Source organism: Anas acuta, chromosome 4 (assembly GCF_963932015.1).
Source record: "Anas acuta chromosome 4, bAnaAcu1.1, whole genome shotgun sequence".
Lineage (NCBI taxonomy): Eukaryota > Metazoa > Chordata > Aves > Anseriformes > Anatidae > Anas > Anas acuta.
Window position 1 is genome coordinate 56,175,557 of NC_088982.1, and position 142,602 is coordinate 56,318,158.

The 142,602-nt window shown below is 43.0% G+C and overlaps 5 protein-coding genes and 3 long non-coding RNA genes across 13 annotated transcripts in view; 3 read left to right on the forward strand and 5 right to left on the reverse strand.

Annotated features, from left to right (window-relative positions):
* Positions 1-338: 338 nt before the first annotated feature.
* On the reverse strand, positions 339-9,710 carry LOC137856226 (uncharacterized). Its single transcript, XR_011096293.1, has 2 exons — positions 8,787-9,710; positions 339-6,720 (listed from the first exon to the last, which is right to left on the reverse strand). It is a non-coding gene; the product is annotated as an uncharacterized lncRNA (long non-coding RNA).
* A 4,086-nt stretch (positions 9,711-13,796) lies between these two features.
* Positions 13,797-26,443, reverse strand: CASP3 (caspase 3). Of its 2 annotated transcripts, none has more exons than XM_068681347.1 (7): positions 26,290-26,443; positions 21,029-21,121; positions 19,525-19,649; positions 18,885-19,013; positions 16,828-17,003; positions 16,259-16,376; positions 13,797-15,347 (listed from the first exon to the last, which is right to left on the reverse strand). In XM_068681347.1, the coding sequence occupies exons 2-7, from the start codon at positions 21,100-21,102 to the stop codon at positions 15,121-15,123; spliced, it is 849 nt and encodes a 282-aa protein (XP_068537448.1). In that variant the 5' UTR covers positions 21,103-21,121; positions 26,290-26,443; the 3' UTR covers positions 13,797-15,120. The 2 variants fall into 2 exon arrangements, with proteins under 2 accessions (XP_068537448.1, XP_068537449.1); XM_068681348.1 differs by lacking the exon at positions 26,290-26,443 and adding an exon at positions 24,193-24,389.
* PRIMPOL (primase and DNA directed polymerase) lies at positions 26,358-43,231 on the forward strand. 3 transcript variants are annotated; one of them, XM_068681345.1, is made up of 14 exons: positions 27,306-27,508; positions 28,153-28,179; positions 30,799-30,980; positions 31,958-32,049; positions 32,976-33,117; positions 34,539-34,686; positions 37,106-37,396; positions 39,049-39,211; positions 40,260-40,348; positions 40,656-40,742; positions 40,820-40,928; positions 41,298-41,380; positions 41,463-41,509; positions 42,506-43,231. In XM_068681345.1, the coding sequence occupies exons 3-14, from the start codon at positions 30,804-30,806 to the stop codon at positions 42,809-42,811; spliced, it is 1,734 nt and encodes a 577-aa protein (XP_068537446.1). In that variant the 5' UTR covers positions 27,306-27,508; positions 28,153-28,179; positions 30,799-30,803; the 3' UTR covers positions 42,812-43,231. The 3 variants fall into 3 exon arrangements, with proteins under 3 accessions (XP_068537444.1, XP_068537446.1, XP_068537445.1); XM_068681343.1 differs by lacking the exons at positions 27,306-27,508; positions 28,153-28,179 and adding an exon at positions 26,358-26,435; XM_068681344.1 differs by lacking the exon at positions 28,153-28,179.
* Positions 43,172-53,647, reverse strand: CENPU (centromere protein U). Its single transcript, XM_068681346.1, has 11 exons — positions 53,429-53,647; positions 52,404-52,521; positions 51,293-51,398; positions 50,477-50,564; positions 49,315-49,390; positions 48,199-48,316; positions 47,718-47,796; positions 46,950-46,997; positions 45,457-45,518; positions 43,954-44,110; positions 43,172-43,461 (listed from the first exon to the last, which is right to left on the reverse strand). The coding sequence occupies exons 1-11, from the start codon at positions 53,477-53,479 to the stop codon at positions 43,324-43,326; spliced, it is 1,041 nt and encodes a 346-aa protein (XP_068537447.1). The 5' UTR covers positions 53,480-53,647; the 3' UTR covers positions 43,172-43,323.
* A 364-nt stretch (positions 53,648-54,011) lies between these two features.
* On the forward strand, positions 54,012-57,840 carry LOC137856231 (uncharacterized). The gene is made up of 2 exons (XR_011096294.1): positions 54,012-54,152; positions 55,781-57,840. It is a non-coding gene; the product is annotated as an uncharacterized lncRNA (long non-coding RNA).
* A 2,213-nt stretch (positions 57,841-60,053) lies between these two features.
* Positions 60,054-97,523, reverse strand: ACSL1 (acyl-CoA synthetase long chain family member 1). 2 transcript variants are annotated; one of them, XM_068681341.1, is made up of 21 exons: positions 97,369-97,523; positions 88,532-88,759; positions 82,354-82,468; positions 81,898-81,962; positions 80,583-80,684; positions 76,897-76,996; positions 76,572-76,750; positions 74,074-74,106; positions 73,863-73,914; positions 73,002-73,075; positions 71,840-71,917; positions 70,119-70,253; positions 68,392-68,526; positions 67,364-67,459; positions 66,296-66,368; positions 65,548-65,636; positions 63,482-63,598; positions 62,761-62,904; positions 61,990-62,091; positions 61,843-61,914; positions 60,054-61,651 (listed from the first exon to the last, which is right to left on the reverse strand). In XM_068681341.1, the coding sequence occupies exons 2-21, from the start codon at positions 88,724-88,726 to the stop codon at positions 61,511-61,513; spliced, it is 2,097 nt and encodes a 698-aa protein (XP_068537442.1). In that variant the 5' UTR covers positions 88,727-88,759; positions 97,369-97,523; the 3' UTR covers positions 60,054-61,510. The 2 variants fall into 2 exon arrangements, with proteins under 2 accessions (XP_068537442.1, XP_068537443.1); XM_068681342.1 differs by lacking the exon at positions 97,369-97,523 and adding an exon at positions 90,118-90,142.
* A 10,485-nt stretch (positions 97,524-108,008) lies between these two features.
* On the reverse strand, positions 108,009-117,459 carry LOC137856232 (uncharacterized). Its single transcript, XR_011096295.1, has 3 exons — positions 112,360-117,459; positions 110,253-110,338; positions 108,009-109,376 (listed from the first exon to the last, which is right to left on the reverse strand). It is a non-coding gene; the product is annotated as an uncharacterized lncRNA (long non-coding RNA).
* A 24,338-nt stretch (positions 117,460-141,797) lies between these two features.
* HELT (helt bHLH transcription factor) overlaps positions 141,798-142,602 on the forward strand; it is a 1,718-nt gene continuing 913 nt past the window's right edge. For both annotated transcript variants that reach the window (XM_068679321.1, XM_068679322.1), the window contains exons 1-2: positions 141,798-142,196; positions 142,382-142,486. In XM_068679321.1, coding sequence (XP_068535422.1) covers positions 142,170-142,196; positions 142,382-142,486 — 132 coding nt within the window. In that variant the 5' untranslated portion in view covers positions 141,798-142,169. The remainder of the gene's footprint in view (positions 142,197-142,381; positions 142,487-142,602) is intronic.

The following is a 142,602-nucleotide window of genomic DNA, read 5'->3' on the forward strand; positions in this document are numbered from 1 at the left end:
TTATAGTTAAGAATTAAAAGTATTTGTATATTATAATAACACATAAAATCACTCCAAGTTTAATGAAAAAAAAAAAAAAGCTGGCTGTTTAACTGTTTAATAACTTATTGTAATGCATTTATTCTCTGAGATCAGCTTTATTCATTGGGTGTTTTTTTATTTATTTACTTGGTGTTTATACTGTCACAAATAAAAGGACTGTCTGGTCTTTGGTGTTTCTGCAGTGTTCTACAAGTGTTTATGACCGTGTTAAAATTAACAGAAAATAAAGTTTCACCAGGGACAGAAGGATGGAGCTGGCAGGGTGCTCCCTGGTTGATTTCATTGCAGTCCCAGCCTTGGCATCAGAAGGGGGACAGGCCCAGCAGTGGCCATCAGGAAGACTTTGGAAATCATTGCACAGCTCAGCATGCACCTGGAGAGACATCTGCTTTTCTTCTTGTGTTGCCCAACAACTGCATGAAAAAAGACTAACTTATTGAAGTGCCACCTGAGCACATACTCCAGTGTGGGCTTAAGTGTAAGGATATGAACAGTTCCTACCGGGCCCAGAGGGATTCCTCACATGCCTGCCGTTATGTGCGCACACAAGAACATGGGTGGAGGAAAGTCTCTCCATTCACCCTCCCTGCCTTGATTTTGCCTGGATTCCTTAACTCAGCCTTTTTGTGGTCTTTCCTCATTATTTTTATCTTTTTTTTTTCGTGCTCCCCTGGCTGCGGGGTGGCATGCGGCTTGCTCAGGATGTTTCCACGAACTGGGATATTGTCCTCTGCCTGTTCCTGGTGGGGCTCTGTCATTACCATCTGAGGGGACAGACACATGGCGTGAGCAGCCCCCAGGCAGCTACAGCAGGAACCCGCTGACAGCAGCAGTACCGTATGCCAGCAGCACCACCCCAGCACGATTCACAGCACAGAGAGAGGTTTTTAAGGCATTTCTGTACAAACTCATCCATGTGATGTCTTTGTCTTCAGCTAGGTTATGCTGGTGAGACCTGCCCCGAGAGTCTTAGCAGGGTGTCTATATTACAAAGTGCTCCTCAGCTCTCCTATTTTTCAGCTGTGATCATCTCCTGATTGCTAAAAAAGTAGATGATCGGAGCATTGTTTTGTTTTTATTGGTAATAATTACAGTCATAATTACAGAAGACCATTCCAAGATGGAAAAATCTTTTGCTATTTTAGGATTGTGCAAGTATGTTTCAGGGTGACTTCAGAACAGGAATGTCTGAATTATCTAAAGAAAGTGCTCTGAGTAAGATATTTTTAATCAACACTGTAAACACACTGTCTTCTCCAGCCAGCAGCGTGTGCAGTTCTCAAAGCATGCCAATACTGCGTAAGAGAAAGAAGGAGAAAGGAAAAAAAAACAGACCAATGTGAAAATAAAACTTTTCCATTGCAACACAAAGCCTCTCACACTTTCTGTAACTGAGGTGCCCTCACTGAGGTGCTGCCTTATCTAGCCATTAGGGGATTCTGTCTGAAAGAGCCAAAATAATGCCCTTTGACAGGTTTAACAGGATTGCAGGATGGCTGAGGCTGGCAGGGCCCTCTGGAGCCCCTCTGCTCAGGCAGGGCCACCCGGAGCCACTTGCCCAGGGCCACGTCCAGGTGGCTTTGGAAGATCTTCAAGGAGGGAGACCCCACAATTTGGGCAACCTGTGCCCGTGCTCCATCACCTGCACAGCACCAAAGTGCTGCCTGGTGTTTAGACAGAAGCTCACGTTCCAGCTTGTGCCCAGTTTTGTTCCTTTAACAGGGGGGAAGGGGGAAAACAGGGAGTTTTTTCTTTTTTACTCAGTCGTGTCTCTTGGCTCATAGAGCAAGTTTTAGGGAGGAAAGCAGTTCTTTAAAAACAGGTACAGCATCTTGACATTTCAGGGCTGAAGCGGAGCTTGGCAGAGAAAGCATGGACTGCAGCCAGGCTGCTTCAGTAGATCCTACCTGAAACTGGTCCCGCTCACCCCGTCTGTAGTAGCGCATTTCACCCAAGTGGAAGCTTTTGTGGCATTTTTCCCAGTGAAACCAAGGTAGAATAAAAAGATAAGTGATGCATTGTCTGCTGGTTTGACAAAGCAGAACAAATTCTTTTCTTCCAGAAGATGATGAGATATTAAGAGCTATGCTTCACATCATGTGTAAACACAGGCTTTGATTTAATGGATTCAAAACTTATTTGTTATTAAAATCAGGCCAATTCTCTTTGTTGACAGGGAAGAGATTTTTTTTTTCTCTCTTTTCACTTTCTGTTTGTAGTGGATTTTCATGTATAAGGAACTCTTTCCTGGGGCACGCATCACAGAAGGGCTCACCAGACGTATTCCCTCACCAGCCTCACAGAGCAGCAGCATGGGCCGTCGCCCCACCAGCTCCTACCCCACCAGCACAGAGAGAAGACTTCCAAGTCTTTTTAGCCCATTTCTGGCCTCTGTCTGGTACAAGTGGGAGCCCAGGCTGTGTTAAAGGAGAAAGGGTGCCAGAAGGGTGCAACATGGAGCAGCATCCCAGCTCAGGCTGCCTCCTGATGGCAAGCTAGGCAGTGCTCCGTGCCCGCAGCAGCCTCGGAGGCCACACGCCTGTGGGGCTGCTTAAATACAGCTCGAGCCTTTCCTCCTTGGTGTGGTCCCCACACTGCAACACGGACTGGGTGATGGCCGAATGTGACCCTTAAATAAATAAATAAATAAATAAATAAATAAAGGATCCAATTATAAACATTTAATTTTAGGCTCTTCTACCTTAAGTAAAAATGGTCACTGAGAGTTACAGGGCCATTTCCAAGTGAGAACCCTCTTTGAAGCTTTGGCTATTTTGTCTTTTCTAGTCAGTGCTTAATGATCAATGGGAGAGTAGCGAGGCCTGCTGACTGCCTGTGCATCTCCAAAGCAGCAAGGCTGACCTCTGGAGAGCCTCCACATCCCGGACTGCCCGTCTTCCCCAGGCACAAGCAGATGCATCGGCTCCTGCATGCGCTGAAATAGCTGAAGCTGAGCTCCCCTCCTGCACCTTTGTTGCTAGCCTGCAGAGTCCAGTAAGACCGTCTTCTGAAACGCAGCAGCTGGCTCTGGTGAGCTGTTTCTGGAGTGCAGATCGCTGGTGACTCATCTCTCCTGAAGCCCATCATGCTGCACTTCTCCTTTGCCAAGTCATTTCTGTCGCTCTGACCGTTGCCCTGTTCTCAGGTTTGCTAAGCCGGCACAGCCAAGGAGAGACTCCTTCGGAGGAGGGATACAAGGGGTGAGCAGAAAACCAGTGTCAGAGGATGAACAAGACCCAACACCAACTTCAAACCACCTGTTCCCAGAATTTGCCATCACCGACGGGGTGGGCTTACGGGGAAAGCATCCTGGGGAAGGTGGCAGTGAGCCAGCCGGCGAGGTGCTGAACTCCTCCTGTTGGTGTGCGAGAGCTCTCGGCCCCCCACGTAGGGTTGCTTTATCACTGGAAGAGAGAGAGGTTGTGGGAGGGGACAGAGGAGGAAAACTGTTTGCTATTAATAGCAAATATGAGTGGGAGCTTTGTTTTGAATGGGCTAATTTAATTAGCGCCGTGCAGCGCAGAAGTCAGGCTCGTGGTGTGCTTCACCTGCTGAGCAGTCTCATCTTGGTCAATTTTACAGTGCCTGGCACAAATGTGCCCTGCTTTTTCAGGATCCCCGCTCTTGTGCAGTGCTGCAAATAGCAATATTGCTCTACGCAGTGGTGCTCCAGTGTCACGTTATATTTGTCCGTGTGTTTTCAGTACCTTAGAGAAACAAACAACAGCAACCAGAAAGCAGCTACTTCAGTCACGTAAAACAAGGAGACAGCAAACAGGGGCAGGCTTGTTTCCTTAGCTCTGTAAGACATGGCACAGCAGCTGTACCTGTGAACCCAGATAGACATCATTAGTAGAATAAATTAGTGGGATTATTTTTTGGGGAAAAAAAAAAAAAAAAAAAGCTCAGATGCTTGTGGTTATTATTTGCCTATTTGCACCTTGCTTTAAATAATTGCATGTGGGGTGGGAAATCCTCCTTTTAATGAAAGAAGAAAGGAGCACTCCACAAGTATGCATGTTACTGCGCTGATAAGCAACAACCGGCCCTGAAGGTAAGTTTTAGTAGGCAGATATCAGAAGCAAAGGCAAGGGCGGACAGCTGCCAGTTCAAGACAGAGCTCCTCCTCTCCCATTAAGGTAGCTTTATGGGAATGCTGAGTCACCTGTTCCCTGCATAAAAGAGCTGGAGGAAAAGTAATTATGTATAATTTTCTTGCATTTCTTCTGCTCCCACACCACCATTTCGCTTTTGGAGCGGATCTGGCTGCGGAGTCAAGAGTTCTCTTTGCTGGAAAGCATTATAGCATTGTACCTTGGGCTAGATATGTAAAAGCCTGATAAGCAGGTGGTAATAATTCCCAGTCAGCTTCAAAGAAAGGGTAATGTGTCATTTCTTGGCGAGCAAACACTTAGCGCACATAAAACAGTCATAAATAGTTTGTGGAATACTTGCAAATAACATTTACACAAAAGCTATTAGCAGCTATGCCGGTGAGGCTCCTGCAAGCTTCCTCTTCTCTTTCCGATCCGTATTTCAGGTTTTTATTCATCTGTCCCTGCTCTCTCCCCAACCTGGGGCGTTCTGTCTGTGAAGCCAAGCTCTCCAGCTGCCCTGCCAGCACCCCATCCCTCTCAGGCCCTGAAGCAGGAATCCACAGCCGTTTGTGGTGATTTTTAGCTCTCATCCCTCTCAGCAGCAACATCACCACTGCTCCAAGCTGCTCCAAAAGCATCTCCTTAAAGCCCATGTTCATGGCCGGTGTCCCCAGGTGTCCTAGGATGGTGGTGGCACGGAGCATCCCACCCTGTCCAGCTGCGCCACTGCTCTCCACGTCCCTGGGTCAAAGCCACAGGCTGCTGTGCCCCACGGATTCAGATGTGAAGGGGAATGGGCAGGGAGGGTAGCTCTGAGAAGAGCTCCGTTGCCTGGCCTGTCCCCCCATCCCTTCACTCACACTCTAGCTTCACCATTCTAGCTTCCTGCCCCTTGATCTCCCAGCACAGCCACCAACCAAAGAGAAGGCCAAGGCCAAGTAACGTGTTTTTTTCCCCCAAAGTCACAGACTGTGTTGTGTTATTCATGACTAACTGAGGACGTGACAAAGGCAAAAGAAGGCAGGTTGCTCAGAGCTGCCCCTCTTCCTTGTGTTATTGGTGGTGCTGGTGAAAGGCATCCCGCCACCCTGTGAGCCCTGTGCCCTTGTCCTTCTTCTCTGGCTTCCCACCAGCCCTCGGATGCTGCTGCTCATGTGCAAGGCTGCTGTTTGTTTTGCTAGCTTGTAGGAAAGGCCCAGAGGACAAAAGCCACAGAACTTGGAGGGCTTCCTGAGCGTCCATCATCACTGGGCTCCTTTTAGCCTGGGACCATCTCCCTTGCTGTGTTTATTGCAAACAGCCGCACGAACCATAGCAACACCAGAAATAGGCGAGCATCTTCGTCCCTCTACCCTTTCCCCACCTCTGCAAAGCTGACCCAACTCTTTTCCTCTCTTTTTTGGATATTTTCCCTGCCTCACCAGCAGCACAGAGGAGCTCTGTCGGTCTCTAATCACGTTAGCTCTGAGTTGCAGGTTTTCCATTTTCCTGCTAACACCCCCGAGGGATGTCAGCAGGCCCGTTGTGCCGGTGCTGCTCTGGCCGTGCCCGCCTTTCATCTAGACCTCAAAGGCTTCAAGTGAAAGCAGCCTGGAAATGGGCGGCACCTGCGATCGAGTCTGCTTACGTCTGCCATCGGTGTTTGGAGTGCTCCGCAATGCTTGGCAGGGCGGCCACACAAACGATCCTCTGTTTCAGGAAGGAGGTAAATGGTGAACTCCGCTGCTACCGTTTCAGCCATGCATGGATTGAGACACAGCCAGAACAATGGGCCTGGGACAGCAGAAACTTGCCTCTTCACTTTTACACTTCTTCAGATCCCATCCTGGGGCTCCAGGGGTCTGTGCCGTTTTGCTCCCGTCTGGTGCAGCGCCCTTGCACACAGATAGGTTGCTGTTCCGCGACAGTGCCTGCACTCACGTCCACATTAGAGTCTAATTTCCCAATTTAAGCTTGATGACACAACAGTTTTATTCCTTTACTGTCTTGATTCAGCTGCAGGCCTGATTATAAGTGATTCGCCTTATACCAGGCGGGGGGCAGCTCCTGCACTGAGGGAATGCAGGCACCAGCCCAGCCGGGGAGCGTGCAGAGCCCCGAGCAAGCTCTGCTCAGAGCTCACCCCTCACCACACGTGGCATGAAAGGAACATAAACAGGAAGCACAAAGCCACAGGAAATTAGACTACTGAAGTTTCACTGTTCATAGAAGCATTATTTTTAATATTTCTATTGCCATGTCTCGTGTCAGGAGAGAGCGTTCGACTTCTCACTCTGCTCAGGCCTTGGGAAAGAAAAAAATTGGTCCCTTCAGGTGCTGGGTTGTTTTCCAGCCTGATCCTCACAGTGTTATAACTTGGTAACCCTGATCCCTATCTATTCACATCAGGGGCGCTGAGATCCTGCCCCCAAGCAGAGCGTTGCGCTGGCTCCGTGGCAATATTCGAGCCAATTTCTTCAGGGCTGAGTGTCCGTGAAATTTGCTGCTGTCACTGCTGTTGTGTGTGCTCAGGGGTCAGCAGTAAGGCACACCTCACCTGCATTTCAGTCATCAGGACAAGGCCAATAACTGCTATTTTGTTCTGAAGTAAGGGGGAGAAAATATGAGCTTTGTGGTATTTCTCAGAGTGCTCATTTTAATCCTTCATATTTTTGTTTTCATTATTCTCTCAGCAAAATTCCAGCATCTATATATTACATGGATGAGCAGTTTTCCCCCAAATCCTCAGGCTTTACATGGTAAATGAGCCACTTATCTCCTCCCACTGTCCTTGCACATCTCATCTCCAGGATTCTTTCACCCACAACCACAAATTCGGCTCCATCCCCTACTGATGGACCCACTGTCTGCTCCAGACGTAATTCTCCTGCCATGCTATAAAACAGGCAGTTTCCCCGATGATTCCTCTTGTCAGCAAAAAGCCTAATATTGATAAAATATGAGTCCTCGTCTTCCTTCTCCTAGAACTTTCTCTGTACCTGTCCAGTGACCACTCTGGCCCTTCGGCACCCAGTTTCACCATTCTGAATATGGTTTTCTGACACAGGATGCCTCTCTTGGTTTTCGAGGCCTTTCCTGGTGCCTGTTGTCCAGCGAAGCCACCTCTGCTCCTCTGCTTTGTTCCCAGCTGCCACTCGCACTTGGAAGATGCTGTGGAGAGGCATCTTGCGCAGCTCCTGGCTACCTTCTAATTTCTCCTTAAAACTCTTCAGTGTAACCACAGAAAACCCCATGGCAGATTGCTGCCTCTTGCACTGCCCAGCACCATCTCCCTGACCCCTTTTCCTTTCTCTCTGGACCTACCTGGCTTGAGTCCCTCACTTCTGAGGTCTCTGAGGCTGCAACGTGGGAAGGTTTGGGCCTTTCCAGGAGGCATTAGCTTTCCTCTGCTCCTGCCCAAACTCACAGTCAGCCCTTCCCAGAGCCCTGCTGTGCCTGTCCCGCATGCTGCCACAGCTATTGCTGTGCCCTGACCTGCTCCATCGCCCACCTCTTGCACTTCTCCTTCCCCTCTGCCTTTTCCCAGCCTTTCTCCCAAGACCCATTACACACCGCCAGGGGGACACAAACCAGCACTGACACACCTGGAGGTTTTTACTTCTGTTATTTAGTGCACTCCCCTATTTTTATGGTTTTGCTCCTTTTTCCTTGCAGGTTTGTGTGTCTTGGCTCTGAGCTCAGCCCACCCCATACCTGCAGGATGGTCGCCACCCTGAAGGCTTGCAGCGACCACCCTCCCTCCTCCTCAATTTTCCCTGCTCCCTGGCCCCTTTTGTCCCGCACCCCCTGTTTTGTAAGCCAGGCTGCTTCCTCCTTCCCCCCCTCCCTGGGAGCATTTTCTGAGCATTTTTTTAGCCACTTCCCCTTTTCAGGCTTGACGTGCACCCGGAGATTAACGAGCACGCAGCATCCTGGGCACACACTGGAGTAACCCCCTGCCTCCAACTGCCTGCCGCAGCACATTTTAATCTCATCAACAACTGCACAAACTATTTATAATCAGCTCTCTGATTACATTCCTAAGGTCAGCATCCAGCCTGAAAGACTCGGAGCGGCCCATAGGCTGCTGCAGAGCCCCCTGTCCCCCTGGGGAGAGCTCGCAGAGCTGCTGCAAGGTGCCTGGCCACTGGAGCCCCAGGTGCCACCTCGCCCTCGGTGTCCCCCTTCTCGCTGCCCCAGCTCGTCCCACTGCATCTCCCCTGGTGGCTCTGAGCTGTGGAAAGAGGAGGTACCTTCGGGGAAAGCTGATTAAAAATACCCATGCTGGCATGCCCAGCAGGTCAAGCCTGCGCTATGGTCTGCACACCGTACACCCCAGCAAGGGGTGTTTATGCTGGCCCCGAGCGGGGCATGGACAGCCCAGGAGCAGAGCCTGCAGGTGCCCTCACAGCTCCCCGTGTGTCTTTTTTAGCCAGTTCCAGCACAACCCCAAACCCTGCTGTTTCTCAGTGAGATTGGGAACCGATGCCCTCAAAGGTATCTCTGTCACGGCAAGCAACAATTACACATGGGCCACAGAAAAGACTGTCCTTGTCCCTTTGGCCACCCTCCTCCTCACCACCCCTGCAGCAAGTATAGCTGGGCTGCCCCTGCCACTTGCCCTAACCCTGCAGAAACCAAGCCCAGCACAACACGAGGAAGCCATACCGCTCCAGCTGGCCTTAGCAAGCAGGTTGCCGTCAGCTGAGGGCTGTGGGGTTCAGGCAGTCCTGTGTGGAGGTGGTGGCTCCTGGGATGGGGGCGAGGCAGAGCATCGGTCCCAAAGCTGATCCAGCCAGCTGAGCTCATGAATCATCTCCCTGTGGTGTCTGGGCACCTTTTGGGCTTGGCTTTAGAAACCCACGGTCCTTTGGAGAAATGCAAGAGCTGCCTCTTGGAACTGGTCTACAGCTGGACCAGAATGCTCCAGTACAGCTGGGTGCCAGTCAGAGAGGGGTTACACATCACATACAGCCCTTGGGAGGGCAACAGGCATAAAATACAGTGAGAAGTGAAAGCAGGGGAAGAGCCTGGTTTGCATTTTGCAGCTGGATGCTTTCCCTCAGTAGCACCAGGCAAGGAAGGTACAGGCCCGCTGAGAGCAGCCCAGTGCTCCTGGAGACTCAGTGAAGCTGCTGCCTTCCCTCACTGCTTCTCTGGTCTTCCACACACCTCAGAAGACATTTTTCATTATAATAGGGTCACGTAATCTTATGCATACCCAATGGCGGGCAGGCAAAGGCTAGCCAAGAATTAGGGACCTCAGGTGAATGTATGTCTGCATTAAATGTCAGGCCTGAGGCGAGGAGGGGCCGCAGCTCACCTGGGGTTGTTGATTGCCTTCTGAGGTCTTTGTATTAATAAAGGGCATGGAGAGGGCTGCACATGTGGGGTTACCAGCCTCACCTGCAGTCTGGCCAGGAGAACCACCATGCTGGGCACAGGAACCAGCTGGGGAGGAGGAGGCACAGAAGGGTTCAGGGCCTTTGCAGTAGGCCTTTACCTCGTTAAGGCCTGCTGCTAACGAGGCAAGGTTTACCTCCCTTCAGCCAGCCTTTTTGCAGGGTGCCATGCAGGAGAGGTGTGGGCTGTGTGTTTGAGGAAGCTGCTTTCAGCTGAATGGGATTAAAAGGGAACCCAAAGCATTCTCATTTTGGTACCAGAAGTTGAAAGGGAAAGAGGAAACTCTGGTGTCTGTTAAGAAGGATCCTACAAAACCAAATTCCTCTGTAAGGCAGCTGCCAAAGTTTAGTTTTAACTATGTTTTTGTGCAGAAAAGTGTAAACTGCACAGTGCTGGTGGTTCCCACTGCTCTCCTTAGATGGTGACAGGGTTATTTCTTAATGACCATGAAGGGCTGTGGCAGTACTCTTCATCCCCAGGCCCACCCTTGCATCAGAGACTCTCAGACCACTCAGCTGATATTGCTATTTTAGGTATACAAAGGAAAACCTGCTACCTGGTCCTTTTTAAGGGTAATTAGACAACTTTGAATGGTCTGTTTCTATACACAATCTAAATCCAGGTGAACCAATTAATATCATCTAGGTCAGTCTTCTATACCTCTCACTACTGAATTTCACCAGCTGAGCCCACACGAAGCTCGACATCTTCAGCTAGACGGAAACTTTGCGGCCTTGTGTGTGCAGCAAGCAGAGGCAGAGCACCATCGCTGGCCAAAACAAGTCCTCTGAGCTCTGGGGGCAGCAGCTGTGAGCTACTGAGGCCGATTCAGAGTCTTGCCTGCAAGCACTAAACAAAACAAAATACTTTTGGAAAATGAATACTGTGCATCTTTATTACTTCTGAGGCACTTTAATTACGAGACTGACTTCATGACATAACATTTTGGTCTCTAGCAAGGAAAAAAAAAATGTTTTATTTGGTTGGAAATGTTAGGTGTTAATTTTAGTTCTATGGTCATCCAGGAAAGTCCCAACTACTGAATTAGATTTTGAAGGCTCACAGACATAAATATAATATTTGAGAGCTTACAAAGCAAGTTTTCTTCTCCATGTGTTTTCAGCAATTGCCTTTCATGATGCAGGCAAAACAAGTTATTGCACCATCCTTCTGTTTAAAGACCATCACCCAGGTATGGCAGGAGGTTTTTTTTTGGTGGGATGCATTTTTAAATTATTAAATATTACAACACTCTCCATGCATCGGTGGTCTGGCAGCATCTGCAGTGGGAGATGCTTTGTATTTGGGAGTGTCCTCTGGGTGGGTCTAGAGACCTTTTGGCCTTAAAACGAGCTGATTCAGTTCTGCTTGAATATGTGATGAGAAAGGCAGGGGGAGGTTTTCTTGGCCATTGGTGATGTGATGTTCCCATGTTCTTTGGGATGCGAGTCCCCGGCAGCAATAAACACCCAGGCCGACAGAAAGCAGCCACTGGGAGGTGTGAGAGGGTTGCGTCATGCAGGAGGGTTTCGGTTTTGTTTTCAAATTGCCAATTAATGTGAGTTTTGTGGGTTATTGCGCTATCTACAGTGACACCCCGTGGTGATGAAGCAGTAGTTTGTCTCTGAACCTTGATGGCAAGAGAAAGAGCTGTTCTGCTATGACTGTCCTGCTGCAGACACTCACCAACAGGAGCAAATATACCACTGAGAGGGAATTTTTCCTTGGATTAAGTATAATTCCTTACAGGGTATAGGGAGAAAACTCTTCTGCTGTTATCCTTTACTACCCATACTGTTAATATTTCTAGAAGTGATTTTGTATGCCTACTGCCCGGCCTCAGCAGTAAATAAACAAATAATAAGCTTGCATTAACAAACGTAATGTGAATATAAAAAGCTATTTGCAATCAAAAACATTACAGTATATGTGTCCAGAGAAAGTGAACCAGTGTATTTGGAGTTTTGAATGATTTTAATTCTGCTTTATCAAGATAACTTATTTTTAAGCTATCAAAAATAATACAAAGGAGTGGCTAATGGGAAGCTTTGCTGCATCCTTCAGCTAACTGAAAGGCATCTACAGCATCAGTGGAACCAAGTCTTTTACAGGTGCCATAGCAAGAGGCAACAGCCACAGACTGCAGCTTGGGAGGGCTGGGATGGATGCTGTGAATGCCATGGGGGCTGTTTTGGTTTTACACACTGTCCCGATTTCACCTGTTCAACTAGATTGTATTTTTTTCCAGTTACCATGAGCTTAGTTTACAAGCTCTATCCAGACCTAAAATCCTCCTTGCCAGATGGTGTTCAAGGACATTCTCACCTCCACCCTTCTCCACCTGGCTCTTTCTCTGCCCTTAAGCTACACTTGTGGGAACACCAGCTCTTGGCTAGAAGTAACCCCAAAGCCTTCCTGGCTCCGTGGAGCAATTTACTCACCTGGAGTGAAACACAGCTCTTGTACTGAGAGGAAAGGATCAATGGCAACATGCCTCTTGCCCTAAGCCCTACCTATACATCTTCCTAAATATCCTAAATTCATTGCAGCTTACTTTTGACTTTGTTTTTCTCTATTTTAGTGAACACTAGAAAAGTTGTAGAATCACTTTTCCTTTAGAGATCTCCTTTAATCCAAAATGGGATTACTGTCTGTAATGACAACTTCAGTAGGCTAAGTTTTGTGAAGCAGGATTATGTAATAGTTCTGATATACAACAGCATCTGAATTACACAAGGTTTCTCATGAAGGATCCTGAGGCAGTTGCTGGTGGTTTTATTCTAATATGGTAGGGCTGCAAAGGATGGAGTAGGGATTTACCTGGGATTTCACCACAACATAGCAAAGACGAGACTAGAACCCATACATCCAGCTTCTGCTTGCAAAAGCTGAGTGCAATTCTGCAATATCCTCAGGACCTGGGGACAGCGGAGCTCCTCCAGTCAAAGCAGCTATTTTGGAGTAGTAGTTGTGGGGCTGAAATACCTCTGCAGTAAAAACGGTGCCCAGATTTCAACAGAATGTCTGACTGATCAAACTAACTGCCAGACTCCTTCGCTTTCTTCAGCACTCTTTCCCCTGTGATTGAAATGCTCCTGCTTTAGCCGGGACAGAACATGCGATTGTATACAGCTCTCAGAAAAAACACGATGCTCTAAGTACTAAGCTTTGTTACTGCTTAGCGAACTTGTTTCTGTTTAAATAAACACAGCTGACTTTGGATGCATAATGCAAGGCTTATGCATTTTGGGACACTCAATTTTTATTGCTGCTAATCACGGCTCAAGAAGTTAACGTGGAGGCTGAGGGTTTGACTTGTTTTCTTTATAGCAGACTTGAGGGGAATTCGTATTTCTTTTTACATAATGACTCCATATTACTTGTGCTACAGCATTCACATCACCTCTTCAGGCTTCCCTACCCCTGCCTTTTTTGGGGGAAGGAGGAGCAGGTGTCAGATGAAACAAAAATGATCCAAGAGTGCAATCTTAGTTAATTATGCAAAAGATGGATGTGCTGCACATTCAATCTGCTATTAATCAGCTATTTTAGGACATGAACACAATACCTGCCAAGCAAATTTAAAGGGAGAACTATATTCAAACTTCACAGCTGTCAATACTTCATGAGGTAGAGAAAAAAGATAAATGAATACTTCAAGAGAAACACAATTCATGGAAAAATGGGACTAAAGAGCATGAAGAAGGATCAAGATCAGAAAGATCAAGACCTTTTTAAATCCAAGGGAAGAGCATACTCAGTGACAGGACTTTTTCACAACAAAAATACCCTAAGAATTCAAGGAACATTCCTGTTCCCAGTCACTCTGGAGTAGAGTAACAGAACTATCAGCCACTTCAGGCATCTCACTGTGCAGCTGCTTGTTGCAATTCACAAACTATATGAAGAATCCCACACATGGGTTTTTGTGTTATTTTTTTTTTAAGTATGTTTGTACAGGGTCCTACTTAGTTTTTCCATAGAAGCATAAGTAATAAATCTGCCTGAAACTTAAACTTCAATCAGCTAAGACAGACTGTCTCTCTCTCACAAAACATTTTGAAAGAGACATAGATGAGGTTCCTCCTATTCAGCAAGCAGTCAGAGTACTTATCTACAATGTTTAAGAATGCCTCCTCTATAACTTTTGAACCTGCATTCCCCGTGTCTCAGTCACTACACTCACCACCTGGCTATAACATATACAATGCTTTAAAGCAACTTCCCTTCAACTTTAGGTGTTAAAGCGGATTGGGAAGAAAAGAGAAAGCAGTGTTTTGAGAAAAACAGATGTAATTCAAAGTTAAAAATAATTTGCAAAAATTATCAGATCCTAAACAAATAATACATATAGAAAAACATTATACAATTGAGATAACAATATTTAATTTAAGTTAAAAAATCCAAATGCCTCTGGAATCAACCAATTTGCTAACATTGTTTATGCTGCACAATTTCAAGTTTCAAGTTTTGTTTTGTAAGCACCCTATAGTCATTTACCATTGTCTTCCTTTATTCATCATAAGACTGCCACAAGCTGAAACATCACCAAAAACTTTTTTTTTTTTTACAATTTACTAAAAGTCTATTCCACAAAATTCAGTCAAAATCAAGAGATTTCAATTTACTATTTGTTAACGTACTTCAGCTAAAGTCTTACAAAAGACATGAATAATTAACCCAATTGATAAAAGACAAAGGAAATTTCTCCAGTACCATGTATCTTGGTTTTCATAAAGATTATATGTGGTATGTGCGCAGCAGAAAGCAGACCTACACTAATTTATGCCCCAAAAGAGGAAATCAGACTACTCAGAATGCAGACTTCCTTTTGCACTGAATCTCATGGCCTCAAATATGACCAAATTGCATTAGGCATCCTTTCCTAGGGAGATAAAAATTTTTGGAAGACTGGTCCCTTAGTCACTCTGCTTCAAGGCCAGAAATACAAGATTTATTTTGAAACAGATACTGTGTTGATAAAGTTACTTTACCTGGTACTTCATACTACAAAGCATTAGAAAATAATCAGGTCAAAGTTGAATTTATTCTACATATGCTTTCTAATTGTATGTAAAAAATGAAATGACCAATTTCCACACTTTGTTTCTTAAGTTATAAAATATGTTCAGGCTAGTTTATAACCTAGACTTCAAAAAACATGAGTTTTTAAAAATGAAATGTGTGATGACACCATATTACCATGATCAGCAAACATACCGCATTCAGAATCTTCTTATTGGCAAAGATATGGAACCAAACTATATTTACAAGAACCGTTTCTTTTCTCTGCTCCTTCTGCAAATGAAACGTAGCACCAAGTAGGTCTCATTAAGTGATTTGACCTTTTTTTCTGTCTCTTCTTCCTGATTATTCCAGATTATCAGATCACTATTTTCAAACTTGCCTGTGCTTCAACTACTCAGTTTTGCATATCCATACTATGGTTTACTATATTGGACATACCTAATTTTAAGATAGTTCATTATTCCACACACAGTAGTGAACAGTAATTCAGATTTAAAAGTGGTATTCCATATTAAAAGTGTATAAATTACAGATAAAAACGTGAACTGAGAAATTGCAAGGTGCAATTCTTCTAGCAACGGAAGTAAAATTCTTTGGTGAGCATAGAGACAATGCATGGAATCTGTTTCTTGGCATTAAAATCTGGCCGATTGGAGTAGGATTCGTATTCTGACACTCTGCGATTTACACGTGTTAAAATCTGCATGAGTTCAAGTTTCCTTGCATGTTCCTTCAGCACCCTACACAGAGACTGAATAAACCAGGAGCCTTCAGCTGCATTCCGCCAGGAGTAATAGCCTGTGGAAGACAGAGAGACCAAAATGATCAGATGTAGCAGCCTCTGACATAGGACAGGATAGCAATTATCCGAACAATGTAATGTAACCAATAGCAGTTAAGGTTTTAAAATAATTAGATAAAAAACACAAACCACTAATAAACTATCAGATTTAATAGTCTCTTCAAATTTCAACCCAAAAGATTTTTCTAACTGTCTCATTCTTTTCTAATCTAAGAAAATGTTAAGTAGGTGGAAAATCAAAACTACCTTCTGCTCCAACAGCCTTGGCCATTAACCATTTATTATTTTATCATGCTATACGCATATATGAAAGAAAGACATAGGACAGACAGAGCCAAGATGCAAAATGGATTTCAGTGACACTATCTTCAGGTCTACATGCATGAATTGAAGACTGGAGCTTATTTCTGGTAACTCATCATGTAATGGGCATACTAAGGGCTCCGTCACCACTGCTATGCTTACGGTGAAAGTAGAGCCAACAGACAGATAATATGCTGCTGTTTATCACCACTTCTGTATATACATCTTTAGATGTCCAACAGCTCTTTTCTTTCAGAATTAATAATACCATTTGTTTCCTGCTGTTAACTTATTTGCATAACTCAGATTAACTAAATTTACAGCAAATGAACGTTTGAGGGTTTGCCAATGAGAAAGATGTATAATCAGATTATTTTTTGTAGGAACTGAAAGTAACAACTACCTCAAAAAGAAATTAAATCAAGGAGAAGAAAAGATAAAAGGAAGAAAATTTGAATTTTCCAATTTGTATTTTCAAACAAATGAAATAATCAGATACCGAATGGACAAAACTGTAAATTGCCATGCTCAGTACAATATATCAATACAAGCTGATATATGGATACAGTTTCAGAAATAAGGATTTTCTTTGCAAGTTTCTCACCTGGAGCAGTAGAATATGCATATAGGAAGTCTGCTTCTACAGGTATTTTCTGACACATCATTTCATCTGGTCCACTGTCTGCCTCAACACCAGAATCTAGTTCTGTCCCTCTACAAGCCTATTTGTTGGAAAGAAGAATGGAAAATAAAATATAAATGAGAAAAAGGCAGTGATAACAATGATCAGAACAATGATTTTTTTTTCCAGCTTTGAAGAGTATTAGACTAACCAGATTCAGAAGAAAAGAAACAAGCATTTATTTAAATTAATTGCAGTTTGGTTAAAATAGATATTCATTCAAAAGCACATTCAGAAACTCACTAAAATATTTGCTAGCATTGAAAAAGATTTTGCATTACCTTAATTCATAAGAATTTCAGCTATAACAAATGCTGCCTATCTCAGAGGGCAGACTGCATCAATACCAAACCTGAAGAGAATCTTATTCTGCAAATAATTCCATTTAAAGCAACTTTAGGAATAATTAACTTTTTTGTACTTGTAACTAATGGGAATTTTTTTTCCAAGTGTTCTTGTGATTCAAAGATCATTGTTCAGTTTTACATCACCTGAATGAAGAAGAGTTTGGGTTTTCCTGCTAAACTTCTGCACTTGTCACCCCTGAAAAGACTTGTTACTGCTTTCAGTTCAAGGGGGCCATCTGTACCATAGATGAGTCCTTCGTCACCATGGCTTAGCAATACACAAACAAAACTGCTTCGTTTACTGTGATCTTCTTCAGAAACTTGGAAGAAAAGAGAAATATCATAACTTAACTGCATTTACCCAAAAGCTTTGAACATTTGGTATTTCCTATATGACAGAACTCATTAAATTAAGAACAACTATTCCTACACGTAGAAACCTCAAACCAGTTTCACTTCTGAACAAAAGGAGCCAGCCTACTTTACTTCAGAAGTTTGAACACAGAAGTCCCTAAATTAAAGGTCTGCCCTACCCACTGTAAAACATGGGCACAAAACTAAGCCATGAACACTGTGAGGAGACAATAGTGTCTTAAAGTCCAGATGGTACACCTCACTCATACAGTAATAGTATATGGGATCAGACTGATTGGGAAGTTAAGAGTTTTGGAAAAGGATAGGGAAGCCTTGTCTCTCTTTCCAGTCTGGGACACTTCAATGGCTTGGATTACATGGGAACTGAACATAGCATGAAAGTTATGGCTGCTGGGGGACCTACGCACTAAAATTATACGCTCCTCTCTGTTCTTGCCCTCTAGTAGCAAAGTCTAGCAACATTATTCAGGCCTCTGAGTTCTGTACCTGAAGACCTTTAAGCTTGCTATAGAGCATTTATAGATTTCTTTTTTCATCTTGTGGTATGTACAGTACATAGAACAGATGTTCTATGATGTATTTTGTTGCCTGAATTTGATGACCAAGACAATTATTTTAAATATATGAAAAGATACAAAAAAAAAGTTTAAAAGAAAGGATCCAAAAGGATTTTTTTTAGTGGGAACCTCAAGTAAATTTAAGAGTTTGTAGATGAAAAATGTCCCCAAAACTGAAATGTTCTGTTCTAGAGCTTACCACAATACTGAATTTCTACTTCGGAAAATATGAACTATTTTTTATTTTTCCTCACGTGAAACACACACTTAGGTATTTCTATAATCTAAAGACAAGAACTGCATCTAGAAAAGTCAGAAAAGGCTAGTTTGGGGCAATCAGGCTGTAGTATTTATTGTACGTTTGGAGGCCTTATACCACAGGTAAGACAGAAGCCTGGAATCAGAGATGACGACTTTCCACTTTCAGCTACTGTCAACACACAGGCGTCAAATTAACCATACCTGGAAGCCTTCTTTGGCACTAAAGGGCCTATGTCTATGTTAACAAATATGCAAATTTAAAAATGGGGATTACTGCAGACTAATTGGCTGTTAGGAATAATCCCTGGAACACTTTCACTGCTGAACTGTGACCAGGAACAGCCCAGAAGAGTGCAAACAGGCACGAGCCACAGTTGTGCCAGAGAACCTTCTGACAGTTAACTAGAGTAGACTGCATTCCAGGGCTATGGAGCACCATTTAATTTGGTGGCCTAGATATAGCCAGCTCCAAACAAAACAGGATTAACACAAATAGCACAAGGTTCTTGCCTGAGATAAAGATGTTTTGATTCACAACTCAAACAAAACATGAGTTACTTCTCTTTTAGAGTAATTCAGTCCACACACCATCAGTTTTGGCCCCTTGATCATAACATACCTCCTGGGTCACACCACTAAGCATATAGCACAGAACCCTTCTACCCAATTCTACCCAAAAAAACAGGACTCTTTCCAACTCACAGAATTTCAGTGATCCAAAGGTCAGAAAATATATCAGCCTGCATTTAAGTTGCAGCATGTTTTTCCATCCCTCTTTAGAAGACGAGAAAGGGAGACAAGACTGAGACAGTCATGGCACAAAAGATGGAGAAACAACAAAGATGAAAAAACATAAAAACAACGACGTACACATTATCTTTAGCAATAAATCATGGGGAGATGTGAAATATCATGTAAAAGAACGATAAGAGAAGATATTTGAAGGCTATAGGTGTTTTTGAAAACAGCGGTGGATTTAACATGCATTCATATCGTATGATAACTTACCATTTTTCAAAACTTTAATAATGTCCCTGCATGAAAGATCATTGCTAAGCTTGGTTTTATATCCCAGCTTCATGAAAACTTCTCTGACGCTTGCAGCATCTACATCCGTACCCGAACGAGATGACAGTCCTATACATAAAAGACACGTGTTATTTTGATATGATATAGATAAAATGCTCTAAGACAGACAAATTATTTTCTCTTATACCTGCAGTCTAGAATAACATTCCATTATTCCAGATTCACTCTAATAGAAAAACAGTGCATTGTCACACAGTGTATTGTCACACATGCACACCCCACCCCTCTCTGTATCTGTTTTGCAGATTTATCTATCACTTATTTTTATATCCACCTATTTATATGAAGACTGAGAAAAAGATTTACATAACAGAAGTCATGACTAAAAGGCAAGACAGACTTCCATCGCCACCTGTTTTTTCTCTCCATTAAAGCTATACCCTAACATGTTCTCCCTGTGCATATTTAGATGAGTACATTGAAATGAATCACGCCCATTCAAACCATTTAATTTTAGAATGCAGTCAAAACTGGACTGCATATTTAATTCTGAAGAATAATACATACCATCACTTTATCTGAAATATGGAAAAAATAAATGAAAAATTGGAAGTATTACCGGTATCTTTGTGGAAGTTCTTATTGTTTATTATAACACATTCTCCCATCTCTGGATAATCCATTCTGTAGCTGTAGTCTGGCAGAATTCCTGAGTCCATAGACTTGCTAGCAGGTAGATTCATTCTGTACACAAATCAGACAACCTTTAAGTGTTACTTTCTGTTCTCTCTTCACTAATTTCTAATATATATAAGTAAAGAAATTATTATTTTAGCAAAAACAGCAAAACTGGTAAGACTTGCTTTTTGATAGAAGTTATGTCTGCGAAATCAGTGAATAGATCTGATATAAGACAAATGAAGACTGTACGTGCCCAGAGGTTGAAATAACCAATAAAACTGCTTTGTATAGCTGTGCTCCCAAATAAATAATATTTCAAGCTCTGTAAAATCTACACACACAAAAATAAACAAGAAAAGAGTCATCTGTATTTCTAGTAATCCTCTGTGCAACTTATAACAAGCTTAAAATTCAAAGAATCAAGGAAGCATTGTAACTACAGTGATAATGCCTTTGCACAGGAGAACACATAACAGTGACTTAAGGAAACCAATGATCATACCAAGAAATCTTTTTAAACTATTGCTTTTAAGCAGCTAGGTATCTGGAAGCAAGATAAATTTAAGACTGTAAGTCTAGAACTGAATTCCAAGCAAGAGCCATATTACCACTGAATTTTCACAGGTAAATATTCAAAAGCTAGAAAATTACGAAGACTCTACATGTAGTTGTAATTTTATCTCAATGTGCACTCTAGCTACCACTTGTGTCTCTGGAGCTGTTTTCAATCGTACTCAGTCAACACATACTGAAGTCAGTATGCCTTTCCTCATTTAAACACATGGGTAAGGGGTTATAAGACTGAGGCCTATTGTCATACTGTATTTTACAATTAAAGTGTTTGTAATACTCTTAAATCAACTTTTCACTAAAACAATAAAAAGAATGACTTAACAAACAAATCAACTTCCCAGACAGGCTGTAATTTGATCATACTGCTACACCAATGTAATGACTGTCACCAGGAAGCACAGGACTTCTTTTCTTCCTTTCCACTGCTGTAAATTCCCCTTGCAATATTGCTTCTGCACACATAGATCTACAGCAGTTCAGTTTAAGCAACTGCACTGGCTGCTGCAAGTTCAGGTGAGCACTAGAAGGAGTCCAAGAAAAGCTGTGAACATCCAGCACAGGGTGAGACAGAATTCTCTTTTCAAGAACAGCTAACTGCTTGGTAATACTGCTAAGCCAAATCTAACCGCACCTTAAGCGTTTTGTTTTTTAGTTCCTTGTACATACATACATCCTGTTTTGTCAGAAATGGTAATTTTCAGTGTCAGTACAACAGTTTTCATATTTTTTTATTTATTTTTTTAAATGATTATAGTTTAAAAGTAAAGCTGTCAATTATGGTAATAGCATTTCTTCTGCAGTTCTCATCTTCAGTTGCAGCACAAGATTCCTCAACACACATAGTGACTTAAAACAAAAACCTCACTTACCCTTTGGTACCAGGGAAAGATTTTGCATCTGCTAGGTCTTCCCCCAAGAGTAGTCCATCTTTTACGTCTGTCATTCTGGCTCTCAATTATCAACTTGAAAACATAAGAAAACAGAAACATTAACTCCAGATTGCCTAATTTTTGTTAGGTTTCTTTAAAGCTTTGCACAGAGTGATGGTTTTTTTTAGCATTATGGAGAAAACAGGAATATTATGAAGGGAATATTCACACAGAATAACTTTATGCTATAGACAAAGAAATGGAAAGACATCTTAAAAACATGCGTAAGCATCCCTAAATGTCTTAGTAGCATTTTAATACTATGAATATTATATCATATTTGGATCATTCCTTCTCAGTAAGATGGAGAAATTAAAAACCAAGCAATACAAGTTACTTGATGTGTACAAAACCACACCATATTAGGTTTTGGGTCATAGTATTTTGAGAAATCAATCATTTCTCTGCAATCTGTTTGCACATAAATATTACTGCATCCCATATTACTGCATCCCATCCTAATTGGTGTAAACGAAGGTAATTGCAACATAAATAATGTAAAAACCTAACAATATAACTGTAAATAGTTGGTGGAATGACTTCTGCACTGTGGACTGCTGTTGACTTTTGATCAGTATGTAGGGCAAAAAAGGATGAATGATACCAAGGCAGGAATCAATATAAAAGCACTACGCCTGCCTCCCAGTTACTCTGTGTATATTCACGAAACACACTACAGCACAGTCCCAGAATGGTTTGGGTTGGACAGGACGTTTGAGATCACCCAGTTCCAACCCCCCTGCCATGGGCAGGGACACCTCCCACCAGCCCAGCCTGCCCACAGCCCCATCCAGCCCGGCCTTGAGCACCTCCAGGGATGGGGCACCCACAGCTTCTCTGGGCAGCCTGTGCCAGGGCCTCACCACCCTCTGAGAGAAGAATTTCCTCCTGAAATCTAATCTAAATCTCCCCTCTTTTAGTTTAAAGCCATCACCATGTTATCTTTAACTCAGGATGCAGAAAAAGGATGAAGCTTCATAAAGCTAAACCACCAGATCAGACAGAATAATAAATGCTTAGAAGTGAAATAAATGCTCAGACACAAGACAAGGCACTCCAAGGTACAAATTTTAAAGAAATTTGCTGAACAGACAGATTTTCGGTAAATAGGGATGTACATGTAACCAGACCCAGCAGTAAAGCTTGTAGGTCAGACACGATGGAGATTCCTATTGAGGACTTGGGTTCTCAAGTGAGACTTACAGCTACAATTGCCTCCTTACACTATCACATTACTGTGTTATCTTTTTATTTACACTCTAATGTACCATAAATATCCCTGGGCCCACATGTTTTCTGTAGAGCAATTACTCATCAGAAGCACTAACTTGGGTACATACAACCTTCTCTTTCCTGGTTTCTTAGAGGCATTTACCTACATTTTTAGTGGCTTCAGAAGATCTTCGAGGTTATTCTGAATACTATTGCTCTGTATCTTGGAGCGCTGATGTAAGTCAGAAATTTTGTTCACCAAATTATTCCAGACTCGAGAACCGTATCGTATAACAATACACAGGTCGTCTGACAACCAAGTTACAGAAGCATCACTTAAACTGGTTATTTCAGAAATAAAGTTTCCAAAATACATTTTCAGTTTATAACTTCGAAATGTACTTTAAATACAATATCAGTGGGTGGAAAGTAGGTCTGCAATGCTGATGTTGCCTGCCTAGCACTACGATCTGGGTTCACTCGGCCTAACTACAAAACTTGATCTCTTAGAAGTTCCCTCTGGAAAAAGAGGGAGCACTCCCACAGGGAAATTCAACTACCTGAGCCCTGTGGCACCACAGTGATCCAGCCCTCAGCCTGACCATTAGGCAAGGAGCACTAGTGTTGACAGGAAACAAGTCTTGAGCAACAACCTGTGCCTCCACAGTCAGATGTTGCTGAAAAGCAGAGCTTCTGATCCCCAGGCATGGGCAGGAAAGGCTTTCATTGACAAGGATGCTACAAGTCCCCCTGGCCCAGCAGAGACCAGATTCCACGAGTTTCTGTGCCTCTTTCACCCTGTCCCTACCACAGTCATCCTTGTCTTCAGTTCCCTGCTTTCTTCAGCTCTCTGAGTCTTCTGAGCAACCCAGCCCCTCCACACTGGGAGAGACAGGGAAAAACCCAACTTGTTTGCTTGCGTGTTTTCTGCCTGCCAACAGTAACGAAGACACACACCACACAGAAAGGCACAATATCACACAGCGAGCCCATTATCTAAACCAGCCAGCAGGCGTAGTGAGAGCCGTGCTGATAGCCTCAGTGACACAGTGCTCACACAGTGCCCAGCTTCCGCTGAAGCCCAGCTATTCATGCAGCTCTGGCATCACGAAGAGCTGTGTTTAAGTATCTGGATCACTGGTGTAAGCCAGCAAATACATGACTACCTGAGCTGTGGTCACACCCTGTCTATCACATAAACCAACATGGGCTTCCAGCGACTCCCTACAGAAAGACTTGGCTAAAGAATAGGGAAAGCTAAAAACTCTCCGCCCTACAGAGAGTGCAGAAGCATTAGGGAGGGTAAGCAGGTTGTCAGGCTGCTCTGGGTTCACGTCAGATGGGTTCCAACCAAACTGTTGCATCCCAGTAGGGACTGGTTTTGGTACTCAGTGGGTATAACACTGCTGAACAGCAGCAGGCTTGCTGTCTGCTTTTATAACATGAACGTTAACTCACGTTGCAAACAGTACGAAACAAAGATCTTCAACATTTAAGTGTCCTTAAATCAACACTTATCTCCTTGACTCTTTTGTAACCCTAATTTAAAATTGCTCTCCCTGATCCAGTGCCAAGGAAACAATGAAGCTTGCAGAAGTGGCTAGCAGAAACTACAATTATGGTGAATTACAGTAATTTGCTTTTGAGGCATGTAAGATGCATTTTGCAGCATGATACCATAGAAGTATTTCTAACTAAAAGCAATTGCTCATTATCTACAGCTTCAGTTGTTTAATGAAGCATGAAAGCCTACTGCATTCTGCTGCATCTTGAGAGGAGCTTGTCCGAGCATCTTTACAGAAGCCGGACAGATAATGAAGAAAACCTGAATATAACACAGTAGGCATTTAAAATACGTATGCTTCATCTTCAAAATAGAGTCTGCAACTCACCTTTAATGTCCACGGACTTCTGAGCACACCAAGCTGCCTGCACTTCTTCAAAGAACAAAAGGCATCCACCAAGAGGGACCTGATTTGCCTGATTTGTTGCTAGGCACAAAACGCCTGCTTTCAGGCTCCAGTCAGGGTGACAGCAACGCTCTCTGGAGGATGATGCTGACTCTAACAGACTACTAAGAATTGCCTCATCTCAGCTGAGGTAATGCAGTGATATCATTCTGTCAAGCAGAATTCACATTTCCCTGCAGAGAATGAGCTCATGGTGTTTAGGAACGGGGAAAAAATCAGGACAGGGCTTTATGGATTTAATTGAAAATGGTTATTCTGTTCCTTGATATTCTTTCCTCTGAAAGCTTAGGTAGGAAAAGCTTTCACCTGTCAGGAAACTTAAAAATAGAAATAATAATAATAATAATAATAATAAAAACAAGTAGCAAAAACAAGCAATAGCTTTTCTTTAATCTAGTAGAGTATGTAATGCAAGTATTAGGAAGCCTACGTTAATGGTCTATTTTTCAGTATTTGAAAAAAAATATATATATATAAAAATGAAACAAACAAACCCTATGAGACAGATACAGGATGTGAAGTTGATCCTACGATGATGTTTAGAGGCACTAAGCAGTTAAAGAAAACCACAGTGCTTGACAGAGGTCCAGCACTATGCTCAGCAAGCTATGAGGAATGAACCACAGTCTCCCTGTATAACAACAAAAGCAAAAACTGTATTTTGCCCTATATAAGTAGTTGTTCCAGTGCTTTTATTTTGTTAGGAAGATGATAAAACAATGCGTTTACTGCAGTCTGGCCTGGACTGACTTACTCTACCTGGATCTAATGAAATTAAATTCACTTTATCATATATCACACCACTGCCATATGAGAACTATCAAGTTTCTCTTTAGAGCACTCTGTCTGAATTTTGAACCCTACGAGACAAGTTAACAATACAGTGGTGAAAATACCAAAGCTTCTCAGACAAGAAAGGGAGCAAATAACTGAGCTGTCTCTAGTTACTGATACTGTCCTGAAATCTGCAAGCCAGGCTGGACAAGACAACACATGTTCACTTCACGTCAGCTGCCACAAAGCACCGCTCACCCAAAACAGAAACCAGAATCATAAAACATGCCCTCGAAGGTTACAAAGGGGCACGGTTTCCCTCCTCACGTGACTGCAATATTCTGGCTACGTGACTGACACGGGATGAAAGCAGATATTTTGTGCACACAGAACGCTGTGATGCTAATGCAGATACGCAAAACCAGTTATACATTGCAGAATGTACAATTATTGATAATTAGATGCTTAATGATGGAAGGAAGACATAGTGGACCGTACAAAAAGCTACACAGATGTGAAATACAGCGTTATATTTCCTGTGTGGCGTTACAGCACCACCAGAAGCTGCTGCCCCCGATGGGAGCGTGCCAGCTTTGTGAGCCCTCCGCAGTTACTTCTCCTCTGGATGTGGCCGCTGGAAAGGGCTCGCCCTGGGCCAGCACTCTAATCTTCCAGAGCCAAGCCAAATTTAATTTATCATCGTTAGCCTGCAAAATGAGTAAGACCTGAATGTATTTGGGGAGTTGACGGAAGCCTCCCTAACTCACCCGTCCACACCTATCAATCCATCACCACGGCGAGAGATAACGCTGCGGAGCCTGACAGGGCTGTTGGGGGTACACATGTTATATTTCAACATGACACTACCGGCCAGGAGGGATAACCAGAGAACAGCAACCACGGCGTGCTTTGGGCTGGGAGGGACCTTAAAGCCCAGCCAGTCCCACCCCCCTGCCATGGGCAGGGACACCTCCCGCCAGCCCAGGCTGCCCACAGCCCCATCCAGCCTGGCCTTGAGCACCTCCAGGGATGGGGCACCCACAGCTTCTCCGAGGCCGGGAGCACCTTGGGCAGGGCTCCCCATTGCCCCGCCGCGGCTCCCCGGGCCGTGCCGCCCCCAGCGCCTCCCGCAGCGGGGCCGCCGCTGCCCCTCAGGCGCCATGGCCGCCCCCCAGCCCCAGCGCCCTGCCCGGGGCAGGCTCCCCGCCCGCCCAGCCCCTGCAGCCCCCGGGCCCCGCACCTCACCTCGGCCCCGCCGCTGCTGCTTTGTCCGGCCTCGGCCTCCTGCCCTCCTCCTGCCCTCCCTCCTTTCTTCCCTCCCTCAGCGCCTCGCTGGCTCCGCCCGGGGAAGGGCGGGCAGGAGGGCGGGCGGCGCGGTGCTGGCTGAGGCGGTGAGTGCTGAGGGGAGGACGGGGGGCGCCCTGAGGGGGTCCCCGCACGGGTGGGAGGTGGGCGGCCAGGCGCTGAGCAGTGCCTGGAGAGCTGGCCCCGGCTGCTGCTGGGTGTGAATTGCGATCGGGCTGCAATTGAAAGCAGTCTGGGCCTCAAAAGGGGCCTCCTATATAGCTCGGCTTCAACATTAACCCATCAATTGGGTCAGGTAGCCCATGGGGCCGTCTCCTGTTCTTGCTAAACCACAGCACCTACCTGCGTGGCTGACAATCCACTCTGCAGATACCCACAGGAAGATACGAACAGTGCTCACCAGTCCAGTGACTTCCCTTTTATCCTGGTATTTGGTGGATTCCTCAGAGCATTGTACCACTTGCCCCAGAGTTTCAGAGGGTGAAAGATAGACCCCAGTAAAATCACTAGGGTGCTCTTGGTCTCTGGCACCGATGCTGACAAGCTGGATGGAGCAAAACTGATTTAGGAGTCCCAGCTGGGATGCCAAAAGCATTACCTGTAGGTTCGTGCTTGGTGTGCCTAGCCAATAGCACACAGAGTCAGAATCCCCACAAAGGTATTACAATTAAGTCATTAATTATAATTCTGCAGAATCAGGTGTTTGGTGATCTTTCACAAAGCAAGCACCCTCTGTCTTGGATCACTGTTATTTATACACAGCTAACTTGTGAAACTATCTCTGGCTACTTTTCAGTGGAGGTTTTAGCTCACCTAGCTTATCTCTGTTGAGTCTGTGCATTCCAGAGGACCAGGGGGTGGGACACACCAAATAGCACATTTACATGCATTAACATTTCAATTAGTGTGGTTTTTAATAAATTAATGACCCTTAAGGAGCAAAAGCTTGCCACAGATCAGTGTGGAATCTTCCTTCAGCTGTTTTTCTCCTTGCCTTTTAGCTTTCATCCCTTATCTCCCTTGCTTCTGCTAGCTCAAAGCCACAAGTCTCCTTGTTTTCTCTGAGGTTTCCTTGTTTTCCTCAGCTTGAGACTACGCTATGGGTCACAATAGCTCTTGGAACCTGCAGACTAGTTTCAGCTTTGTCATGAACTTTAAGGTCTATATTTTAGTTCCTTTTTTGTACATTGGCCTCTAGTAGCTGGAGTTGGGGTGTGTTTAAGATTAGAAACTATGTTTCCTGGCCTCTCAAAATAAGCCCTATCCTACTTTTTGAGGTTTTATGACCAGGTCTAATATCCTGCATTTTGTGCAAAATTCCTAGCTTCTTATCTGTAGAAGGAACTATTTCTCATATTAGGAGTGTGAGATAAAAGTTTTATGTTCCTTGTTACAGTTGAGTGCAGATGCGTAGCATTCATTAGTATGCCACAGTTCAGCTCAGTGTAAGGATAATAAAGCTATTTTTCACTCATCGTAAGAAATTTAGCACTAGGGTGAAAGTTTTCTAATAGATTCACCTAAGGCTGTATGGATTTCTTGGTGTTGAGGGCTACGAATTTCTGCTGTACAGATACGTTGCTTGAGTCGTGCAGGCCAGGAAGCCAATGTAAATATGCTATTTTAAATAGTAGTTGGTTTGCATGTTTAAGTTTCATTTTGCAGCAGGTGTGGATAGTGTTTTGTCCACAAGCATTACAGTTTTTTGAGTATGTATTTCATTTTGTTATATATATATTTTTTATGGAAATCTAGGGTTGTATAGGATGAAATTATGCCTTTGTGTTTGTCTTTTGCCTGTAGCAAGAGAAAATCACCGTGTCTGAAATGGTGAGTTCATTTGTTTACAAAAAACAACAAGTCTAAGGTATAGAAATACAAGATGTGCTGTGTTCTCATCACTAAAAAAGTAGTATTTCATCAAAGGGGGAAACGAACTAGCACCTTTATGAAGTCATCTCCCACAAGATGTATTTTCCCCAGTGTCTTCTTGCTATCGTTCTGCTGAGTTGAATGTTGGTGACAAAATTTCTTTCTGGCAAGTGAAATAAAAATAATTCCTTCCTTTGCTTCTGCTGGGCCAGAAGTGACCAAAACAAAGTGGGAATTTCCTGATAAGCTCAGGAGTCCTATTAGTCGGTATGTGCAAATTGTATATGCTCTAAACAGATGTGTTATGTTAGGTATAGTTGATATAGGAAGTAAAGTTACCGTGGAAAAAACTGACGCATTAGACTGCTGGGAAGCCACCAGCTGGTTGGACTGAAGTGACAGTGACAGATCTCAGTTTAAAGTAACGGCCATTGATCCTCACCCAGGTTCATATCCCCTTCTAGAGGCTGTGTTTTTGCCAGATAATGTACTGCTCTAAATAGGAAGCTTAAAATGTGTTCAGGATTATGGGAATTCTCCTTCACTTCCCTAATTTTAATGGTGACCTGGTGGGAAAGTTCTCATCTAGGGAACATCTATTGTGCTTTTGCACCCAGTTAGCTTACGGCACGACTGCCAGCATCAAAAGGAAACTAAAGGTTCTGCTGGCACTTCTGAGAAATCCTGATTGCTGTCTAATTTCACTTTTCATATCCAAAGAAGAAACTAATAGCCTGAGAAGGAAAGGAGTGGAGGAAATTCATAGGTCAGCAGCCTGATAAGATCTATAGAGATAATATTTGATCCCTGCAAAAGGGAACAAATAAAAAAGCCTTCTGTTATTTAAGACTTGACAAAGGCACTAAATGATCAAAACACTGGCAGGTGTTAAGTGTACCATGCATGGAAATGTAGGTGTCCAGCAAACTCCTCGGTGGAAAACTTGAAGCGGGATTCAGAGAACTTAAAATCTGGGCTTTGAAATCCACAAGGATATTTAAATATGTAAACTCGCCTTGTGGATCCATCTTGTTATGGTTGGAATACTTTCACATATCATTGGTTTAATTCTTTTCTTCCATTGCAACAAGATTGCTGTTTTGAGAATGAGGGCTGATGAGCGGTTAAGCCAGGCAGAACAAAAACCGCACCTTTACTCTTTTTTTACTTCTCACTCCTCTTGCTCTGCTTCACAGTTTCTTAGCAATGCTCTCGGCCATTTGCAGAAGTGTGGACGGGCAATGAAATTTCCCAGAAGATAGTTAATGACACATGAAAATAACGATAGTGTGTTATGCTAATCTGCTTTACTACCTCACTTTGTAGTATTTGGATTACTTTATATGCCTAGGAGTTTAAAGGTCGCGTGATAGGAAGTGCTGCTGCATCACATGCTATTTCTTGAAAAGGGATAGGATTGCTACTGAAAATTGCGAGGAATTGTATAGAAGGTTAGGTTTTAAAACGTGTGAACGTGTTATGGATCAGTAACAAAAGTGGGCAGCAGAGAACGGAGCGCTCATTTTGGATTTCAGATCTTTTGCTTTCAGAGTAAAAAAGCGCAGCTAGAATCACTGAAACCTTTAACTTTGTCTGGAACCCATGATGCAGTTCCCACACAAATCAATTATCTCATTCATTTCTCCAACAGTAAAGCAGTGTGGTGGTTTCACCCAGCTGGGCAGCTGAGCCCAGCCACAACCGCTTTCTCACTCCCCCTCCTCAAAGGAAAAGGTGGGGAAAATACAAAGGAAAAGGGCATCATTGCCTCTCACTAGCAGACTAGAGCAGTGAGAAACTAAAAACACCTCACCCCCATCTATACTCTTCCACCTCTTCCTGAGTGGCGCAGGGGAACAGGGAATGGGGGCTGCGGTCAGTCCCTGAGGTTTTGTCTCCGCTGCTCCATCACGGTCACTCTCTGCCCCTGCTCCCCTTCGGGTCCTTCCCAAACTGAGCCTGTGGGGGCTGCCCACAGGCAGCAGCTCTTCAAGCACTGCTCCCACACGGCTTGGTCCCACAGGGTCCATCCCCCAGGAGCAAACTGCTCCAGCACGGGTCCCCCATGGGCAGCAGCTCCCCCCAGCCCCCCTGCTCCTGCGTGGGCTCCTCTCCACGGGCTGCAGCTCCGGCCCGGGGCCTGCTCCTGCGGGGCCTCTCCATGGGCCGCAGCCTCCTCCAGGCCACATCCACCTGCTCCACCGGGGGCTCCTCCACCCATGGGGGGGCTGCAGCGTGGAGATCTGCTCCATGTGGGACCCGTGGGCTGTAGGGGGACAGCCTGCTCCACCAGGGGCCTCTCCCTGCACAGCCCGCAGGGAACTGCTGCTGCCTGCCTTACTACATGTATTCTGTTGTGTTCATCTCTGATGCTATTAACATGAAAATAAATTACCTTCCAAAACTGTGTGAGAAGATTTGATGTTGAAAGGAGTATCATAGCAAGGTTGGGTGTTGTCTACTCTAAGTTAAATAAAGTATGCTCAACAAAAATTGAATTAAAAGGCAGCAACGTGTATAGAATATATTAAAAGTGAGCCCTCAAAATTGATATTGATCTATTTGTAATTGCTTTAGGACAAATGAAGAGAAAATGGGAAGAAAGGCTGAGGAAAGTTGAAGAACTAGCATCTCACTATGAAAGAAACCCACTTCCTGCAGTTTATAGACCAAAGCTGTCCCCCTTTGAGCCATCCCCTGTTTGGAAAATATTTTGTCGGCAGGCCGAAGCATTCAGCTATGTAAAATCCTGCAAAGAGGTAAATTATGCTAGGTGAACGTCTCTGTGCTTCAAGTGCATTCAAGGATGATCTTGATTTTAAAAGTTGGTTAACAATGAAGTCTTTTTCAGATTGCAAAATCCCTTTTTTGCAATCATGAGACTTTTTTTTTCCTTGCCTTTGTAGATCATGCTATACTGGAGGTAGCTAGCTCTAAGTACAAGTTGTAACATAAGAATTGAGATGTGGAGTTAACCTCTAACAGCAGAAGTGTTTTTTTTGGCAACATTGTAGTGATTATAAGTGATTATATTCCTTCTGAATATAAGGAAGGTAGCAGGAGAATGGGAAGGAAGTGAGTTGGGTAGGAAGAAAGAGGAGGAGAAAAAGAAGAGAATGACAGGAGGCAGAGACAAAAAGAACAATGCAACTCTACTGGCATCAGAGTAGCAAGATGCTGAGAAGTAATGATCCAAATAAATACATTATTTAAAACGTATCCTTTGTTTTCAGTTCCCTATATTTAATACTTTTCAAACTGCCGATTTTAAAGAAATATAATGCAACATATCTTTTCCTGAATGTACTTTTACTGGCTTGGTAGTGGTGTTTTTAGTTTGTTTTGGTTTTGGATTTCTATTTTTGTTTTTAAATAACAGAGTCTAAAGACTATCTGCTGTAAAGCCATATGTTGCCATCACACCCATTACAGTGTTTGTTTTAGGACATTGTTCTTCCTCCTGTTAGAGGTACTTGCTGGTGTTCAGGAAAAAAAAAGACTACTGAGAAAACAGAATTTGCATGAATGCACAGCAAAGAAAAGCTTCACATTTGTTACTCACCTAACAGATGCTACTTAGTTTAAAAAAGGATAAGCGATCTGCTACTTAGTTTCCTAACATTAACTAACCTTTGACCAAAGAAATGAATGGATATAGGAATTTCTGAAGAGTTTAATTAGTTTTCTGAATAGTAATTAAAAAAAAAAAAATCCTTCAATGTTTTTCTTTACAAAGGATGTTCATGTATTTGCCTTGGAAAAGAACGCAAAAAATGGACAGAGGTTTTACCTCGTGACAACATACAAAGAGCTTTGGTTTTATTACATGTAAGTATTTGAAAATGTATGCTATACTTTGCTGGGGGATAGGTCAGTCTTGCTCAGAGTAGCACAGCTGTAAAGGGCTGCTCAAGGTTTGATCTTGGCCATGGGGAAAATCTTAATAATGCCAATCCAATCTATTCTACAGTGGTTTTCACCTTTCTTTTGAGCTGCAGACTGCCATTATTTCCTGTGAATTAAGGACCCCAGCTACTGAACTTTAATAACAGTAGATCTGCTTTTATTGTCAGCTTTCCTCAGGGGATCATGTCAACAAATGATGCAAACATATTTCTGTGATTAGTCATATATCAACTTAAATAGGTATTAATATAAATGTCCAATTACCATTTTATGCCTTTGCATGGTGCAGTTTCAGGTATTGAAAATTTGCTGAATGTTTTTTCCAATTTTTGTTTTACAATAAAATACCTGGTTTTGAAGCAAAACAAATGTAAGAGCCAAAGTTTGTATGAACTGTAGACTTGATTTTTTTTTCTCGATTTGAAAAGAAGATTAAGCTTTCTTAATTTTTAATTTAGTTGAAAAAAAATAAAAATAATTCTATGTAATCTTATGTAATCTTATTTTTTGTGCTTAAGACTTAGGACTGATAACATTGGTTGGTGTTTTTTTTTTCCGTTTTTTTCCCTGTTGTTTACATCATTATTTAAATTCCCCAAACCATTTCTGTTGATATTGTAAGACTTTGGGGGTGGGGATAGAGGGAACACTTTCCAAACTTAAATTTTAGACCAAGCAAATATTAGTTGTAATTTTTTCAAAGCACTGTGGAGCTGTTACTGGTTTTAATGCGAGTGCCTGACTAAGAGATAAAACATTGTGTAGTACGTGTGAGTTGGTGTTTGCAGTTGATAGGTATGTATAATGCTTACCATGAGAGGTCATAATTTGTTTTTGTTTTTCCTTAGCCAAGGTTATAAAACAAGTCTTATGCATTGCTATGAGGTGATTCCTGAAAAAGATGCTTGCAAACTTTATTTTGATTTGGAGTTTTACAAAGCAGCAAATCCTGGTGCAGACGGCAAGAGTATGGTTGCAAAGTTAATCGAGGTAAAATGGCACAGTCATGTTGTAGACTAATTTGAATTTGTTGTTGGTTTAATATAAAACCGAAGTATTTACCGCCTTATCTTGGTTATTGTAGTAAAATGAAAAAGGATTAGAGAGTCAGTGGGCATTTTTAACAAAGTGAAAAGTACTGTTTTAATTAAAGCATAAGTTGCCTGCTTTATCAAAAGGAAATACTAGAGCATGATGGTTGTTGAAATGCTTGTATTCACTGGAGGTTTACTGTTATGGTGAGTTTGTTTGCAGATTGTTTTACGTGCTCTGCCACTTCAAAGCTGTCAAACTGAAGGAGTGTTTAGTTATTCTTCAGAATAGTATCAATAAAAGTTTTATTTGAATATTCTGCAAATCATTTCCTTTTCTAACAGGCACAATCATATATCAAGGCGTAGATCAGTTCCTCCTAATGTTAAGACACCTTCAGATGGAATTTCATTACAGTTGATATAATTATGATGTAGAGAGCAGGAGGTGACTGTAGTCATCAATTTTGACACCTAAAGTTAAATGTTTGCTCATTATAAATTGTATTAAGTTGTGCAAATTTCTATCCTATTGCAAATTCAGTTGGAAAACGAGACACACTGCAACTGCAATATCTCAGAGATGGAAAATAAAGCAGGTTTTTAGAAGAATGTCTTCTGTTCCAACAAAATCTCTTTGTCAGTGGCCATTTATTTGTGAGACATCTGGTGTCTCTAACTAGAACAGAAAGAGTAAGATGAATGAGGTTACTTCTTTGTAAATAACACTTAGCTGGTAACGAATCTGGAGGGTTTTACTCTGTTGTGAATCAGTTCTCAAATCTAGATACTGCTAGGGTTAGATAGAGATCTTTGGATTTGCTGGTTGGGGAGGAAATAAGATGCTATAGTCATAAACTTCCAGACCCCAGGTTCCGAATCCCAGTCCTAAACATGAATAAACATGACGCTTAGCTTATAGCAGGTTTTTAGAGCTGGACATCTATTGTTTTCTGCTTGTTTACTGTTTGTTGGGTCTTCTGATATAAATTGTTGGTGTGCTAGTTCACTTTTCTATTTAGCCTCTATCTTAGATACTAGTTAAGCTTGCCTTAGAATTAATGGCACTGTGGGTGTGAACTGCTTTGTTGGCGGGGAGAAAGATAGGGATAGAGCCACTATATTAGACCTTGACCTGAAAAGCTGCTTACCCCATCACTGTTACTATATTCAGTGATTTGCTCAATTCAGAAGATACAATGTATGTCAATTTTCTTTAAAAATTGGCATATTGTGAGTTAATTTGAATTACTTGTATCAAAATGAACAAAAAAAAAAAGATTAAGAAAATGTAGAATCTGCATTTGTTTTAGGTTTTATAGACACTACTATTACAAATGCTAAAGAAAACAGCCTAATGAATGTTTATATAATTTTCAGCTTGTCAGCCAAAAGTTGAAAGAACTTTATGATGTTAACTGTTCAGCCAAAGACGTCTTGAATTTAGATTCCAGTACTGATGAAAAATTTAGTCGACACTTAATATTCCTACCCCACAAGACCGTATTTAAGGATAATATTCATGTTGGTAAGTGTGTTCTTTTCACTTATAAACTAGAAATAAAAGGTGAGGTTTTGACTTTTCACAGGGCCATCTTACGTTTGAATATTGGTTTTAATTGAATTACATGTGAAAACAACCATGTATTCCCAGCAAAAACAACTATTTCTATTTAATTAAGCCTCACATTCCTCAACTCATCTTCTACTTCCTTTTTCTATAATTATTATTTGCATTTCTACAACGGAACTTTTTCATGTCTCTGTGGTTTGTTTGCAAAACCACTGGCAAGACTGGTTTTTGGCTGGAAGATTTTTGTACAGTAATTGATTAATTTTAAGATTTGTGTAAATCTTAACAATTAAAGTTAAGATTATTGGCTCTAAATACCGCTGGTTTGTGCTCTGCACAGGGTCAGAAAGTCAGGACAAAGATGGCTTCAAACCACGAGTACTTGTAAACATGGTTCAGAGAAAGCTGAAAGCGGTTTCAGTTGTTGATGTAAGTTGGGATTTGATGGCACAGAGTAACTCCAGCACAAAAAATTACCAGTTCAGAATTGTCATCACTATATTTGTAAAATAAGTATAATAATACCTCCATACTTCACAGGAGGGTTTTGAACATACTGTTGAAATACTGGAAGATGGGCTCTTTGCTTTTAGTTGTGTTCCAGGTTTCTTTCTAGCCCTGCAAATCATTAAGGAAAATCTTACTCTTTCTTTTGGATTGTGTCTAGTCATTCTGTGTGGATAACACATGTACTGTTGAATCAAAGGGTGTGGGGTCAACACGTATGTGTTACTCTGAGAAATCATCTATGAAAGGTCTTGTCAACATGAGCAACTGGAGGAGTAAAACAAACTAAGGAGAGGCTGGGTCTTGTAGGTCTGTGTGCATTTACATTTTTTCCCCCATAATATTTGTAATATACAGACAAAGTTCATGGCCTGAACATAAACCCAAGGCAAATTCAGATCCTTCAGCACAAAGGCAACAGGATTTCTCAGACCTATTTTTTTTATGTTAAAAAACTATTTTTCATTCTTAGGAGCAGTGCAATCTGTGTCCCTATAACAGAAGTGTTTGTTACGTGACACTGTAGCAACAGCTATGAACACAAAAGACTTGTATAGTATCATTCCCATTCTTATTTCAGAAGTATGGTCTTTAACTCCTGTGCCACTAGAAAACTTTTAGGTAATATGTGGATGATAAATAATTTGGTATGACAGCAATTTTAGCCTATGATCCTGATAGCTAAATTGTGTTAGTCAGTTCTTTCAGCAGAAGCTTGAACTATTTATTCTAGTCCATTAGCTAAGTGTTTTGTGTCTCCACTGTTAAGTGAACTTGACATGTTTACTATCAGACTAAAGAATGTCTTTAGATTGTGTATGCATGTTCTGCCTTTGCCTTTTTAACAAACGTTGAAGTCATGGTACAAATCCATTTTATAATTGTGATACGTCAGTTAAATTTGTGTATGATATCAGTAATAAATAATACAGTTGAGACTTTTATTGGGGTGTTTTAGTAACCTGTTTGACACACCTGGCTTAAAGCTTAGCTTTATTCTGTGTGCAAAATACTTTAGTATATATCTAAAAATGCAGACAATTTCATGAAGTAACTTCACAGAATGTTTATAAACTATATATTCTTTGATGTGACGTGAAGATTTTTGTCTAATATTTAACTTACAAGCTAATATATTTTTCAGAAACATTCAATGGTTTTTAAATTCATCATTGTAGTGTTGGTCATTCTGGAAGACGAACTATCATGTCTTCAATAATATCATTTCATAAGCATTTTGTCAGGAGTCATGCACAAAATGATGGCTTAAAATTGAGATCTTGTCTGTCAGAGTCTACATGTATAACTGCAATGGTGCAGGTGTCAGGAGGGGTAGGAGAAATTGTCTGAAAGCCACAAAAGACTTTTGTTTAATTTTTGCACTTTTAACTGAGATTGAATTTGGTTCAGAGGTTTTGCTAGGGAAACTGCAGTGACAGCCTATGCATTTCTGTTTCACTTTTTTACCTTTATTTCTAATGAAGTTATTACCAAACCAACTAATTTCTCAGTTCTCTCTGTTCCCAGTAGTGAAATTGCAGATGGGAAGATTGTGGCCATATGTCACAATTAATACACACAGAATTGTTTATTTTCTTTTGGTGGAAAAAAAAAAAAAAGGGTATAAATTCTTGCCAAGCATGGGTTTCTTGTTTACTAGCCAGAAAAAGATTGTGTACTGGGCTGGTCTAAAAGGTTTTAAAAAAAAAATCCCAGAGGGGAAAGAAAACCCAAGCAACTACAACCAGTTCCATCTTGGCTGTTCTGAAAATGTTTGCACAGGAACTATTAAGTTCTTTCTTGACTCATAGAGTTATCTGTTTTGGTTTGTGTTTTTTTTTTTGTTTTGTTTTGCTTTGTTTTTAAGGCAACTTTGTGAGAACCATTTTGCAGCCTGCCATAAGACTAATGGAGAGTAATGCTGCTGCTGTGGTTCCAGAAGAAGGAGCAGAACGTGTTTTCCAGTGTTCTTCACCCACAGTTGAAGTAGATGGTTCTCTTACAAACCCCACAGCAGCTGAAGATGCTTCTAAAGGTTGGCGAGCCATTGCTCACCAAACAAAGGAAGTAGAAACATCAAACCATGGAGAAAATTCTGAATTTTCCTTTCTAATAGTAAATGATAAAGAAGGAGACAAGCAACTTTTTGTGGATCTAGGTAAATATAACAAGTGCTTTTAAGCTTGTTTAGGATACAGCAAAAGTTAAGAAATTATATGTTCTGTAATATTTGATTACAGATTGCATGTTGTGCCTACGTTCAGAATTTAATTCAAATATAATACATGCTGAAACAGCGGTCATAAATGCTGTACTTACAGGAGCCTTAGATTCTTCGCCCTCGGAACTTTATATTACTACATTTAATTTTATTCAGAATTTGGAAGAAACTCTTGCCACACAACTCTAATTTCATTCCTAAGGACTTAGTGCACCTATTTTGATTAAAAGGGGACGGCATATATTGCATTCTAACATTTCAGTTGAATTAGAAGCTGCTTGATTACAGAACAAGCCTTAAAGGTGTGGTCTTTTGTACCGATTCACACATGAACTTGAGGCTTCTTCCGCTGTTTAGAATGGCAGTTGTTGGGTTTTGATGATAGAATAACAGAAATTAGGGCTGGGCACTTCATGCCCTAGCTGTTCTTTGCCTATTCATGGAATTGAAATGTTAAAAATCTCAAAGAGCACAACACCCTTGGTCAAACTAAAGTTTGAAAGTTCCACCCTCCTCCAACACTATCTGAATTCTCTGCCTTTTGCCCTTAGTGAAGTGAAAATATCTTAGCACACTTTTCTACAGCAGCAATTTATGTACCTGAAGACTGATTATCATGTTTTTCCTCAGACTTCTCTGTAGAACCTGCATTACTTCAAATTCTTCTCGTGGAGTACAGGATCATTTTGATTGCTGACCTCTTGAGTATGTCTAATTTGTGGTAACGTAGTCCCAAAGTTGGCCTTTCATCAGGCTTCTCCATCACAGATTCAGGATTACTTTCTGCATCTACTGTTCAAAATTCCATCAAGCACATTAGTGACTGGAAATTAAAGAAAAACAAACCATTGTTGTCAATTCACCTGTTACGTATTTGATATTAGTCCCCCCAGATTAAACCATCACTATTTATGCTACCCACGTTACCACAAAACTGGAAGTCTAAAATCAAAATAGCTGGGGTACTGAGTTACTGAGTAACTGAGAGTGCAGGCACAGACAGCGATGTGACTGTGTTGAGTCATTTTAGTTCCTTTATCTTCATGAAAATTAAGTGCAGTCTAGAAATAAAGAACCCAGTGCTCCAATAAATTCTGGGACAGATTAGACAATGTTTACTATACTTTTAGTTTGTTTGTTTTTGAGATTGGAATTAAATTTCCCTGATACGCTTTCCTGCACACTTCAGACAAGCGGTGTCTGCTATGCAGAAAACAGGAAGTTTGATGGATGTGATGTCATTTCAGATTAAAATAACTTTGTAGTTTTTTCAGCTTTAGTTGTATTTCACAAAGTTATTGTGAAAGCGCGATATTTTTTTTAATACTGAAGATAAACCTTTAGCAATGCTAACATCAGAGTGATGCTGACCTAGATGTATTGGGTGTTTTAAATCTGTACTATGAAAATGTCCATGTTTGCACAGCCCTGGCATTTCTTCTGTGGGAGGTGAGCAGAAATCAGTAATAGTTTTTGTCCATTCCCGAGGCCCTTAGTTGGGTCTAAGAAAAATTCTTTAATTTACAAGCACTAATTATCTTAAATCCTTACCAGTACAGTTATGTTGTGAAATATTTGTTTTCCTCTAGGAGTTTATACAAAGAACAGAAATTTACGGATGTATAAATCATCAAAAGCAGGAAAAAATGTGATTCTGACAATAGCAGAGGATAATAAATTTGTCCCTACTTGTGAAGAGAATGTGTCCTTGGAAGAAGCATATTTTCTGTCTTCTTTGGTCTGCAATATTAGGTAAGGATTTAGTTCCAGCAGAGTTTTAAATATTTTTAAATACGTATTTCAGTGATTTTTCTCCCCCAGCAGTTAGGAATAACTGATACCAATGAGCAGGTATTCCAGGAACATTGTTACAGTGTAACTTAGGAGTTTCCAGTAGAATTGTTTTGCTTTAGGAGAAAAAAAAAATTGGGACTCAATTTTCTTCTTTAACCTACCTTTAAACATCCAAAGTCTGTTAAAAGTAAAAAGGATTTTTGTATGTTTACTTGTGCACCAGATTTCTCATATGTTACAGATACCTGCTCAGGTTGGTGATGGTCTCATAGAATAACCTCAGTTTTCTTATCTCTATATATTTTTCTTTGTACTGACCTGTGGCTCAAGATGTAATTACTGTAATTAGTCATCATTGCAGCAGAAAGGTTAAAATGGTACATCTCTCCATATAGTATTTTTCTTAAAACTTATTTTTTATGACTGCAGTTTTTATAAAATGTTCATTTTCCTGAACTGGTGCTAGTAGCCTGATAGCATGCATAACGTAGTGTATTCGTATGACAGGTATCAGCTGAGTCTGCTGTAAATGTGGGTGAGAAATTCTGCTGTGTTAAGTTTAGCCTTCTGTAATCAGCTGGCTTGCAGGTAGCAGTATGGAAAGAAAAAGCAGTTCAATGCAGATAGGGAGAAAACAAAAAAAAAAAGAGGTTGAAACCTTTCAAAGGGTATATATTGTTTAAATATTGCATCTACAGCAAATACTTTAAGAGTGTGGAGCAGGAGTCTTTAAATGGCTGGCTCCTGGGATTTTTGCCAGGAAAGTTTTGCTTGTTTGCAGGAGGAAATCCTGCCCTCTGCTGCATGGTCAGAGGAAACTGCGAGAAGGCGCTGCGGGGCTGTGAGGTAGCAGCATACTGACCGGATCACAGTGTGGATGGGCTTCTCTGGAGGCTGCTCCCCTCAGCTGCTCTGTTGTTGTAGCATGCTGCGTTAGATGTTGTTATGCCATACTGTGCTGTGCTGTAAGAATCACACATCTTCCTTTGCCTTCCCTGTTTTTCAGCTCTGAGGATGACACAAGAGTTCTGTCATCTAGCTTTTCAGAAGAGAGAACGTCTGCTTTTTTAAACACTAAAACCAGAAGCAGTAGAGGTACTACAAGCCTTTTCTGCTGGATGGGCTGGGGGAAGTATGTTTAAGTTAGACGTGCTGTGACTTACACATCTGATGGCTTGTATGAGGGCTTTTCTCCTGCTACGCTTCTGCAGGAGGCAGCATAGGGATGTCCTGATGGGTGCTCTGCAGTGCTTCAATGCCACAGACGGTACCCTCCTGGTCCCAGCTTTTATTTAAGAACCTGGTGTGAATCGTGTCTATGGCCTATATATCACATAACAGCATGTTAGAATTACATTAAAACTATAAAACCAGGATGAATGTGTGGCTTTTGTTTTAACAGAGTCCATGGAAGGTTATCAGGATTCACCATATCCAGAAATCGATTATTTTGTTCGTTCTTTGGTTAATAAAGATGGAGTACAAGGAGGTAAAAACCATGTTACTATTTACAAACAAATAGTCTGCAGCAGTAGTTTTTAACCTTTTTTTTTTTTCCCCACCCAGGGATACGGCAATGGAGTTATTTTTCTCTGGAGGAAATACTTGTGTATGATATTTCTGGTTACCGGTGGTGTGAAAATATTGGAAGAGCCCACAAAAGTAACAACATAATGTATGTTCTGTAACTGTTTGGTATTCACAATAAGTTCAGTTTAGAACAGCTTATTTTCCTGCTCAATTGTAATTCTATAAAAACACTGAAAAATTCTTATGGATAGAATCATCACCTGTTACAATTACTGCTATCTTACTCTGGGTGTACAGTGCTTTTTTATTCTATTTTTTCTAAATTTATTGTGGTACAAGATCTTGACTTTAGAGATAAGCCTGAAGCTTACTGGAAAAATGACAGACTATGTATGAAACAATATCCATAGTTTGGGGAGAAACAAAATCTCTTTGTTTAGCATCAGAGTTTCACATTGTATATATTTATTTTCTTCACATACTGTTACTAAAAACAAAAGTATTTCATTCATAGGATTCTGGTAGATCTAAAGAAGGAAGTGTGGTATCAGAAGTGCCATGATCCAGTCTGCAGGGAAAAAAACTTCAGATCACAAAGTATGTATCTTGTTTTCAAAGCAATTATACTTAATACTTTTTTGAATCTTAACTTTAATTAAACACCTTCTCTTTGATTTAGGCTTTCCATTACCACCTGGGATATGTCTGCCTTCTCTCTTCAAAGAGGTATGTGCTTTTGTCTTATCTACATCTTGTCATATCAACGAGTCATTGAAAATCCCTGCTACCTCAGGTAGTTTGTTAAGCTCCATACAGTAATTACACTAGCATAGAGTAGCTCCACACAGCAGCTCTGCTGTTGTGGTATCTCCGTATATTCATTTGTAAGTTCTCCAGCAGCAGATCTAACCCAGAGAAAGCTAGATTACTAGAATAGCCTAACTTCACCTGGGACTAAAGATTTTCTTCTGTCTTACTCCGGACCAGCAGTTCCCAGTGTAAAATCTGCAAGCCCACAATAGCCATAGCATGAAAAAACAGCCTAAGTAAACCTCTGCTGTGCACATTTGACTTCATACTGGGTCAGCTAAAATATAAGTGTTCCTAGAACATTTGTGACATCAAAATTCTCTCAAAGTCGAGTTTAAGTCAGTGACCCTCAAATTTGAGGTTCACTTAAGTGCATTTCAGTGTCTAAAAGGAGTTAGGTTTACCCCTAGGGGCAGAATATTTGAACTGACCTGATGCTGACCTAGATTCTAAGCACTGTACCTAAGTTTTTCCACTCAGTGGGTATTAAGAGTTGACACTGTTGCAACTGCACTTTTAAATTTCAGACTGTAGAATGGCACAGTAAGCTGCACTTAGGCAAAACATCAATAGCTATTACCTTTATTTCACAGCAAGCGTGATTTAAATGCATTTTCAAGCCATTACACTATCTTTAGATAGACACTAAATAAGTTTTAACCTTGTATCATTTTAAAAATCTGCGTACACTAGACTATTTTTAGTTTGCTGGCAAAACAGTAAGTTCCTTTTTCTACTGAAACAGGCTTCCATGGGTAATGTGGCTATAAATTAACTTGCTGGGAAGTCTTGTTAGCCAGCTTTCTATAATATTCATTATACGTGACAATTGCAAGAGTTCAGCACTAGTTTCACTTAGAAATATGGAAAACATTTTAGTGTGCAATAAATAATATGTTATGTTTCTAAAAGGAAGAAGATTATATGGTTATGGATGAATGTGGGAACACAGAAGAAAAAGTAAAACCCCATTCTAACCCTGCAGATTTGTCAAAAAGCTCGGTATCTCTTGAAGGAAGCATGTCTCAAGACTTCCAAGTAACAGACACCGAGTGGGACAATGCAAGCGATGATGCCTGTTTGGTAGAAGCTACTGAAGATGTGGAGCTAGCAGAAGCTGCAAGTGACAGTCTGGATTACAGCATGGAAGACATTCCTGATGAAGTTCTGTTGGAAACTTTAAGGACACAAGACATTTGCAACAAAGATGACAGCTAATCAGAAACTTGGCTGACAAACAGACTAGTAGCAACAAAGCTTGCTTTAATACAACATGTGTATCACATGCCTTCTGTGAAAGATACTGTGCTGTAGCTCAAAAGCGCTCTTTGAGAGCTGTTAAACAAAGAACTGACAAAGAACAAAAAGCATCCTTATAACTGGATAATCTTAGAGGCATGAAGAGAGGACACAAGGTTATGCTGGGGCTGGAGAATACTGGCCTGAATGTTCTTCATGAAGGCTGCTTCAAGGAAGTTTAGCACTTCTAAGACTTACTGCTGTGTGGTTTCTATTTTGTTAGCTGTTGATCCAGCTTTTACTGATATGACAAATAATACATTTCTTCACTTCCAAAAATGGGAGGAAATTATTTATTTCAAATACAAATTTAATAAAAGGTGTTTATCACTAGGTCCATCCAAAGTTCCCGTGTTCTCTTTTTAAACAATATGTTGTTTTCAAGATCACGTTACTTAAAATAACCCAAGATTAAAAATGTTAAAAAGCACTTAATCTTTCTTTGATAACTTCTCTCTTTGTAGGTCCAGAGCATCCTCCAGTTTCCTATTAATATTCTGAAAGTGTCTTTCTGCTCCTAGAATTCTCCGTGATTCCACCAGCAGAGCAGGTAGGCTGGAAGTTCCATACTGTTGTTGTTAAGGAAATAAAATTACAGAGTAACATTTTTAATTCTTAGAGAAAAAAATACAGATACACATATGACTTATTTATTATTCCTCTGCCTGAAATCGTGCAATGTGACTTGCAAAAGTGAAGAACAGCCAAGTTTAGATAATCTTTAATCGAAGCGATTGAAGTTCATTACTTGGTTCTCACTGTTAAACTTTCTTCAGTTTCTATTTAAAAAGAAAACAAAGCTAGACCTGAGGATAACACTTATGTTTATGTCCTTCAAATTCCTGGACATAGAATCAGGTATCAGAATTTCTCTGAAATAACCTGTTTCCAACATGAGTGAGACGCTGGACTGCAGTTACAGTAGTGATTCTCAAGCTGGTTCCACAAAAACAGGTAACAAAACTCTGCTATTTAACATCGGCTAATCATTAATAGAAATACTTGTCAGTTCCAGAGAAAAAAAAAGGGGGTGGGGTGAAAATGCAAAAATGTGTACTCACCACCACTTTTTCTCTTGGGTTTTCTTCTCTGTAATTCAAGTAGTCCTGCTGTAGTTCCTTCAAATCAGTAAGGAATTGAACTGCTTGTGTCAAGGAAGACTTCCTCTCCTGTACCTCAGCGCATTCTTTCTGTAGTTCTACCAGTTGTGATTCGGCTCTGAAAAAGATCAGTGCTTTGATGACTACACCAGAATATTTATTTCATGACTGACTGTGAATCTATTTCCTCTGAAGACGACTTAAGGAAAGGTAGGTCAGAAATAAGAAGCATAGGTTAGTAGAACATACTGTTTAAATAGAAAAAGTAGTATAAAAAAAAGTAGTATTATTTAAACTAGACAACAGGTCCAAATCCACAAAAAAAAAAAATACAACAACAAAAAAACACCTTTTTCCAAGTCTTACTTTCAAGTCTGACAATATAGCCAATCTTTCTTAAGCACTTAAGCCCAAAAACCAGTGAAGTTCCATAACTATGCTGTGTGCTTCTGCAGACACCAGCCTGCAGGCTGAGGGGTTTGGTGCTTATGCTGAAGCACTCTCAGGATCCACAAACGAGATACTCCTCTGCCTAAGCAAGCTGAGGAGTTCCATCTATTAGATGGTGTTCAAACCATGATTAGTACTCCAAAAACAGAACACAAAATGCCATTTTCATTTAAGCTCCAGAAAAAACAAACACACACCAACAAACTTTTACAGAATGATCAAATGAGTAAAACACAAGAAACGTGAAGGTAGCTTTCAGTCTGTGTGTGAGGGGGTTAAACCCAGGTTGAGGGATGCCTTTATTTCTTTCAGAGAAGTTTGTCCACAGTACTGCAAAGATAAGAAGGCTCATGTGACCACAGAGAAAGGGCTTTTCATCTGCCTTTGTGGATCCATGTCTATGCAGGTCCCTATAGACTTGGCATGCATGATATACGCAGCTTCAGTGTAAATTTTATCCTCCTATCCAATTGGATTTGGGGAAGTGTAATGATTTTTCTAAAGAAAATATTTTTTTAGCTTTCTCTGTTTTGTATCTAGATGGTACTTAAGATTAATGCCACCTTGTAGAAGGGGAACTGTGTGGCTCTGTGAGACAGTAGCAATCCATGTATTCGGAGGCATCCATGCTAAAATGCAATGCAATGAATAATTCTCTTGCCTTCAAAAACAAACTCTGTACCGCCTCTGTAAGTTTTGCTTCATTACCTTTGCAATTCCAATTATAACGTTAGTGTTTTTCTTATAAGCATACTGTCTGAAATAGTGCCCCGGTGACCACAATTACATAAGAGAACTTTGAAGAAATACTCTAGGCAACTGAACCACGGAAAGGAGAGGTTATCCTGAGCTTTTGTAAGAAGAGAAAGCAATACAGAACAGAATTAGTTTCATCAAAATAGCTCTGAAGTGAAAGTAACATTTTTTTTCTCTGATTTTTATGAACTACTAGCCTCCTTCGGTTTTTCAGGCTATTATTGCACAAAAACATACCGTATATTATTAGAAACATACCCAATTAGCTCTTCTCTGACTTGCATCAGTCGCTGCCTTTTCTTTTTGATGTCTGCCACTACCTGTAACAAATAGCGAAGAAAGTCTTTGAACCTGTTTCAGTAACTTCACAGGCAAACAACTCAAATGTCATTGACTGTTTTTTTCTTTGAGGTTTCGTGTTTCTAGTTCAAGGCGTGGAAGATACCAGACCTTAAATAGCTTTACAGTGCTAAACTCTCATCCCCATCCAAAACGTCTCCTGAGGAACACTGGCTTTACAAGTGTAGAAAAGGAGTTGTGAGGATTTGAACTCAAACATGCTGAACTCCAGCAGGTTTCTTTGTTTAAGAATACAGACGAATACAAACATATGTTCAGTATGACTGCCATAACTATGGAATTAAGTATAACTATATCCCTTTTTCTTTTATGTCTCACAAAAGATTTCAATTTAGTAACCATAAACCAAAGTTTAAACAAGCGTATAAGATACAAAAAAGGAAGCTAAGTAGCTGTGAATGCCAGATGCATATTAAAATTTTCATTTTACTAAATAGCGTACTGTTTCATCTCAAATTAACAGGACTTCTAGGACTTCTCATCTTCAGCACATTAATTGCTGCCTGACAGAATAAGCTTTCCATTTACTTCAATTGTTAGAAGCTATTTAGTCATCAAAAAGGTTGCTGAAGAGGTGTGTGCACTGTATGTGTTTGCTAAGTAGGTTAAATTGTTTAATAATTAAAAACAAAGCAATATTAAGAAATAGACAACAAATTTCAATCTTCTGTGTTTGTTCCAATTGCTCTTTCATGCTTCTGATTACCAGGTTTGAAGGCAGAGAGCTTTACAGCCACTTCTCACAAGAAATATCAAGTGTACCTAAAATATGTCTCTGGAAGATAGGGCTTAACCTGCTCTTAACTCTCTCTGCTATGGGGCATCACCCTCTCTCCTGAGGAAACCACTCCAATATTTTCTGCTCCCGCACTAGTTTCTCCTACAGCCTGTATTTCTCTTGCTGCATTTCAAGCCCAAATGAACAGAGGAAATGCCTCCTCTGAATAAAAACTTGCATGTCTTTAGGGAGTGCATCTCCCTTGAGACTACTCTCCTTTAAAATAAACAATCTAATTCTGTTTTCACCAATTGTTGCTGTTCTCTTCTGGATTTTATATTCATCTGTGTTTCTTGAAGGTGAACTTCCAATATTTAATTGGTTCCCCAGGGGCCTCACCAGTGCTTGCTCAAAAAAAAATAAGATGCATAAATACTCATGCATAAATACTTACACATCCTAATGTGTTTTCATTCTTGTTACAACAGTAAGTGTATGCAGTGTGCAATCCATACTCTGGTCGTGCCCTATCCTGTTTTTGCAGCTGGTTCTGTAGAACAGTGCACTTCTTTTTGTGAATTATTTTATTTCTTTCAGTCAGCTTCCTGAAATTTCAACACCCATTATCTCTATGCTGTACATTTCAGTGATAGCCTGTCTTTCAGATATTTACCTTAGCATTTTTTTTCTTCATGTTCTTTAATTCTTGGACTTCTGTTATCTGTGGGGGAAAAGAAGCATTACAGATTGATGATGGATCTGGATTTCACCTCTATCCTCCTAAAAACATGGTTGCAAGAATTAATTTTGAAAACGTACTTGGTAATAACATAAAAAGCTATTTAATAAAACAGCTGCTCAAAGGAATATTACAAGTGTATCAATTCTCTCCCCCCTCTTCATACCAGAGGAAGACTGCTACACGATGTTAGTCATCTTGCACCAGTTAACCCATGTAATACTGCTGGTACCAATTAGTGTAATGCTACCTATCCCAATTTTTCCATAACTTTTATATAAATGTATAAATTTCATCATTTTAAAACTTGTTTACTCTAATGAATCACTTAGAACTATAGTTTTAGTATTCATCCATTTTACTTCTCACAACAGAGTTTGAGTTTATTTTACAAGTTGAAATTAGTGAGAAGAATTCTGAGTCTTCCAAGCTAATAATTTTTGACAGTTAGGGTCACACTGTTAACTAAAAAGGATTATTTTTCATAAGCTATGGTAGAGGCTTCAGTCAGGCTACTACACACCAGGGGAGCTGAGACACTGTAAAAATCCAGTCCAGGAGCTCTTAAAACAATGTCTTCCATAATTGTTTGCTTCTTCAAGTTACGCAGCTCTCCAGTTTTACTACGTGATATACAATGTAATGTACAGCTCTAAAATCATTACCACAAATATTTATTTAATTATTTTACTGTATACTTACAAGATCAGTGATTTGGTCCTTGAAAGCAGAACAGAAGCCATCGACAGCTTTTCTGCAAATTCCTGATTCTATGCTTTGTCTGCAGAAGTCAGGGGATAAAACACAACCCACTTGGTTTAGTAAAGGGGAAATCACATCCAAAAGCATTCTTTTGAATACAAATAAAACCCAATGTTAAATAGCTATCAGCACAAGCAACTGTGGGCCTTTCATATTCTAGCAATAACCTAAATTCTACATTGGAAAACAGCTGAGAAGTGTTGCTCTTCTGTTTGGAAAAATATCAAATTCCTGGAGACCACTTCCTTAAGATCGCATATAAATAGTACTTGTATCACAGAAGCCTAACAATCATTAAAATTACATCAGAACGTTAACTAAGCTATACTGCATTACCCAAGGGAAAGTCTATTAGCAAAAAAAGTAGGTAATTTGTTTATAAGGCTTTGAGTATTCAGCCAAAGGAAAGTAGAATATTTACCTGTAATTTGCCGTTATCTTTTCAAATTCAGCCAGAACAACATCCAGTTCTGTAATATCTCTGGAAGATCTTTTCAGATCTTTGGGACACCAAACCTCTACAGAAACCGGGCTAGTAACTGAAACAACAGAATAAAGATAAGCATTACACAGTTCAGGTACATGCTCTGAAACAGAAGTTATTATGCCCACATTAAAATAACTTATCAAAGAGTTATGAATATTTTAATATTAAACTTGGAAATGCAGAAATACAAGTTATTTCATGTTTTAGGCTGAACAACTATATATATTTATCTGGGTACACTTTAAAATTTGAATGAGCATGCATACACATCTTATTTCTTATTCTTCATCAGTTCAAAGAAGTCCAGGAGAACATCATTACTCTAACTGATAAACTACCCAGTGATGTAGCTGTCTGAGCTGTAAAAATTACACCTCAGTTTGGGCAACCTTCATTGCTCAAAGAATCATAAATTGTTATATCATATTTGTGTTACTACCATATATGCTTAAAAAAGGTATATGCAAATATATTTATTTAAAACTTTGCAGTAATATTAACCACTAATTCCACAGAAACTTCACGCACTCCAAATGTAAATCTAGATTTACCTGAATGTAATGGGGTACAATTTGAAGGAGGCAAGATGACACCTGAGAAACAGTTTCTCCACATCCCAAAAAAATGCCACAACCTTGAAGCTCCCTGTCTCAAGGGTCTTCACACTAACAGTTGTGTCTCTGCTGTAAATCAGGGTTACTCCAAGTTGTGCCCCACAATCTGGTGCTCCAGGCACTAAAACCAAGGGACATACTGGAGTATGGATCCAAGCTTCCCCCAGAGGAAGCCAGACTGCCTGCAAAGGGTGACACACATCTATGCTCCAGTAATAGGCAAGTCCAGGGATGCAACCCATCAGGATCAGAACTGTGTGGCACACCAGCGCCTCAATTTATCCATTGCTAATGAGTGTTTAGACCAGCATTAAAATTACAACCTCCCAAAGCAGTACGCCACTACATATCAGAAGTTAGAGACTGCCAAGTTAAGGAAAAATATTAATTTTGAATGAGATACAACTACGCAAGAGTTTTGAAAGGTCTGCTTTACCAGAAGGGTCTGGCGTGCTCTCCTCTGAAGGTTGTTTCTTCTTTTTCAACTGGAGTTGAGCAGTACTTGGAGCTTTCTGCGATACACAAAGCAGATTAACTTTGAAATAGAACCTAGGTGCACTCATTTAAAATTCTGAGAGACAGCAATCAGGTAGAATTCAGGAAAGCATTTTTGGTGATGTTTCAGTCAAGAAATACTAGGTACCATTTACTGAGGTCTGTTTCATCAGAGTCACAGCACATTGATTACACTGCGCAGGGACAGCAGCTGCTTGGCTGCACTAACCAAGCGACACATCAGACAGTGATTTTAAGGAACACTTTAAGGAGCCTAAGGCCCCTCAGTTCAGCATAGGCACCAGTATCAACAGTTCTCTGTCCAACAGCTCCTCCTTACCTTCCTTTTCACCTACATCTGCCCCAATTCCTTCTCTACTTACAATTACTCTCATGTCACAGGAAGTATTCAACAACAGTGCTGCTTATGTGCAGTTCACTGATAGAAGACTAACATTATGTCCTGAGATTTACAACACAAATTTCAACAATTCCAATGAATTTCAGTAGGTAAAAAGCTTTTAGACAAACTACTGCATTGCTTCTTCTATCACAGGCCTACTTTCCCAAAGTAGTTAACTCTTACTCAGACCCAGAAGCTAAGCTGGCCAAAATCATTTTACATTAATTACAGCCTAAGCACGGAAAAACACTCATTCAATATCAATTGTTTTTGTCTAATTCCAATATATCTTCAAAATTAATTTTATCAATGAAAAAATAAGTTCTCTCATAAATATGTTCTTCTATACTGAACTATACTGATTTGTATACCAAGTAGTATGGCATTCTTTAAAAACATATATTCCAGATGTAAATATACTCATTTAAAAGAAAAAAAATAACAACATATTGCCAAACGAGCAATTAATGGACTACAGGACCCCAGCCATTACATTCTCCATTGAAATGACCATGTAGGTTTAAGCATTTCACTTAACACTTGGCAATCTCACAGGAATATTAAGAGGACTAATTATCTGGCATACAGTTAAGTACTAAAAAGCAAATGAAAGGTCTTCCTTCCCCACCATTATCCAATGCAAGCATGGCATCAAGTTAAAAATGATTTGACTGATATACTCATGCAATGGTCTCCATACCATATTCTCCTTAAGGTGCTCATCTGTAGAATCATCTGAGTTGGATTTGTCAACGTCATTCTCAGACAGTTTCAAGTGCATTTGTTTACTAGGGAAAAAAAAAAATCCACATGTAAGCCAACTACATACTGAGAAAAATGATATTCTATATACAAACAACAAAATCTTAGGGTTTGGGTAACATGTTGTACTGCTGTCCCTTTCAGCTTCCCCTACATAACTACATTAAAATTTCAAGTGGTATATAAAGGGAACAGAATCTTTATCCATCAACAGCAAACCTCGCAACAATTTAGAAACCCATTTCTAACAGACGACTGAGACAAACATGTTGTATCAGGGAGAAACTTTGAAATAGACACAAAATTAATATTTGGTATAATTAGCAGGAATAGAAAAATATTCCTTTGGGGGGTCAGAGGGCTGAGGGGAAAAAAAAAAAACAAAAACATGAAGAAATACACAACCTCATACAAGCACTGTTATTGTCTTATTTTCCCCTTTTTAAACTTTAAAGACACCAGGATTTAGAGGACTAATTTACACCTCACAAAGCCATCCTTTCATAAAAAAAAAAAAAAAAAAAAAAAAAAAAAAAGAGCTATAGTAACTACTTAAATCAGTGTACTACTTATAGAAGGCAGACACTAGCTCATTCTCCCATTTTTTGTGTTCCTGGATATTATTCACTCTTGGTTTCTCATCTGGGAGATTTTAGGTATCTTTTTAATACGAAGTTAGTGAAACCTGACAAACAAAACATTTAATCTAAAATAAATAAACAAACAAATGCTGGCAATTATTTTTTCACCAGACCTTCTTCCTGTGTTTTTGGTTTGTGGAGCTGAAACATGACTAATTGACTCGCTTTCCGAACGTTCCTCTCCATAAGCATCCACAGCAGTACTGTGCAAAGGGTGATCTGTGAATAATGGAAAATAAGCTGTATGAAAACTGTTCCCATCTGTTGAGGCAAAGATCATGGGTATATTAGCATTGCCTGCCATTCAGCATTCAGTTAAAATTTTTGTGGCCTGCTCACTTACGCAAATGAAGTCTCGTTAAAAGTATTATACGCATTTTTTCTAATCTTCAAATAGTCAAAGCATCAGAGTTTCTATACTTGCCTAACTGTTATTGGTAGGAACTAGAAAACAAGACATGAGGAGCAACTGAAGGAACTGGGGCTATTTAATCTGGAGAAAAGGAAGCTGAGGGGAGACCTCATCATGCTTTGCAAGTACCTGAAAGAAGGCTGCAGCGAGGAGGGCATCAAGCGTGACAAGTGACAGAATACGAGGCAATGGCCTCAGCTTGCACAGGGGAGGTTTAGATCACATAGCAGGAAGAGTTTCTTCACAGAAACGGAGGTTAGGCTTTGGAACAGGCTGCCCAGGGAGACAGTAGATTTGCTATCCCTGGAGGAATTTAAGAAACGTGGGGACGTGGAGCTTAGGGAAATGATTTAGTGGTGGACTTATGTTTGAAAACAGCAGAACAAGATCCCTGTGAACTTCTGAGCTTGCTGCCATGTATATTCTCTTTAACAATTTCACTTCATAATTTGTGTAATTTAACAAAGAATAACTTAAGAAACTGAACTTCCCTTTTAAAATCTAAGTTCTTACATGATTGCACCACTACATTGCATGAAATTCTACTATTTACACTATAAAACTTGAATAGCCAGTATTTTACCATCAAATTTTACTTGGCATATATTACTACATTATTCTATTTACTTCCTAAATGACAGAACATAACATCTCCCCCTAAAAAACAAACAAACAAAAGAAACCCCTCTCTGCTCTGTCTCCTGCCCACAGTTTCTGTTGGCAAAGAAACAGTACCTTTTCCTAGGGACAAAATATTTCAGTGTTTACACGTGATTAGTTCATTAAAATCATATGTTTAAATTAATACTAACCAAATGAATCGTCAAGCTCCTCAAGCTGATTTGCTCCAGCCACCTTCAATATCCTTGAGACATCTGGTTCCTCGGGTGGAAGTAATTTCCAACGAGGACCAGATCTGCTTTTGTCTTCCTGGAAGCATATGAAATTAATAGCTAGCTCATCCAAACTTCTTATCATATTGCAGATTGAATATGACAATGAATTTCAAGAACTTTTGACTAAAAGTACATTTAACCAGTAGTGACTTCTAAGCTATGATATAAAGCACTTGAAGCATGCACTTTTTTCCTCAAGCTATGTTTTATTTTCCCTAAGAGAAGTGATGGTATGAAACTAGCATACACAGCTATTTTATGCTATACTGTAGTTTGTATTTACAAAACCAAGTGTATGAGATTTTCATTTTAACTTTCGATTTGGAAATGGCTTTCATTTTCACTTTTCAAAGTGTAACTTCTTATAGAAGATGGAACATGCAAGCCAAGCACTATACAGACACTTCCGGACAACGGAAAGACAGGAGAGAATGGCATTACTTTAGGAACTATTTTCAAGTGTGCTACTCACACTGTAAGTATGGAAGTAAGCTTCCTCGCTAATTTGTGTACCTTGAGAAGGAATTAGAAGAAAGCATTAACTTCACAAGCTTTTAAGTTTACTGGCACTGAGCAGCACCTCACGGGTTTTACGCTACTGAACACATCAGCTATTTCCTCTTTAAGCTGTTTTTTTTTTTTTTTTTTTTTTTTACGAAGTTGTTTTCAAATTTTTGCCTATTCGAAAGTCAATGGTTCATTTTGCCTGACAACGTACTACTCCTAAAGAAAAAACAAAACAAAACACAAGACTTTACAGCCTGTACTAAGCCCGCACGACCCGTACTAATTTGTGGTCCCACAGCAAAGCTCCCAAAACCTATTCAAGGAAAGCCCTGCGTTAACGTACATATATCCGCCTCCGCAATCAGTGACACAAAAGCACGGTAAAACAACGAATAATTTACTGTTTCAATTAAGCTCAAAACGGATAAAATTACCTTGAACTCATCTCTGGAACGATGTCTCTTCAGCTTTTTCTTAGAAGACATTTACCCTGAAGCGTGGTCTCCCAAATATGCAACCGCAGCTGAGGCTGCCCTCCCCTCAGGCAGCCGCCCCCCGTCCCTCACGGCCGCCCCGCCCCAGCCTCGCCTCACGGCCGCCAACGGCCGCCGCCGCCTTCCCGCCGCGATTCAAAGGCGGGCCGGGCATGGCCGCCTCCGGGAAGGGGAGGGAGGAGGGGAGGGGAGGGAACGGCGGCTGCAGCGCCCCGATGGGGCTGTGGGGTGCTCGCCCTCCCACCCCTTTGTAGGACCCGGTGGATGCGCTTGTCAACCCGGAACCACTCGGCAATAAAGCGGGGCTCTGGCGGGGTGGATGCACGCTGTTGGTGGGGCGGAGACTCCGCTGCCGCCCAGCGCTGCTCTGCCTGCCTGGCCGCTTGCTGCAATGAATTCTGTTCTGATTAATAGTGCTCCCAATCGGTGATTGGGATTTGTCACACACACTGGTAACAGCGAGGTGCCGTGACTCGCACGCAGGTCCGTTTGGTCTGGGATCCGAGCACGAGGCGGCTGCACCACCTCCGGGTGCTCCTCGGGGGGCTGCTCCCCAGCCCAAATCCCGTACATCTGAACCCTAAATTTGGGTAAGCAGGCAAAGGAGTCCCGCGGTACCCCGCCATTCTTGTGCGCGAAGATCCGAACGAAGACTCAGGACTGAGTAAGTATTGGTAAGCGATTACTGGTAAGGTTTATGGATAAGGTACCAGGACCCACGTGTTTACCTTGAGGGAAACGAGCTCTAGGAAAAAAATGAGAGTCCCGAGGAGCTCCCTCTATCCCCCCCGCCCCAGCGCCAGATCCTATTCCTCCTCCCCCACCATAGCCCATAGGTTTCTTTCCAGAATTGTTGGAGCCAGTTAGTAGAGGCTGGCCCACCTGCTTACAGGCTGTAGTAGCTACGGCCCTCTTAGTCGAGGAAGCTGGAAAAGTCACCCTGGGGGGAGAATTAGAGGTATATACACCTCATCACATAGGAGGGTTACAATAGAAAGCAGATGAGTGGATTACTGATGTTAGACTATTGAAGGATGAAGGTATATTGATACATTCCCCCAAATTAGAACTGGAAACGACTGGTTTACAGAATCCAGCTCAATTTTTATATGGGGAACCAAGTGAAGAATTGACACACGATTGCGTCCGATTAATTGAATCCCAGACCAAAATAAGGGAAGACTTGGAGGAAGAGGAATTACCAAATGGGGAGAAATTATTTGTAGACGGATCATTGAGGGTAATGAATGGGAAACAAAAATCAGGTCATGCCATAATAGATGGGAACACCTCGGAGGTAAAAGAGGTAGAGAAACTACAACAAATGGGGATTGTTGAAAAAGAGGGGAATTGGGCACTCCCTGATGGGAGGGAGGTTATTCCTGAAGGCATGGCGTGGAGGATAATGAAAGAATTCCACAGGCAGACCCACTGGGGAGTACAGGCGCTTGTGGACCACTTTGGGACCAAGTATGTGTATTGGGATTTATGAAATTGCTAAAAAGATGGTGGGAGGATGCTTGACATACCAAAGGGTTAATATACAACAAGTCAGAGAAAAGGTAGCAGGAGGACAGGGGCTAGCAAAGAGACCATTTGAAAAGATACAGGTCGATTTCACAGAGCTTCCAAAGGTCGGGAAGTGTAAATACCTTTTAGTTTTAGTGGATCATCTCACTCACTTTGTAGAAGCCTTCCTGGTGGCTCGAGCCACAGCACAGACAATCATAAAGATATTATTAGAAAACATTGTGCCAAGGTACGGGAATATAGCTGTAATAGACTCAGACAGAGGACCACGCTTCACCTCCAAGACTATCAGAGAAGCCTTGGATCCCTTGGGGACGAAATGGGAATATCATACCCCATGGCACCCGCAAAGTTTGGGGAAGGTAGAAAGAATGAATGGGGAAGTTAAGAAACAATTGACCAAATTGATGACTGAAACTAAGATGAACTGGGTAAAATGTCTTCCAATGGCCTTATTAAATCTGAGGACACAACCCCGGACAGATACAGATATTTCCCCTTTTGAAATGTTGTACGGGATGCCTTATGACTTGGAAATACCAGCCGAGCACCCAAAGGTAGAAGAGAAGGTGCTGCAAGAGTACATCATTGAGTTAATGAAGCGAAGAGAACTAATAAAGAAGGGATTAGTATAACAAAGACCACCCTTAGATATAGCAGTACACAGGATCAAGCCAGGGGACAGAGTATTGATTAAGGCCTGGAAAGAGTCCTCCCTGATCCCTCATTGGGAGGAACCCTTTCTTGTGTTGCTTACCACAGACACTGCGGTTCGAACAGCAGAACGAGGTTGGACTTGCGCTAGCAGGATAAAATACCTGTTCGAGATCCTCACTGGGAGGCAACTGGGAGCCCTGACAACCTGAAGGTCACTTCTGGAGGAAGACTGTTGAGTAAAGCCACCACATATAACCCTTTTTATTCTGTAAGAGAGGGCAGAGGGTTCATTGCTCCTACGGGTATCCCATCTCAGGGGTAAGTGTAAAAAGAAGGGGGGGGTGGTCACTGGGAAAGCCGTGAAGCAGGCCCTGCCCAACAAAGGGTGAGATCCTCCGAACAGGCTGCAGATAACAGCGGTCGAGATCAGGTGTGGAGCTGGGGGGGAAAAGCATACAAATCAAGTGGGCTAAAAGAGGAAGGAGGTTCCCCTGAAGAATACGGCTGCTGCCGAGAAGATGACACACTCCGTTGCTCTAAGCAAAAGAGTAGATGGAGGAGGCAGAGGCGTAATGCTGTGGGGATCAAGGTTGGTGAGCCACCTCTGGAAACAGCCCATGAGGCCCTGTGAAATACCAGCTCCCCAATGCCTCCCACCTGCAGCAGGAAGCAACCAGGGTAAGAAACACAGTGCCCACCAAAACCCCTGGGATACCCATAGTAAAAGCAGGGCCCCTCCGTTTCTCTCGAGTTTAACTTTGTTTGTATGGGTAATGGGACTCCTGATAATCTGGTTAGATGTAACAAAGGGAGAAGAGAGCCCTCACCGGCCTTACAAGTGGACCCTGGGTAGTTGGGATGACTCGAAGATCCTCAAAACTAGTATTACAGCAGGCTCACCTTCTTTCAATATAACCAATTGTGAATTACTCGGGACAATACTAGGATATGGAGGAAATACAGAACACCACCTGTGTAGTCCCCAGAGACAATACTCCTGGGGTGCTTCAAATGCAAAGGCTACCTATTGGTGTCCTAGCTCAAACCCGGGAAAAAGTTACTGTAACCATTCAGAGTATTATTTTTGCCCATACTGGGGCTGTGAAACCATAGCTACTCCGGGATGGTGGAGTCACCCTCCTGATAGGTACCTCAATGTTACTTGGATACCGGACGGTTGCCGTGAGCCCACTTACAGTTATGACGGTAGCGTAAATAATGCTGGAACTTGTAAATCTCTGAGGGTTACAGTATTACAACCTCAAGATCTAGGATGGTTGGCAGGGAGGACCTGGGGTGTAAGGTTCTGGGAACCTGGATCCGATAGAGGAGGGCTAATCTTTATAAAAAAGGAGAGGGTAGAGAGCCCTCCTCAAGGGGTTGGTCCTAACAGGGTCATTAACGGGCCAAAGATAAAGGTACTACCCCCTTCGGGCCCAACAAACACACCAAGCCGGGCTGAAAATAACATATAAATAGTGCCATAACCCCACCTACAGGTATGGTTGAGGAGAACCCTCTTTGGAAAGTAACGCAAGCTACTTATGATACCAAGTGAAAGGAGTCAACAGCAGTCAACACCTAGAGGATGACAAAGTTATTAATAGAGAAGCTCCCATCCTCTCCCTAGCCCGGGAAACCATTGTCTGGTTTGATGAACAAAACGGTAAAAACAAAAAGGGGGGATTGTAATAGAGGCTGTATAAAGAATTTGTCTATCAGACTGGTGGGGTAACCGGATAAGCTGTTTTAACCTCTGTCACCTTGGATAACTGGCATATTTGCAACATCCTGCCGAGCAAACAATTGTGGTGACTTCCTGCTGCAAGCTAACAACTGCAGTGACTGGAATGCCCAAAGGAAAGGACGACCCTTGGCACATCCTGCGCGTGCGCCAACCAACAGGCCCTCAACCTACAATGCAGAGGAAGACTACACCCTTCATCCCCGCGACCACCAGAGAGCCCATGACAACCCCCTAACAACTGGATGCACAACCACAGAGAGAACCAGGATGTGCTACGCCAACCCGGAACCACCGGCAAGAAAAGGGGGCTCTGGCGGGGGTGAGCGCGCGCCGTTGGTGGAGCGGAGACTCCCCAGCTGCCCAGCGCAGTTTTGCCTGCTTGATTGGTTGCTCAAATAAATTCTGTTCTGATAAATAATACTCTGAATCGGTTATTCGTCACAGACACTTAAAACATAGAGCAGCTTCATAAACTGTGACTGTATACATACACTTATGGGGTCAGGTGTCGCTTGGCTCTAATTTCCTATCTAGAAAAGTGAGCAAATGGGATCATTTCTACAAAGCCTAAAATCTGAGGTGAAAAAATAGCCACAGTCTGCACAAAATCAATTCCAAACATACAACAATATTGCTTGCTGCCAAGAAAGTAGGATTCAAGTAGGATTCAGGCTTAAGACTTGTAATTCCTAATCTCTGCCACACAGTTACTGTGTAAGAACCGCAGAATATCCTGAGTTGGAAGGGACCCACAAGGATCATCGAGTCCAACCCCTGGCTCCACACAGGACCACCCAAAAATTAGACCATGCATCTGAGAGCATTGTCCAAGCACATCTTGAACTCTATCAGACTCAGTGCCATGCCCATGGCCCTGGGCAGCCTGTCCCAGTGCCCGAGCACCCTCTGAGTGCAGAACCTTTCCCTAACCCCCAGCCTGATCCTCCCCTGTCCCAGCTCCATGCCGTCCCCTTGGGTCCTGTCGCTGTCCCCAGAGAGCAGAGCTCAGCGCCTGCCCCTCCGCTCCCCTCGTGAGGGAGCTGCAGGCCACCATGAGGCCTCCCCTCAGCCTGCTCTGCTCGGGGCTGGACAAACCCAGGGACCTCAGCCCCTCCTCATAAATGTCTTGCTCTCTAGACCCGTCATCATCTTTGTGTCCTTCGTTTGGATACTCTTAATAGTTTTGTCCTTATATTGTGGTGCACACAGTACTTGAGGTGAGGCCACAGCAGCACAGAGCAGAGCAGGACAGTCCTTTCCCTTGACCAGCTAGCACTGCTGTGCCTGATGCAGTCCTTGCCCTCCTGGCTGCCAGGGCACACTGCCTCTTATACAATCTGCTGTTGACCCCTTTCTGCAGGGCTACTCTCCAGCCTTTCATCCCTCAATCTGCATGGGTATCTGGGATTGCCCTATTCCAGAGAAAGAAGCTCACATTTGCTCATTAAACTTCATAACATTGGTGATTGCCCTGACCTCTTAATTTGTGAAGATCTTTCTGCAAGTCCTCTCCACCCTCAAGATAGTCAACAGCTCCTCTTAGTGTTATTTGCAAACTCACTTAGTACACATTTGAGTCCTGTATCCACACCATTTATGAAAACATTGACTAGAACTGTCCCCTAACTGGAACCCTGCAGAACCAGACTAGTGACTAGCCCCCAGCCCCATGTAACCCCATTTAGCCTCTGTTTAGATGGCTTAACACAGGTTTAGCTATCTGTCAACAGAACAAAACCCTCCTAGTTTTCAAAAGGCTGGGGAGGGGTTCTTTGAATTCAACTCATCTGCAGGTTTGGGTATTCTTCCTTAGGGTATTCTGAAGACCTACTGCTGTCTGCCCTGACTCCCCCCCCCATTCAAGAGGATAAGCTAAGGAGACTTCTTTGTATTATTGCTTGTTACCTGGGGTTTATGGACAGTCCTTCAAGCTAATTATAGACTCTAGTATTGTCTTGGCTATTCTGATCAACAGCTTCTACAGAAAACTTTTTGATAGGATGTGTCAAGAACAGGCCTTAGATGCAGTTCAAGCATCTTTTAGCCTTTTTTTTTTTCCATTGAGACATGCAGTAAAGTATCACATTCTACAATTCTCATCATGCTCTACAATTACCTTAAGGGAGGCTATAGCAAGGTGGTGGCTGGTCTAAGTAGGCACTAAGTAGGAGACAAGAAGTTGGAACAGGCTGCCTAGGAACGTGATAATTGAGTCACTATCTAGAGTGAGTGATAGATCTTCATATCATATCAAGGCCAGAGGCACGGTGGGGGGGGAACAATTATACACAGAGGAACAGTAACCACCCAAAAGCAGTACTATCAGTAAAGCTACAGCTTATCATAACATAAGAGGGAAAGAACACCATCAAAATATACTGACAACAAAGATAGATTTATGCTATTACACAGTAGCATCCCTTTCTTGAAGATATTGGTCAAAAACCCACACATAAGTGTCAGATCAAAGCAAAGTTACCTTCTAAACAAAGCATCAACAAGCAGCACTGATCCTGTGCTAGGTAACATGGTTGTAGCACTGGAGTTTTACAGCTTGTCAGAATTACCGTATTATGCTTCTACTTGCTAGTCAGTAGCATCTTCCCTTGATTAAACAAATACTTCACTGAGTTGAAATGCAGAAATATTTATTTTGGTTTCCTTCATTGGTTTTGAAAATTGTTTTGGTTTTATAAAACATAGAAATAGCCAACACTAAGCAAACATTTGAATTCCAATGTAACAAACTACTGCTCTAACAGTTGACTTGGATTTGTGTACCTTAACTGCACACATGTATGAAATTATGCTACAGAGTAGTGCATTACAATCACACACAAATCTTAGTGCAAACCTTGTTGTGCTTGTATTTTACATATATCCATGTTTTCAAAAAACAGCAATGAATGCTAATGCAAAACCAGATCTGTTAAGAATAGCAAGAGACTTACGCCACAAGGCTTATTTTTGCTGATTTCTGAAACAGAAGGTAAATAGTTTTGTAGTTTATCTGGGAATTACTTTCTCATCCCTGAACAAATACCTATACAGTGCCAACACAGTTCTGTTGGCATATCTGAATGCTTCCAATTACTGCAAAGCATCAGGCAAAAAACATTCTACCTGACCTATTTTGCTATTCAGTGAAGAATACTCAGTGGCTCATACACAAAGCACAGAAAACAGAGGTTATGGCAGAAGCTATTCTGCTTACAGGGGACCTGGCACTTTTTAAAGTGCATTTTAAATACATGTTCATTACAAGGAAACGAGTGGCTAGTACAGGTGCAATGTTTACCTGCCTGTCAGCATAGCCTAGCCTCCTGAATGGTTTTTGTTTCTGGATCTCTAGTGTTCTTGCCAGAGTTAGTGTCTGTTCTCTTACAGGACTGGCACCGCTCTGGAATTACATTAATGTAGCAGAGGCTACAACTTGCCAAATTTACTGCATCTACACTGCTAGTGCAGAACCACCAAATCCAGACTTACTCTGAACCTGTATTAATCAGTCTCCTTTGGGTGGAGTTCTGACTTCTACCTTACAAAAGTAAGCCTCAGAACTGGCTGTAGACAGAAGGGAAGAAACTCAGATGCCTTGCCCAAATTAATATTAGGACCAATGCAAGATGTGATACCAGCTATACAACTGTAAGGTTTTTTTTGCACAGATTAGTGTAATCCTTCTGAGGATGCAAGATACTTAAGAGGCATTTCAAACCTGCCAAATCCCTTTTGGAATTGACAACTGGAAAGTATACTGCAGACAGCAAACATGCTGGATATAAGAAAACCTTAGCTCCTTGTTTAAGGAGAGTCCATTTTTGGCCGATAAAGTCTTAAATAACTTATATATAGTTACCATTTATAGTTAAGGCTCTTTTTGGAAATCGTAGGTCACCATAAAAACAGTATGCAACACGACTTGACAGTAAGGCAGTGTTCCATTTCTTCAATGTTCCAATGGCAAGTACCCATTTTTGTACAAGTTAATGATTGCACAGTTTCCTTCCCTATATTTGCTGTAGTCAAATTACAGATATGAAGGCTAACAGTAGACAGACGTGTGACACTTTCCTCAATCCACTCAGTTACATTTTGGTATTAGCATAGAGTTCATCTATCTGTGACTGGAAATATTTTCGTAGTTCCGGTCTCTTCGCCTTCAGTGTTGGTGTCAGCAGGCCATTTTCAATAGAGAACATTTCAGTGTGCATGATAATGTCTTTAACCTGGAAGAGAAACAGATAATAGCTAAGCTACATTCCTTGGAATACACAAGGCTATTAACAAAAAATTGCCTAAATATAACAAAGCCCATCACTTAAGAAGTGCAGGTACAAATTAAAACAAGTTCCTGGATACTATGATCGTTACTGAGATGTTTAAAAAATTAGGTGTCCAGTTGTAATTTGTATCTTACCTGTTCAAATGACTTCAAGCCAGATTCTTTACCAATCCTCACCATGTCTTCCAGAATGTGTTTTTTGACATCCTGTGGATACAAGAACACATTTAGCTTGAAAGAGTTGATGCAGAACAGCTAACTGTTTAATTAGGTATCACTCACCTTGTTTTTGCAGAGCTCTTCATATGAGCCTTCAAGTCCTCTTTTCTTGGCCCATTTGCGCAAAGTCTCAGGATCAGGTACCACAACAGCTATTAAGAAGGCCTAAAATGAAATTTGAAGGGTTTTGTTTTTATTTTGAATTTAAGACAACACTAGTTCCTACATGCTACCTATTAGTCAGTGTCTGCTTTTGGGTGGTAGTTCTGATTCTACTAGAAATTCAGCAGCTTTCTGGTGCTTTAAGACAGGAGTGCAGTTCATAAGCCTGCTCATAAGAGAATCTCTTGAAATACTCTTCAGGTTTTTTAAGTGTAAATTGAACATCTTGGCAGGTACACTGTTTCCATGCATGCTGTTAGCAGTTTATTTACCGTGCCTAATAATCAATTAAGTTAATCCAGCTCTACTATGTGGTCTGAAACCAGATCCAGAAGCACGTTATAACTGGTGGAATCTGAAGTGGATTCAAAACTACCATGTCTAATACTAAACAGACATTGGAACAGGTTGCCCAGAGAAACCCTGGATACACCCCATCCCTGACAGTGCTAAACTCAGGTTGGATGGGGCTTTGAACAACCTGATCTAGTGAAAGATGTCCCCAACCCATGGCAGGGGGATTGGATTAGCTGATCTTTCCTACTCAATTTTGATTCTACAAAATGTGTTAAGACTTCAGATGCAAAGTTAAGGATGGGGAAGAATGAGGAAAGACTTCTCCACCTTTCATCTCTTCCTTGTATTGTTTTTAATTACCCAAAGAATTCCTACCTGCAAGCTCTCTCCGTGGACAAACACTTGAGCGAGTGCTTCACTTCTCAGATACACATTTTCAATCTTCTCTGGTGCTATGTACTCTCCCTGGGCTAGTTTAAATATGTGTTTTTTCCGGTCAATGATCTTCAACGTACCATTCTGTTGACAGAAATAAATTTCCCACTCAGAAGAGGCACTTCAAGTGATAATCAGTCTACACAGACTAAGTGTGTCACAGCAAGTCACGTAATACACCAAAATTAAGTGTATGAACAACAGTTTGCATTTCTGCTCCAGAAGATACTCTGGACCCTTTGTTAAGCTTTACAACAGACCAGAAGCACTACTGACTAAGCTCTGGTTTAATATGAATTTAAGTTGTGTATGATCCAAGACAGTTTGCTATAAGTTAAATTTTGGCAACACAGTAGAATACTGCTAGGGTACTGTTAAACTAGTGTTGAAAAAACATGCTCTACACTCATCTAACTTGAATTTCTGCACCCATCTAACCTGAACTAAGGACAGCCTCAGAATTTATACTGCCTTTTCTTTTTAGCCTCAAGCATACAGATTTGTATATGTACATAATTCTTCCTTCTCCTAAAGGGACTCTTCTTTCACTTAATTCATTCTTAATACCAAGTTGTTTTATTTTTTTTAAATAACTTCTAATAGCTATAGAAGTACGTTTCATATATATATATATATATATATATATAAAATGTTAACTTACTGGTAACCATTTCCCAATATCTCCTGTATGAAGCCAGCCATCTTTGTCTATAGCTTCTGCTGTTTTTTCTGGATCTTTCAAATAGCCACGGAATACATTTGGCCCTTTCACACACACCTGAAAAAGAGTCGCTTATTAGTGTGTATTAACTTGCCTTCATAGCATTACTTGCAAATAGTGATTGCTGCTTTCTCCAAAAGCTCTCAATAACCACCACTACAAAGACAAAATTTACACATCAGTAGAAAAATCTCTATTCATTGAGGTTCTTTTTAAGACTTAAGATTTTCCACTAGTATGAAGTGTAATAAAAAGCAGTCACACGTTTGTTCTTTCAGATTAACTGCAGTACTCCTGCTTATTTGAATAATCTGAATTTATCAGAGTAAGCTTATCTTTATCTGAGGAAATTCATGCCTGGATCTGGCAATCACCTCTCAGCTTGAGAAAGTTAGTTTTAGGTTTGGTAAAACAGAAACATCACAAAAAATAGTTACAGATCTGACCCTACAATCCACTACAACAATTAGTATAATGTCTGTCAATAAAACAGTACATAACAGAGCTACTAGTCAGGAACATGGGGTAGAACTCAAAGTGTCTAGAGGTGATCCAAGACTTCAGTATTTTCTTCTCAATGGTCAAATTTGTAGAAGTGTTGTTTCTTGTGGGAGATGGAAGAGCTCTTATTATTTAAGGATCAGCAGGACAATAAAATACCTCCTTAGAAAAGAGATGTCTAGAAGAACAGGGTAGAGAATCTAATTCTAAGTTACAGTCAAATCAGTAATAAATACTAATAGGGACTGAATTACCTAGAATAGGGACTAATCACCTAGACTAATACAGTTGACCTGGTTAGATAACCACAGGTAAATTTTAATTTATTAATTATTTTCAATTATAAGGTGGGCAAGGAACTGGCTGAAGAATTTTTAGAGACTGACAGTAACTTCCTGTAGTCTGAGAATTGCTAATACAGTTCAGAGGCCAATTCATAGAAAAAAATAATTTCAAGCATTTTTAGTGTTTACCTTAAGATGAAATGTAGACATACAGGTGAACTACTGTACAATGAACAGATGTCATCAATGTAAGAGGTCAAAATATTAGCAGGGATTCTGATAGCCTTGAAGGGACAGTGCCAAACTCATGACCAAACCAAGGCCATGCTTTAAGACCTCAGTCATTTCTGCTACAAAAGAGCTCATCTGGAAGGACATATAGAGAACTCTGCATGTCCTAGTTAAGTCAAAGGCTGATTGATCAAACTTCTCATGACTCCTGTAATTACTGGATAACAGTAGGTGACAACTCTTCCCAGTTTAGACAAGCCATTTATCTATATCCTGCTAACTGGCACTAAGACCTCATCTGCATATAAACATAATTCTACTTGCAAGTTTCTTTTTTGAACATGGATAACTGGCAAGAGTGAAAAGAAAGACTGACAGAGCTGAGACTAACAGAAGCTTATTCTCAGAAAGGAAGACTGGGAGTGCTGAATCCAGCTGAAGATAAGAGCTAAAGAACAGGCAGACAAGGAGGAAGATGACCTATTTCAGGCAAAGCAAGTTTACAGCTATGGGCATCAGTACTGTGAAACAAGTTACACCATTTGATAAATCCAGAAGAATTTGACTGAATAAATTAAAACTGAGACTAAGATGATATCTGATAATTTTAAGGTGCTACTATATTTAAGTCCAAACTCACTCCTAATTCAGCAAATTTTCACAGCAAGTGCAAGAGAAGCATAAGATTAAGACTCGTTAACCATTTTTCATTAAGACAATATGCACTCAGTTCCCCTAGCAACTAAATTTTAAAATCATATTTAAAAGACAAGACAAATTTGAAGGAAACTAGAGATCAGGTCACATGCACAACATGGAAGAATCTTAACACTGCTCTTTCCTTAAGCATTTCTGGTAAGCGTAGCCCAGTGATTTGTCACTAGCAAATAACCACAATTATGTATTGCTTGCAGTCACAAGCCAGTTACTAGCTTAAGCTACACTCCCCCTGCCTTATCCAAGTAAGCTTGACATTTTGAAGTTACTCACCTCACCCTCTCCTTTGGCAGCCAAATAATTCATTTCTTGTACATCAACAAGCTTTATGATATTGCATGACATTGGTGCTCCAACATGACCTGTTAAACAGAAAAGCTTCAGTAGCCTGAATGAGTTTAATCAGGTTTTTAAAGTAATAAGTTATCTAAATACTAGAGTAATGGAAGAGATGAACATCAGTTTCTGGCAACTTATCATATTAATACTATTACACTGATAGCTTTTAGTTTGTCAGGACTGAAGTATTCAGTTCAGATATCCCTTGAACTTTAAAAACTGAACCGTCTATTCAGGCTTGCTTTTAATATAATCAGGATCTTTGCCCTGTGGACGTACCAGAGTAGCAAAAGTCTTACTGTAATTGCAAGTATCAGAATTACAGTTACAGAGCTAGAGATGAAATGGCTGACAAATGCAGACTGTTCCAAATACACCAGAAATGCCACTTAAACTTCTAGCACTGTTTATACACAGATTTCTATTCTGTAAGACTATACATTTTAGTATAACTTCTCTCCTACATCTACTTGAACTAGAAGGGCAAAGCCTGTTAACAACTTCACTCACTGAACATTCCTACCTATTTAGGAACTTCACAACATCCTTTCAAAGCTTTCTTACTTGACTTGAAAAATAAAGTCTAGTTCTTTAAAGCAGGTGTTAACAGGCTAAGTAACGTGACTGTGGCTTCTATAGCAACCTGAAGTTTAACAGACAAGCAGACCATTAAACATTGTACCTGCTGTCCAGTCACCAGGCATTGACAGTGAACATCCAGCTGTGCATTCAGTCTGTCCATAACCTTCATAGAACTAGGAAGTAAAACCAAAAGCTTAAGATTCTTATTCTTAATGAAGAAACCTTGAAAAAACAAGATTTTGCTTTTTTTCTAATCCAGTTTAAATTTGAATTTAGCATAATCCTCAGCATCTTTAAGAATTAAAAAGAGCTTTACTGCAATAAAGACTTTCAAGTAATGATATTCCATCTTCAGTTAATATTTACTCAAGATTTCACAGTTTCACATGCTGTGTGACACCTATCTAGATCACAATGTTATCCATATTCTTCAGTCAGAAAGCAGTACAGTACAATAGGAAGAAACAGATGCACTAGAAGTGACTTCATGCATGTTGCTGAAGGAGAGATTTGTCCAAGACAACCAGGAATGGATGCCCTGTACCTCATCCCAGCACTGTGGGTATTGTATGTAAGACAGAACTACCTCTTCTGTTTAGAACTCACTGCTGTACTAGCATACCACTGAAGGTATTCAAGTCACAGAAACCTCGTAAGTTCTAGTGTTTCAATGTTTTCCATCCTTGAAATCTGTTTTATATTTGTTCCATCAGAACATCTGTTATTCAGATTTTACCTCAAGCAGCATATACTTTGCTCAAAACTGCTTTTGCCTTTGAAGTTTCAGTATGATTCTACCTAGTCTTATCTTCAAACCAATACTACATAACTTTGAGATACTCTATAGTACAGTTATGAACATTTCTGTAGACAAGGCAAGTCCAGAAACTTAATCCAAAAACATTAATCACTGAATACAGCTGCCAGTGAGAAAGTTTTTCCCTTAGAAAGGCTTTGATGGTTATTGAAATTATGATAGAGATTTTGGATGAATACAGAAGGTTTGGATGTCTGAGAGAAACTCCGGAAAGGAATATGTATTTGTACAGCTCCAAAAAGAATGCTAACAAGTTATCCATATAATTAGACCACTAGAAGTGTTCTTCTATCAAAGCTTAAATCAGGTACTAAAATGTTTATGGTTTTGGATCAAGAGCAACAAACTCACCTGACAGCCAAGAGCTGTCCTCAGGAAGGTCAGTACACTTGCAGATATAGGTGCTGCTCCTGTGATCATCAGCCTTACTCTTCCTCCCAAACTTGCCTACAGACACAAGATAATGTGGACACCATAAGCATTTTAGAGAGATTTCTAGAGTCTTTATCTCTTCTGCCCTCAGTCACTATCTGACTACACGCACAACCCACAGATGTTAAAAGCTAAAGTTCAGTCTCCTATGCAAGTTGTCCGTCATGGAATGTTTTAGCATTTTAATCTCTTTAATGGCTGGAAGAAACAGTATCTCAAATACACAGCATCTACAAAGACTATACTTTTGTGCCACTGAAATATAGACTCAGCGAGAAGTCTAAAGAACTTAAGTTGTGGCCCTACAGTGAGGGTTTTTACTTTTAACCTGCCTTCTATTGGTTTCTCATATAATCTGAATACTACAAAAGCAGCCACAGGAGGGTGTTGTGCAACCAGGATTCAGGCCTTTGCAAGCCACCCAACATAATACCAGGCAAGTTTGTTAGTTATGGACAGTGAGGAAACTGTAAGGGCTACATGTAGCAACTGGGCAACATTCTGCATTCCTCCTTCAGAAGGCGGGTGTTTGCTTCTTTTGAAGTCTGCTACTTTTTGCTACTTTTAAAGTTCTTTTAAAGAAGCAAACAGACTTCTAGAGCAACTTCCCTGATGCAGTTAACTGATACCATCAGAACAGGAAGAATTGAAAAGTAGTAGGAAAAAGGTTTTGAATTTTACTGAGTAACCAGATGATCTTTAATAAGTGATAAACACCATACCAGATTATAACCACCCACATCAAATTCAGTAATTGCAAACCGATGCCTATAAGCCACAAAAAACATACGTAGTGATGCTTCACATTTCCAGTATTTGAGAACACATCACACTGCTGTTCTGTAATTAAGTAAGCACATCTGGAACTTTCCCAGAAATAATCAGGAAAAAATAAGTGATGCAATAAAAGAGGTCCAATATCCAAAGACTCAGAATTTCAAGCATACCTGTATTTTGCGGAAGATGACTTTATCCCAGAAACTGTTGTTTCTGACTATACCGCTTCTAAGTTCTGCTTCTTTCCTCTTAGAAGCAAAATCCAGCATCCACCTCTTTAATGATGTATCTGCCTGCCCGAAAATCTATTAAGGAAGATGATTTACAATTAGTAGTCTCAGACTGTCATTCACTTTTTTTTTTAACAGTAGTACACAAAGATTCTTACAGTGAAAAACAAGCAAGTCAGACACCTACTGGTAAGCATCATATTTCCGGTAAGAAGTATTTCTGGATTTAGCCTCTCTACCTCTTGTATACACCTAAAACTAGTGCTTAATCCTTTCTTCCCATCCAACTGGGGACAACTTTGTTTAGTTTCTTCATTTAAGTATGAGCAAAAATGGACATTTTGCTTGCTTTTTCTATTCCAGTTTGGCTAAAATACGAGTTGAGCATAATCTTCAGTATAGTCTAGAGTACATATCACCATAACACGTTAAAGTAATACAAATCAATAAAATCAGTGTTTTCTAAGATGCTATTTATGCTATTTGACATTTCTGAAGGGGTCTGCAATCTCTTACATATATAAGCTTGCTTTTTAGATTACTTTTTAAGGCTTCCTTCTGGTCATTCCCAGGAAGCCACACAGCAGACTTAACAAAACCACAGATTAGTATATTCCCTTGGAGAGACACAGGCCCAGTAGCAATTCAGCATTATGGGGCTTGTCACCTCTATTTCACACTTGGAACTTCACATGCCAGATTACTACAAGGCTGAGAGGTTGAAACTGCCACAGAAATGAAGTTTTCATGGCACTAGGAACATGTAGTAAGAGATCATGAAAGGAGAATGGAGTTCTAAGCTTCAGCCCTGTTTCTGTAATTCCAATACATACAGACCTTAATTCTTCTCTGATATTTTAAGTTTTAAGCACTACAGGCAGTTGGCCTCAGTATTTCCTCCCCTCGAGATGAAGTTGCTGTGACCAAATGGAATGTTGCATTACTTGCTGCTGCTCAAGTCTCATGAGAGGAGTACTGTCCCAACTGAGGCAACATAGACAGGTCTGCCATTTCTTTAGCAGCCAGACTACATCCTGTATGCTCCAACTCCTCTGGCTATATTCTCATAGGGGTCAGCTATTTGTATTAAAAACAATGATTTAATATCTTCTGTAGAAAGGCCAAGAAAGAAACTACTTCTGAATACCCATCTCAGATGACCCTGAGAAGGTTAGTAGCAAGCACAGGAGAGAATAGGGTTACTGACACACCCTCTCTCCAGCACTTCGGACTGGCTGGTTTATAGTTCTTCCTGCTAGAACATGCTGGCTGCTGTGTAGGAAACTTGTACTTGTCCATGCAAACATAGGCAGACACCTGACCTTGATTTGCAAATCCCCTTCCATGAGTCAGATGCTAAAAATGTGGCCTGCGGACACTAAGCCTCATGTTCATGGTGCAGACTGGACTTGAACTTACTATTTTGCTTTAACTTAATAAATGCTGGAGAGAACCAAGTCTAGTCAGACTGTTCTGTGCAAGTATTGGCTGCCTGAAAACATTTTAATATGGCCAGTACTTCTCCCTGTACATTCACCACTTTTAGAGAGATGCAACAGTTTGTGAGCACTGACTTGACATCAGAGCACAACAGTTATTTCTGCCCTATCAGACTTCAGGAAGTCTTTCAAAGCTCATCACAGGTTTAGTCTCAGCTTTAGACTTACCTTGTCAAACATTCTGTTCAGCAGTCGTGGTACTACAGGGAATACAGTTGGCTGTAGTGTTTTTAGGTCATCCATAAGTAGTCTGATATCCCCTTGAAAGAATCCTATCCGAGCTCCATGGCACAGAATCACACACTGTTAGAAAAGAGCAAAGTGTCTGAAGACAACATGTATAAAGCATAGCAGGACATGTTTGTTGTATGTGGGGCAAAGACCAACAGAAATAAATACTGTACAAAAGTCCCTAACCAAAGAAGCAGTTGGTCAAATAAGGTACAGCTCAGAGGTAGCTAAATATTGAAGTCCTCTATTTTAAACGTCTAACAAGCTTAAATACTAGAACTTTGTTCCCTGCTACAGACTAGCAAATTCTGCATTTGAAGTCAACATATACCATGTACTGATCCAGCAGGGATTTCTGCTGTGTGCTACTTGTGTAGTATTCTCTTGCTCTCTGGTTTTCCTTACTGTTTACCAACAAGATTGATACAAGCAAGGATTTTTTTGTCAGGTGTTCAGGATGCTCTCTGGAAGATTCTAGCACAGCCACTGCTTATTTCTGTACCACTTCAGACCTACACTGTGGAAGGCAGATAATCCTGCAGTGTTCTGTGTTTTCTATTAGTCTAGAAGCTCTCTACCCACCACACCTATACAGCCTATTTATTCTTTTTAATAGCAGCCCTACTTTTCTGTGTTTCTCCATACCTACTAGTTTTTATTTCTTCCCCCTTCTCCTGCATACCTCTTCCTTCAAGCCTAAGGACACTCATAAATCTTGGGGTGCATCTACTTTCTTCATAATATACAATTACACACATACGTAAGCATATATATTTACGCATACTACGTAGACATATAGACTTAACCCCTTCAGTAGAAAGCTCAGGGCTCCAAACTGAAACCATGGGACTGCTTCCAGACCTATGCATCTTTTCACACTTGCATGGAGGCTGTTATTCCCTTGTATATTGAATCTGGCTGTACCCCAATTCAAATTGGTTTTCTATCTCACCTAAAGGAGCTGAGTTAAACTTCAAGTACAGGACGGCCATGCCTTTACTATACATGCAACTAGAATGATGCTATTTCCTCAAACATCTTATGCATCACCTACTAAGGACCTTTCAGCCCATAATTAAGACTACTGGTTATTAAGACAGTTCAGAGCTCCCTCATTCTCAAAAAATGAGGCTCCAGATTCTACCCTACAGAAAAAAGCCATCCAAGTTAGTGTAATTTAGTGACGAATTCTGAAGTTAAAAGCCATTTTCGTTTCCTGGAAGAAAACCGCATTCAAACAAAATCCACCTCCCCCCTGTTTCTTGAAAGCAATGGTAAATATACATAAAGCTGTTTTTAAGTTGTTTAAGTGAGCAGGTGGCCACATTACACAATAAGTCTTTATTACAGCTTTTACAGACTAAAGCAGGGCATGCATTTTTAGTAGTGCACTGATTAGATGGAATTTCTAGGCAGTAAGTATACTGAAGGATTGTGTCCTATTCAAGTAGACCAGTTTCTTATTAATCCTAGCCCCAAGGCTGATGTTTCAGCATGAAAGTTAGTTGTCTAGTACTCACTATTGTGGGATGTTTTCTTGAACCTTACCTCAAGCTTTTATACACGTGTAAAAGGCAAAAACAAATACTGTTTATCAGTGAGACTCAGGAATCACACGTTCTGTAAGAAAATACAGTAGTTTTGAAGAACATGCCTACCTCAACAACTCTCTCAAACATATGGGCCAAGGGCAGGAATGATATCAGAACATCCTCAGGGGTAGGTATAAATGTTTTCTGAAAAGTGTTAAGCAAAACAGAGGAAGTATTATTTTTAAGTTAAACAATACAAATAGATATCAGAACTTTAGAGCACAGCCCTTACTTCAGCTTTGTTTGAAACACAGCTGCATTGTCTTTCACTCACTAACAAGACTACTAGAAATCATTGCTTTGAGCACATTGCAGAAATTGTCATCTTCTGTAGCAGCCAAGTACAGTAACTGATTTTTACAGCTTATTATATAATTATGAATAGAAACAAGTTCTGAGAGAAGCCACATGAAGTTCCAATATACATAATGTAGAGGATGGTGTGAAGATTGTTTTTTTAACCCCCAAGACATACTACTGCATACATTCATTGTAGGTCAGAAAGTTCATTTACTCAATTTAACATAAGGTCAATATCAGAAGTACCTCACATGATCTAATCATGAGACCAGTTGCTTAATTTAGAAACAATCCTATATGCAGGGCACTTGGCAAAGTAGGTATGCCAAAACTCTCCCATGAGAATTTTGCTTTTTTGCATGCCAAACTTTTGACACATCCACACAACAAGTACAGCTACAAGTTCCCAAGCTGTGGTGGACCAATAATTATTAATACAGCAGTATCAGTTTGGCAGGAGTGGGGGGGTAGAGGAAGACAAACACCCAGCATCACCAAAAACACACCTCTACCAACATCCCCAAAACATCCAACAGATCTGCATTAATATCAGTACTGTGTTGCTGTTCTATTTCTGGTCCCCATATTACATGCAAAGAAATTAAGGAGAAACTGAAAGAAACAACTAAGATAAATGCAACCAAATCTATTCCTTATAGCTTAATCTACTTTGTCTACTATTCTACATAGAAAGCAAATCAGAAAAAAACTATTAAGTTTCACATGAATTATGTGATATACTACAAAGTAAAAGAAAGGCACCTTAGGTATATGTTGACTCCTAAACTAGTGATTTGACAGCAGTCTGCCCACACATTTTTCAATTGCTGAAATCTCACCCGTTTTAGACTTAACATAGTAAGATCCATTGTCACTCCTGAGATACTCCCCTTCATGCAAATAAACCTATATCAACCTTGATGTTTACCTCTGTGTTTTTCAGAAAAGCTGAAGCATTGCTGACTATATTTCCATGACTGAGCATAGCTCCCTTGGGGTTTCCTAAGGAAGAAGCACATCAAGATGCAACAGTGAAATTCTTCAATCTTTTAAGTTTCCAGGCAAAGGTAAAATTAAACTAGTAGCATTTCAGTCAAACCCTTCGTAGACATACATATGATACAATAAAGGGTACTAAAGGCAGAGAAGTGGCTTACATTTAAGAAAACTATTACCAGCTAAAGCACTAAGTTTGTGTGGAAGCCTTCAAATTTATTAAGTACAGCAACTCCTCTAGAAACAGTCATGTTTCTTGGATAAGCTTCTCATTCAAAATTCAGTATTTCTGTGAAGATGAAGCTATCAAACTCAGACAACTTATCTAAGAGCTGCTTTAAAAGTAGAATTAATAACATCGAACACTTCCCTTTTACTCCCTACCAATGTTGGTTATTGTCACATGCTTGACATTTGTCAGTTATCTAGGCAGTTGGCTTTCTGTTTTGGTCCTACAGCAAAGGTACGCTGTGCATAAGAGCCAAGAAGCAAGTCCTGCTAGTACAAAAACAGAACTGAGTCAGAAGTCAGAGCCAGAGCTGTTATTATAATGGAAGCACAAGTTCAGTATCTATTTCCAAGCCCCAAAATGTAAGACCTCTACTCCCCTTAACTGCAGCTCTGGATTAGTCAACAGGAAAAGTCAGTGAGCCTCACCACAAAACCTCCCCAGATACTATTTGCCAAAAAGATGCAGCAGCAGGGGAGAGTCTTGGAAAAGACAGTAGGAGGGCTTCTGAATTAGTTTTGCACATATAAAATAATGAATTCTGCATAGTGTAATGAGGTGTACCTGTTGTTCCACTGGTGAAACAGATGACTGCTAGATCTTCTGGCTTTGGAGGCTATGAGAGTTAAGAAAGTATTAGTATAGTTCTCTAGAAAGAGATTACCTGGATAAAACAGTGAAATACTCATGCTACTTTTGAACTATGGGAGATAGTAACATTTGCTAGTTTGATCTATGGAATAAGTTAGATTAGATCAGTTGAATTCATACTTACTAGAGGTTTTTGCCTGTGTGCTCTTCCCAGTTCCTACAGGAAGTGAAGAAAGGACTGTTAAGTCAGAGCACATTACTTTGTGTTAAATTTACCAGACAAAACCTTACTAAACGTTATAACATTCCATCCTTTAGAATGCCTGTTAAAGCATTTGTAACTTACAAAAGCATAAAGTATCTTTAATAAAGGCTCTAAGGGACATTTAGAAGATCTAGTATATTCTACAAATACAAGAGCAATACCTAAAACTCTTTTCAACTAGTAAATCAGAAGTCATTCATAAGACAAGCTCAAGGTTAAGCAGTATACTAACAAGCCACAGCAGACAGTCCAACAGCTCATACAGATGTGTTACTGACAACTGCTGACCATGTGGAGCAGTATTCATGTCAGGAAGCACCCTGCATCTACATCACTGCTTTGAGACAGAAGACTGAAGTTTCCCCATGAAGGCTCATGGGTGGTTTGTAGTCCTTTTAGTACTGATCAATGGAGTGTGGTGAATTCTGTCCACTAGAACCTCTTCTTCCTCATTACAATTATTTATGCCTGAACATTAATGATGCCATAGATCTTTAGGCTGAAGGGAATGGATATCAAGATCCCTTTACCATCAATGATATAATGATTAATATGAAATTGTTGAAAGCTTATGTTCAATACCAGTAAGCTCAGAAGTTTCAAATCCAGACTTATTCCTGTCACATCTATTTAAGACTAAAAGCAGCTATAGTTGTTTTGTTTAAGGGCTTCTGTAAGTTAAAAATGGACTTTTTGTTAAATATAGGTTTGCCCCTCTTAGGGCAGGCACATCCTTATTACCTTTAAGTTCTAAGTACACCAGAGTATTTGAGAATATTATACATTCATCTATTAGCACTAGCCTTTGTGTACAGATAGTCTTTACATCTTTAAATTACCCATAAACAAAGAAGTTTAGGGAAAAAGGAACATCTATAAACAGTTAATCTGTAAGTTTGCCTTTTTGAAAGTGTCATTACATCAAGAAAATTGACAGTATATTACTGTCTACTCAAAACAGCATCTGCATTTCAAGTGCCACCAGCAGTTCAATACGGCCTGTTTTGAGTAAGACCTGGTATTTACTGAATACACAGCTAAGATCTCTACACAATTCTGTTGATCTAGAAGAGAAGGCCAACATCTCTTCCTCTCAAATAGCCATTTATTCACAGCTAATCAGCTCTAAATCACAGCATAAGTACAGACATTAAGCATCAGAAACCAAGATTGTTATCTGGTCACACTGAGTACAGGAAACAGTAAATTCATGCCAGAAACCTAGAAAACAAGCTTGAAATAATCATTCTAATCTAAGCTTCTAAACAGCACAGAGTTGTCTTTTAAGAGACCAAAAGCTCTTACCTCTTAAAAAGATTAAAACTTATTCTTGTTCACTGAGACACTATTAGGAATACTCAAGTTTGTCTTACTTCTTAGACTTAGAGAAAGGAGCACTCACTACTACATTAATCCCAACATGTTGTTACAATAGCATGGCAAAGACCTAACACAGTACTGGAAGTAGCTACTCAAGCATATCTGCTTTAAATATTCTCTTTTTTCCCCTGTAGCTAGAAGATCCTGTGGACAATATCTAATAAAAACTAGAGTTCAACTCAAAGAAGCTGATTTTAGTGTACCATCCTATCCCTGCAGGTTTTTTCCTTATTTAACCCAACCATTTTCTCAGTCAGCTATATCACTGTACAGATCATGTACAACTCTGCATGTCTTTAGCACCATTTCAACTTGACAGCCTAGCTGAGACTAGTTAACTGTGTAAAGAATAACATGCAGGCAGTTTTGCATCTGTACCAGAAGGTGGCCCTATTAACATAGGAGGTAAGCCTGCTATGAGAACAAGTTCAGTGAAATTATGTTTTTAATTACTAGTTACCACACACCTCTGCAGAAGATGAGCACAGTTACTGGGAGATATGCAGATCCTAATAAGCCAAGCCTTTACCAGCACTACAGCTGGAACCAGACTAAATCCCGCTTCATATCACAGTTAAGATGCCATTTATGCAATTTGTACTCAGGACAAGTTTCTCCTAATAACTTGCACAAGAGATCCAAGCAGAGAAAATGACTACAAGCAAAAGGACTAAGACTAACATTAGGAGGCTAAAGTCAGTTTCCAGAAAAAGGATTGTTTACTGTACTGTATTCTGAAGCATTTTTCACAGCATATGACTTATTGTTTCATATGAATAAGCCTTAATGTTCAGATCTGATGTTACACCTGTACCGTGTTTTTCCATTATCTTGACATACATTTTTATATCTTGCACATTGTAAAATGCCACTAGGAAGTTGATTTCTCTTTGTATGAGCTTCAACCCAAGAGACAGTTAAGTAGTTTGAAACTAACCTACTACACTGTTCAGTCCTGAAATCTGTGCAATAGACACTATCTTATTCTTCCACAAGTAAATGAGATGAGAGCACTAGAATAGATTAAGCATACTTACCTCTATTTCTTTCATGCTGAAGATTTCTACCCCACACTTCTTGCCACGTTCTACAAGATCTGTGCCAAAAGGTTCCATGATAACGATGGTGCTGAGGATCGGAGTCTCCCCCTTTTCCACATTAGTTAACAGAAGTTTAGCCTTGTCAGGTGTGTCACAGAAAACCAGTGATAAGTCAGCTGATGAAAGAGAACAACATTATCAATACAAGTACTTTCACACTTCAGATCTTGTGAAAGGAAAATATCTGAAGGCAGCTACAGTTCTGTCCTTAGTCAGCTCTGCCATCATATATTCGGTTGCTGAACTACTGAAAATACCCTACCTTTGTTCACAATGTAGGTAATTGCTTCAGTTCCTAGTGTATCATAGAGTGGCACCACTACCATGGAGTATGCATAGCATCCCTGTTCGATGATGACCCACTGCACAAAGAAATGAGATGCAAGTCAGTGTTTACCTGAAACAGACCTTCGAGAAGTAATCCTAATGTGAGCCTAATGAGGACACTATTAGGACAGAGCTCTTTTGGACAAATCTTAATGAAAAGGTCTCCTTTCTAATTTCTATCACTTATTTACCTTGAAAGCCTATTTTTAAATTTGTCAGAGGAAGAAAAAAATCAGCAAGGAGGTAGCTATGAGAAGGCATCCAACCCAATAAAATTCAACTGTTCTTAGTTAATGTGTACCGAGTTCTTCTAAAACTATTTAAAATTAAAATTACTCTATCTCCTTAGTCTACCTATGACAGGGAAAGAGGCTTTCAATAGGAGTTAATAGAAGTACAGTACTGTTTCTTATCTTTAGGTCATCACAGAAGCCATTGAAGCTTTCAGTATTTTATATCTTCGTAGTATGAATCAATGAAGGACTTGCACATGTCTTGACACACTGGTATATTTATCTAGTGTATAAATAACATCCATACACAGCCTGTTCTCATCTCTATATTACCCACATCTCATCAGGGCCAGACATACAACTTACAGTTACCACAGAATTCAGAGTTCTCTGGAAAGCCAGCTCCATAAAGTCTGTCATCATGTCTTAAGACTAACTACTCCCCTTTAATTGGGTTTAATCTGAAGATGCGGTTGTACATGTATGTGTACCAATTCTGTGTTTTCACAGAAGAGGACAGCCTTGCAAGCTGCAATTAAGAGGATTCATCTGCTAAGAAGTATAGTAATCAAACCCCTGCAGCCTTATTTTGTGATACCATCTGAATTCTTTACAGAAAGATTTCATCTGAAGTACTGTCAAGGTAAGAGCTTCACAATTCTTTTTCTGTAGAGTAGCTATTGAGAGTGGTTTGTAAACAGCCAGCTAAACCAAAACAGAGTTGCATGCAACTCCTTAAGCGTGAGCCTCTGGACAAGTGAGGCAGCCAGTGGAACTGGAACAACTCCGTTTTTCCCCTCAAGAGTGATAAACTCAGAACCTTTAGCTAGTTCCAGATAGCTAAATAAAACATGCATCTTCAAAAGATGAAGAAACTTGCAATTCAACAAGGATTTCATTAATAAAGAGCGCTTCCCTTCACCATTACCCCCCCCCCAACTATCATGTTTTCCAGTGTTTTTGCAGGACACTAGCCAATTGCCTCACCCCTATAATGACAACAAGTTTGAACATCATTCAGCTGATTATTCCATAGGAGATCTAACAGAAGCTATGCTAAAGTTGCTAAATCTCAGTTTTACGAGCTGTTATTATGGGCAAGTTTCCTAAATTAAGTTTTCTACTGATTGAGAGTCTTTAACAGAGGGAATTTTTCTGAAGGCACCTATACAACATGACTGTTGTTTGTGTCTTATCCCAGAAGAAGTCATCTGGTACAACACTAGTGAACAGGGAACTTACTGGTATAGCTTCAAGTTTAGGACTTGTTTTATTGGAGATAAGCCTACACAGCAGACTTCAGAAGCTGCAGACACCTGAGCTTCCCATTACAGCCTCCAACTATTCTTGCACACTGACTGTTGTATTGAAAAATCTTTATTTTCTGGACCAGTGATATTTCTTTTCTTTTTAGCATCTCAATTTAAAACAATATTTAAACATAAATAGCAAACCTCAACACGGGAGTCCTCTAAAAGCCCAAGCAAGCAGCTAGTACTGAATTGAGGCAGTCTGAAAGCTTCCATTTTTCTGATGTGGCTATGATCTATTACAGGAAACTACATATTTCACTGTGCTTTTCCCCCTCAACTTAAAATACAAGTTCCCTACTTGTAGAAGAGATCTGTTTTTCCAGTTACTCACAGGGAAAGTAGTTTTTATTAACTAAAGTTTATTTTTCTAGTGAATGTTTAAACAAGTAACTTGCTAGGATTCCCCCCCAGGGGATTTTCCCAGCAGTTCCCCAGACTGACAAGTGTGAATCACTAACAAAAACCTTCACATAATCTGTCTGGATTAGTGATTTTATTCTGGATGTCACAACCCTCATCCAGTAGTTTTCAGTAGGGAAAACCCCAGAATTGAAGTTGTTGGCTTAAACAGGTCTTTCCAGCTCATTTCTGATCCAGCTCAGAGCCTGCTAGAATGAAGTAATTCAAGCATATTTTGTTTTTGTCATCCATAAGCAGACCACATTGCCATGCCCTCCTTCAGAAAATCCACTGACCTAACAGTCGTAGATTCTACTTTCCATATCAACAAAACCCCTGGAAAACAGATGGCCAGTTTCTTTGCACTCAAAGGTCTTCCTAGCTAACATCCAGCTCTGTTTTATTCATTTCTACTTGATGTTGTAAGTACACTCATTTAACAGCTTCCCAGTTGGAGCCATCCCAGCCTCCTTATAACACAAAAAATATAGCTGTTAGAACCAGAATTCCAGTAGAAGAATCTAAGCAAGTTATCAGATTTAAGAGTCTGAAAAGTGTTTTTTCTTGCACAATGCTAGAGTTAGGTTTTCTGTTAGGAAAGAAGGAAGTTGGGGGTGTAAAGTCACTTGTCACACTTTAATGATAGAAGGAAAGGTTTTGTGACAAACTGGAAATCAGAAAAGATCCAACAGCAGAATGCTATCCAGGACCAGAGACAGTGGTACAACTTCTAGCCCTGTCAACACAAGAGGTGGCTCTCAAAGATAGAATCCAGCTGCCAGAGTTTATTCAAGAGGGACAGAATATTTTAGACAAGTTAAGAATCATCCTCTTGTCTTGATACAGGCTTGGATTAAACTAGCTTAGCACAGCAAGCACCAGCTGAAGCTCTAAGCACAAACATAAGTTAGAAGTTCACCCCTATTAAATAGATTTAATAAACAAAGTCAGAATATGCAAACATTTACTCAACAGTTCATACTACTTTTAGTAACAGCAATCTAGAACCACTCCTGGATTAAGATGAATAGACACCAGCTAATCAAAACATCCCCACAGTTGCCAAAGGTTTGTGACATTTTGCATTGTCAGATGATCTTCAGTTGTATCACTTTTAGAGTTTCTGCCTCCTTATTAAGTTAAGGAATTTTCCATTTTTGCCTTTATCGGGAGTTTTCCCACCCAGCATCTTGGTGTCCAGGGCCCCTTTCACAGAGATAGCTCTATCACCTTTAGCTATCTTTTATTTGCCCAAATATTTCATCATTAAACCCTTCAAAACTCAAGACCTTTATATATCTTGTGACTTCCAAATACTTTGAGTCACCTAGTACTCCTTTGTCACTTTAAGAGAAAGCAAATGGTGATAACATTAAATCACATAAGCACTATATTAGCTTCCCATTAAGCCTATGGACTGGAAAGAAGAGAGAAGTTACTTTGGATTCCCTGCTCCCGAGCATAAGAGACTAACAGTTGTGTCAGCTATCAGTTTTGGCTCTTAGCTCTAGATGCCATGTCTGTAGCTTGTGGGTCTGCAGTGTCAGCTATGAGCCCTTTCCCAACTCCAAAAAACTCATAGTAAGGAAGCTTGGTACACTGCCAAAAATCAATAGATTTAGAAGTGTGCCATTTCAGAAACAGCCAGATCACTAATAGAAACACTGTAAAATTACCTCAGGTCTGTTTTGTGCAAAGATTCCTATATATTGGATTTGAGATGGTTTGAAGCCTCGGTGGAGTAATGCAGAGCCCACATATTCTGCTCTGTCTGAAACCTGGGGGAAAATAAAGAGAAGCCAAACGAAGAAATGAGACAAGCTTAACAGTACAAACCCCATAGAACATTTTCCTTTAACCTTACAAGAAGATTAACTAATGTGAAGTAGACAGTGGTTTTCCAGGATATTTTGGATGCCCTCTGACCTTGATAAACTGAAGACTGAATATAGACACCATACTCACACACAAAACACAGAAGAGTACTTAATCCAGCTGGACTTTAACAGTTAAAGTTTAAATTTAGATTTAATGCTCACATGCAGAAGAGGCTATTTTTGTTGTGTTTGTATCGACCCCCAGAAGTGACCCTGGAGTGATGCAGCTTTATACTTCTCAATGACACACATCACATATGCTTCTTTCAGAAGACTGCTGAACTACTGAATTCCTGGTGCCTACATGAATACCTCTCTACTCTTCAAGAAGTATGAGAATAAAGAAGACAGAACAGTTCAATAAATAAAGCTTTTGGGAAAGTAATTTTATAATTCCTCCTTCCATATAGCATATGACTTGAATCTACATGTCTTGACCAGAAGTTTTGTTAATGAGAAGCTGTACCTAATAAATACCCAGCAAAATCACCTTGGGAAGTGACCTCTGCTACATACAAGAGGTCTGTACTGACCCTAGCACTACATACTAGACAAGGCTTATGCAAAGTTTAAGATATCACTTACTAAATCAGGAACAACCTGAAAATGCAGAGCTGTCCAAAAGAAGATTTGCATAAAGATATATTTTTAGCAATCATGAAGCAGTGTGCAAGCATTATTCAGCACTATTGAGACAAATAACTACAAAGCATGGATAAGATCTGTAAAGTAAAACTAGCCTCTTAAACGATTGACTATAATAGTAGCATTCTGAGCCTCCAAATACTGCCTCTGAAAGGCTGCAGCTTTGTAGTAGTGCCCAAGTTCTACGCAATTCAGCGATAAAATGCTGAGAGCTGCCAAGATAATCCAAAATGCATTCAGAAATAAAACAGTGAATAAACAAAGTGCAGGAGGTATTCTTCCCCTTGGACATATTTTTGTGGCTGTTCATTTAGGATTTTAACAAGAATTAGAATCTTTCTGCAATGTTTTGACGTTACTTTAAAACACTATGAATAATCAAGTCTTTTTATATCACACCACTGGATGTTGTGTGAATGGTCTCAGTACGCAAAAGCGGATCTAGCACAAAGCTAGAAAGGCTACTTACCTCTTTATAGGAGATCCACTCATATGGCTGGTTTTGTTTTCTAACACCTAGGCATGGACCATTATCTAAAAAACAGCAATAAAAAGCTTCTTAAAATGTAACCCCTGCTTCCTGTCTTAACAGCACACTAACTGCATACCCAGCAGCATTAAGCTGACAGCCTGTAATTCTTTGGAGATACCTTCAGAATGCAAACCCCATTTTGGAGCTGGGGAGGGGAGCAGGCAGGGAATGAAGCTGGGGAAGGTTGGTTTAGGCTAAGGAAGACAGCACTGACATAATTCACACAATGCTGCTTTGCAAGAGATCGTAATTGGATTTGCCTTCAAGATGCTCATATTTAATGAATTCATCTTATTGATGGGTAGCCATCCCCCCACCCACAACTGGGCTTCAGGAACCCAGACCTTCAGTTCTTGACACCATTGAAAAGAGTAACTTTAAAATTAAACTTACTTGATACATGCAACCCCCTTTGGAAGATATCATAAACTGTTCTCACATCATCATAGTAACGAGTTAACAATTCATCACTCTTAAGGAGAGAGGACCTTCGAGCATGCTCACCACCCTAAAAAACAGTTTAAAAGGTTGGACACTTGTAAGTTACAAATTAACAGGAAATTCCTCAAGGAATAAAAACATCTCATCCATTTTAAACATTATGAGTCTTAATAAATTCTGCTTGAGAGAACTTCATTTCTGTTTCCCAGGACATCAGCATTTAAAGAGATGCTATTTCTCCCTGCATTACTGAAAGTACAAGGTGAAAACCTATCCTCAGCTACTTGAGAGCACAGAACAAATATGTAAGAACCACAAAATGCCCTTTGACACCCCTCACTAGACAAAGATCTTCTTTAGAAGCATTTTATCCCATTATATCAGCAGTTAAGCTTTCTAAATCCCTCCAACCTCAACTGGAGCATTCTAGATGTTAACACTAAGATCCTAATTTACTTTTCCAATTAGGAAATAGTAAACAACCACGTTCAGACTCAGGTTTCAAAACCTAAATGATTTTAAGCATGGTCAGTTTTAATCTGCTACTATAAAATAGGCTATGTCAAATAATCTCATTTTACACCCATTAAAGTTTCAGGAATTGCAGTTGTGCAAGTACTATTGGGTCATACTTATTAGTTCTGTTCAGGTGACAGACACTTACCAAGCAGATTAACAGGGAGACAGTACAGCTGGTTAAGCAGTTTCAAGTAAATATTACCTAAAATCCTCTTTATCAGTGGTTGTAGACAATTCGTGGCCCTTTCAAAGAAATCTTGGTCTACCTAAGTCTATGCATTGTATTGTACCATCACCCATGATGCCAAAAACCTGTTCAGATGCAATTCAATGCTTCCCAGGCTATTGGTCTAGTTTTGATTTCAGTGTACCCTGGAAGATCAGAGAGCACCTGTTACAGATAACTGGACAGATACAGGCTTATGCAGGTTTAACTGCAGATGTCATATCACATGTGTCCATGGAAAGGAGCTAGCACATTAGTGATTCATCAGAGAAGGAAAAACATTTTAAAACTGAAACAAGTTGGACTTGTTTCAGCAAAACTATGTGTAATGCTTGCCACTCCTTTGACTGTAAGCAGAAGCATACACTGTGAACATGGCCCAGAACAACTTAATGACTAGCTTACCTCCAAACACTCATAACATTAGAAATTCAAGAGCATACTTGCCCTCAGACCAACATCTACTCTATAGGAAGTGAACTGATCACTTGGACACATCTCTGCCTGGAAAGAAAAGCCAAACTGCCAGTTTTATTGCATTTGTTTCACAGACATTGGATAAACATTGGATAAGCAGGGTCAGCTTTTAGATTTGCCAGTTTTACCACCTCTGGAGCTAACCAGAGGCAGATGAAGCCACACAGTTTGTAACCACAGTCATAGGAAACATCTATACATAATGTTTTGGCATCATGTTTGATGCGCTCCAGTTTCTGTGCAGGTGAGTATCACACATTAAGTCAGTCCTTGGGCAACTGCCAAGAAGTTGGTTTTCTTCTCAGCTGAGCTGGTACTATTTTGTTTACATGCCCCACTACTCAGAACTACAAAGCAGCTTTCAGAGGGCCTGAAGCAGCACTACCTGAACCTGAGGACGAGGTTCATCAGGCAGAGAGCACACTGCTTAGATTCAGGGCTGACTGCGCTCCCCTTCTTAACAGTGGAATTAAGAAACTATTGCAGACTGCTATTGCAGAAACCCATTGGTTCTGTTTTATTAGTGAAGGAAAGCATAACCAGCTTATCCTGCTTACTTAATTCCTCTTCTCAACACAAAGTGAAGCTAGCTCTTACTCTAGGGCTGCTAGAAATTCACTTGCCACTGAAGAACACAGCTTCTTGTGTGAGGACCATCAGGAGTTCAATGCTATTCTTCAGAGATGTGGTAAAACGCACCTTGATATGCTGAAGATCATTCAGACCTTACCTCACGCTGCCACTTTTAAGTCATCTATTAGGTGGCATTATGGTATTGGTCTAATTTTGCTTTGGAGTATAAAGGACTAGAATTACACTATCTTAAGAGCCTGTACAAAGGGTCCTTACCAAAATATTTGTGCAACCATCAGGCATAGCTTTGTAGCAGAAGTGCTTTTTAGCTTGCTGTGAACAACACTGCTTATTACTAGTCAGACATCTCAGCCTCAGGACTGGATGTTTGGATGATTCCATACAGGTTACCTGAATGGGCTCCAACAGGTAGGCCCAGTACAGAAGCAAGCACTCAGAAGGGTTGTCAGTTTTAAAGTGTCCTTAAGGAGCCAAGAAATAAAGTTTAGTTTTTTTTTAATGCTAAGAACAGCCTTGGGTTACTTGTTTAAGGCAGCCATTGCAGCATTTTAGGTTGTCACAAGATGGGCAATTATGCGGCAGCTTGTAGACATTAGGAGTAAGACCTTGGATTGGTTTGTAGTAGCTGCATCTTAAGGAAGCATATTTATTCTATAAAAAAGAGACATATTACAGAACCCAAAGAGGCAATGATTGTAACACAAAACAGGCACTTTAAGACATAGGCTTACTTCGTGTTGATACAGGGTGGTCAGGATGAGCAGCACTGTCAAAACATATTGCTGTCTCAACCATGCCTCAGAGGCAAGAGGCCTCATTTCCATGTTCCTAAGGGAAAGTAAACTGCCAAGCAACACTTGGGTCACTAACATGCATGTTCTGAGCAGCAAGAAGTGCAAGCTAGGATTTCAAGCTAGCCATGTAGTTTTAAGAACGCTAATCCCCAGGTGAGCACACAACAGCTACAAATCAATCCCGTAATATGGAGAGAAGCAGAGGTCTAATCAAGCAGTTATTGCAAGACAAGGCAGAGTTCCTGTACCATCAGGAAAGTGCATGGAGGTTTAAAAGTCTTCATGAGTGGAATACCACTCTCCATATTTGAATGTCTTTCCAAGGAAGAAAGCCGAAGTCCAACCAAAACCCTTACTATAAGGCAATATTCACATCCTTACTGTTTACACACCCTATTTCTACATACTCTAGGAGAACTTGACCCAAGAGAAGTACTTGCATTTTTAAAGCATGACATAATGCATTTGACAGCCATACATCCTGCACTCTTCAATCAATAGTTCAGGTTCTTTAAATATGCATCACCAACTAAAAGCAATCCATAAGCAGACAGATCCAAATGCACCTGAAGAGTCACAAATATGATTTAGCAAGAACTCACACTCTTACAATATTAAGGCCTTATTGCAGCACTGAAATCTTTGGTATAGTGCACAACTGAGTACAGCAGGAGTCTCAGCAATAGTCTCACGCTTATTTATGATCTCTTAATCTTGTTTTCCCTTCCACAGACAGCAGATTCAAGTGGATCCTGAGAGGCTTTCACTTAGGCCTCAGATTCTCACAAAATTCATGTTGTGTTTACAGCTTTGAAAACAGGTTTTTTCCCCTGTGAGATGGAACTGTGGCATGTACATTTCAAAGACTGCAGTCCATGTATTTTGTGACACCTACTCTGAAAGAAAGCAGATACCTTCAGTAACTTGGAGCCCATTTAACTCAGCATACAATCTCTGTGCTTACTCAGTGTTGGTTAGAATAGGTCACTGGGTGCTGACCTACTAAATTACAGCTTTTCAGAGCCATGAAGTGACCTTGAACAGCAGTAAATAGGATATTTTTCCTCCTTTAAGGAAGCTATGAAGGCTTATCAGAAGGCACAGAAATCCTATGCCAGTCACTGGCTTCATTTAGCTTCATTAGATGCCAAGAGAATGTCATGAGCAAGACTTAAGCAGAAGCGTATTTATAACTCAAAGTTATAACCATTAACAAACAGGTAGATTTGATATTCACAACTGTGGAGAATTGTGTTCTGCTGCATCTCTTTTGGAGCATGTTGCTGATTCTCTAGACCTCTAAACGTCTCTTCTGATTAAACAAGAAGAAATTAAGGCATAATCTGAGAGCAGTGGTTTACATTTTTCTCCTGTGGATGTGACAATCCATCTCAACACAGCTAAGAGAACGGAGTACATGAAGTGAAGTTCTAAGCAAACATAGCAAGAGATTGGATCTCAAGCACTGCATTACACTTGGTACCATCATTAGAAGTACCACTAACAGATGTGAAACTCACTTCAACATACATTCTCATTTGATAAGTTTGAGATGGCTTGCAGCATCATATTGATGAGGGCTTTATCTGAACTGTCAAACAGACCTGGGCAGATCTTGGTCATTTCAAGATATTAAAGTTTGAGCTCTTCATCCTCAAGACAAAACATTCAGCTGCTCTTCATTTAATACTAGCCATTCTTTCTACTGATGTTTTCTGAATTGGCAATGAAAAGTAATCCCACTACCTATTCGGCTCTGCTCAGACCTGATGTTAATTAGTACAATATGGAACAATTGAACATTAAGTATTTTTAGTGAGGTTTCATGCTACAGAACAATTTTAATCATGGAATCCATAAGTGACGAGCAATTTAACTTGAAGAGGTAAAAGGTAGTGAGCTGAAACTGCTGTCTAGTCTCAAGCACATAAACATTTGTCACATTATGGCCTGTTAAAAGCTGCTGTTCCACCATCTTCCAGTGCAAGGCCCCCCCAGCCTGCACTGGGTAGTGAGGCACTCCACAGCTGGAAAGCTTCACAGCTGGTTTATTGCAGCCACTAAAACATGTAGTTCTACAAGAATATTCTATATACTTTCTAAATGGCTGCTGTCCAGATTGGGAAAGCTCACCAGAAGTGAGATCTAGCCTCTGAATCCTTAAAAATACGTGTGCTTCTTGCAGAGAGATGTTTTTGTATCTACCACATCACCAGAACACATTTGCCTCCTTTCAGCAATTCTAACAGTGGACCATTACTTGCTTTGTTTTCATGACAGTAATACAAATTATAGGCAAGCTTACCAGAAAGTAAAGACTGGAAAAGAGACTAAGAAATAAACTAAGCTGCTGAATGGAGGGGCCAACTGATGTTTCTTTCTTCAGCTCCACTATCATGAAACATACAGAGAAAGAAATGTGTGATCTGAGGCTCTGATAAGAGTGTTTTGCTAAAGCTCATGAAAGGTTACGTTACCTACTGTAAATTTCAAACTGCTCTGCCACATTTGTTTATATCAGTTTACTGTCACATATACTCTTAAGCTCAAGATGTCACATAAACCACCTGTGACACAGGACACACAAATGGGGTCTATCCACACAAAAGAATCTCCTGTAAAGAGATTCTTTGGTTGCAAAGATGTATGAAGAAATCCATAGATATCATTTCTGACTATCAAGAGTAATGCTGTAAACTGTCACCCTTATTGATCACAACCATCCAAAGCTATCTCCTTCCTTCAGGAAAGGAAATACTTTGTCTACTCTGAGGAAATAGAGAGAATGAAATCCATCATAAAACAGTGACTCTGTAGTAAACAGGGAAACTGATAAAAACTGCTGCTCAGGAAACCAACCATGTAATCAGTTGTCTGTATTTCCTTCTAAGCAAGAGTTCTTTCCAGTCAGTTTCTGTATTTGACTTCAGTATTAAAACCACCTAACTGCAACGTTGCGCCTCTGAAATCAAGAGGAAAAACTAAGCCAGCATATCCAGAGTTTGGTACATGGCTGCTTTAATTTCAACTTACTCTATGGCTGGGCTGTCTTGGCAGGACTCATATCTTTCCGCAGATCATTTCAGGACAGTTAGTACCCTCTTCATGCTTGTAACTTAATATAAAGTCTCATCTGTCAGCTATTATAAGCTAGATATTGTAACAGAATAGTATTAGTCTCATCAGTACACCCCACCGTACACACTCGGACCAAGACCTAGTTTAATAAGTCAACGCCTAAACAGTTTCGAAGTAGAAAACTGCACTGTGCCAGCTCTAACATTCACAAATTTCCTCCCAGCACTCAGATCAGAAGCTCTTCTCACCAGTCTCTCCCCCATGCTAGTTATCATCAGTGACCTGAAACCTCAACTTGGTTTTCAAATTCAGCAAGCCAAAAAAAGAGCCCAAGCCACACTTCAGAGCAGTGTTCCCCACTCTCCAGTTCAGAAACACTGCATAAGCAGTGACTGCTGTAGGCTCCAAAGTTCAGTGAATGACAACATAAAGGGACACTTACCTCTACTTCCACAGACTGCATTGCTAAATCACATGGTGGTTTTAATGCTTTTGGTCTTGTCGCATACCAGTAGGTTGTGAGAGCTGCAAAAGCACCAAACCCCATCAACGTGTTGGTTGGGAGGGTGCGCACATACTGCCTGACATCCCCAAGTTCTGGCATCCGTAGATGTCTGAACAACTCATGTGCTTGCATTGTAGTTTAGTGCAGTTGTCCCAGAGCTGGAATCTGTTGACAGGAAAAGAATTAGACAGATTTGAAATTCTGCTTCAATGCAGCATTGTTATGGGAGAGCAATGTATGCTTTGTCCTACCAGCTTCTCACTATCAAAACGACTTTATCTGCCACTAAGCAAGCAATATCTTTAGATTCCTGTAATGCAATTACGTAAATAAGCAATTACTAGTTCATACTCTGGAAAAACAGGTGTGGCTGACAGGAAGAAATTTCTCCGGGGTTTTGATATCACTTAAGACGCTGCATTTTAACAAAACAGGATTGTATGCTTTGTTTTTTGTCTGAAGGATAGTATTTCAGAAGCGCTAGACCTTTACTGGCAGAACAGCTACAGCACAAGGCTGTTTAAAGAGTCAGTGTCACATGGGACTCCGGGGAGAGAGGGCAGGGCTATGCTGGCTTACTTTCCGGCACTAACCCAACAGAGAGCAACCTAATCCCGCGGGAGCATAGGAGTTTTCACCTCCTGTTCCCTGCTCTCCCCTCAGCCGTGCACAGAAAGCGTTGCAGAGCCTTGCAGGAAGGCTCTCCCTGCAGCCCACCGTGCTAGCTGCCTTCCCATTTCTCCCGGTGTCACACCAACAATTCGTCTTTGGACACGAGGCAGAACAAAGCAGCATCTGTGGGGCCGCGGATAAACAAGCACAGGAAGCACGTTTTACCCGTCACGTCCATGCAGAGAGCTGAGGAAAGGCGACTCCTCGCCCCTGCCTCCCCGCGAGCTGACGCGGGTATTCCGCAGCGAGAAGCGGCCGCAGAAAAAAGCCTCGCCGGCAGCTCAGCTGGTGCCCTCCTCCCCTGCCAAGGTCCCCGGGGACGTTTGTCACATGCCAGAGCCAGGGGCTCCTGCCCACTGGGTTAGAGGTGACAGCAGCAGGCAGGCAGCAGGCCCTGCCAGGCTGATGGCAACCCACAGCGCTGAAGGACGGCCGCTGCCTCCTGCCACCCACGGACGTGGCCAGAGCCTCATCTTCGGCCCCACGGTGTGCTCCTTCGGGTCCCTGCAGCTCAGCCACTGGCAAGAGACCTAGGCAGTGTCAGATGTGTTTGGATGGCTAGGACATGCTATTGGAGCTACTGCACAGTGGTGGTATACGAGATGCTTAAATCCAAGCAGCCAGAATTAGAGGTGCATTCATTTCTGAAACCAAGCATACCAGGTTAACATCTCACTTCTACAGGAAAAAAGTCTCAAGTTTGCAGTCCGCTGTTGAAATCTTTGTTGCTGCCATCGGTTATTCAGCTAGACAGGGGAGTGAGTTGTCTAGTCCCTAAGGAGACTAACCAGTATTTGAGAAGGATTTGCTAGAGACAGCAAGAACACCTTACGCTGGTTCAAAGGGCCCACCGTTTCACAACACTGCACAGTGCGGCTGAGGCTGGAGGGGGCCTCTGGGATCACTGAGTCCACCCCCTGCTCCAGCAGGGTCCCCTGGAGCACGTCAACAGGAGGACAGTCTGAAATAAGGTCACAGACAGGGGTGCCAGGTCCATCTCTGGGCAGGTCCCAGCCCCACCAAGCCCAGGGGCACTGCCTTTCCCTGTTTTTGTGTCTCCAGGTAGCTGACTGCATGGCCTAGGGCCACTACAGAAGCGCCTTTTGGTTATTTGCACTGCAACACGCATCAGACTGCGCCACAAATCTGTGGCACCTCAAGCTGTAGTAGTGAAAGGTAGAGAAGAACTGAGTATCAAGAAGTCTCTTCATCTTTTCTTAGCATAAAAAAATTACTGACTCAGTTAGGATCACTATGGCATCGCTTTTTATACATAAACTACTTTTCTGCGTTGCAGGCATGAAAACCTGATGTTTTAACTTTCCATAGATGAACACTAAGAATAAACCAATTCCAACAAGAAAGGGTTAGCTTACAAATGAGTTTTAGATATCCTCTTCGACATCACACTATCAGATTAGCAAAAGGGGAGGTAAAGTATATGTAAGGGAAAGAGCAAGCTGAGCTCTTTCTTCCTCAAGCCTCACAATAAGCAGCTCTGACTTAAATTCTTGCTGCCCTCTCTGTGTTAGTCAGGATATATCCTGCTCACATACTATATAATTCAGGAATGCAGGGTAATTAGAGAATTATTCTTTCAGAGGGCTGGTGTGCTATTACAGCTGACAAGAACTGCTGTAAACACCTTCGTTTAATTCACATAGAAGTCCTATTGTAGTCAAGAAGCTGGGATGATTTAGGACTAGGTAAAGAAAAATGAGTATTGTCACTCTTTGTTTCTTTGACCGGTTGTTTGTAGAACAATTTGTAACAAAATATTCTTGAATTTCAGTTACATAACTGAAACCACTGCTTTTCCTCGTGTTGAGGGAGGCTCGTTTATTACACCTCCTGCCTCATCAGCACAGAGAGACAAGATCAGGACAAAGTTCTCCGCAGAATGAAGCAATTCCTAGCTTTAACACTATCAGCTGGGTTGTACCAACTCTTTCTGCAGTTGAGATGATGTCAGATGCAACAAGAACTCACACTCATGAACGTACAGGAATGTGCCCCCCAAAAAAGATGAGGTTTCAACACCCTTCTTCGATCCATCCCAGTAATTACTCGGCTTATGCTCCAACCATACCAGGCATCCAAGGTCCTCCCCGTGACTAAGGAGAACAGTTTGAACTCCACTAAGGTCTTTTTAATGCAACTAGACCTGGCCTTCAGTCCTTTTCCTTGAGTAAGGGCTCAGCTAAGCCTACTTACTCAAGACAAGCAAGACAGCCTAGCAAGGCTCCATACACTCCACTCACCTCTGTTACTTCTACCCCCCAGCACCAGCTTACCCTTCAAATTGTGGAGCTCACCCACACCTGGGCACTCCATGACTGCTACCTATGGACCTCCCCATTTAAGCTTCATTGAAGTTTGGCCCCCACCTTTCACCTCAGCCACCAGAAGAGTGATCAGTAAACTATTAACTCCAACTGCAGTCAGCATGAGCCACCTGGTTGGAAAAGAGCACTTTGAACTACTTGGTGGTAGGACACTCAACACAGAGGCAGTTGTGCAAGGCCAACAAGATTCAACAAGACCAGTGGTTGTAGCTCCGTGTTCTTTTCCAAAAACTCAGGTATTGAAGTCACTTCTTACCCAGATAGGGCCTGGGCTGCAGGCAGTGGACTGTGGAACGAGGTCCTACCGTGAGGTGGTATGTGGTGACTGACTGCAGGCCACGGCTGGAGACTCCAAGAGGCAGATCCCAGGTGAGAAGCACCAGTCCTTGACCCTCAGCTTGCTGCTTGGGGCACAAGGGACAACGTCCGAGCAGGTCAAAACCCACTTTCCTCAAAGCGACCAGTAGACCTCGGCTGGTTTGGTTTTAGTTAAGCTAAACCAGGCAGATACAGGAAAGCGGTTCTAGTAGCAGGGCAGAAGAACGACGCCACAGGTAGTTAATTACCTGTGCTCTGCAGAAACAGCAGCTTCCAACCCCAGCCCCTGAACACATCCCTCTACACTCATCGCATCAGTTCAGAGGTCTGCACAGCTCAGACAAAGCCAGCTCTCTGCGTGCACACACACCCCCCGCAGCACCCAGGACTCATTCCTCACAGCAGAGCCAGTATCTCGAGGCAGCCGCCCAAGTTGGCAGCACTCGGCCGTTCTTTGCTGCTCCTACTCCGGGCGCACAATGGGCTATTTACAGAGGGCAGCAGCCTGCCCATTGTCCACCCGTGGCCAGACGTGGTCCGAGAGCGACGGAAGAGAACGGGAGAGCAGCCGTCAGCTCCTTCACTGCAGGGAAAACAGCCCCAGGAGCCAACAGCCTTTCTTTCCCCCTGCCCTAACACTGAGGGCAGCAGGATGCTGGTGAGAAAGGCCAGCTCCCCACACGGCCTAGGAGCAGCCACCCTGTTTCTGTGCTCCTACAGAAAGGAGGGCAGCTTCTCCTGCAGTTCCTCTTGCTGTGAGCTGTGTGGCCCCAGGATGTTTTCACTGGGGAAGGCTGGAAGAGGTTACCAGCCGCCCACCTACCTTTGGGTTCGCCTGAGCTGTTGAGCAATTAGTTTGTTTTTCTTACTGCTACAGGTTACACCCCCCAGCTCCCAGTGTCTCCCTAATGCCCAAGCCTTTCTCCACTCCTCCTTTAAAGAGGAGCCAAGTGCGGAATCATATCCTAGCTTTAATGCAGAGTACAAGAGGGTGCGCAACTAACAGCTTTGGCTACCAACAAAAGAAATCCTTGCCTGAATAGATACCTAATCCTAATCTCATGGTGCAATTTACAATCAGCTTAAGTTTCAACCAGCCCAATCCTTCCCAGATGCACATTCCTGCAAGCCTCTGCTGGCCGGGGACTCAGCTGGTGGGTGGTGCACGCACACTGGAGAGGTGGTCTAGCACAGCCAGCCTTCCTGGGTCAGTTCTGATGCCAGTTCCCAGCTAGACCAGCTCTCAGCTTGATGAGCAGGTAGCCACTAGCTCCCAGAAGGGAACAAGACAGCACAGCTGTCCCTCAGTTCCTCCAGCTGCAGTTACACCTCAAGCACGTAACCCCAGACACCACACACAAGGTGTCCTGGGACTCTCTGCCCCCTGCCCTGCAGCCAAGGCAGTAACTTCACTGAGGTCCTGCAGCCACCTGTGTCAGAGCCAGCCGTACCCAGCAGGGAAACCACAAGCACCCTGAAGACACGGAGGAGCAGAGGTCATTAAAACCTGAAGGAGATTTCTCAGATTAAGCCTCCTTTGACAGAAAGGCTGCAGCAGGATGCGTTGCACGGTGCTCAGCACGGCACATATAACATGCGAGTGGCCAGAAGGGGCTCTCCCAAACAAACCCAATACTGTTGAAATGTAGCAGGGTCCCATCAGCTGCTCCAGCCTCCTCCTCCATCCCCCTTTCTCCAAAGAAAAGGAACCTAAATATCTTACCTTACCCAGAACCCCCCAACCAGGTTTCAGAGCTAGAAACCCTGCTTCTGAAGCAGTTAGCTGCCAAATTTGCTTTCCTGCAACAGTGATGAAGAAACAATCAGAAGGCTGTTAATGAGGAACCCATCCCACAGGGACCTACTTGTCCATATTCACCCCCCAACAATTTGAGCCTCCCAGCTGCCTGCAGCCCCCCAGCCTGGCTCCGAGCAAGCACAGGGTGCTGTGCAGTGGCTCGGGTTGCCTCTGAGGGCTGTGTCCCTTCATTTAGGGACAGACAGATGGCTGGAGGGAAGCAGCCTGCCAGCTCGATTCAGCCCCACCAGGCAGGACACGGTGACTCAATGAGCTGCAGCAGTGAAGGCTTGTTGCAACCTTGGAGCACTGCATCTGACAGGGATGTGTCAAGGCCCTGTCCCGCACTGACAGGCAAAGTCACAGCCCTGTCCTCAGACACTTGGCTGCGACCCTCCTACAATAGATGGAACAACACCTGGATTCCTGCCTCTTGACGAGGCCCAACAAGTAATCTGAGCGCGCACCAGCGAGGTCACTGGGGTTCACTGCGGTTCAGAAGCCAAGTGGATTCCTGTCATGTGGCTCGATCGATGTCTTTTGTGCAGCCTGCACCCTTCAGCAGCGCTTGGTAACACCACCACGCTGAAGAAATCAGTACCTCCCACTAACGCCTGAGACCATGAGCAATTGAAGTGCTCCCATTGATCAGCACCTACATACGCACAGCAGCCACTAGAAGTCTTACCAGTCTCCCCTATTCAAGGAGGAACAAAAATGCTCACAAACACTTATTTTGAAGCCTAAGTTGCTTTCCCCTTTCGAACTGCATCCCTACAACTCTGTCCAGCACCATGACACTCCCCTGTTGATTTATCTCAGCCTAAACACAGCACAGATGACAGTCACCCCACAGAGGGGACTGCCCTGAGCTGGCGGCTTCCTGGTGGCACTAACAGCTTGAGTAGCTCATGCCAACTTATTTGTGCTGCTTTTCCAGGAAAGCCCTGCGTGTACCTCAAGTTAACATATGCCTCAAGTACTCACCTGAGACCACGCAACAATGAGTTTCTTACTCATGCTTTGCTCACCTGACAGCCACAGCACAGGGTAACCTGGGTCAGGCATACTTCAGCCATGCTGCATCACAGTGATGTTTGTATTCAGAAGAAAGCTTAAAAGCGTGTAACCCACAGCACTGAGGCCAGGCAGATCAGTGAGTACTTCCTAGGAGCAACTGGTTCACCAGAGCAGCCCCCCTTGGCACCACGTATTAAGGTGCCCCTTTATCTCCTCCAAAGGGACCTTTCTTCTCCAGGAAGCTCACCCCTCCTCACTGGCCTATTAATGCAGCCTGACTGCAGAGAGCAAGTTGTCAAAAACACAGCACATGCAGCATCAGGCTAAAAAAGCTTAGCTCTTTAAGAACTGCAATTCATATAAAACCAGAAGTCCTTTTCTGGAAACAACTTGCTGCCACAGGACATCATGCATTTCTGCTATAAGCCTTAAATAAAGAAGTCCAGCAACAAGAGAAAGCTTTTTTGCAGTTCTCTATCAAACCATAGAAGCTGTTTTAGTCAATGTTGGACAAACTACCGGTACTAAGGCTCAATCCTTAACCAAAGTAAGTGTTTCACTACTGTATTTTGCCCTCTGTAGAGGACTAACTCCAAAGACAGAAGGCAGCAGGAGAGCAGAAGCCTGTGTGTTACCAGGAGTCAGGCAGGACCTGCAGAAGAGCGAGCCCCCCACCTGCAGGCAGGGTTCAGGCTGCTGCCTGCAAAGGTCAGCACTGTTCAGCAGCCCTTCCTTCAGACACACAGTGGTGAACTCCCACACAAAGTCCTGTACCTATGGACAAGCCATCTCCCCTCCTACTTGGGAGTATTTCTGGGGAGTTACCACTGGTTATATTTTAACAAAATATTTTGTGTGTTTTCCACTTGCAGTTTAGCACAGCACAGAAGCAGGATGAGGCAGCCAAACTTCACGTCACACTACCAGAAGCCCAATTTACCAAGCAATGTACTCCCTTGGGCCAGAACCTCTCCCTCTGCTGCACATTTGAAAGGTCTGGTGCCATTAGCCTTTGAGTCTACCCATTCCAGTCATCTGCATTATCATGACTTGTACAAAATAAATAGAAAGACCAAAACAAACAACACCACTATTGTGTTCTATTGCTCACACTAGCTAAAATGTCTTCTTGTAGAGGAAATAGATTTTACGCCTCCCCACTGGAGATTAACACACTCGGGTCTGAAAAGGGTATGATCTACCTCCTCCAAAAATCCAATGCAGCATTAATTTGCAGTGGAGCAATCAGGTAGGAGAGTCAGTTACAGAGGCTTTACTCAAAGAAACAGGAGAGTTACTTACCCAGATAACTATTTTGAAGAGTTTTTTTTCCTTCCATGTGCATTGCTGGTTTTATTTTTCCACTGATACAGAGACCAACCTTGTACTTGCCCTTGACGCGAGAGGCTACTCAGGGGCAGGCTTCTCAAGAACTGATGACCTACTTCCAACCTCAAGCTGGGAGATTTGTGGTTGTAAAACAGTATCTGCCAAATTTAGAAGCAGCCTTTTTGATTCAACATAATCACGGCAGCCCCCAGAATAGGCTAAGGCCAGTTGCTCAGGACCTTGAATTGAGTACTACACAGAACAGACACTCGTAACTACAAGCTGTAAATCCAGCCCCCTGGTAGCTTCTGTATTCCAGTATAAACACACTTGGTATCTTTCAGTTTCAAGGAATCAGCCAACAGCAGCACGGCTCCATGAGGAGCTCTGTATTTCCTTTTTCTACATTAGGTGTTACTGGTGATAGGAGAAGAGAAAGGTGTTGAGCTGAGGAGAAAAACACCTTCTCGATCGGAGCCATCTGAGCTGAACCTCTGGATCTGCAAAGCCTCAGCCCCACGCCAGAGCACACCCCCCAGCACAGGGGTGCAGATACAACAGCTCCCAAGCAGGCTGAGGAGACAGCACTGCTCCCTGCAAGGCGGCATGGCCAAGAAGCCTGCTTACACCTCGCAGGGTGGCTTCACCCCGGCACAAGTGCAGCAGCACGGGGCTCTGGGGGCAGCTGGTGCCGATGTCAGTGCCTCCCGTCACAGGGCAGCCCCAGCACGTCCCCGCCACCGGCACAACGCAGGCGAGCCTTCAGACGGCTTGCTGGGTCCAGAAGCGTTTCGGTAATACCCCAGACAGCTCACGGGCTTGCCCTTTAGAAACTGAGGAGGCTTGCAGGGCTGCAATTCCTGTTGAACAGGAACAACAAACGCGCGCACCTCGGAACAAAAGCACCGCTGCGCTCGGGCGGACCCCCGGCCCCGTATCCCCACCTCGCAGGGGGCAGGCGGCCTGCGGGCTGCCAGCCCCTCAGCTTCCATTTTAGGCCGGGTCACCTCACACATTAAAAAAAAAATAAAGAAATAAAAACAAAGAGACGCTGCTCCAACAGCACGCCGCATCCCACGGCAGCCCCCTCGGGTCCGGCACCCAGCCCAGCGCTGCGCCACGGCTGGCGGGGGGCCGGGCAGCGCTGCCGTGCCCGCCGCAGCCCGGCTGACAGCCGGCCAAGCAGGCCGCCCGCAGCAGGCCCCAGCCCGGCCCTGACAGCCCCCCCGGCCTCCTCCTCGCCCCCGTCCCCCCGGCGGTGATGGTGGCGGATCCCCCCGAGCCCCGCTCACCTCCCGGCGGCGGCACGGCGGAGCAGGGCTGTGCGCGGCTTCCCCCGGCGCCGCCCTATTTAAGCGGAGCACGGCGGGAGCGGCGTGTGCGTGTGGCGAGCCCGCCTCCTCCGCCCTCACCGCCCCCTGCCGCCGCCGCACGGAGGGACACAGGGCCCGCACCGCCTCCTGCACGGCGCCTGGGGCTGTCCCGGCCCCTCACGGACAGCCCCGGCCTCTCAGGGACGGCCCCGGCCCCTCAGGGACGGCTCCGACCCCTCACAGCCAGCCCCAGACCCCGCAGGCAGCGGGGACAGGCTGGCAGTCAGTCGCCCCGTCCCTCTCTCCCTGTGGGGTTCAGCCCTCTCACTTCATCCCCCTGAATTCAAGGAGCCCCGATGAGCCTCCTCGTCCCTCCTTTGCCTGCTCGCTCGCAGGGTTTGGAGTGCAGGGTGCAGCCCCTTATACCTTACAAAGCTAAGGTGATAGCTTGTGAGGGCAGCTTTTCCTTCCAGCTGTACACAAGCCGTCTGCATCCAGTACAAGGATGCTAAAAAGATGCACGTTTCATGATGAAAGGGGATAATGAACTCATCGCAACCCTAAGACCCACATGTTACCCACCACTAAATTCTGCTTGTGAGGGGACTGCAGGTTTGAGGCGTGCTGTGACAAAACAGAGGATCTTGGAGTCGTTTCAGCGACCTCTGAAAGTCAAGTTATCTTGCCGTGGCTTGGCTGTGTGCTTCGCTGGCCCATTTCGTTTGTAAATCATCAACCTCCATCTCAGAGTCCTGCCATATCGTACACACGGAGTAGTGCTGTGGTTTTCAGCCTCCTGTGTTTCACAGGTTGTTTGAGTTACCTTCAGTGTGAGCCAAGACCATACACATTCCAATACATGTATAATATTTTGTAAAATATAGAAGGTACTTCTATTGTACATAAAGACAACCAACCTCTCTTGGTTTCTGCTGGAGGATACCAGGTGTAGGACTAAATCCAAATACTGCCCAAGGCCCAGAGCTTGTACTCCCTTCTCAGCGCAAAGGAGGAGCACACTTGTGCATGTACTGATAGTCCCCGCTTAACTGTACTCTGGGCGCATTGTGGAGGGTCTCACAAATGCAAAACAGATTCCTTTCTCCTGAAAGGAAATGGGGACATGTCCTCCAGGAGTGCATCTAAGTCACTGCAGCTGCTAATGGCCATGGAGTCCACAGCACAACTAAAGTGATCCGAATAAAGCCCCAAGGCACAGAGAGGGCGGACATCAGCTATCTGGAACAGCCGCACTCCGCTCGTTTGTCCCTGTTGCACCACACTTCTTGCTCGTGTAGACAGAGCCAGCCTCTGCCATGTGATTTTTTGCATCATGTCCATAGTTTTGGATGAAGGCAACAATCAAGTGATGTAGAAATAGACCATCTCAGGCACTGGTGACTTTTTTGCCCCCTCAATGCCTCTATCTGCCAACCAGCAAAACTCAGATTTTATCTACTATGCAAATTAATCCTTTCTATCACATTCTTCTCCATGTCCGGGTCTCAAAAGGACACAAACCACATTTTTAGCCCTCTTAGAGAAACTTAAGTGAACCTACTTTTGCCTTGTCTCCCACTGAAAAGAGGGTTTCTAGGAGGTGTGTGTCTGTGTGTCTGTCTCTCTATCACTTGCAAGTACCCTTTTGTGATTCCTGTCATCAACATGGAAGTGCAAAACTGCCAGCAATTTGAGTATGTGGCTCAGTAATTTGACACTCACCAGATTATCCATCCAGGGACCCTGTTACTCTCTGAAATTGGCTTTTTCCAAACCTTTCTCAACCAAATTACTTAGAAAAACATGTAAAGAAATCAGGGAAGCTGTATGTAAATAAAATCCATAATAAAATGTTGGGCTATTTTATACAGCGGAGCTAGCAGAACTGGCTCCTGTGGATGAGAGTATTCCAGTTTGTGCCCATTGCCTCTTGTTCTTTCACTGAGCACCACTGGGAGGAATCTGCCTCCATCTTCTTGCCATGCCTGCTATAAATATTTATGCACACTGATGTGTCCTCATCCCAAATTTTCCCTTCTTGAGATTAAGCACTTCAACTTGCTCAGCCTCTCCCTGCACAAAAAACATCTCTCTTGCACTGGGGAGCCCAGGCTGGACCCAGCACTCCAGCTGTGGCCTCACCAGTACTGATATAATAATATTGATAACGAAGTGCTGCTCTTACATACATCTAATAGCTGTCATTGATGAAGTAAATTAAGCGCCTGACTCAAAAATCGCTTAGCTGCATTCTTTTCGATTTGATTTACAGGGTATGCACATCAATGTACTGAATCAGCCTCTCCTCTTTGAGAGCCATCCCAAGTGCATCATTTATATACAACGTAAACTGTCTAGCCCTCTACCGTACTCTGTCTGCATCTGCTTACACTTGTTTGGAATATCAAGAGAAGAAAAAATAAAGTTATGTCTTGTAAATAAGCACTTCAAGATGTCTAGCACATATATCAGTTAAAAGCCATGAGCTACTGGATCCTCAGAACAGGCATAGCTCCTTACATCTTTTCAGCTCTCTCCATAGTGGGGAATGGAATAATTTTCATTTTGCATTTGTAACTGTTTTATACACTTTGGAAAGAGATTATAAATCCTGATGGCAATTGCCAGGGAACCGGAAGGAGGAGTGAGGTCCCTCCATGATAGAAAATGAGTGAGGAGCCAAGGGGAACTCCAGCAGAGGCAATGACCCCTGTGCAGTCCCCAGGCAGCAGGGCAGGTGGCAATGATCAGTTCTTCCAAGAGCTCCGGGACAAGGATTGGTGGGGCTCTGGGTAAAGCTCTGTGTGGACCCAGCCCAAACTGTGCTTCAGTCCCACTCGCTCCTTAACCTCACATAGGCACTCATCAGCTTAGGAACACAGGTGTAAGGAAGTCATGAATTTAATGAGTTCTGTGAAGTGCAAGTCTTCTGAACAATGAGATACCAAACCAGGAAAACAAGGTGTTTCTGAAATCCCCTGTATAAAAGCAGAGAAAAATAACTGCAAAGCTTCTATGGTGTACCAGAAAAGAGAATGGATATATATGTGCATACATGCACACTCAAATATATGGAGAGAGGATATTTAGGGAAACAAACTAGAAACAAAGCTAGAAAGCCAGCTTAAAATGGCAAACACATGTTTTTAAATATGTAATTACTTTGTTGGGTTTCGAGGTTTTTGTGTTTCCCTTTTCAAATACAGAACGGATTTTTCAGCTACTACGCCTTCCACTTTCTGTTACTATCTTTGTTTATCAAATATTTCTCCTCCTGCCCCTCTTTCCCCTTTGAAGAAAAATATATAGCTTATGGGTTGGGATCTTCTGATGGCCAGCAGCTGGCACGAGTTGCCAAAGCTCCCCCTCAGAATACAGGACCTGCTCTTTCCATGGCAGTACAGTCAGTGGGAACCCCCAAAACAGGAAGGAGACAGCAGGCTCTGGTGGAAATGGCATTCTGTCACGTAAAAAGAAGACGATCTAGCCATAACTGATTCAGCTTGCTTATGTCAGGCTACCAAAAATGTTATTTCCTCAAATGACAAGGTGTGATGTAATGGCATAGGACTGGAAAAAATAGCGTAAACAGCAGCAGATTCAACTGTGCCAAAGCCAGTTCATTTGCCACCAGTTCTTCTTCTCTGAGCTTTTGCTCACATGCTGCATTTTCCCCCTCCCTACTCCAAGCTGTACGTAATCCCAAATTTACTACTTGCCTTATCAGAACTATCAACACAAAGCCTTTCAAATCTGAGTTTTTTACATGAAACCTCAAACATAAGAAAGATGTTCTGCTGCTTGCTTATGGCAGGGTAATACAAACAAGCCAAGTGTGCCTGTTAACTTTTCCTCTTATAAAATTTATTTCCCAATGACACCTTCCTCTGTGTACCTCTTTGAGGGTCGAAGGCACCACACAAAGGAGATAAAAGTTTGCATTCTTTACTTCTAAAATTTTCTTGAGAACAGAAGTTACAACGTATAAAGGTAAATTACCAAAACACATAAACTGATAATAATGCAGTCTGCTTAACTGAATATAAAGTAAAATATTACACAGAGATAAACAGAGCAAGAAAGTGTAGAAGTTAAATATTTATTGTGTCTAAGCTCCAGCTGAAAAAATGAAGTGTCTGTGTCAAAAAATAAAAGACCATCTGAGGAATATATCCTGAACACAATCATTTCTGGCTGACAAAAACAGTGAATTGTTTTATTTGGTACAGTTTACGGATCGCCAGAATATGTTTAGCACAAAAAGGAACAGCAGTGCCCAAAGCAGTGCAAGACTACAGCATGCTCAAAGTCCCTCGCCAGAGCTGACCTCAAAGCGCCCGGCGTGTTTTCACATCCTTCCCACACCCGCAGTAACTGTTGCAAGGAGCCCTGGAGCACAAGTGCAAGTTCAGCCCCAAAAGCAAGCAAGAAACATCTGCTTGTAAAGAATGTCTGGGGTGAGGTGTTTCTGCATCCCCTAGTCTGCCAGCTCAGTGGTGCACCCCATCAGGGCAAGGGCTCGGTCGGACCCCTTCAACTCCATGCTAGCACCTATGGGGTCCTAAAGGGGAATATACAAAGAATTAATGCCCTTTCTTAAAGCCAAAGAGCTGGTATATACTGATTGTGACATTTAGTTTTTTTAATTAGTACCTATTATTCAAAAAAAGTCTCAGCAAGCCTGCAGACACCAGTGGGAGACAATGGGAGAGCGGGGCTGATGGATCCCCAGCTGCACAGCTCCAGCAAAGCGAAACAACTCACAGGAGCCACCTGCATGAGCCACCACCTATAAAAAGGCACTGAAACACCAGTTTCCAAATACATCTTGTGACCCGTGTGGGAAGTAAGCCATGCTGAGCCCCATGGCAGCACACTGCAGAAACTGTGCCTGCCCTATTGTAGGTGCCTGGGAGCCGGGGACACAGCTGGAGCAGCTCAGGCTTTATCTCCTTGGCCACGGGGCCGAGGTTGCATACTCCTTCACACTTTGCAAGGTTGTGTTGAGAAAGGGTGGTGGCAAGAGCCAACTCACAGGTTAACGTCGTGGGGAAGAGGAGCCTTGGGAATATTTTTAATAAAAGATGTGGATAAGATCAGCACAGACAACATACACCCCACTAAAGTATTCCACAACCAGGTGCGTAAGTAAACTACATCTTCAGTTGGGATAAAAGCCAACCCAGGGATTAAAGCAGCATCTTGTCAAGGCTCTTCATCATAAATTACCTGTATTGTCTCTTGCAATGGGTGGAAACAATTCCACCCTCTCTCTGTGATGATGTGAGTCACTGAGTTATGCTGTGCAGTAAAACAAATAGGTCTGGCTTTGGATAACAAACCTTCCTCTCCAAGCTCCCTTTTAAAGGAAATGGACATGGAAAACAGGCTAAATATGCCTCTCCCTGGTAAAACATTATTAATAAACAGAAAATAAGTGTTGTATCCAATCAGGAAAACACTGTAATCAGATGACACTTTGAGCATATATCCAGTTTTCCACAGAAAAGAGCTACTGGGTATTGGCACAGTTTCCCAGATGGTGAGTACTGGATAGCATGCAGCCTGGCATCATGCATGGACCCAAGCTTTAGAGACAGGACACTGAGTAGCTCTTCAAAATTGTTTCCTTACCCTGTTCCTAAACAGCAAAAGTGGGTCAAACCTTCCCTTCTGACCTGGTGTTTTCCCATCCCATCCTGTCCCATCCCAATGCTGACACCTACAACCCCAGCTACCGACCTCAGAGACCTCACTTTACCATACCCTGATCTTCTGTGGCAGATCTTATTTCAAGGCTGTTTAAACTCTGTGTGAAGACGCAAATTTTGCATGACTGTATCTCTTACATATTTCTGAGGTTTTAATTCAAATAGTCTCCAAAAAAATCACTTGTACAAACAGGTGCTTGAAAGGAGGATAACAGCTACACAGCTTATCTGAAAGAAGAAAAAAAGTAGTGCTTCAGTGGCTGGAGCCAGGTTGGGCCCAGAAGGACCGATGTGGGGCTGAAACAGGTAGGATGGGCTGGAAATGAGCTACCTTTGCACAGGACCACATGGGGTCTTAGTGCTAACTGGCCCAGGAGGACCCATTTCACAGCCCAGAATTTCCCTTCTTTTGGTTCTCTGATAGATGAGGGACAGCAAAAGGCAAAATCTGTTGGTAGTGTGGAACCACCATGCTGCTTGTCTGGGTGGTTTTCCTAAAGCCAAGGCTCCACGTTCTCCCTCAGCATTAAACCTACCACCTACCTGACCATGTATCTCTTTGTGAGGCTGAATGGCCTTTTCAGCAGGAAAATATGAGTGAATAAGATTTAAAGTTCATCATCCATTTGGATATTTCTTCCACATCCAGTTTCTTTTACTACAGAGTTCAACGCATACTACAAGCCTCAAGAGCCAACTTGTCACGTATCTCGCCCAGCAGTGTCACCTATCACAGAATATTCAATATTTGTCAATAAATCCTCTTGTCCTCTTCTAACAAAAGGAAAACGGTATGGCTCAGCAACACACGCACAAGTTTCCCTTGCAAAGGTCCACGTTTCACCCTGAACGTGCCATCCTGTAGGAGCTAGGTCAGGATCTCTGCACTGTGCTCCCCTGTGCCCCACAGGGTAAAGTCCCGTACTTGCTCCAACCGAGAGTAACATTTCTAATGATTTCAACAGGACTACTCCTGGGGTGCATGACCTATAGCAAGATCCATTATCAGTGAGTCACTAGCAAAACAGGGACAGGCACCCAAGCATGTGCCATAAGAAGTGCTTAATTCTAAGTTGCCACTTCTGTTCCAGGCACAAAGAAGGGTTGATGTGCATTTTTCCATTTTTCCAGCTAGAACAGTTTTTCTAAGAAAAAAGTCTATCCTTTTTGGGAATTAGGGGGATATTTAGCCAGATTTTTTTTTTTTTTTTTTTTTTAAATCAGAACCAGTTTTGATATAACATGAGTTCACTTGTCTTCCAGCAGTAAGCACTGCAGTGCTCCATATCAATGGCTCATTTTAAACTGTTTGGCTGATCCTTGTTCTTACCCATGCAGTATTCATTCACACTGACATTTCACAGTGCCCACCATGTCTTCCTATTTCCTCTTCTCTCATTCCTAAACTTATTTCCTTTTGTTTCTTGACACACTTAACTCTCTTAGTCACCGGATAACAAGGTGACCTGAAAACAGGTATCCAGCCTTACTGCATACTTCCTACTGTTTTTGTCCTTTATTTGGCCCGTGTTAAACTACAAGAAGAGACATTTACTTGGTTATCTTACTTGTTCCTTTATTTTTCAGCATCCATTTGCTTCATCTCTGCTTCTCTACATTTTCCGTTGAGTGATCTTTTATTCCCCTTCATTAGTTTGCCTAGCAGCACCTCAAAATCCTACCCAGGCTTCCTCAGCACTGGTTTTTCTTCAATGCTTTTATGACATTTGAGTCTTGCTTTTTGTTGTAAGAATTGATAAAGATGATGGTCCATGCCCCTCTTGAGCTTCTAGGTGTCGTTTAAGGAAACAGAACTAGAGTAAATTAATATTATAAATATGTTTGAAGAGAAATCATACAACTGATGAATGTTAAAGGGTAATTCAGCCCCTGTTCCCTGCGCTGCCTGCAGTGTCAGCTTGGGGTAAGGGTATTTCGGGATGCAAGTACCTTGGGGTGGCACTTGCAAGGCCGGCAGGCGAGGGCTGGTGGTAGAAATGACAATAGGTGACAAACGGGGTTCTCGTGCCAGTCACAAGCATTTCTTATACTCCAAAACTGCCACCGGGCTCTATTTGCTTCTCCAGGGAGAGAGGTCAGCGCTGGCTCTTGCATGCTGGCACACGCTGCTTTTGTGTAAAAAGGGCAACAGGTGGCAATGCTCGCCCCAAGGTCACAGGGAAATGCGTCTGCTGGTCACGTAGGTGGGCAAACATAAAACCCCGTTCACATTCTCGTCTCACCTGTGTGACAGGCAGCAGGTACTGTGCTAGGTGGAGTTGTGGTTCTCACAATATGAGGATTTGATGACAGAATTTCAAAAAACACACAGTTGGGGAAGATTTTTTTTTTTTTTTTAGCTTTTATTCACTCGAAGTGACCATGGAGAATAAGGACCCAGGGACATTAGTGTGCAGTGCTGACAACATTAGGAAAAAAAAAAAAAAGAAAGAAAAGCAAGATTAAAATAGACTTGCAGCTGAAATTGCTCGTGGTTGAAACATACAATTTGGCACAAATCGTTGAGGAATGCAGCAGAAAGCAGCTTGGCTTGACTGAGTTGTGATGAACTGAAAATTACCTAATCAGCACAGATAGGGCAGCTTTTGCTCTCTTGTTTTTGTGCTTGTGTTACCAACCGCACACCTACCAGGTTAAATAGGGGTACTGCTCTTTTTACTAAAACCAGTGTGTGTTGGCAAGGTGCCAGCACTCCCTCGAGCTAACCCCCAAACTTCCCAGTTGTTTAGAGCATCACGGCTGTCCTGAAAGGCTCCACATCCTACTGCTTCTCCTTGGGGACCTGACATTAAAATACTGCAAATGTGCTCTTTCACTTTACGGGAGTGCATATGCAAACTTCCCTCAGCCCTCCCTGCATAATGCACCTCAACCGGCATTATCATACGGAGGTAACCTTTAGATAACAGCTTAGAGATTAGCTGATAACAAAACAGATAACAGAAAAAAAAAACAACCCAAGAGCTAGCAACCTGTCCAAAAAGTGGGATAATATGTCCTTCCTTGTATCAATTGCTTTATTCTCTGTGTGGACACAGCTCCACGCTGCCTTCAGCTGCAGTGCCCACCCTGCACAGCCTCACGCTGTGCACATCCTTCGAATGGGAGTGGAAAGGAGAGCAATGTCACAGTGCCTGCATCCTCTGGCAAGTCCCTCTGACTGAGCACAGGCTGGTCTTGAACTGTCAGTGGGAACTGCTGAAGCCAAAACATAACTATTTTTAATATTTAAAAAAAGTGAGTTCATTCATTTTCATTCAGTTTACTCAATATTCTCTTTTCTTCTGTTCAAAGGCTTGGAGAATGCAACTTCCTCTCCATTCTTATCTAAGCACAGAAGAAAATCCTTTCAAGGCCCAGGCTATAAAGCCCAGAGCAGCCCTTCACAAACTCTGCTGAGTTATCAGAGGCCTGGCTCTCATAGGGATGAAAGGACCTTTATCGCATTCCCAGAAAGCAGTGTCCGGCATGGTTTTGACCCATGCAGAAAGTTATTCCTCCCACTCTGATCTCCTAGAGAATGCCACAAAAATCTGCCAGTGTCCAGCAGCCTTGTGCAGTCATTTATAACGTGGAGTAAAAACTACAACTTCCTAAACTTCAGGAAATTCTGTCCAGCCAAAGCAAGGCAACAGATGTTTCCTGAAATTTGTCATCACCTACTCTAGCATAGGGTTGCTACCCTGAGGACATTTCTGACGTTAATTTGATGAGAATTGTGAAATGGAAGTAAAATGATGGAATAAAAACACAGAGATCACCTTCAGCCTTTTTCAACAAGACCACACCAGGCCACATACAGCAATGGGCTCCTCATTATCACTACAGGAACTAGTAACAACTCGATTTTTTTTCATGTGACAATGCACATGAATACTGGTGCTAGCTAATAGGTTCAGCTTCTTCTGGAGGTGATGAAAATCTCTCCCTTAGCTTCAACAGAGACTAGATTAGGATATAAATAATTCACAGTGGGTGCAGTGTATTGCCTGGAAGATCTATTGCTGCTTAGTGGGGTTTTATCTAAAGTAAGATGGCACTCATTTTCCACGCTGGTAGTTATATGTACTCTTTGTACAATCAGATATTAAATGCACCTATAACTTAAGAACATTTATGTCTTAACAGGAAAGTTCTCCAACAAGTGAAAAAATCACTGCCACATCCATAAATGATTCCCACAGTTTTACAATGCCAATGCAAATGGGTGTAAACAAAGTTTCTCTGATGATTTAAAAACTTCAGGTATCCATACTCTTCGTCACAAAAGCAATTTCTCAAGGAGGAGTTATTATTGAGCTTTTCTGGTGATAGAGCACATATAACTTTATGTTCTTCCCACATCAAACCTATGTGTCTGAATGTTCCTCACATAGATAAGTGCATGCATGCATACACACACACATATACACAGAAACTTGTCTGCACCCCAGCAGAAACAGTGCAAAAGAAGCAGACTTAAGAAGACCGGCCAAGCAGGGACTTTGCGACAGGACATGTGGATGGGAAAGGGCCTCCTCACCAACCTGGGCAGTCTATGGCCAGAAAATGAGCACTTTAACTCCTGGGAGGCAAAACGCTAGACACTTCCATGGGTTGGGTGGTTCTGACTCATGCGAGACCACAACTGTAAATGTAATTAAATAGTTAATTATCCTTAAGACAGAAAAACATGGCATGAATTTAAAGCAAAGGTCAAAAACACCGTTTCAAATTAATAAGAAGTTACCTGTATCTTTCAGAAAACACTCCGATTTTAAAATGCATTTAATTATTGCTTTGTATGGAAATATTTCACAAATGATTCCCGGTCGAACAGACACAAGCTAAGTTTTGGTGCTCAGGACCTCAGTGAGCCTGACATTCTCAGCCCTACTTCCACTGAAACCCCAAACGACTTTTCCCTGGCTTTCAACACAGCAAGGTTTGGTAAAAAGACGGGCCATCTCCAACCTGCTTAATATTTCCTCTTTGAGCCAGCAACCCCAAATCTTAAAGCCCTAACAAAAAAAGAGTTCATTCTTCCTCCTTCCTTTTGGACACCCTCATTAGCTTAATGTACATTTGCTCATTCTGCCAGTAACTTTCTGGCACAAAATTGTTCCAGCTTCTTAGTTAGGGAAAGTTTTTGTTTGGTTGTTTTTTTGTTTGTTTTCAATAAAACCTCATATTGGGGTCTGGTTTTTTATTGGAAAGTGGGAAGAGGGCCAAGAGTGAGAAGATGTGGTCAGCAGGGAAAACGGAGGGGGATTTGCAGCCCTGTTAAATTCCCCTTTCTTCCCCAGCAGTTAAATTTCTGTCCAGCTTCCTTCTACACAGAAAAATAGATTCTTTTCCAAAGCAAGCAAATGGATTTTTTTTCAGTCCTTCAGGTCATAGCAAGCACTTTCTTGGGTAGGTTAGTCAGGATTAGTAATTCTCCTCCCTGTTTGCAAGTACTAGAAATAAGTTTAGCACTCACATGCTCTGTTTCAGGACTGTTGCGAAACTTTCATTTTCAATATGATTCCAGCTTCTAGACCGTCATGTTCCTTTATCTGCTTTATTCATTCACAACTTGTGTGCCTGCGCTTGAAGCAGGCTTATTTAGAAAGCAGTGTGTATTTAATAATATTAAGCTCTCTACAAATTTCACAAGTGACAAGAATAGTTGGGTTGAGTGGAAAGAAACAAAATGTTAAACCAATATCCAAGTTTGCCAAATGACCCCAAAAGTGGCGAATATTCTCGTTTATAAGGACACCACCTGAAAGTACATAGTGCAAATGAAATTCAGAAAGATTAAGGAGTGATGTTTAATCAAAAGGTCTCTGCACAACTCAGAAGTGTTATAAGTTGCCCCCTTAATTAATTTTCAGAGAGCATTGCATTAATAATAGAAAGGAATTTATTCAGTAAGCAACAGCAAGCAAAACAGCGCTGGGCGGCCGGGGAGTCTCAGCTCCACCAACGGCGCGCTCCTCACCCCCGCCAGGGTCCCTTTTTATATCTTGGTAATTCCGGGATTACGCAGCACATCCTGGTATATTCTGCGACTGCGCGCACTGTTGCTAGGGGGTCGTCTCTGTCCCTCTGGTGGTCGTGAAGATGAAGGCCGTAGTCTTCCTCGGCGTTGTGGTTCAACTTCTTTTTTTTTTTTATTTGGTCGTGTTGGCCCAGCGTGAGACAGGAAGGCAGGATGTTGATACACTAGGTTAGCAACTTATCAGGAGATGGTTGCATGAGCTTTGCAGCAGGGTCTTTGAACAGAGGCAACTGAGATGCAGAAGGAGAGAAGGGGAGGGGGTTCTCTTTTTGTTACATTAAGCACAAGAATTTTCATAGTGTCTAGCCAAGCTTTATACAGCTCCTTACTTCAGCAGGGAGCTTTCACAACTCCCGCTCCTCAAACGGAACTCCTTGTTTTTATAATACAAAAGACAATGAACGAACATTTACTGTGTATTACAAGAAGCATGCTGTTGGCAATCTTACCCTGACTGAACAGGCTCGCAGATAAGCACAGTACATAGAGACTATGCACCTTAACAGCGTTTTAACATCATAACTAAAGCACCAGGCACCTAAGGCTACACCTATCCCAAACTTCTGCAAGCTATTTGTCATCGTAATACCTGAGTGCTTTCCAGGCAACAGCAAAACCTTCGGATTGTGAATAGGAAGATCTTGGCAGGGCAGACACAAATACTTAATGAGCATTTGCTTTAATGTCTTAATCGTTGCTTACTAATTTGTTTTTTGTTCCAGCAGGGGTCTGTGCATCGGCACCCTGCGCACTGCTGTCACACCACAGCCACGCTTCCCAGGAGGAGCCCGCTCCCCAGGACAGCTATGCCACATGTCCCACACCAGCACAACGGGGCAGTCCCCAAGTTAGTACTTGTCCTATAGCATTAGAAAAGATCAGGGCTAGACATTTCCCAGTAGTACCTTGGTAAACTGTGGACCTAGCTGAAAGAGGCAGCATATAAAACAACTTTTAATGCAGGCTCCTGTAGGGGGCTATGTTAGGTAACCAGTAAGAGGGCAGATCTGAAACTGGCACTGCCGGGTAACCCCAGGCTGAATAAAAGCAAGCCAGCAAGGACTTTTGACACCAACACATTGGGTTACTTAAAAGCATCCACTTACTCTGCAACAGGGCAGCAGGGTCCCCTGGAGGGCCACTATCACGTCTGGACTGGGAAGCTCTCCCACAGCGGCTCTCAGGATCATGGCTACCAGCCAGGAGAGAGAAATCAGAAATGACAGCTCTCAAGTGCAGCTGCTGGGCTAAGCCAGGTTATAAGGAAAGAAAACCAAGGGCTTTCTGCAAGGTAGGGAAAGCCATCGTTCTCGTGACAAAGCCTCCATCCCAAACCTTAGGACGGAGATTGGAGGATGAACCCCAGCCCAAGGAAACTTCCCAGAAACTTTCAATTCAGGCTGCCCAAGCCCTGCAGGCAGCTCACATCCATCCTCACATGGTGCAGCAAAACACAGGAAACGTAGGTATGAAGTGAGTAAAAACTACCCACATGAGTAAGCACTACAGAGGTATCCCTGGGCTGGTGCTATCAGTGGTACAGGGCGATAAGAGGGTTGCCAAGCGTAGCCCGGAGCTGACACTCCACTTAAACAGACAAACCCATCCAGATGGTCTTGAATAGCTGCCTATCCAGCGTTGTTGCACAGAACAAGCACAACCTGAGGAGCCCAGCAGACGCAGCTCCCTCTCTGCAGTCGCTAGGAGCTGGAGAGGTAGCACGGCTCAGCCTCCAGTGGCCATTTGTCACCTTGTCACAGCAGGACACGGCTCAGCTCTTCAGGCAACGTTGCTGATCTGTTCCTGTGCCCTCTTCCCTGCAGTTCGCAGCCTCACTTGCACATCATTTTAATTTCTGAAGTCTCATACATGCACAGGCATGCCATGCTGCTTGCACGTATCACCTGTTGCAAGGCCAAGCGGCTGTGCACTATTTTGCTGGAAATGCTGTAGTATTAGCTCACTGGACACTATATTTTGGTGCCTCAAATTCCTCAAATCTGTGGAAGGCCAGATTCTATCTGCACATCCAAAACCAGCATTGACTTCTATTAAACAACACAAGGCTCAACAATCCCTGGACAAGTACAGTTCACTGGCAAGCTTCCTTACTCCTTTTATGCTCCCTTACCAGTTATGCTGTCATTTTGCAGGAAATTTCCTTCCATTTTCATTAGTAAAGGACCAGTGCAAAATATCTTGGTGACTGATAAATTTTGAGTATATCGCTTATATCCGTATCTCACATACCTGGAGTCTTTTACCATCAAAATGTTTTAAAACCATCAGTAATAAACCCTCGGTGAGACAGGAGTGAGTAATAGAGCGCTAGGTTAGTGCTGAACAGAGGTGGCCCCAAATGCCTTCTGACTGATAGGAAAGGATGTTCTGGCAGCAGTACATTTAAGCAAGCAATCAACAACCATAACAATTATTTATGACCTCCTTTCTATGGAAGGTCCCAGCAGGTTAAAATGCAAGCCTGGATTTTATTATGAAGGCTTTATCGCTTTTAAACAAAGCAAAACAAAACTCTCAAGCACACAGGAAGAAGGGTGCTTAGTGCTTGGGTAAGATGGATGAGAAACAAAGCTGTGCTGATTTTCAGCTGGTTGTGGCATTTTGAACAGCACTGCAAAACTAGAAAAACCTAGAGGGAATAGCCACAATGAGATAGGGGGGCAATGTTTTAAGAGCTCTGGTACAGTCCATCACACACAATTAGCCACAGCAGGAGAAGAGAGGGGATCAGGGCAGCCACAGGTACATCTCCCAGCAAACTTGCAGCCTCCACAGGTAGCACCCACCACCCTGCTCTGCCCCTCTACGAGCCCAGCTAGCAGGAAAACCTCCATGACCACCCAAACAAAATGTTAGCTACAGCAAAGTGTTGGAAGAAGGTATTCGAGTCACCCCCACTCCCCCTGGCTAGCTTTGTAAGCTCATTCGGTGAGGATTTCTGGTGCTTCCTTTGCATCATTACCCACTTACACCAGGCACATGGGTTTGGGAATGTACAGAGCTGGGAATGTACAAGCCCTACAAAGTAATTTAAGGACAGCGGGTGGGAAGTTACTTTCCATTTTACCAGTACCTGGTAATTAGGTACCTGTTGCCCCCTTTCTCACTGACACAGATGCACGTAGTGGGAGGAGTTCACCAGCGGCTCAGCCCCACTCCCCCAAGCCCACCCCGTCCACACGCAGCTCTCACCTTTCTGCACCAGCAACCACAGCCACCATGGGTGGAATATCTTCTGCACTGACCCAACAGCACTGGGAAAAGTCCACTGAACCCCTGGCACTTGCCCTCTCCTCTGGGTAAAAAATCTACTTTGGGGCAGTTCAAGGATTTTATTTGTTAGTAAGATGGGAAAGGGAAAATGCTTAGGGTTAATTTGTTTCCAGGCTGGCTCTTCCCTCCTCTTCCTGGCTGGAGAGAGGATCTAGGCACAGAAAGCCTTGTTTATATAGGTATGTTTGCTCCAAGATGCAGCAAAGAAACGAGGAGCCCTGAGCCGTCCTCTGCAGCACAAAGACAGGCTGGTGCTAAAACCACCTGTAAGGAGGAATTCCTTTTGCTTCAGAGAAGTCTCGTGGCGTGAGGCTGGGCTGTGATCTGTGACTACCTTACCTTGAGACCAAGCTGCCCTGCCAGGGCTTTAAGCACTCAGATAAGCTCATCTGATTTACAGATGAGTTTGGGAGGAAGACAGAAAGCTTTCACCTCCATCTGAGAAACATGGAGAGAGTAAGAAGAGAAAGCCCCCCATGTACTGCAGTAAGGGCAGCAAAAGTTTGGACACACCTGAAAAACCAGGCCACAAGCACTGCACTTTAAAGGATGAGCAGCAGTTCTGAAAGAGGAGCAGATGTAACGCCTGATGCCGAAGTCAGGAATTTGGGAGATGGGGCAGCACCCGACCCTTGTACAGATCTAGATTAGACAGCACGGTCAATGACTTTACTGATAATTTGTTTTAAATATGAATATTTAGTTTGGCCAATGGCCAGGTAGCGGCAAATATATAGTCCAGCTTTTCCTTCAGACCCACTCTCAGTCAGCAGAGGGTTTCTTACTCCCAGAAGCAGTTTTCCTGCTTGCCCTGTAACTCCAGGCACCAACCCCCTGCTCACATCCTAACCTCTTTACCCACACCACACTTGTCCCAAGCTCAGCACCAGCATGTTTCACACACCCCAGATATCAGCCCTCATATCTGCCATTGCCCTTTTGTCCCCTGCTCTGAGCAGCAGTCTGGACATGTGGAGGGGAGAAAACACATGGAGAAAAAGATCCCTAATTCCCTCCCGCTTCAGATCAAAGTTTGAACAACAAGCTTCTGGGACAGAGGGCAACATCAGTGCGATGCACTTCAGCAGCAGCTCTTTCAGGGACAGGGCACGCAGCATTCGAGGTACTGAGGGCATCCTGGGGTGAAACCAGGCTCTGATTCACACCGAGGTACCATCCCGGGACTGAGTCCCTGAGACAGACCCACAGTGGCTGCCTGCACAAGGCGGGGGCTCCCCCTGCGTGGTGCAAGGGATCACCAGCCTGTTACGCATGTGATGGATGTAGTAACAGGGAAGAGGAAGCCCTGACCCAGCCTGTGTCAGCACAGGCTTCTGATATGAACAAATGAGGAGAGCACCCCAGTGCTGCCCAGGGGGCAAGCCTGGCTCTGCCCGAGGAGATGGATGTGGTGTGACTGAGCCAGCCTTGCAGCGGCTCTCTTTGAAGTCAGATAGATCTTATTCCAAATCTTTGAAGAAAGTCACTTTTTTTCATTTCCCCCCTCCCCCTGTGGAAAAGAAGGTAATCAGCTCCTAGTGCTCTGCTCAACATTTTTTTTTTTTCTTTCACAACCGCATTTCCTAATTTCCTCTCAGATCTTTAGCCACCACAGGAACAACCCGAAGGCACGTACATCTTTGATTACATCAAGAGCACGGCTCCTTCAGCAGCGCAGATCTTCGCTGGTATTTCACTGTGTTACCACCACTGGTAGAAAAGTCACAGTTTCAGAGTTACCCTCCTGAGGCGAGCTTTTTGCTGACACACACATGGGCCAAGCCAGGCCTGTTCCCAACTAAGTCACAGTGGTGCTGACTCCTCCGGGTTCCTGAAACTGCCCGGGGATTTAGCCCCTAATGGCACTGCCCAGACATCTCAAACCACACAGTATCTGTGCATTTCACTGATTGGGAAAGAGGGGCAAAGAGAAGTGCGTGGATCTGCCTGCACAGTAAATGAATGGCAAGGATGTGAACAAAACCCAACAATGTTTATGCCTTTGTGCCAGCTACTGAGACCCACTGCTTCAATGAGAAGTGGCAAGATAAAAGTACCCACTTGTTTAATTTTACAAATTAAACCAATCAGACCTATGTTTCAAACCTTCCCCCATTCAATTCAGGGAAAGGTGGCATAATCCCATACCAACGCAGTTTGTCTTGGGTCACTGATGTCAATACCATGACACTCAAAAGAGGTGGCCCAGCTTATTTTGCCCAGAAAATTAAGGAGTTGTGCCACATCCAGGCTGGTAAATGTGTGCTCTGGAATACTTTATCACCCCTCTACTAATATTAAAGAACACAAAAAATGATAAAAGAGATTCAAAGCAGAATAATGTCAGTTCTCTAATTTACTTAACAATTTTCAGCTTTGACCTTTTTCACTGTAAAATGTGTGTAACTTCTGAGAGTATTGCAACAGTAGTCTGAATAAAAAGTAGCCTTCCTGTTACAGCTATAGCAATGATTTCTTTTTACTCCATTATTGCTCACAGCTTGACGAATGTCCGAATTTCTTTTCTTGCATACATTGTTAGAAATGATGTAGTGACACGACCCATCATCAAGGCTAGCAGGTCTCACAGCAAAATCATGAGCTTGACCCTTGGCTTTCCCTATTTATTAATCAGTCATCATTAAGACTTCTTACTTCTAAAGTCGTACTCAGACCCCTGCGTCCTCCATAACCTTGCAGGATTGCCACTGTAATCGGAGCCGGAGCACAAAATGTGCTCCTGCACCTACGGTATGGTGATTATAACTACAGGAAGCAAAAAAAGGATTCTCTTCTAATTGCCAAGAAAAATGTCTACAACATCCATGTTCAAGCAAAACCCAGTGTCAGGACAGGAGACAGTGCACTGCTGAGGATTTTTGGATTCTTTACACAGAGTTATGTGATGAAGCTGATGTTTTATATGATGTTTCTCTATGAAAAAATAAATAAAAATTAAACATCTGAAGGCATGAAGCTGAGGCTGAATGTCCAGTGGCTAACGTCATCAACACTGAGCTAATGCATGAGTGTGCTTTGCCTTACGTCAAACCGTAACACAAAGCCCTTCTGTGTCCTCTTCCTCATGCAGCTCACCAGCAGTGCTTGCTCTTCCCAGGGTTAGCCTGAAGTAGGTCGGAGTTTATCTGGAGTGGGGAGGGACCACCTTTTCTGCTTACTGTTTGCACGCTGCCAAGAACAAGAAGATCCCTATCTGCAATCAGGGGCTCTTCAAAGCTGTAAAAACACAAGGCAGTGTAGGAACCTGTCAGACACGCTTGCATAAATCCAGAAAATCTCCCTGTAGTTAACGATGATTGAATGATGAGATGCAAATTTTGGTATTTGGGATAAAGAAAACAAACTTAGACTGCCCCTTGCATCTACAGACCCCCAGGATAATGACACTGAGCTCCAGGAACTACTCTGCCTTCACACCGATCAGCACAAATCTGGGTCCAGCCTGGATTTCCAGCAGTGACATTTGGGTTTTATCTCTTCATAAATGATTTTTTTTTGGTAAATTTGGGAAAGGCATGTGTGTCACTTGTGCTGGAAAATTTAATTAAAAAAAAAAAAAAAGTGAATTCAAACTCATTTGAATACTCTGATATATTTTGGAAGCTTGTTCAAATTATTATTTGCCAGGGTAAAGCCTCCATACAATACTGATCCACTACGGACAGATGTCCTGGCCAGCACAAAAACCTTCTGGAGTCTCAGGAAGAGAAAATGGCACAACGAGGCAGAGCTCAATGAGAAACAGCACTTGCCTTCAGTGACCCACTGACAATGACACGGTGCCACAAGCAGATGTAGCGGAGGCCACACAAAGCTCAGATGAAGATAGCAGCAAAAGGATTCCTTGAGCGAGGTTTGGGTAAAAATGGGAAAGGATGGGCACTTGTGCAATAACACAACCTTCAGGTGGTATTCCCTGGCCAGTTGTCCCACCACAGGAGCAGGTTTGGAGCGCCACCGAGCTGAGCACAGGACAAGCAGCAGATATTACTACAGGAACAGGATTCTGGGGAAAATGTGTAAGAGCCTGCTCTTAGACTTGAGGGAAAGGAAGCCAAATGCAGCCCCACAGGATGTAAAGGAAAAGTAAGTAAACGTAAACTTAGTTTATGCATACAGCATCATTTCCTGACCTGATTTGCTCACAGGCAGAATATGAGTCATGTTCATTTTGAACAGAAATATTTTCTTAAAGCAAACAAACAATAAAGCCACACAAAATTCCTAATAAATAAAAAGAGCATAATAAACTGGAAATCTGCATTCTTCAGAAGATCTTACAAATCCCTCCAGGTTACTAATAAAGCAAGTGAGGCCAGTTCCTCGCATACTTGATGTTCAGTGGTGTTTACAAAAATCTGCAAAGTAACAGCACTGGTTAACGGGAGGTGCAAAAATGTCACGGAGTCAAGTGCACACCGTGTGCACCTTCCTGTCATTTGAAAGCCAACAGCCCTCCTTTGGGTGTGACCACGTTATGGCCAGGTGGAAAAAAAAAAGAAAAAAAAAAAAAAAAAAAGAAAGAGAGAGGTAAAATAAAAAGCTGCATGTTTTGAATGCCACCAAAGGGTCATTTTGGTACAACTCATCGGGGGGCAGAAGTGCAAGCGTACAATAATTCTAGGATTATAACACAGGTAGTGTTGTAGCCCAGAGGAATTTTGGACACAAACACATTTCTACTTTTCTGCTTTGCAGAAAATAATGCCACCATGCTGAAGACATCCTTTCAGCCTGTCATTTAGACAGATACTATATGAGAATTTATACAATGAAGTAGCTGCCAACAGAAGTTGGTGTAGATGTCTGTAATCCAGACCACCACAACTACTTGGTTATTACTGCTTTACATGAGCAACATGCATTGATGACCAAAACCAAAGACCTAGCAAAACAATCAGTGGACAAAACTCACACCAAAGCCAGCTGAGATTCTGAGCAGTGCAGTTACAGGAAAGGGTAAAACCTCTATCCAGAAAAAGCCATGCATAAAGTGATTTCAAATCCTTTCATACTACTGTTTGTTTCAGTGACATGAGCTCCGCTCCAGCCACCACCCATCCAAAAAAAAAAAAAAAAGAAAGAAAGAAAATATTAGGTAATCTCTGTTTTTATGGCAGGTGGGTGACATCTGCACCATACTCTGCTCTCCAAAGAAGGTGCTGCAGTACGCAGCTGCAGCCCCCCAGGCCCTCAGCCCTGCCTTGGTGAGGCTGCGCTCAGCAAGCTCTCTCCTCCCCAGCTTTGAGTGATGACAAGCAAGGAAGCTGAGCTGAGTCCAAAAACATGTTAAGAAAACCCAAATAAATTCAAAATGTACTTGCTGATACTTTATGATCCCACCAAGCTGCTGTGAGAGGCCTTACCTTCTGGTTTAGTTCCTCTATAATTGCAGGGTACATGAATCCTGCTCTCACAGACACAAACAATATACCTGAAGGGGAATAAACCTGTTGCCTGCAGTCAGATCACTTTCATGAATACGGGTTTCTGGATTGTGCCCTTAATCAGAAAATTACTGAAGACACATACAGACTTGACCAGAAAGTGAAGGAGTTACAGTTCAATCTCATTTCACATGGATCACCATCACATGGCTTTTCTTCTCACGGATACAAAGACACATTATTATTGCTTAAAAAAGAGGTGTACAATAATCTATGGCTTAATAAAGTGGAATTTTTAAAAATTACTTGGCTCAGGAAGAGGGACTCTACAAGGAAGAGTCTCCCTACCCACTACCTACGTAAATTTATATAAATATTAGTCACCCGCTATTTTTAGGTAGATTTTATCACCAGTTCATTAAACACCTATTAAGTCACATATATACACATAAATATATGATATAAATAATGCATATCGTCATATATGGTATACAATCTATGAAGTCATATATATGTGCATATACATAAAAATTGGACTGATGTTTTTGTAATATCCATTAGCGGTCTACAGAAACGACAGATTCACCAAGGTCAAGCGTTCATTTTCCTACAGCACTCCTTCCTAAGGAAAAGTCATCTCAGATGGTAAAGCTGAACTGGGGATTATCTTTATGCAGCCAGATCTTGGCTGTGTGACAGAAAAAATTAAAGGAGCCTGCTGATCAGCTAAAATACTACAGCTCAAAGTATGCCTGGATGACAGCCAAAGTCTTTGGAATTGTTTTGTCATGAAATCTCCTTTAAGGCAGGAAGAACGGGAAAGTTTTCAGACTGGAAGAGGTTCTGTGATGAAAAGCTTGGAAATCAAGCCCATTATTCACATCCAATCAAGCCTGCCCCTCCCTGCCCCTCGCTCCCCCTCCATCCCCAGCACGGGCATGCCCATGCATACAAGTGCACCCCACATGCCACGCATGCTCCTTGCCTCTTGCACGCTTTTGGAAGTTGTTTTCGACCTGCTGTACAATATTTAATTCAAAGCTATGCTGTGGGTTTGCTGTTTGGGTGAGCTACGCTTCGTTCACACATTACAGGTCTTACAGACGGCCATCTCCTACAGTAAGTTGTCTGCCACCACAAGCCTCCTGGCTCCTCAGGGTGCCTCAGAGACGCTCAGCATGCCTTTTTCCTTCGCTTCCCACATGTCAGCCTTGGTGTCCAGTTACATTTCCAACACCACAGGCCTACCTCACCCTTGGTTTCTGTGCAGTCAGTACAGCACAGATACGTTTACAATGCCGATGCCATACAGAACTGTACTACCTCGTGGCCACCGAGCGTACCGCGGGGAGCTTCCCGTGGCTGCTGGTGGTGGTGAATTACTGCAGTCACGCTCCCACTGAAGCCCAGGTAAGAACACAGCCCAGGGTCTGATCCTGGGAATTGCAGGCAACCAAAAAGCAGAGCCTGCACCGCTGCAAAATGCCCCCTGGAGCAGAGTATTTAACTGGCTTTCCTCACCTGGGACACCCAAGGAGTTCCCCCCATCCCCACCCAGACCTGTGTTTAGCCATGCACATGCCCTGTGTGCCCAGCAAGGGCAGGATGGTGCAGAGGCAGCCCCAGTGCTTGCAGGAACACTCGCTGATCCCATCTTTGCTTCCACAAAAAATGTTTGAGAGGTTTTCACAAGACCAGCTTGTCACCACCCTAGATATTAGACTGGTTTCACAATACAATAAACCTAGTTTCAGGGCTCCTGTTATTGAATTAAAACTACCTTGCATCAGATGGCAGCAGCGTTAGCTCTGCTATGTCAGATTTCTTTCTGGGGTTACGACAAGCTACCACCGCAGCGACAGTCTTTAGGACAGCTCAGGTATGCTCCCGACACCCTTCTCACTGGCTCCAAAGAGCAAGGATACCACGAGCTCTATGCCAGCTGCTCTGGCTCATTTGAGGGACATGCAGTTGTATGTCCTCAGCTGATCTGGGCTGACATTGCTGCAGCAGCTGCTTTCATCTCTGTGAGCCACGCTGAGCACAGGTCTCCTGAGACCACTCTGCAAGCCCATGGCCACTGACACCACACACTGCCACAAGTGCTCCAGCACTGCTACCTGGTTTGAATCCCTGTCTGATCAAGCCTGTCTCACACCCTACTTTCCCTCCTGCCTCCCACATAATCACCAACTACTTACACTGGATCTTAACTCTAAATTTCAAGCAAGCCATTCTTTCCCCACCTCCCCAGAAGTGTTGTAATCACCACCTGTAGAAAATAAACTTCATTAAAGGTTTCCTTGGTGCATTGCACAGGATTGACATAAAGCTTTTAGACCAACAGATGTGGAGAAAATAATTTCAAATGAATATGTAAAGACCATTTGCCCCTGAGTTATTTTTGTTCCAAGCTTGAGAGGTCACAACAATTTTCATACATGCACACGGCAGGGAACATGGCAGGGGACTTGGCCACCAAAGGTTAAGTGCGACGGAGGGAAATTTAGCAACTGCTTTAAAGCCTTGGGTCTGTGCTACGTCCATACTGAGCAACATATAGGCAATTTCATAATTATGGTTTTATCCAACCATCCTAGGAATACTTGCAGCCACTACAGAAATGCTGAAGCCATCACCCAGCTCCTCATGGCTCTGAGAACTGAGGAGCTCGCTAGGAGCCCACCCGAAGGTAACTCACAGCCCTGGAAAGCCGTGGGAGGCAAAGCATACCTGCCCAGGCTCACAGAAAGCCATATCTCCTTACTGCCATCAGCTGCTTGATCTCACCTTGTCCCTTCAGCCATCATGAGGAAGGGAGTCTGCAGAAAAGGTAAGACAGCACTTGCAGCTCTGAAAGAGAGCTGGATGAGGAACAAGCTATGTATTCCTCCTTGACCTGAACCCTCTCAATACTCCTTCCCCTGCTGCCCAGGCAGCATATTCTTGCCAACAGCCAGGCCTGATCTTGTGAAGAACATCATACAGGCTTTGACAAGACTTTCTTATGAAAGTCCTTGAGCATACTTTGCTACCTGTTTTATTTTCAAGCAACTCTGTCGCATTGCAGAATCATCAGAATCCATTGATTTTATGAACATACATCCTACAATATATTTCATCATCATACAGATCATATGCACAAAACCAAACAGCCACCAACTCATCAGAACAAACCCAACCAAAATGTACAGAAACAGACAAACAGAAAAATTCAGAAACATAATCACTAGCAAACAAAAATACAAAAAAATCACAGGACAACTCACCTACATCTGGGTTCACCAGCCTAACCTTCAAAAAAGGCCTACAGAAGACCTTCAAAAATGACTGTATGAATGAAATTTAATAACTCTGATAGCTACTAAATATGCCAGACCGAGAGAGACAGTGGTTTCACAGCACGTCACTTTGCCATCTACTGCCACAGATGGTGTCTCTCCAATCCCTACTACTCTACATGAACTCATGATGTTACCACTTCTGTTAACAGTCTTCTGTGTTCTAAAGTTTTGTTTGTTTGTTTTTTGAAAATAATATTTAATTGATTAATCTGATTGTTAGCTCAGAGTAATACTTCCTGAGCTGTAATATTTGAGGTTTGCAGCTTGTGCTTTATGCACAAAGAATGTATGTGCCTGAGAGTTTACCTTCTTTTTCCAATAATACCAGTTGGCTCAAGAAAAGACGTCTAGCTCTTACAACAGCTCTTGCTTCTCTCCTATATTTATTAAATTCAACATCACATTTTTAGATGGATTTTTGACAGTAAGCAGTATTTTATATATATATATCGTTACATATATATATATATAGTTACAACAACATGGAAGTCCTTACATATTGCTAGACCACACTGTGCAGAATTTCCTAAAGTCTGATTTGAATATATAATGCTGGTATAGTTGAGGATCAGTGATCTTGAATGCTCTCCCTCAGTTTTCTTCATCTTCTAGTTCTTGGAAAGGTAACAGACTGCTTTAGTACATGGACAATATTCAGCAACATTCAGTGGGAGGTTTGAGAAAGGTAAGTGTTTGACCATCTTTGCAGTTTCTTCTTACAAGTCTCTAAATGCATTCATATTCCAAATAATGCCAGAGCACAGGTGAGCTGGGTGGTAACTTCCAGTCATGTCACTGCTGTAGTATTTGAAAGTGATCTTCCAAGACAAGTGCATTTAATACCCTAGACTTGCAGGGAAATCACTGAAGCCTCAAGGAATAAAAAGTGCTAAGGACTCCCTTTGACTCACTGGAGTGTGTTGACTCCCTGGGAGCACTTTTTCTGAAGCATGCAAGTTATGTTTCCTGCTAAGGCACAATACCCTGCAACAAACTCTTGCTCCACTGGGAAGAAATCCCAGCTAGCGTAACACATTTTTCAGATTTTTCTGCCATTCATCCCCAGGGCAGTGGGTGGAAAGGGTGGGGTGGCCACACCACTCTTCCGTGTAGCAGAGCTCAGCTGTTCTGTGATATCCGTCTCTCCTGCTCCACTCTGGATGAGGATGGCACAGATTTTTCAATGGATGGATTGGCCAACTAATGGTACATGACAATAGGCATGGACCACTTCCAAAGATACAAACTTCAGCATCTTGGGCAAGTTCTTACAACATTCTCAGAGGTACTAAGGGGAAATTGCCTCTTTTCCTGACCTCATGAATCCATTTCCTGGCTCTCATGCATCCATGTTTTCCTGAAACCTGCTTGGTGCAGGGGATTCTTTCTGTTGCAAGAAGAACACTGAATTTCTGGAGCTGATCAACTATTGACAGCTCTTCTGTCATGCTTGACTTGCGTTTATATTAAGTAGCACACCTGTGAGGACTATTTTTTTTATGAAGTTATTTTACTGCTTTGTGACTCCTTTTTCATCCTGAATATCCTCTGAAAACAAATATTCCATTTGAATGCCTTGTCTGTCTTTTGAAACATGCAGAATCATTCTTTACAAATGGTCCCAAAGGCAATGCCCTTAAGTGCTGTTTATTTCCTCTGAGCTCCGCTAACTAAGGTTGTCTGAGTCACGGACTGTCTGTCTGCTTAAGTCTGCACTTTGACTATCACCCCTACGTAAAGTGCTGAAGTCCAGTGTTGAAAGTCCAACAGCTTTTGTTACCTTCTTAGATATGGCCAGAGGTTTGACTTTGCTCCAGCAGCCTTCCTTTACCAATTGTGCCTATCTGGTCCTGAGTGCTCAGCATTTCTTAGCAGTCTAGACAAAGCTGAATTTTGCTTGCTCTGAAGATGAAGCAGTGTAGTACTGGAGGATGAAGCAAAACAGCACTTTGTCCTCCCCTTTGGAGGGGTCAAAATCCAACCCTACAGCTGTGTCAGATGGGCTGGGGCAGACACTGCTCTCTCAGAGAGGCTCTTGGAACTACGCCCAAGTGAGCTGCCCGATTCCAGCAACAGCAGGCCGGGGCCTAGTTCAGCTCTTTGCATGCCTACGTGCCTGCAGTATTCATCCTGTTCTTGTTCCCCTTCTCATCCCCTGCAAAATACATAAGCACAGTGCTGCTGGCCTGGGGAGGAGAGAGCTCACTGCAGCCCCGCAGGCTGGGCGCCCCACCACTCACATCACCCTCATGCAATGAGGCAGAGTCCACCCTCCTGCCCTCCCCAGCCCCGCTCCCGGATGCCATTCTTCCACCCACATCCAAACACATGGGCAGCTGTCAGTTTTGTCTTTATCTAGTGCCAGATTTGGATAGCTTCATTCCTTGGACTACCAAATAGGTTAACGCACTGGAAAGGGGCAGGAATTCGGGTATGACGCCAAGACTTAGGTTTATCTAGGGACACCCATGACACTCAGTATCAGTTTTCCACTTCCTTAAAACTAACTAATAGCCAAGTTCTCTTTTGCAGCCCACTGTGCTGGTACCAGCTAGCAGTGATGAGGTACTCCAATAACCTGGTAGCAGAGTCCACAGAAACACCACCTATTTACTCCAGTCCTCAGAGGGATTATCTTCCCTGATATACTGACTGGCTCTGTAGTTGGTAGGGTGTGACATTATTTTTATGCTTACATATGATCATCCTTATCACTGTCAAGACATCCTTATCCCTTATCACTGTCAAGGCATTTTGACATAGTATGGTGCAAACAGACATGTTGCTGCATGAAAACTGAAAGCTGGTCTGCACAAAGAAATCCAAGTTCATCGGACTAAGCAGCTTTCAGATCAGTTTCATGTGGTATATGCTTAAGAATACTTAGGCTGGTATCACATAATGCGCTGGTAGCAGAGTATTCACACAAAGGAACTCAGTCAAACTACTACATACTAGCAGATACTATTTTATTAAATCAGATTTCATCTCAAGGAGAGGTTGAGAAAGAGAGGGTAAATGGGGTGCTAGGCCACTATCATTCTCTGCATCTTTTCTGTATTGTTAGGCTGGTTTGTGTAACGGTTATACGATTATTCTTGCAAAACTAATTTTAATTCACTGCATAATCTGATTTTTTTACCTTGCTTCCAAAGCTGAGTGCAACCTGTCGGTGTATGTGTTCTCAACAGTAGGGCTGTCCTACATGTCATCACAGGTACGTTTTATCTTAAAGCTAGCATCTACACATTTATCTTCTTTCCCCAACCAGTCATAGGAGAATGGCTTCAGAGAAACAGAAGGAAAATAGTTGTTCTCCTTAGGAGTCACAAGGAAACAGGAAAAACTTCAAAGTAAAAGTATATGGACCACAAGCTCAAAACTGAACATAGACATTGTTTTGTTTGTAGTTAAAGTCCAAAATGATCACAAATGATGCCAAAAAAACAACACACTTTGGCTCAAAGAGTATCACTACATTTGAAAATGAGACAAGAAAAGGATTCTTAAGCACACCAGGTTTCTGCTTTCCAGCTAGGCTTACAAAGACAAATACACCCTGACCTGAAAAGCCAGTACAGTATCTAATTTTTCTCACACTTCTCATCTTGGATCAAACCCAAGAAAGAGAGAAGAATAAAACAGACCTACAGAGGTGAATAGTCTCTGCTGTGCTGCTGCTGCTGCTGCTGCTTGCAATCCCCACTATCGCCATCATCCTTACATAGCCCAGTGCAATCTCTTCTCTGTTGTGTTGTTATCTGAACTTCACCCAGCTCTTCCCCATCAGCCTTCTGATTCAAGAATTTTCATCCTCTGTCTTCTCAATTTGTCACAACCATCCACAGCAATAGCCATTTTATGCTTTAGGAACCACTCCTTTTCTCAGCTGTATGTGCTATCATCATCATCACAACTTAGTTCAATTCACAGCCTTTTTTTTTTCTTCTTTCAAATCTTCTGTTCAAAAGAAGGATGTTAAGTTAGGATGTCCTTTGCAAACAGTGCCTTCTCTGGTTCCATGGGTAACACTATGCATAGGTATTGTTGCTTTTTGTCTGCCAGCTCCTGGTGGCGACCCCTCATCTCTCTCCTGAGACATTGCCTCACCCTGCAAGATCTGATCTGCAAGCAATGGTTACGTTTCAGCCCTTTCTTCTTGGGTTCACCTTCTCTTTTCCATTAGTATGGTACTATTTCTCACTGCTTTCTCACTGCCTCTTCTGCGTTTGATTCCTTATCTCTTCCTTCCCGCTCCACCTTCTCTTCTGCTAAGCCAGTCCTACTAGTTCATCGACAGGCACAACATGGATTGATGCTGCAGACCATCACTGAGAGAAATCCTGTAGCAAGGACAGACGATCTTCCACATGACAAGCGTTCCCTCTTTTTGCAGAGACACCATCTCCCTCAGTTTGGCCCCTGCATGAAGCCTTTCCACCAGTCTTCTTTGCACAAGACCTTGTTGATTTCAGCAGGAAAATTTAAGCATATGAACTTTCCACAACTCCTCTTTCATCCTCCCATGTCACCAGGTCAGAAATTTCTTATCTTCACAGGGGCTTATTGTGCTTTCAGCCTAGGATTTAGCTTGCTTCCAGCCACCACTTCTCAACAACAAAACAAAACAAAAAATAATCCCTCTCCAAAACCAAACAAAACCTGTCAGCCAGACAATAATTAACAACAATATATTGTACAACAATAACAGATGTCACCTATGGCACAACATTTCATATCTTGACTGCTTTACATATGGAGCGATTGCCCTCCTATTTTGTCTATCAGTATCTGTTTTACTCAACTCTCTTACTGGCCCACGGGTTAGGTGACAGAAAAGGAGCAGACTGCTTGGGTATCTTAAGGTGGATAAGCAGAATGGCATTATTCCCTGAAGGCAACAGACTTGATGATGGAAATAATTTTGTCTTAACAATTACTGTTTTAATTCTGAATTCAATACACAAAGATTTCAGAGCCATGATCTGTAGGCCACTGTGCTTTTTCATGCAGGTCAGTAAAACTAGTCATGAATTTGCATCAGTTTCAACAGTTTCAGGCCTTCACCTCACCACTTACTCGTGACGGCATTTTCTTTTTCCTTTTGACATTTTCAACACAAGAGTTCACCCTCTTGTTCAAAACTATGCTTTCAAACTAAATTTAATTTTAAATAGTCTGAAAGCAAAAAGGAGTTTATTGTTCAAGCCAGTGCAGATTTGCAGGATCTCTTTCAGAAAAAAAAAAAATAATACAAAAAAATGACTCCCATCTCTTCATCTTTTTTCCCACTCTCACCAAACCAAAAAAAAACATTCTTAGCACAACTGTCTCAACTGCATCATCTTCTGCTGGTTTGCAGTGCTGCAAAACAAGAGAGATTTTAACATTGCTTTCCCACCAACACCACTGGTACCATTGCCCCAGGTATCACGCCACCAGCAGTCTGTATTACTGAAAGCTGCTGGAGGAGGGACATGGGACAATCTCTCCAACAAGGAATGGTCCTCCAAGGGCTGTCAAATCTCCCAGCAGCTAAGAGCAGATCTGCTGGTGAGGGGCTGTGCAGGAGGCAGCTGGGCAGCACTGGCTTCCCTGGGTTCCTGGAGCCCCAGGTGGCCCTTCGCCTTGTCACACCATACATTTATGTGAGCACATCTGGTTGGCACAGTGCTCCGCCTAAACACAGACTTGGGTTACGTGCCAAAGGGCTCCACCAAAGCTGCTCAGGCAGACCTGGGAGGTGTCCCTGCAAATGCACAGAACCAGACTCTTGCATGAATGCTAGGTAAAACAACCACTGCATTGAAAAAAATGAAATCGGTGTGTAGAGTTGCAGGGTGCCTCTCTTCCATCAACCCACTCTGCAGTAGCAATGTGTTATTCTTGCCTACTGCTGTTGTCTGTCTATTGACTCGCATGCTGATGAGAGAAAGCTCCCTGCTCATTTCACTTCTGCGGTCTGATATTCCCCAAGCATTTGGCCACGTCTCTATGGCCTGTGTGTGCAGCAGCCAAGACATTTCAGGTGCCCTTCCCACAACTATTCATCAGCCCTTGCTCAGTTTCTGTGAGCAGACAGGGTCACGTCCATGAAACTTGGCATGGATGTAAGCTGTGTTTTAAACACAGCATTCAGCAGAAGATATCCGCTGGGTATCCTGACCTGGCAAATCACTTTAAACCTGTGCAAATACACCAGGCTGGGTCACTACCGACATAGGTAAGAGGGGCATGGTAAGGCCTCCCATGTTTCTCTTGTGACCTTTCCACTTGCTGGGGCTCCAGCAGCCAAAGTTTCTCTGCGCCTTGCCTTGTCCTCTTTGCACTCCCAGCACGGCGTTGGAGACTCACCTCTGTCTGACTTGCAACACTGCTTTTTTCCACAGCATTTCGTCAGATTGCTGTAGCAACTCAGGCCTATGCTGTCTCCCAATCTCTCTTTGCCAATCCCGTTGTGACACTGCGTCTTGGAGCAATCTGTTCCTGGCCATAAACAATGGGCCTGCTTGAAGTGGTTGTATCCACAGCCTCTTGAGATGCTAAGGCTGCAAAACGACGTGTGGGGGAAGACAGTGTTTTGCAGGTAACACGTGTATGTATTTGCTGGGAATACACCACAACTTTTTAATCAGCATACGTAGGGCAAAGGGAATCGTAGTTGTTATGGGAAAAGTTATGTAGGTAAAAGGTTAAAATAATGTCATTGGCTTGGGCTTCCCGCAAGAATGCAGGGAGTTATCTGAGATCAGAGTTAACCATTCACAAATGCTGAGGTGCCCCGAGGGGACAAAATAGAATCGCACTGCTCTCATTGGTACAGATAATTAGAGGTTATTTGGGAGAGAATAATTGAGGCAAGAGATAATGCAGCAGAGAAGGGAGGAGGTTACAAAAGCTGACTCTCATTTTCACAGTAATGGCATGACCTGCACAGGATGACCATTCAGTGATTCCACATTAGCGTACAAAAAGCATATCAAAAATTCAGGTCTCTCAGAAATACAACAAGCACAGTTTTTAATGAAAAACACAGGGGAACTTTCATGTTCTTGCACACAGCTCGTTACATCTGCATGTTTCAACATGCTAACATACCTGTGCCTCTCACTCTTGGCCTAGAGCCCACACAACCATAATTATACATATCGTATTTTATAGGTGGGCCCATACGTCTCAGGGTTAACCAGCTCAGACAGGGTTTGCACAATCCAGACAAGGCCTTCAGGAGCCCCCCTGCAGCGATCTGGCAACTCAGGCCACCAAAATCCCTCTAACAGCCTGGATCCCAAACCTTAGCATGTTCTAAACATGCTGATGAGGAAAATTGTCTGCATTGTGCTGTTTAACACAATTTTAACTCCATTATCCTCTAAAAATGCATCATACATGTCTACTGCTTGCAAACGTTATCTGTGTTATATCATTTGTAAAATCTGTAAATGATGCTATGGTTACATAAAAAAAAAAAAAAAAGAGATTTACATGATTGCAGGAGAGCATAGACATAGGGGCCCCAAAGCTGTTTTAGCACCATTTCATGATGACATTTTAAAAAACATTTTATCTTAAGCAGACTTAGGATTTAGAAATACGCATTTGTTTTTAAAATCCCTCATTATGTTTAGAGAATTTTTAGTGGAAATTTGAGGTAAAAATGCTGCTATTTTGTCTAAAAATGCAAAGTTTGCACTGACTCAGTCATGATAATATGTATTCAACAAGTACTGATTTCAGTGACAGTTTCTTGAGTATCTACTGTAGAAGGTTAAGTATGTAGTTTAAAAGATAATTTCAAAGCAAGTAAAACAACAACAACAACAACAAAACAATCTAGAGATCACCACACCTTTCTTGCTAGGAGAGCCTCTAGAGGCAAGGCATACATCAAAAGAAATACCTGGTATAAAATTCAGAAATGGCAGTACTTGTAGAAATTACATTTATACTACATTTTGTTTCTGTCCCCACTAGCAAAGAGAAAAGAACTACCTGAAGCACAAGAGAAACAGAATAAGGAGGTGTGACAGTAGGTGGATCAATATTATTTTTCAGTGATGTAATGTCAAAATAACCCAGCTTTTTATTTCTGCATAAAGTGCTCTGCCCAACTCAAAGCAATCTATCAGTTCCATAAGCTTCTCCAAGGGGTTAGTCTGTTCCCCATGTTACCAACCCAAAAACATCAGTCCAGCCACATTTTCTCCCCAGCTCAACTCCTCTAGCATCATTGCACCTCCTTCTTTTCTCCTGTCCTCACTGGACTGCCCATCAATCTAAGAGAAAAAGAAAAAACAAGCCACTCCTGAACCCAGGAAAAGAAACCAGGGGAACCATCTTGGAGAAGACATAAACTACACTTTACCTACAAGCCCCAAGTCCCAGCAAAAAGGAAGGCAATCAGATAGTAGACTAATTTCTCATACCAGGCAGCCCCAAAGCACTTTGTAGGAGCTTCTGGTTAACTGAGGCAGATGAAGCCAACTGTGAAATGCTATATGAAAGAATGAAGAGAAAATTGCCCCGTGAAATTGAGACCTGTAAGCAATACGGTTTTGAGTACAAAAAGAAAGGGGAAACTGTAAGAGGATCTGTAAGTGGTGGGATATGAAGAGCCTGCTTTGAGAAGCTCAGTGAACCTCTAACAAGAGACATTCAGGACTAGGAGAAAAAGGCATTTAGCAAGATACAACAGGGAGATCCGGAATTAGCCTGGGAGAAAGCTGTGAAACTTTGTTGGCCGAAGACAGGCAGTCCCCTCACACTGACACAGAGCCACCCCACAGCGTATGACAGTCCCTTTATGTGGCCAACACAGAGGAGAAGCAAAACTAGCAGAAGAAAGCAGATGTGTATCAGGAAGGAGAGAAGTGCCAAAGTCCACAAGAAAGAAGAGAATACTCTGGAAAGATGACCACTGCCAATTTTTTTTCCCCATACTTCATATGTCAGCATTATTGTGCTCTTAGCACGCCAAGGGGGCCTCCCTTTCCCTCTGCTCCCGTGAAAATTGTTGACTTTTTAAATCTCCCAATAGATGTTTTGTGATTTAGACTACAAACTTATATAACACACAGAATGAAAGAGTGGTGAAGAGCAAAGTCCAGAGCTGAGTTTACATGTCAAACCAAGTCAAATACGTTCTGTTTGGTCTCTCGTGAACTGTGAACTACTTTTTTTCAGACAAACCACTCTGGAGAAAGCCCTGAAGAAAGTACTCAAAGCTCTTGCAGAGGGTTGTCTGCTCAGCATTTTCTCAGGCGTTGTTACAGACCTAAGAGCTTGCAGAATTAAAGTAGATTTATCTGAAGGCACCAGGAGTCTGATTGAGGCTTGCTAGCTCATGATGCACTAGAAAAGATGAATGGCAATCGTGCAGAACTTGAAATATCATAGTGAAATGCCTCAAGTGGAAAGCAACACTGATGGAGCCATAGGAACAAAAGTACCCAAGAGAAACAGCAAAAGAAACACACAGGAAAAGCTATCCAAAGGAATCAGGGACCAGTGCCCTTGCATGAGAAGGAATGTAGTCTCCTACACACTTGTTAAGAGTAGCCACTCAGGAAAACATGTCTCACCTCTGGATCCTGTTTTGAGGGATGTCAGGTACCCCCAGCACTGCACAGGGAGTTCCTTTGATTAACTTGAGGGTCAGGGCTCTGCTCGTCTGGGGAGACACCTGGGGCAAGCCTCAAGGCCGTGATGCCTCAGCTCATCTTTGAGTGCAGCCCACAAACCTTAAAGAGGTCAGATAGGGAGAATACGATTTTCTACCAAAAAGATAGTAAATATTAGGTCAAGTAGTGGAAAAAGAAAAACAAATTCACTGTTTGTTCCAGACCTAGTATTGCTGCAACAGGCCTGTGTGTGTTGGAAGAGCTCTCCTCATTCCAGGGAGATACCCTTGATTGTTTACCAGCCTCCACGGTGCATTTGGTGATCAGGCCGTACCACCTTGCACGCACGTGCTTTTCCAAGAACCACAGGGAAACAGTCCCCTCAGATACAGTTTATTTAGTTGTTCAGCTATTTGCTTATTGAGCTACGCACTCAACTGAGAAGCATTTCAAACAGACTTAAGAGCACAAACCCTCTGAAACAGAAACAGTCTTAAACGCAGTCTTGTTTAGCAGGGTGCTTAAACAAGTATCTGAGCTTAGTTGACTTTAGCTGTCTAAAAATCCTAAGTTTTTCACAATACTTTTCACTGATACTGAATACTGGCAGTTTGCCTTCAGTGAGCTTATTACAAAATACACTTCTGTGTGTCTGGAGACTAAAATTTACACTGCTAAATAAAGGCACCAGGGCTCCCAAAATAGAACTGGAAAATTAACTTCTCAGAAGAAGAGGGAGAACTGTCTGACCTGAAAAGATGTGTGATTTATGCTATCACAGCCACTGCTGATAAAGCACAATGATTAGGGTGAAACTTAATAGGCATTACAGATGGAGAATTGCTTATTAAGCAATTTACTTCTCCCTTTTACCAGGCTTGGACAATTTCCTACAGTGCTCTCTTGAGCTTTCTGTGCAGGGTGTTTAAGGATGGCTCTTCTAATACAGCTTCTTTGAAAGATTATGTCTTGCTATAATAGATTTAATCCAGAAAAGCTGGCTGCTTTTCTTTCTAAATTCTCTTTTAATACTTTCCTCTTTCTCGCTTTACCTGTTTTGCCTGAGGCCACGCTTCATCTCCCCCTCAGGCAGCTGCCTGATAACACAACAGCAGCAGACAGAAGTGCTGTGAATGGCACAAAAGGTATGAACCCTGGTTTGGTAAATAAAAAGGGCCTCCAATCGGGCATGTCTGTACAAAAGTCATGAATGAAAGCTTCTTCTTCCTTCTTTGCAGGACTCATACAGCTTCTTTAAAGGAAAAAAGAAAAAAAAAATAAATCGAATATTTGCATTAGCACTGGGGGTAACTGCTCAAAGACCAGGGGACAAGCCTCTCCCACTTAACCGCTGTGTTGCAGTCCCCTGAGCAGGCTGTTCCAGGCTCCCAGGTATGGTTTGTGTGTGCCACATGGCGTGACAGCAGGGTGTCCGACCTGGCTGACAGGCTCTGCGGCTTCCAGGGCATGGGCTGCTAAATCTATAGGGCACCTCCTAGGTGCACCATGCCTCGCTGCACCGCACACATTCCCAGGCTTTCAGACCTCTTGGGCAATGAGCTGGCAATTGCTCGCAAGGGACATCAGTGCTGGAAGATATTTCTGTGGTTCAGCCAGTCTTTTATGTACCCAGCAGCTGTCAACAGCGATGAAATCTCTTTCTCTGTTACCAAACAGATCCCCAAGACCTACTTTAGGCTTTTGTAACATTCAGTTGGAGACCAGAGCAAATTGATGGCTGCCTGGAAACATTTGCTCAAATTTATCCCTAGTGTAAATTCACTAAGTTGAGAAGAAATACGGCAGTGGTGAATGCAACCTGTTTATTCCATGTACGCCTGAAAAAACACGGCCTTCTTCAGGTGGTAGTTGCCTTAGAAAATAAAGTGGCATTATTCCTGGAAAAAAATATTTCTTCAATGCAGAAATCAGTTAACAGGAAAAGTTTGTACTGACACATCAGTGCTTTAACTTTGTGTTTAGAAAATCGAGAAGATAAACATGCAAGTACAAAGCAAAACATTAAATAGCCCAAAACTGCCAATGGGTGCAAACAGAGTTTCGGTGCTTCCAGACCAAACGCAATGCCTTCTGATGCTAATGGGATGGCTCCAGCAGATTCACTTGGAATACTTTGGAGTTAAAAGGCACTGTGATGGTGCAAAGAATCAAGTTTTGTTCCAAAAAAAACACCTGAAAAGACAATTGTGGGGCACTCCCCCACCACCGCTAGCACACGGTGTGCATGGAATTACCCCACACGGCTGGAAAGGTGCTCAGTGTATCTTTTAAGTGGATGAGGGCTGGTCACGGGAAAGGACTTCTGTCAACCAGGAGCAAAACACACCTACAGGACTCGGTGCCAGCACCAGGAGCAGAAAGACTTGATCAGCACATTTAGCCTACGCAGCTGCTGCAATGAAAAGCTGGAGTCTCTGTACATCATGTTAAAAGTGCCCAAGTAACAGAGCTTACAACGCAGGGAGCTACAAAATTCTGGAGGAAAATTACTGCTTCATAAAAATAGCACAGCTGCAATTTAGCATTAAACAACCCCGTCCCCAATGCCAGCAGGGACAACTGTGCCTATCCAGCTCTCATGTGTACCCTAAAACCACCTCTCCTGCCACGAAGGTCAGCACAGATTTTTCCTTGATGCTAATATGAAATTAATAGATCAGCACAGCTTCCACGCAGCCCTGCGAGGGGAAATCTTCCACCATTTCTCGGCTTCAGCCCCTTCCCTCTCCTGGCGTTTCCCCCCCTGCAGCCCAGGTTAGCTGGCATGCACGGGGTGATCTGCGGGTACAGCACTTTGTGAGATCCCTGTCCACCCTTTTGAACGGCCAAACTGCCAGGTTAGTGGAAATGAGCCCCTCCTGCCTCTGCGATTGCCAGCCACACGCCAGGTTTTGTTCAACGGTGTCGCACACACTGAGAATCGTAGCAGCTGATCATGCAGCATTGCCTCCCGTGGCCGGTAATTTTGCTGACATCAGGGGGAAATAGCTGAACAAACTGGCATCCCCACTACCATGCTATTTTTAGGACCATTCAAGATCCTTTTGGGATATGCGATATTCAGTTTGGAACAATCCTCAAAATCGGGAGTAGCTGTCAACATGGCTCCTACAGGAGTGATTCAGTATATGAAATGCTATCTGCAACATGCTCTCCCCTATCCCACCTCTTTTTCCACCTCTATGTATTTAATCCTCCCCTTCCCTCAGCTGGATGGTGAATCAGTATTGTCTGCCAGTCTCATGCTCATGAAAAATCATTCGCCATCTATCTATGTTTCCTTGTAAGTCATATAAATCTGGTCCTTCTAAGTCATCCTTACACCTTTGCAAAGTTTGACCCTATACAGGTCTCTCCAAGACGGTCTTTAAAACAATTTCTACTCTATAGGAAGCAACCTGATCAGTAGATAAAGCGAATGTTTTATCACCCAAGTGTATCTCCAAAAATATCAGTAGATGACACAACGCAGACCTCCTGATGCTGCTGGTTTCCTCCTACATCATCTGGCAGATGCCAAGAACTCTTGTAACCTTTGCCCTACTTAATTCTGCAGGCAAAATGATGAAATATGACCTAAAGGGGATGGTGAGCAGTGTTCACTGGCACAGAAGCAACAGAAGGAAAGGTGTGATAGACCAGACAGGCTGTAATGTTCGTATGTGCCACCGTCTCATGTACCTGAGCAACAAAAACCTGGGTTTGTCTGTACAGCTCTGCAGAGAATCGGAGCACATTTTTTCTTAAACTGCCAAAATACAAGTCAAAGCTGTTAACCATTCAGTTAGCCTTCCAAGATAGAAGTAAGGGTCACTGTCTTTCTGTGTGCTTATCGTATAGTCTGACCAGATCAATATATTCCTCACTTTTGGGATGTTGAATCTGTAGCCATCACACCTGCGGCTGCCTCCAGCCTCTGGCTGTTCACGGTCACTGGTGGGCATCACAGCCAGATGCTGTGCTTAAGGAGACAGCTTTTCTTAACAGACTGCACTGCATTTAGCCAGGGCAATAAAACAGAAATAGCCATATCCTGGTCTGTTTTAAATTAGATCCCAGCCAGACTGATAGACAAAAAAATAAACCAAACCCGCAAGACTGCCCTCTGATGCCACCAGCAGAGCTCTGCTGAGACAGCAGCTGCACCAGCTGAGCACGCAGTCAGGGAACATGGGCACTCTGAGGCCAAGGCCCAGGAGATAAAGAGCACACCCTGCTTTTAATTATCAGGCAATTGCTCATTTTAGTGCAGAGAAAAAAAGGGGGGGGGGGGGGGAGGAAGAAGAAATGAGATCTCTGGAACTGACAAGTTCCCAATTAAATCATTATTTTGAACTGAATATTTCATTTCTCAAAGATTGACATGCTATAATGTTTCCCCATAGTTGTTGCTGATATTATTATTATTATTATTTTGAAAGGAGGGTTACATATATACTATTAAAATACATTATTTGAAGTGTAGCCAGGTTTTATATAAGCTGTAAATCAATCAATAAACTTATTCACAGCAGGATCTATTCTTTTGTAAGGAATTGGGAAAGAACCATCTTAGGTGGCAATGTAAATGCCTAACAGGGCACGTCTGGATGGTATCGGCTGTATTTTTAGAGATGTATCAGCTGGTGTCCACACTAGGGACAGTCCCTACTGTCAGCTAGTGTAAATCTGGAGACGTGATTTGTGAACCTTGACTTCAAATTCAACATTAATTCAGAACACGGAATCTCAGGGCTGTGATCGAGCACAAAGGTAAATTTAGCAGCTGGATAAGAAAAGAGCAGAAGCCAGCATGAAACCGTGGGGCATCGTGAGATGTGCCGGATCACTAGAGGGCAGTAGCCAACCCCTAATATCCCCAGACCTGATCACAAAACCACACAACCACTCAGGGAGCTGGCAAGCGACATGAAACGCGTGTTCATCAGGAGTCACGTTTGGCAAGCAGTGTCCTACTTGGGGATTACAAAAACCCACCTTTTGCAAAGGGCTTAAACACGAGGACAGGGCCGAGCAGCCTTCCCAGTAAAGGTGCCCGTATATTGGGACAAGTTCTATACGAAAGAGAAATCTCCGTCTGCTATTAATACTGAAACTCCTCTCCTGGGGAGAGCTCACAAACCAGATTCATTTCTGTGCTTCTGTACATGTGGAGGTTTGGCCCCCAGCACATTTAACTTGCACAAGACATCACTGATGTATTCATGTCTGTGGAGAAAAGACGTTTGGATACATGGCTCCAGTGCTTGGCACTGACAAGCACACTCGCCTTCCCATCTTTCTTTTCCTGCTTCGCTTTCTTTATCCCTTCCCCAAACACGATTTATTTGAAGCCAGGGGGAAGATGTGCACCCCTTCCCAGCCTGGTAGCCTTAGTTTTAAAACTAAGATGAAATGAACCATGTCTGGCACAGCCACACTTTCTGGTGTTCCTGAAAACATCCTGTTTTCATTTAACCGTCCTAACAGAGTTTGGTGTTTTACACTTCTGTTTCGGGGTCCGTGACTGACATACAAGCTTCATAAAAATGACTTATCTGCCCTAGTGGTTATGACACCAGCCAAAATGGCCGGAAAAGGAAAAACGAACAGAAAACCACAGAAATAACCCTGCTTCTGTTTGCTTACTATTATTGCTGACAATTTTAAGCTCCTGATTTTTCAGTCAACCTAACAATTTGGGGGAATGCCAGGGTTTCAACATACTCCTGACTTTACCTGTTAAGCAGGACTACCTGGGGAAACTTTTGGCAACCTTCTGATGCCCCCATGTCAGAGCTACCCAATTCTGACAGAACAACGGCCCTACAGGGTTGGACCAGAGCTCTGTTATCCTCCCTCTGATACAAGTGGTGCATGAACTCTATGAATAGGGTAAGCAGGGCATGGTGCTCACCCCAAATATTTTCATGACTTCCAGAAGCGGTATTTATATTTCATAACCACGTTTCACCTGTGTAATAGAAGAGGACTTGCTTAGCTATTGCTACAGGCGTGTGGAGAAAAGAAATAATGTTTTTGAGCCAGTACATGTAATCTAACTTCATGCCTGCTTTTGCAAAATGGTTCTTCACATGGCATCGGGACCTCTGGGATTGCCTTTGGGCCATCAGTTCACAAACAGGAGAGGGCTTTTGGTGGTGTTCAAAGGCAAATAACATTGCTTGGAGAAGGAAAGCCCAAGCTTTGCAGAAGCTGTTTCCTGCAATGTAGGTTTTCCCAGCAGCTAACAGAACTGCGTGCCCCAGGCCTCCCTTCCTGGGCATATCCAGCTCCTCTTTCCTTGAACAAAGACACGTGGGACACTCTATTATTCCAAGCTACAACAGGATTTGGTGCTAGCACTCAGAGAAATGTGATAATTCTGCCTTCAACAAGAACCATTTGGTATCCACAAAAAAAAAAAAAAAAAAAAAAAAAAAAAAAGTGCCAGCAGAAAACCAGCAACAATGATGCTGCAAAAAGCCAGCTAGCTGGGGCTGCAGTCCTCGATGATGAGAAGATGTGGCGGACCCCTCAGGAAACCAGAGGCATCGGCCCCTTGACTTCTCAGTAGAGACGTCACTTCAGATGCCTTCACAAAGTCTCTCAGATCTTCCCTTTATCCTGTTTGCCATAGGCTGACACTGGATAAACCTCACAAAAGCCAATGATCGGTGCAACATGCAAGACTGCTGCTGTTTCCTCCCTGATTCTGTAAAAGCAGGGCAGTGGAGGGATGTCGCCCATTACTTAGCCTCTTTCTCTGTTTCTCCGTACCACGACTGTTACAAGCCCAACGTTTGCACTTCAAAAGCAGGGCACAGCCTGTCCATAACCCAGTCCCAACATCACAAGTCTCGCAGAGTTATCAGAGTTAGGCACATGACAGAAATGACTGCCTGGAAGCCACTGGGACAGGGCAGTGGCGCAGTGTTTGATCCACTCGGCCTCTCTGAAGTTAGAGCAAAATGGGCTTTTGGGTCAGCTTTTGGGTCCAGCCTTTTTGGACCTTTTTGGCTTTGCTGAAAAGAAGTCCATCAAATTCCAAGTCCACAATTAAGGCTCTGTATGGAGGGTTTAAATAATAATAGCATGCTTGAATTATGGCGTCACAAAATTAGTAGAACATGCAGGATTCATAAACCTCTCACAAGGGTCCTCTTTCCCACTTGAGCTAGAAAGAAAGTCATGGCTAGGAGTTATAAAAAACTCTTGAGGGAATTAGGCTCTGAATTCCTATTGAATTAGCATTGTTTACAAAGCAGTCAGAGGTATAATGGTTGCTAATGACTCTTTAATGAGTCAAGTTATAATGCAACATGTGGTGAAGCACAATAAACAGAAAGGCTGCACTTCCTTCCCGTTTATTCCGCCGCGCACAGGTGTAGAAGCCCTGAATCTAAACGAGTTACTCTGCTGGGAAGAGTAAAAGAGCCGAATCTGGTCTGTACCTTGAAAAATTATATTTCCTTTACACCAAATCAAACTGGGAGTGAATTAGCTCCATCTTCATCTCACCGTCCCTTCAGGTATTTGTACATGCTGATGAGATCCCCCCGAGCCACCTCTTCTCCAGGCTGAGCAGTCCCAGCTCTCTGAGCCTCTCCTCACACAGAGGTGCTGCAGTCCCCCGATCATCTTGCAGCCCTCCATCAGACTCCTTGCAGTGAGTTTAGGTCTCTCCTGCACATGGGGGCCCAGAACTGAAGCCAGCACTCACATCCCCACAGGTGCAAGACCACCTGAATGCCACTGAAATCGATTTGAGCAGGAACCAGATGCTCACACAGGATCCGTACCCCCATTATCCCTGAGAACCGGAGTGCCTGCTTACAGACATCTTGTTTGTCACCACTGACATGAGGTGATTCTCTTTAATTCTGAGGATCCTTACCCCAGGATTTCAAAATCAATCCCTGATTTTTAAAAGCACAAGGGAAAGCACAGCACCAACTTCTGTTTTCTAGAGCTGCATGGATTCCAAGAATTGTTTCACAATATAATGCAATCCTTCTTCATCTTAAATGCACATAGGGATTAAACCCAGGTAAGAAAAGAGGAAAATGTGCAAAGTTGCTTTAATAACAGGGATGGCACTGGCAGACTGCTCAGGTCACGCCACTTTGCCTCTAGCTCTGCATGCTGAGTAGCACTGGGGCAACTTTGAGCACCTCTGTGCCACTTCAGGGACTTGCCTTGTGCAAGCACCCGGCACACACTGTCTTGGGTTTTGCCACACATAGAAACATATGACAGGTAAAGGTTGTGTCAGGAATTGTGCCAAGGTAAATTGGCTTCTGTAGAGGGGTGTAACAGGTATAACTACACCTGGCTTTAATCAGTGGAGCATTTTTTCCTAAATAATTCTGTATAATTCTGTATTCATTAATTCTGTATAATTCTGTATTCATTAGCTATACTACATATAACTTTGAAATTTTATTTCTGACACAAAAAAGTTGGCAAAGGAGATACTAGAAAATGGGACCTTTTCCAAGCGTCCCTTCTGCCACCATGGCCATCCACCGAGCTGCAGTGCTGAGCCTGACATGTGGACTCGGTAAGGCTGAAAAGGTGTGAAGTCATGGAAAGTGTGTCCTCATGAATGCAGCAGTCCTCCCACTGGCGTTCATATAAACCAGAGTAATCCAAAAGCAAACCAGGGCAGGTTTTACATTTACAAAAGGCTTTTAATCCTGAACAGCACCATGGGCTATATTGAAATCACACTGCAAACTATACTTGCACTGAAGGTGCATTGACCTGGCAGTCCCATCGGCCACCTCAGGCACCAAGAGATCCTACAACAGGGCTCAAAGTTTGGGGGATTTTTTGGATGAAAGGGACAAAGCGGGGGTGCGAGGCGCTGCCACAAAAAGCCAAGGAGAGATGCTTTTCCAGGGGTGCCCAAAGGGCCCCCTCCCACTGAGCCAGCACCGGGGTGACACCTCTATCGGGGGGGGGCCCACCGGCGGCACCTCGCCCCCAGTGGCACCACCCCAGGGGGAGCCGCAGCCGGGGCCCCAAATCTCCGCGCACACCTTTGCCGCGAGGAGGTGGAGTGGGCTCTCATGGGGATGCAAAACGTTCAAAAATATCCATATTAAATTATTTTTCTTATAAAAAGCCTCTTCCTCGCCTCCCTGCGAGTGTAAAAACCCCAGCAGCGGGAGCTGCCGGCGGCGCACAGCCCCGCCGAGCCCCCCGGCGCGCCCAGCCCCGGGGTCCCGCTGGTGCCCGGTGCCCGGTGCCCGGGGCTGCCCGGCGGGGCGGAGCGGGGCCGGCGGCGGCGGAGCGTCCCTCGGGGACATAACCACATAACCAACCTCCCTGGCGGCGGGAGCAGCCTCGCAGGTGCCTGCAGCTGGCGGTTAACACAGACAGTAAGAGGATCAACTCCATCTCCGCTGGTGGAGAGAGAAAGGAGGGGGAGAAAAAAAAAAAAAAAAAAAAAAAAGGAAAAGGAAAAAAAAAAAAAGGGCAAAAAAAAACAGCCTCCCCCCTCCCCATTTGCCATTCAGGGTTTGGTTAATTTGGATGATAACGGTTGGTGTTTAATCCCATTGTACGGCGCTGAATATGGCGCAAGCTACCCGGCTCCCGGCGGCACAAAGCGGCCGGCGGCACGCCGCGCCGGGCTCCCCGGGCCGGGCCGCGGCCGGCAGCGGGGGGACGGCACCGGGAGCCCCCCCCCGGGAGCAGCCCCGGAGCCCGGAGGGGTCCGGGGGGGGCTCCGGGGCGGCCGTCGGGGGAGTCCCGGGAGGCGCCGGGCCGGCCCCGGAGGCGCACGGGCGGCCGTGGAGAGGGGCCGGGGGGGCCGGGGCCGCCGGGGCTCCCCCCGAGGCGGCGGCGGCGGGGTCCCGGCGGCGGGGGGGCGGCGGAGGGGGCGGCCCCCCCCGTGGCGCCGGGGCGGCCCCGCCGGGGCGGTCCGGGGCGATCCGGGCCGGTCCGGGCCGTGCCGTGCCGGGGGCTCCGTGCGCTCGGCGGGCGAGGAGCGCGGCCGAGGCGGGCGGAGGGGAGAGGAGGGCGGCGAGGGCTGTGAAAATATGTTTGCGGAAAATAGACAATTGTTGGATTAGACGTATTCAAGTATGAAATAATGCCTTTTTGTGTAAAAAACTGCAGCAATGTGAGCGTACAAAAGTTCCCCTGTGGCAGTTACTTGCTCCCTTTGTGAGCTGTGCGCTCCGGCGTCTCCACTTGGCGCGTTCAGCGCGGAGCCCCCCTTTAAACGCGATTGTTTCTTTCTTTTTAATGACATTTACCGGATCAAAACATGCTGTTAATTCGATCAGAAAGCTTTACCCTCCCTGACAATGCCACAATAATTTCTCCTGAAGTTTGTTAAATTGACCAAAATTAGGCAAATGAATAGGGGGTCTGTAGGCGACCCCGCTCGCAGGTGACACCGCATAATGCACTCTCGGGCCAGCTGCGATCCCCTCTTTATTTGCCCCTCTTTTCTTTGACCCGCATTATTAAAATTTAGGCCCAATGAAACTATTCATACTTTTCAATGGGACATTTTCCTATAGGATAATAGGCTACAAATTGAGCCTCTCCAAAGGGGGGAGCGGGGGGGCGGGCCGGCACCACACAGCCGCGCACCACACAAAAAGCCGCGTCGTGTGCCAAAGGCTGCCGAGAGCCTCCCCGGGCCGCCGGGGGGGCCGAGGGAGCGGGGGGGGTCGTGTGCCAGCCCCCGGGCCCACACCTGCCGGGGTGTCCCCGCCGCATAAAGCGGGGGTAAACAAAAAGCCGCGCTGCCATCTCTTATAAAGATGGACGTGTCACCAAGTCGTGTGAGAAAAGCCTGAGAACAAACGGGGCCACTCCGGCTCCGAGGGCTCTCCCTTGAACCGGGCGGAACAGCCTATTAAGGGCTTACTTAATTACTTTAATGACTCTGGACAGGCTTTAAAATGCAGTCAGCGCCGGGGCCGGGGAGGGGCGGGGGTGCCGGGGGGCGGCGGGCGCGGGGAGCGGGCGGCCCCGGCTGGCACAGACGCTGCGCCCTGCGCCCCGCTCCCCGGCCCGGCCCGGCCCGGCCCGGCCCGGCTCGGCTCGGCCCCGCGGGGCCATCACGTGCGATGCCGGCTCCACGTGGGGCGACACAGCTGGGCCCCCCCCGGCCGCGGGGCGAGGGGGGAAGGAGGGAGAGGGGGCGAGGGAAGGAGCGTCCCCCCGGCCCTCTCTCTCGCCCCCTTCCACCCTGATCTTTAATGCATACATTCCCCGGCGCGGCTCTCCCTAATCCTATGGGATCAGCGGGCCCGTGAAGGCCCCCCGTCCCCCCCAGGACACGGGGATGGCTTTATAAGGGGCCCGGCGCCGAGGGGCCCGCAGTGCCCACCATGGCCTCCAAGCTCAAGGAGCGGCGGGTGAGCCGCCCTGCGCGCACGGCCGGCCCTGCCCTGCCCTCCCCCTCCCCAAAATAATAACAATAAAGCCGCCCCCCACCCTAAAAAATAATAATAATAATAATAAATAAGGAAACAAATCCTAAGCGCGCCCGGCCGCCGCTTAGGATTTCAGCGGGGCTAACGCGCCCCGTCTGTTTTTGCAGAGGACGCCGGTGTCCCACAAAGTGATCGAGAAGCGGCGGAGGGACCGCATCAACCGCTGCCTCACCGAGCTGGGCAGGACGGTGCCCATGGCCCTGGCCAAGCAGGTAGGCGGCGGCCGGGCCCCGGGGCCTGGCCGGGGGGGGCCGAGCCGAGCCGTGCCGGGCAGTGCCGGGCCCCGGGGCCGGCCCGTCGGGGCGCGGGGGGAGAGGTGACGGCGCCC

Bases quoted from the DNA above. Each gene is read 5' to 3' on its own strand.
- ACSL1 (XM_068681341.1), bottom strand. From the start codon at position 88,726: ATGCAAGCACATGAGTTGTTCAGACATCTACGGATGCCAGAACTTGGG. The intron at 68,527-70,118 runs GTAAGTCTAAAG...CTTCCTTAATAG, and splicing joins TGAACAGAATGTTTGACAAG to ATTTTCGGGCAGGCAGATAC. The intron at 61,915-61,989 runs GTGAGTGATACC...TTGTATCCACAG, and splicing joins AAGAGCTCTGCAAAAACAAG to GATGTCAAAAAACACATTCT.
- CASP3 (XM_068681347.1), bottom strand. From the start codon at position 21,102: ATGACAGACGTAAAAGATGGACTACTCTTGGGGGAAGACCTAGCAGAT. The intron at 16,377-16,827 runs GTGATGTAAAAC...TCCAACAAATAG, and splicing joins CCAAACTCTTCTTCATTCAG to GCTTGTAGAGGGACAGAACT. The intron at 15,348-16,258 runs GTGAGAAACTTG...TGTCTTCCACAG, and splicing joins TGCATATTCTACTGCTCCAG to GCTATTACTCCTGGCGGAAT.
- CENPU (XM_068681346.1), bottom strand. From the start codon at position 53,479: ATGTCTTCTAAGAAAAAGCTGAAGAGACATCGTTCCAGAGATGAGTTC. The intron at 46,998-47,717 runs GTAAGTATACAG...TTTCCCCCACAG, and splicing joins AGGACCAAATCACTGATCTT to ATAACAGAAGTCCAAGAATT. The intron at 45,519-46,949 runs GTAAATATCTGA...TATTTGTTACAG, and splicing joins TGAAGAAAAAAAATGCTAAG to GTAGTGGCAGACATCAAAAA.
- PRIMPOL (XM_068681343.1), top strand. From the start codon at position 30,804: ATGAAGAGAAAATGGGAAGAAAGGCTGAGGAAAGTTGAAGAACTAGCA. The intron at 40,349-40,655 runs GTACTACAAGCC...TTGTTTTAACAG, and splicing joins TAAAACCAGAAGCAGTAGAG to AGTCCATGGAAGGTTATCAG. The intron at 41,510-42,505 runs GTATGTGCTTTT...TGTTTCTAAAAG, and splicing joins TGCCTTCTCTCTTCAAAGAG to GAAGAAGATTATATGGTTAT.